Here is a 125,410-nt window from a genome sequence, read left to right as displayed (position 1 = left end):
TTGGATTCAGTTTCAAGGCAAACCATCAAATGACATTTCTTATGCCAGTAAAAGGAAACCAACCTGAGGAGCCTTCTGGTAAAGACTTCCTTCCTTTGGAGAATTTATGGAAAGAAAAAAAAAAGCTTTTTATTTAAAAATAACCTGTGGTTCTCTCAGTGACACAACTAGAAAGAGTCTTGACCAGATAGGAAACACCTGATTTTTAATATTCTCTCTATTTTTAAATCTGATGTTAAGCTATGTGGGTAGCTGCAGATGACATCCACTTTAAACTGTATGATAAACATTGAGAAGGATTTATATAATTAGATATTACAGAACTAAGATAACACAACGGTGCAGAAATCTTAGAACTATCAAAGACAGTGAGTTGCCCTTTGCTCCACCATTTAAACACATGCCACTTGAACTGGTGTCGTTCCACGCTGGTTTATGGAAGCTGGGAGATGAGAGGAACTGCATAATGCACTGCACTTACACAGTGTTTGGGCTTGGATTTTTCAAAAGATTTAAGAGTGATTGGTGCTGAACTGCTTTTGACCAGAAGCTTTTCTTTTTCTTTGACTGGAAGTCAGTATTGGACCCCTAAATCTTTTAAGTTCCCTCCCTTTCCAGCTTTCGGGTTTTTATCTAAATGAAAAACTGAAAATTTAACTGGAGCGGAAAAGGGAAACTCCCTAGCAGGTAACATTGATAGGTAATACAAGACAGAAGACAGAAGGCAAAAACTAGCTATGCAAGACTAATACTGCCCCAAAAATGAATGTTGCCATACCTAATTTAACTCAGATGCTCTAATGACAGCTCTCATTTGGATAAGCGTTACCCATAAATCTACTTTTTAATAAAGGTCTACAAAGCTGGAAAGAAATTGCAGTACTGTGCAGCAAGAGGGAGTGTTTGTGCGTACATAGGTATGTGTTGTGCCCTGCCTAGCAGCATAAACATTTTTTCTGGCTGAAAATTTTCAAGCTTGGTCTGAGTTCCAAAATAGATTGAGATGGAAGGAAAGAAATTAAAGTAACATGAATTCTGGGAAAAGATGTTAGACCTATATATAGGCAGCTTTCGGTAAATACAGTGATATGAAAGATGACAGAACATGTAATGGGAAAAACTGAATTAAAACAACAGACAGAACCATGAAATAGGTAGAACTTCTAGTCTTTGTCCATAATTTTCAAATATGGGTTCGTCACCAAAATGCACATGCCATGTGAGTAAGCAGCTTCATGGATATGAATGAGTAAAGTTCCTATTGAGCAATTTGTAGGACTGTGCCCTATATTGCAAACACATTCAAAAGATTTTATTTTCTTACAATGGGGAAATAAAAACTCACAATCAATATTAGTAATTAAATTGGTTTACTTTTAATTGCCATGCATATAATGATGATGATTAATGGATTGTTTTTTACTTCAGTGCTGCCATAAGAATCTGTTTGGCTATTTAGCTTTCATAAAGGTTTCTGGATGTTTCCGTGTAATACAAGTGATTTCCTTTGAAAAGTTAGCTGGTTCTCGGTTTACCGTGCTGGCTTTTAACCATGAGCCGGCAAGTTGGAGGCTGTGGTTTGTGAATCATGCCATTATATCTGCCTCTGGCATTCCCTGGGTAGGAATATGGAAAATACGTTCCCTCCAAACTAGAGGTGTCTGTTGACTATAATGTAGTATGCTGCCTTGATTTTCATGTCAATAAATATTCTTCCCTCTGGAAAAGTGTGTTTTTCAGATGCTCATGTTCTGTGCATGTTTGATGGGAGATTAGGAATACTTTTCACCTTCTCCTCATGGAAGGTATTTATGGAAACGTTTCTCAAAAACCAGTTGGAGGTGAGCACGTGAGGCGGGAGGAATGTCATTACATCGTTTCAGGCCTCTGCCTTGCCATCGCTGCGAGCTGGAACATCGATTCTGTTGTAAACAATGGAAGTATCTCCTTTCCTCCTCCCTTCCGCCTGCCCTCCATCCCAGCCAGGCAGGAAATCGGGTTTGCTCCTCCTCTGGGGACCCTGTACGGCTTCGCATTGCTTACGTACGGGATCTCTCTCCGATAACCCGTGAGGTCTTCTGTCGAGATCAATCCTGTGATTGTGCCACCTGAGCTGTCGATTGACGGGGCACGCTCGGTGCCAGCAGCCAGTTGCAGGGAGCTCTTTGGCCTGCGAGCCTATATGCCTGGGTAATGTTTGAGTGAGTTAGCTGCGAAAAAATGAAGCTGACGGTTGGAAATCACAAAAAGAAAACTGTTGGTTTTGCTGACTGGCTAACGTTTGCAAAGATTTGGCAATGTGATTGCCAGCTGCTACAGCTTGCAACTGATGTGTCACCTTCTCTTTGTGTATAAACATTAGTCATTTACTAAAGAATGTAAAAAACAGGTGTTCAGTGTTCACTGGTAATCTGTTCTTTTAATGGGATGCTGTAAGATAGCACCTGACATAGAACAATTCCTCGTATGCTTGTTGTTATTAACATAAACACACTTGTACTGTTACTTATGCAGTGCCTTTGGTATGCATGGTACAGAAAAGATAAAGAAAATGACAGATGCCTAAGCCACATGAAATTACAATTAACCTAATGACAGACAAAAATAAAGGAAGTGTGGCAGGAAAATGTGAAAGAACATAAAAATCACTGCAAGCTACTCTTGCTAACTTTTTTTTTCTTCTTTTTGAAGAGGCAGTTCTGCATTTTGTGGCTAATATGGGAAGTGAAGGTTGAAGCTGCAAACTAACGGAGAGAAATTTGGCTTCCAGACATGACTGTTTAAAAAGTGTGCTTTCACACAAGATCAGAGAACGTATTGAAGACCAAGAAATTTGCATGGAAAAAAACACAGTGATTTGTGGAGAAAGGGAATTAAGCTATCTCCTGAATGTGTGCTCTCCAGTGAGCTTTAAACTTAACATTCTTATCAGCTGTGTAACATAGCAGGACTTTGGATGCCGTGGCCCTTTCTATGCTCAAACCTGCACATTTTCTTTGAACTGCCGGGAACGGGTTTCATTAGATCATTTCAAATTTATAGGTAGGCAAGTCCAAAATTAAATGAAGAAAGCATTTAATAGAATACATCTAAATGAGAACGTATTACTAAAAGGTACCCTTTTTTTCTGCAGCAGGTTTTAAATTTCTCTAAATGGGGTACACAGAGACATTTACATGTAGCTGCTTTGGCAGAGGAAAGGCTTACTAAATAAATCAAAATGAGGCTTCCCTGCTTTTCAACCCACCAAGTACCCGCTGAGGCTGAGATTCACCCAGCTGGCTGCCGTCCGGTGCTGCCCCGCAGCCAGACCGCTGGGTTGGTAACTTGTAGCTCGGGTCCCGCTCTCACAACCTCAACAGAGCTGCCTGGCTTTCAGTTCCCCACCTCGCTCGTGGGGGCACAAGGCAAAGGGAAGGGGGGGCACGCAGCAGCGGGGAGCGTCGCCTTTCTGCACGGTGCAGGGAGCGAGGGCTCTTGCTCGCAGGTGCTTCGTTCAGTGTGGTATCGCTGGAGCCGGCGGTCAGCCTATTCGCTTTGGTTAGGATAGAACAGCTGCATGGAGGAGCGATTTGTTGAAGTCACACGTTCACATGATGTGAAACATGCATGTTTCACCTACGTGGACTATACCCTAACAACGGACTGTCCTCCTGTTTTTTTGCAGTGGGATGATGAGATTTATGTTGCCATTGAAAAACACAGCATAGCTCTAAGCTAAAGACACTGGACTTCTTTTCCCCCAGGTATAAGGGAGGTGCTAAAAATAAGAATGAAGAAACTGCTCTTGTGAGTTACGCTAATTATGGGCTCACGTTGGTAGTATCCTGTTCTGCTGAAGAAGGAGCTTGAAAAGTTAAGACCGACATGTATAAGGAAAGTGTGATACAATATTGGTGTAATACGCAGTCATAGCACACTGGCAGTCTAACTGCAGTCAGACTTTGGGCAGGTGTCATCAAATTGTGTTGTGAGGATTAGTGGGGTAGCTTTGAAGATATTACTGAAGCACTCCTCAAGTTACGCTGGGACGATACACATTCAAAAAGCAACGATCAAAAAAAAAGTAATCTCAATTTTCAGTCATGTATGGTAGTCACAACCATATTTTTCATGTAGGAGATAGACAACTACCTAAAAGTGGCAAATTTTTAAAAAGGGTAAGTTCTTCCAAAAGAGTGTGAAGTGCTCAGCTGGGGGTGAGCAATCAAGCAGCACCCTAGCAGAGCTAAAACATTTTTCTGTGCTTATGACAGCATCGTTTTCTTTTTGTCACAAATTGTCGTAGCCTCTCAGCCAAAATTATTGGAATTTTTTCCATTGTGCATGAAGCATTTTTACACAATAATTCCATCTATTCTTAGCAAGATGTTCTTTGGTGTGAATTCTATCTATTGTTAGAAAGTGTTTTTGAGAAAATATGATTCTAATCTTGAGGGTTTTTTGCCTTCATATCAAGAGAGTTAGTACCAAATATGCAGTCATATCTTTTGTTAATAAAACCAAGTTACAGGATCTATTTGTACAGTAGTAGTAAATAATGGTGGAGGTGGGGGGGAGGTTTACGTGTCATTTTACTTGTAGTAAAATGATATTCCCAAAGGGTAATGATATTAGGAAAATTAGCTGCTATTAACCTAGGTCATATACAGTCTGCCTTGTAGAAAAAAAAAATGCATTGGAATAACTTCTGTGGAAAGGAGAATGCCATTTTTAAGTTTTTCCAGCCAAAATTCTACTATTTCAGCCCCAAAGCATACCACTGACATATGCTTGAAGGGTCATATTTTGTACAGTGCAGTCCTAAACCTTCATCATAATGTTGATAGGAACGGCAAACAAAGAAGCCACAGTCAGAAATCTCGAAACGGAAAAGAGAACGCCATCTGAAATGGTCGTTGCTCATTTTCTAGACTTTCCTTTATTCTCACAGCAGAATATAGGACATCCTAAATATGCTGACCAAAACTTCAGCAGAGCTAGTGGTTATAGCAAAGCAGATACTAATAACGTATGCCAACTGGATGGCAGCAGGAAGATCCAGTGGACTACCATAGCTTTCATGCACACAATTATCACATTCTGAATAGCACTGCTTGCTTTTTTCTTTCTTCTTATCTTTTTTTTTTCTTCTTTGTGACCTCCCTATTGTTCTATCAGATCTGATAATGAAATTAAATCAGTATAATCCATAATCTTCAGTTCAGGCATAGATTAAAATTACCTCACCAGATTTAAGGCATATCGCACATACTGTTTTGTTTGGGGTTTTAGCTTGGTTTGGTTTTTGTGTCAATTCAATTCCATGGAACGTTTAATGGCCTGAAGATTTGTTTTCTCCCAGTCATGTCAGTGATCGGCCGAAGTGGTGTTTGAGACCTACAAACCAAGGAATACTTCAGTAGGCAGCTCACCTTTTTAGGACAGCCAGGCCTGGGAGCTGGGCATGGCAACCCCCTTTCCATCTTTCGACTGGATGTCTGCAGGATACAAGCAACAGCTAAAAGGAAAAAGCTGCAGCCTCTCAGCTTCCCCCCACGGAAATTTCCCTCTAGTAATCCCAGTATCAGAGCTTGTGAAGGAAACACTCGCAACCCTTGGACACGCTGAGTCTAACGACAGCGGCAGTGATCAGTGCCATGCTGGTCCTCCAAGAAGGTCTCTTCAGATTCATACTGAATTGTTTTAAACCTTTCAACTTTGGTTTTGACAGCACTTGGCATTTTTCACTTTTGCATCCCAAAAGCTGGAAGTGTTTAGTGAATGAGGCAAGACACTGCGCAAAGAGGAAGTCTGGTGATTAAATCAACCACCTCCTGCCCCAGAGAACTGTCTTGCGGCCTTGCCTTTGCCACAAGAGTCTTCATTCTTTGTGATGATGGGCAGCCGTTTGTAACAGATATTATTAAATGATAGTATCTTCATCATTCGCTTCAGGCAATTCAAAGTGGGTGACTTGGACATAAAAATCCAGAGCTTCCAAACTAGATGCCTACACTGCTGGTAGAGTCAATGGAGAGGAAAATACCTTCACTCTTCTAGGGGCACAGAAGAGAAGTTCCCTCTTCTTGGAGCCAGACCAAGCCTTCAGCGGTACACTGGCATGACGCATGACACAAGGAGTAACTCAGCACAGATCTCCCCAGCATCAATCCCTTCTGAGGGTACTGACCTTGACGTAAGGACTTTTCTGTGCAAATGAGGCATTGGATCAAGTAATGAATAAAAAATGAGATTTTAAATTTTGTGCCAGATAGCTCTGTTCAGTGACAGAAGCTCACTGCTGGATACTGATCTTTTAATTCAATGTAGTGAGCTCAGCAGATGCTTTTCTTTAGGCTGTATTATTGCTATACCAAGTATAGCAATATGGCTTTTACAATACTAGGCATTACAGAAAGTTGCAGATTTTCCTATAGTAAAGGTAAAATAAAAGAAAAGAGCCTTTATTTTACAAGTTTGATTTTAAAGGGCTGAGAGATCTTAGAACTAAATTTTTAAAGTTTAAGCACTGGAAAAAATTCTAAGCAGCAAAAATGATAATTTAAATGTTCCTTAGCATTATATGTGATCCACTGAGAATATTAATCCAGCTATATCTAAAAAAAAATCTCTGGGAGTCAATTTAAATGTAAACATTAATGTAAACCTGACAAGAACTTGAGGATACCTGAACTTTAAAAGCTTTTGGAGCATCTAGAAGTCTTCTGCTTAGGTAATTTGTATAAGTAGTTTTGGTGAGATGATGTTCACAAAGGGATGATGGAAGACAAAAATTACAAAGGACAATCATCAAACTAATTTTGCTTATTTTTATTTTGCTATTTTGAATATTACAAATTAAAGAAATTAGAAATTCTTTGCATATGTCCTGCATCTAGGAATGATCTCTTACACACTATAAAATATTGACTTGGTTTCTGAGGGTGGTGTTGGCTTAAAAGAACAGTATCCATCCAGCTCAGTTGGCAGTGCTGTCCAGAATAAGTAAGAAATAAAACCAAAACAAAAACCAAAACCACAAAAAAACAATTAAAAAAATCCCTAAACAAATACCAATAACTGCTATATAAGAGGAACTATTGTGGTTATGAATGTATTACTCCTATAACATTAACATAATAATACTATGTCTGTGTTTTTCTGATCTGGGCATACTGGGGAATTCTGTAAGGAATTCTGCTTTTCCGAACTGGTATAGCTTTGCTAGTTCTGAGATTGAGCACTTCCATGCACATCCACTGCATGTGAAACATGCACCGGAGGCCAAAATAAACCATTGAATTGTATTTTTGCCTTCATTTCAGAAAGGGTAGACTAGTGGAGGCTATTATCCAACCCTGTTTTCTAATTTATTGGTCAATGAGGGGTAATGATCACTTCAGTCCAAGTTCAGTTAAATAAAGAAGAGGTTTCTTCCTCCATAAGGCTGGGAAGATCACACAAAACACATGACAGCAGGGATGGAGGGGGGATATGATGCATCTTCATGGAGAAGACAGAGAAAAATCAGAGTTTCCTTTAGCATGACAGATAGGAGGTATCAACTGGTAACAGCACAAGGTTCAAAACAAAAGGTAATGCTTCTCAAAGTTTATAGGTAAAGATCTTTGCCATATATATGGTGGATGCTAAAACAATTGGATTGATTCAATAAAGAAAATCCCTCGTGAGCTGTTGAATGCAAGGATAGCCAGAACATCCTGAGCTGGAATTCATGGGAGATTGAAAGATGGTCCTTGAAAAATGTCACTATATGTCTGATTTGTCCTTATGCTTTTCAGGGCAGCTGATAGTGGCCACCGTTAGAAACACAGTACTGGGCTGCATGGTCTTTGGTTTGACTTGATACAATCGCTCTCGCATTACGGATGTTTTACAGCATGTTTCCAGTATCCGAATCACAACGCGCATTGCCAGTGTTATTCTCATATTACTGAACTGGAATGTATACTTACTGGAACACATGTGAACTGGCATGTTTCTTTAGATGGAAAAAAAAAGGGGCCTGCGGGGGGTTGTTTCGTGTTGTTTCTTTCCCTAAGAATAAGCAATACCACCAACAATACATCTTTGGATGAAAATGAAAAATTAAGTATAATAGTGTGCTTTTGTAGAACAAAATCGGGCATATTCTGCACAGCAAACATCTCGTGTTGGAATAAATATCTCTCGGGTGATGTCAATGGGAGAACAAGCACTACAGTGTTGTTGAAGTAATCGGGAGTCGCTGAGCGAATGTGCTGGGGAATCCTGCAGAAAGCCTATATATGGTAATTTATCTAGAAACTTCTCTATTTCTGTTCTTTAAAAGCTTTATGCAGAAGAGTGAATACATGTACTGTCTTTCAACTCAAGAGAAGAGACGTACCAGTGTTCCGGCCTTCCACTGAGGACCCTGCCCGCACGGTAAGTGGCACCGGAGCTCCTTGCCCTGGGGTGGCACGGCACGCGCTGGCTCGGGGGCCAGGAGGCAAAACCTCATGTCCTGTTGGGGCTGAAATGCGGTGGTCTGTGATCACCGGGTGTATAAAAGCATGCTGGCATGAGAGGTATCTTTGTAAAATCTAACAGGACAAGTAACTCTCCCTTACTTTAAGTATAAAGTGAAACAAAACTCCGGAAGATAACTTTTTTCCCTCTGACTTTAAGTTAACTAACAGTTGAAAAAAAATCAAGCTAACATCAACACATTTCTTTTTTACAGAAGTTGCCTTACAGCAACTCGTTACAACGACACAAACTTGTCATTGCAGTCATTGAAGTTAGTATAACACGGGGTAGATACAGTACAATAAGCCTTAAATTATAATCTGTCAGTTGAAATACATTTTTGTACGCTGGAGTTCACAGTTTTCTCTGCTTACATCTCCACAGCTTCTCCCTAGCACCCACCATCTCATCCTCCAGCCTTTGGGTCCTCTAGGTCAGTTCCACCCTCTCTTCCACCATCCTGTTTTATTTTGGGCACATGACAAATCTGAGCTCAGACTGAATCTGTTTCTCAACATTATTTTTTTAATAAAAATTAATAGCAGCATGAATAATGAGGCAAAAGGAATAATGACGTGCTAGTATACAATCATGCTGCAAACCATTAAAGCGTTCCAGGTCCTCTGTGGCCAATTGCAAAGATCTGGATGGATGAGGAAAAAACAATTGTATTCTGCCAGGAGAAGCTGTTAAATTCCTGTGAGTGAATGTGGTCCTGACTTAATTACCACTTCCAAGAGCCTATTTATAGTTGTCTGGGAAAGCACTTAAGTGAAATAGGCTTAAGTTTGCAAATAGAATAAGTGGGTGAGTATTCACAGTGAAGACAGAGATGAGAGAGAGGCGACTGTCAAGTAACCACCTCCTACCCTCTCAAGCCCTGTGGTGGGGTGTTAGAGCAGGAGTTTTACATTGACTGAGTTAGCTTGATGACTCATCAGATCCCTACAGAGAATTTTAAATTTCTAAAATTTTAAATGTTGTGCAATTCATGCACAGCGCTTCATGAAGAGCTTCAGACTTGAAAGCTGAGACAGAACGTACCACAGGAAGGCACGTGAAAAACTTCTTGCGTCTCTGTGAGAAAGTTTTTAAAAAAGTTTTCATAATTATAAACATCCTAAATTTTTTGATAGATAAAATACTGAATCTCAGCTTTTAAATGGTTGGCAAGCTGGGGTGTAGCATGAAGAATGGGATTAGTCCAGGGGGATGTGGTCAGTGGGATTTCCTGAGTACGAGCACTTACACTGTTCTAAGCAAATACTCCTGACAGCTGATAAATAAGTAGAGTGAAGTGTTATATTAGGAATGATAAAGAGAAGTTCACATTGCCTTTATTCCAGGCCTTTTAGAGACAAATGAGTAGGTGCCATGAAATGGAGGATTAGAAAGGGATGTGAAAGTTGGATATAAACAGACCTGTGCCACTCAGAGGAACTGATCTATACTTAAATCTATTGCTACAGTTATTTAATATCTAACTTCTGTATATTTCATAACTTTTCTATTTGTATCTAACATAGTCTTATTACACTGTGAAGCCGAGAGGAGTATCATATCTAACTGTTTCTACAAAATTTGGTTTCTTTAAAATTTCCTGTTCAGTAATTCCACCTATATACTGTGTATTAAATCAATGTCATAAATGAAAAATTTTGGCATGCGATGGAATTTCAAATATGCATTTTAAAAATTAACTCTATCCTGGCTGAAACCAGGACAATACATATTTCAATGTTTTATGGGCATAAATATATGAGAACAAGTAGTTGTGTATACATTTTATTGCGCTAAGTACCTAAGCACTTGATTCGCACTCATTCAAAGGCTAACCACACCCTTAACACTTGAACTAAAAGTGCTGTAAGGCACTATTCTCCTCGTGTGCCCAGATGTACTGTCCTATGCGTCATCCACCTCATCTGTCACCTATGCATACTATGCACTATGGCAATGCAACTCTTTATGCTATTTCCCTACCTGGAAGTGAAGCACCAAACAACAGCTTGTTATTATTTCCTTGGCTGGACGTGGGCTACTGACCCAAAGACCGTGACTACAGACCTTCCATGGTCCATTTAATTGGAATTACTATGAAGAAAAGAAGTAGGGGGAAAAATCAACAACTACAAAAGGCTTGTAGGACTACTTCTCCTTTTCTCAGATAGATTTGTTGCTGCAGAATGAATAAATCTTCCCCTATATACATGCGTTATGATAAAACACCCTTGTTTATGAAATCTTCCAGTTACACTTCGTGATAGATTCAGACTTCTCTGTTTTTTCACACTGATTTGGGATTTTCAGTCTATTTTCTACGTGGAAATCGGCTGCTTAAAGGAGAGTATCTTACCAGACCTGCTTAGTGCATAGAGGGAAAGACTTGCTTCCTGCACGTGTACACAAACACAGCTCCCTCCTCTGTCTCCCATCCTGAAAACCCTCAGTGATTTTACATTTCTGCTTTCCATCTCTGCACCCTTCACACCTGCAGCTGAGCCAGAGAATGATCATCAGCAGACCTTCTACTCCCAGAGCCCTGCTCTTGGCTGCCGACAGCAAGCAAGGGTTGAGGGTTTACTACTCTTCGTTCCTCTGAAGTGGGCAACTTCACTTGTTGATCACACTTCCCACTACATACCTTATCTCTCCATGTTGCCTGTTACGCCATCCCTGAATCCCTATGTAATCCATAGGGATGAGCACTCGTCCAGTTCCCCTTCCATGCCATCTTAATTGCTGCCTTTTCAGAAGAGCCAATATCCCACCTTTTTTCACATATTTAAACCCAAGATCCCAAAGATCTCTCTTTTGCCCTGGGACCCTCTGAAAGAACTTCAGACACCGCACCAGCCTGGGGGCTGCAAAAGCGGGGCAGCCAGCCCAGTTTCCACCATGATGGAGGATGCTTAAATCTCTGTATGGCAGCCCAAGGAGAGCTTTCCCCTGAGACAGATTTCTCAGCAGTAAAGGAATAAAGTGTGTAGATTTATTTGGTCCGGAGATATGTGTACATGTATATGTGTGCACATCTCTCTCTCTCTCTCATTTATCTTTATATTTATCTTTATATTTTCACATGCATGTGCGTGGTGAACAGAAGAGACCTGGAGGGACAGAGCTAATACGTCCCTGTCTCTTATGAGCCTTTTATTCTGTTGGGTATGGGAAAAGTAGCAAGCCTCAGTTTGCAGGATGAGTGCGATAGCTGGCCATCAGAAGGACAATGCTGATGAAGGAGCCTTCGCTTGGCCATTCCAGAAGATGTTTATGATCCCAGAGAGTGACAATTTTTAATTAAGTGTGAGGGCACTATAAAGGGCCCACACATGTTGGAAAATACGGCAAATGGGAAAGAAATTGCAAGTAACTGCTCACAACTAGAAGATGAGGCTGGAGTTGTGATTACACACAGTGAGATAACAGTTCTGACTGGCTGCCATTTTCCAGCAACTGTGAGAAAGAAGTGGAGTACCAAAATTAGGTTGGGATTTTTATGCAGAATTAAGGGCTCTTCCTGTGGACAGTAGGAAAGTTGGAACTTGTTATCTACAACTTACAGCGGGAAATGTTATCTACATTTTCTATGGAAAATGTTGTGTTATCAATTACGGACCTGGGTATAAAAGCATGTATAACTGAGAAAGTGTGCAGGTAGAATCTGTGATTATAAACACTGAACATGGCAAGAGAGGGTACATGAAGAAAAGCTGGGAATAGGTGTGCCTGAGGAATGAGTGAATGTGTGAGCAATGTTTGTGGGTGGAAAAAAATGGAAGGAAAGGAAAACAGGTGTGGAATGAAGGTGTGTGTGAAATACACGAGAATTGGGATCTGTATGATGCATATATGGAAAAGATATAAGCGAGACAAGAGACTGATGCAAATTTACATAGATATACCTTTAGATGAAATATGATATATTGGCATTTGTGCAGATCGATTAAAATATGCACTGCAAGCATTTAGTTTCCTGTGGCAGACTTCAGTCTCATCTAAGTCTTCCATGTTATTACTTGTTCTATACTATGCAGGTTGTCTTTCCTGGGCAAAGAGGTTTCTTTCTGCAACCCAAAACAGAGAGATGCTGTGTTGCACCAGGTTCTCCATCCCTCTCTTTCCCTTTACCCTAATGAAGTATGACAGACATGGAAGGGGAAGGAAAAGGGAGGGAGCAGCGAGACAGGCTCGGGAAAGTTTCAGAATACATTGCAAATTAGTGCTTTGGCAAGAAAACTACAGTGACTTTTTCAGGTTCTTCTCTTGCCTTTTCACGTTACTCAAAAATAATCCTTGGCTCCTGAATGCTGTTTTCATTTCCTCCCGAGGAACAGGCAGAAGGATGAGGTAACATCCGAGGAAGGGTACCATTCTGGCCTGAAAAATAATTGAGAGTTCCTGCCTGGCATCTTGGCATGAGCATGCTGCAGACAGAGGGAGTTTCTATTCTCGTGAGGCAAGCACTAGCCCTATCATTTCCTACTGGTTACTGTAAGGCAGCTCTGTGCACAGTTGGCTGGATTCTTGGAATCGGGTTTTTCAACACCTTTATTCATAAGCATTTAAGAAGCTTCAGTTCCTAACTGAAGCTAATGATTTTTTTCTAAACACAGAGAGCCTAAAAGTTAAATCTGGAGTCTAGGACAATTTTAAATCTGAGGTTTTTAGGGCATGTTCTTATGCTTAGCCTTAGCAAACTTTGCCCAGGCAGAATCTAAGGATTTTTTTCATGTTTGTTCAAGATGTAGGGAGATGTAACCTATCGGTTGCAGAAGCAGCTACAGTGCACCTGAAGATCTTGGACCTGTCTTTTACATAGCAGCATATGCATCCTCAACTGCATTTACAATGAATCCATGAGATCCAAGCCCCACTGGACATAACAGCTCATGTTTTACACGGAACATGTGCATCATAATTCTGCCTGAGAAACCACAACGCAGCCAAGTCCTTTTCTGGCTCTAACCAGGAGCAATTTGCCAAAGTTAAGACAGAATTTAGTTGAAGGGCTAATGAGCTGAACGAAATGTTCCACACTCAATCCCATCATTTCCCCTCTTGCCCACTGCTGTGTTGAGTTCTCCACCCTCACTGGAAATCTTTTTGCTGTCTCCATGGTCAATCTCACGCTGTTTCTGCAGCCTCCATCTACAGGTTCTTCACTGAAGCTTGATCCTCTCTTGGGACTCTCGGGACTGATGAGGAAGAACCAGCCCATGTTGGAGGGCGATGCTGCACGTATCCTCAGCAGGGCTAATTAGTCTTCGTGCGTTATTGTAGCCACCTGGCTCTACTGCTTCCAGGTATTATGAACTAGTCCAGTGCATGGTGCTGTGCTGTGCAGATGTTGTGCTAAGGTAATTGCTGCAATGACATTAAAAGCAATGAAGGGAGAATTGAGCTGTGGTGCACAGAGGACTGTTTGGGTTTTTTTAAACAAGAAAATAAAATGCCCCAAATTGTTGTGAATATAGACCTGGGCCATTTGAGAATGCCTACCTCTGCTAAATAAAATCTCTGAAAATCTGGGACACACACTTAAAATAACAGAAACTGCAACCACTGAAAAATAGGGAGTTTGTACCATGCCTTAACTCTGCTCTCTTTGAAATATACCTCAAAAACATCTGTAACACACAAGCAACACCTTGCTCCTGGAGATACTGCTGAACTCTTGGGACCACACGAGACAGCCTAACACGTAGTGTTTGCTGAAGCAAATTCTCTGTTGAGATGAGCCGATCCAAACATAAGCTGTTGTGCTTTTGAAGATCAGATCTACAACCTCACATTTGCTAAATTTTATACCTTTACCACATTTTTAATCTACTTCACCATTTTCCTCAGAGCTTCATACACTTATTTCCTTTCATCACTAAACCATATCTTATTCTCCTCTCAGTGCTGACAATAGCCCTGGTAAAAAGACTCGAGTCTACTACTATTGAAATAACCTATGAAGTACGGGTAAAACACCTGATCTGACCCATTATTTATACTGCCTCACTCATGCACTGCTCTGTTTTTTCATAACTAATGGTCTGGGGGTGGTTGTGGGGGGAAGAGAAATAGAAGAAAGAGAGAAAGGCCAAAGAAGTCAGGAGCAAAAGTCCTCTAATTTCCTGCATTTATAACCACACTGCAGCAATTAATGTTCATAAAGCTGTAACTTAAAACAGTGAATGCAAGTGGAACATAACTGGAGCGCACTATAATCCCTGGTAGGGTACTGCCAATTTCAGGGGGCTGAGTTAAGGCTGTTTGAGAATATATTGTTAACTCCTTTCCTAGTTTTCATAAGCTTAGCTTGCATTACCTTAACTCTTTACTTCCAGATTTTCAAAGGTTTAGCTGAAGTCAGCATCCTGGAAAGGCATGGAGTACCACAGGCCAACTTTAACTCTGTTCTAACTAAGTTTTGGGGAATTTAATTCTAGGCGGTAGCTGGAACTCAGCGTTGCGGTCTCCAGCAGGCTCAGGTCAAATCAGACACAGCTGCTTTCTGCTCTGCAGGATGAGGTTAAGGGACTGGACTGAGATGTCAAGCGAGTCGCGTGTATAATTTTCCACCATCCATTACCCAAGCATCGATACAGCCTGATTGCTCTGACTCGGGTGGTCTCCAACACCTCTCCTCCACCATCTTTCCTGGCTCTGCATGAGCTCTGTCCCTTCCCTGCGTCCCTACGCACATCCAGACCGCTCGGCACTCCCGAGGCTTTTCGGGTGGGCACCGAGGGATGCATGACCCACAGAGGGCCAGGCATGGCTCCCCTTTAACTTCACACCGTCCTCCCCCCTCGGTCCCCAGCGGGCCGTGGCAGAGCACAGGCCCCGGGGCGGGTCAGGACGGGCGCCGCCGGGGCTGCGGCCACCTTCCCCCTGCCCGGGCGCAGGCGGGAGGGCTGCCGCCCTCGCTCCGTAGCCGACGTGTCTGGGTTTGGGCCCGGCTTCCGCGGCGCGGGGTGCGGCCGCCCGGCCGGGCCCCGCCGCTTCCCTCCTCCCCCGCAGGCCGGGCCGGGCCGGACCGGACCAAGGAGGGTCCTCCTGCCCCAGCCCCTTCCCCCGGCCCAGCCCGGCCCTCCGCGGCGTGGGAACAGCCGGGCGGGGCGGAGGCCGGGCCCTGGCGGCGGGAGGGAGGGAAGATGGCCGGGGCAGGCGCCGGGCGGGAGCGGGGGGAGGCGACGGCGGGGCGCTGCTGAGCGGCGGGGCGGGGGCGCTCGGGCCGGCGGGCCGAGCTCGGGGGCTGGGAGCCGCGGCGGCGCGGGGCAGGTCCCGGGCGGAGTTAGGGAGCGCGGCGGGGCTGGTCCCGGCGCGGAGCGGGGCTGGCGCGGGGGAGGATGAGCCCGGCGCGGAGCAGCCGGAGCCGCCCGAGTCCCGCTCCCTGCGGGGCCGCCTGTTAGTGCTGGAGGAGGAGGAGGAAGAGGAGGAAGCGGCGGCGGCGGCGGCGGGCGGCCGCGGCCCGGGCGGGACGGGAGCTGCCCCGGCGGCGGCGGGCGGGGAGCGGGTTTCGACCGGAGCTGGGCGGTGGCGGCGGCCCGGCGGCGGAGCGGCCATGCCGTGGTTGAGCGGCGGGCGGCGGCGGCGGCAGCAGCAAGTGGTGGCGGGACAGGGCGGCGGGCCGTCGGCGGGAGGGCAGCGGGGCCGGGAGAGCTCGGAGCTACCGCTGCCCGCCGGCTGGGAGGAAGCGAGGGACTTCGACGGGCGAGTCTTTTACATCGACCACAACACCCGGCAGACCTCGTGGATCGATCCCCGGGACAGGTAAGGGGCGGGAGCCGCCGGCGGAGAAGGGAGATCCTGGGGGAAAGAGGGCCCATGGCCGGTTCACTTCGCCGGGCGCCGGCCTCGCCGCCGAGGGGGAGAGGGCGCGGAGAAAGGGGATCGAGGAGGCCTCCCCGTTCCCCCTTCTCCGCGCCCGCTCCCCCTCGGCGGCGGGGCCGGGCCCGTCGGCGACATTTTCATTCCCCTGGCCGTTGGCCGCGGGGAGGATGTGGGCGGCTGGGGGGGGCGGCCGGTGCCGCTGCCGGCGGGGCGCTCTGCCTGGCCTCGCCTCGCCCCGAGGCGGGGAGACGGCCCGGAGTAGAGGGGCCTTGTCACCCCGGCCCTCCTCGGCCGATGCGTGTGGAGACCTGAGGGGCAGCGCCGGCCCCAGCGGCTGACGGGCCTGCCGCCGGTGTTAACGTTAAATTAGATTAAAAATAAGAAACCCAAAACCGGGAATTAAGGCTTCCCCCCCCCCCCCCCCCCCCGTGAGTGGGTGCTCGGACCAAGTGTTGTCCCTGTGTGTGGGGAGATGGGCAAGCAGAAACGCAGCGCCTGTGTTTATGCTCCTCGAGTACTGGACTAGCCCCACTGTAACCGAATGGCTTGGCCATCCTGATTTATTAGCCGGGCTGAACTAATTGGCAGCAGCAGGCTGGAGGCATGCTGAAGTAATTTGGTAGATTACCTCCTCATAAAAGATAACGCTGCGTGGAGGTAAGCAAACCGGTAAATTCCTGCAGTTAATTTGACAAATACGCGGTCTGCTACAAATTACCCGTCTGCTGCGTTGTTTCGGGATAGCGTTTTCACGTCTCTCTGGACTGGTGGTGTGTGGTAAGGTTGGGTTAGGCCTTTTCATTTTAATTAGGGTGAATAAATACAGACAGGGTTTACGTATTTCACTAGAATTGCGTTATAAGCAAGATTTCAGCGTCATGGCTTAAAGGTGGTGGAAGCATGGACTATCTGTAGCGGGTACTGCCCGGTAAATACAACCTTGCTTGAAAGCATTTGCCTGAAAATTTCCACGCGGAGCTGGTGAACACAAGTGTCAGTATTCTAGGTGTCTGCGAAATAAGAAACATATGTCTCTCTGTATACTTTTCTATATTAAACAATGTTTTTATAGTAAGTGAAAGTTGGACAAGGACAGTTTGAACCTCAGCCAGAGCTACCTTGCCAGAAGTATGCCTGGAATGTTAAGCAGGCCACAGAAACATTTAAGCACAGTCTGGGTTAAAGACTGTAGTAATTCGAGAGATTCCTGCCGTCTTGCACAATGATACATAACTGTTTAAATAGGCTAAATATTTACCTGCCAGATCAAGATCTTTTGTCTCGTTATTTAGATGTACTTATGTGTGCACATATTTTTTTGCTGAGGCGTTAAAATGTTTGTTAGTATGCTTTAGAGAGCACATTTCTCCACAATGTGTACATACATTTTAATGTTAGCTTACTTGTAATATGCTGTTTTAAAGGTAATGGGTGACATAACAACGTGTCTGTGGCTTCTCTGCATGTTATCCTTTCCATTAAATTTCAGAGGGTATGCGGTTTCATCTTCTGGACTGTCTTGCATACAAAAAAATAAAAAAGATGTAGCCATTTACTACAGTGTTTAAATTCAGTTACCATTCCACTTAAATAGTATTGCTAAAATTATGACTCCCTGTTTTGAAGAAATAATTGAAATGCCACACGATGCTTGAAAATTTGTTTATGTATTTCACATAAATTTTTAAACAGATTTATTTTTCACATTGGGTAAGAACAGGCTGTAGAGTAGAGATTGAGACATTTACACTGGGGCAGGCAGAAAAGACATGATGTTTTCATGAGCACATATCAGTAGTTTCTATAGAATTGAAGTAGCAGGAGCTAGTTTTATGATTGCAGAGTTAATCTCTGATTGAGAATAGACTACTGTTGTTACTTTAGTGACAAGTCTGTGTTCTTCTGCATAGCGGAAAGTGACCAGTCTTTTTGGTTTTCATTGCAGCTATTCAGATTCCTGTGGGCAGCAGCAAAGTAGGAAAGGATCAGGTTAGTTGTGTTCTGCCAAAATTTGGGAAAGGAAGGTCAGAGCAGCAGGGAAATGGTACCGAAGCTGTATTTTTGCAAAAAGAAGTTGAAAAAGTGGAGGGCACAATAACCTACTTGTATCATATGTACCTCAGCATTTTGAGTTTGGTGTAGCGTGACAGAAATCAGCCCCCCCTTTCCGTGTTTGAGTGGTTTCCTTTCTATCCAGGAGGAATTGGACAGAACTGTTGGACCTCAGGCCATGCTGCACTTGCTCAGGGCTCTGAGAATCAACACCTCCAAGCTTTCCTATGGGCAGTAGTGTCATGAGCATCCCCACAGGCTCCTCTTTGCCTGTAGCTGGCACTTAGTAGTTTGTTTTTCTTCTCAGCATTCCCCCTGAGATTTCACAGCCTTTTGTATGGTTTGGTTAGTGAATTTAGTTTGAAGCAGTTATTTGATTGAAAAAAACAAAACAAAAATCTTCTACCCTCCCTCAGTGTTTTTCCTGTTGAAGCCAAGAAGCAAAAGAAGGACTAACTGGCAAGTTGAGGAAGGAGAAATGTGCTCTATAAAGGATTTTGGAGTTTGGGAAAGTTTGAGTTGAGGGCAAGGGAGCTAAGTCAAACTAATACAGAGTGAGAGGGGATAAAGGACTTGGAAGTGGATACCTTATGATTTTCTATGGTAAGAAAAAATGGAATAAAAAGCAGAGGGAGAATAGTAGAGTGATAACAAGTTTGAGAAGCATCTTATCTTTGGTATCAAATCAGGGGTTAGGTTGGGGAAGATACTGAGTTGATCTGTGTGGATTGTGTGTAATGAGTAGATTGCAGGCAGTTGTCTAGCAGGTACTGTAGATCTCAGAATGAAGCTATTCAGTGCATGTTTTCATGTTTTGGTAGTAGTAGTTGTCTTTTATCTTAATAGATTGTAAATTCTTGAAGGCAGCAAACTGCCTTTTTATCTTGTGTTTGCACAGTACTTACGATATTGACATTCTGGTCAATAACGGGGGTTTGTAAATGATCTTATAAAAGACTGACTATGTGGTTGATATTGATGATCCTTGTGGCACCAAGGATCTTAATATTGTTGCTGTTTGTTACAAGACACTGTTGGCAAAAGCTTTCCAAACTGGTGAGTCTTGTTGTTGTATGTGGAAACTTCAGCTAAAATAGTGTTGGTTTTTTTTGAACAATACTAGGGGAGAGGGAGTACTTCTTTCAGCTTTCTAATGTGAGTTGTCTTGTTTGTTTGAAGATTTAAATAGTCTTGTTTTGGAGTGAGGATTTTAAGCTTGTAAGGTGTAGCAGTGTTTTTGCATGGAGAAGTCATCCGTTTGGGCCAGTTTGGGAGGCATTGAAAAATCAGTATGGGCTGGGTAAAGAGTTTGATTTTAGCAGCTGCATTTGCAGAAACTCCTTGCAAGCTGAACTGCTGGTATGTTAATTGAAATCAGGGAGTAGTTCTGTTCTGTGTTCTCATCAGCATCTTAATTCTGAGACCGAAAAGCTGCTTAATTTGAGCACGGGAGAAAAGCTCTGGCCTTGTAGAGGAGATGGGTTGGAACAAGGAGTATGGGAACAAGTGGGGTTGGTCTTGGAATTTGACAGAAGGGGGGAAATGGAAAACGGTGGTTGTGGAAAACAAAGCAATCAGGAGTTGGGGGTAGGGAGAAGGAGGATGGTACCTGAAGCCTGGGAAGAAAAAAGTAGGGGAACTGGACTGAAAACCAGTAGGGCAGGGAAAAACAGGTAAGAAGAAACCGGTCTGGTGAGAGTTCAGGGTGTAAGGGTGTCAGCTCTTTTCTTGCCTGTACAGGGAACCCCAAGGGAAAAGGAGCACTGGGTTTGCATGAGGGATCTTTGGAGTCAGAAAACACTCATGTGGGGCAGCATGCAAAGTGTAGGTGAAGAAGGGAAGTTAGTTGGGAGGTGAAATGTAAGATCTATGTATGAAATGTGAGGATGGATCAGGAAGGAGACTGATGAAAAATCAGAATTGTAGGGATTGGAAATCAGCAGGGAAGTCTAATGGTCTTGAAACAAGGAGTCAGCTTGAGAAAGTCACTAGGCAGGTCTCTATGTTATTAGGGGTGCAGAGTAGAAATGCTCAGGTCAGTAATGGGCAGGAAAGTCCAGAAGCGCTATTTGGCTTTTGCTGAAGTATTTCAGGACTCCTCATTCTCATAATTTATTTGCTTTTAGCAAAAGTCTGTATTACCCAGTTTGCCTCTTCTCTCTGTGGGGTAGGACAAAGCCAGTCCATTAGTACTATTGTTTCACCTGTGTGGCAAAGTGGCAAAGCAAGTTGTTAAACCCATGTGCCAGTGTGATGCTGCACGATGCAATTTCTTTTTCCCCAGTTTGGTTTTTATAAAGGAACAGGAGATTGCAAGAGAGAAGCTTAAATCAAGAGAATATTCATGCCAAGTATTCAAAACTAGAAAATTCCAGACTTAAGTTGCTTAACTACTTCTTGTTTTGTACTAAGAGAGCATTTTTAGAGACAAACTTTTTTTTTTACATATTTTCTTGCCTTATTTGATACGTGGAGAGGAGCAACTCAGAGGCCAGATCAGAGGGCCGTGAAGTAGATGAGAATGGCTTTGAAGTTTTTTGCCAGAATTGGAAGATGTGCCTCTCACTAGCGAGTCAAAGGATCTTTTGGCACACCAACATGTGATACAGTAAGAAAGGCAGTGGCCTTTTTGTCAAGGCAAAAGAATATCTCCTAGAGTATTGGACTGTATCTCTCTAGTTGACATTACTCAGCAACCCAAAGACAATCAGAAGAAGCATTTAAATAAAGACTTTTCACAAATAGCATATTTCTGGGTCTGGCTTAAACCCCTGCACTGAGTTGCAATTAGTGTCATTCAATATTATAATTCAAATACTTCTATTTGAAAACATCAGAAAGGTGCTTTGAAAATGTGTAAAGGGGAGCAGAACTATTGAAGTACTAATTTAGTTGTGATTTTATAAACTGGATCTCCAGGCTGTCAGTGCCAAGCTCACAAGAGATGGAGATGGTTGTAAAGGAAAAAAAAAAAACAAAATTGAGTGAGTATGGATCTGGAAAATATGCTCTCCCATGGGAGCAAAGGAGCTGAATTTACTCAGTTGAAGAGGTGTTTAAGAAGTGGTTTGAGTACTGTTCATAAAAAGAGATGATACCAGAGACTTTAGGACTCTTTTGTTTAGTAGATTTATAATAGTACCTGATAGTCAGAAGTTGAAACCAGAAATATGATATGTTTTTAATAGTAAGAGATATTAAATGTCAGAGTAGTTTTTCTACTCCTTTAGCTCTCCAGATGAAATTATCTAGTTCAATTTTTTTGTCTGATTTAAGTCCGCTATTTCTTGAAGTTCCATTATCTATGACCATCTATTTTTATTGCCTCCATTGCATAATATATCATTTGACCTATATATAATATATATAGCTAAATATATCTCATAAGGATTGGCAGAGCAACCACCCTTTCATGAGAAAGTAGAGAGCTTCTCTATCTGGTTGTTTCCTCTTAAACTGGATTTCTTCCTTGCTGTGTTACCCCGTCACTTGAAGCATCTGGGTCATTGCAGTTGCATCACTTGATTACCTCAAGTTAGCAGTAAATACAGTGGACTTGATTGAATTTATATTAAAAGCATTGCATATAAAGTAGTGCTTGAGATGCAGATGTTTTGAATTTTCTGTGCAAATGTCAAGCCTGGATGCAGCCACAGCATGGATGGGAAAGCTGTGCAGCTGTGCCACTGCTCTTCTGGCATGTGACTGGGAATACATGCTGCAGCACATGGTGTTAAAGAAAGGGCTGCAGTGCCCTGAGCCTCCCTGGGCAATCTGCACATATTTGTACTTCAGTTCTTGTTCGGAATAATTCAGTAATTTTTTTAAAGGCATGCTGTAGCTGACATCTGTTTTGAAAGTTTCACATATATATAATATGCCATGATAAATCTACTTCTCTGCCTTTCAGGAGAAGATACATTAATTTTTTTTTTTCCATCCTGTCTGGCAGGTCTTCAGACAGGCAGATATTTAACTTCATATGTTGAGGGAATTCCATGAAAATGTTTATGATTAAAAATGAACGTAGGTGCAAGTGTCCTAGAATTAACGTTAGCTGATATTAGGTATGTTTTTCAAACTCTTTCGTTTGATTGATAGATTCTGATAACAAGTAGGTATTAATCAGCTGATTTTGTGGTAAATAATTTTAAAGTATTGCTTCCCCCCCAATATTCTCAGCGCTCTGATTTAAATGTTTTTAAAAAGTAGCTTTGAATTCTTGTCAGATTTATGTTGTTTTGGAAAAAGCAATGCCTGTATGAAGTGATAATTTACATTTTCTTGTAATTCAGCGTTGTTAAAAATGAGTGCTACATCTCCAGTCATTGAATATTATAAATATTTTTAGTAGTTTTTCAGTGTCTCTGAAAGTTGAGGTGGGAGGCATCCACTCTTTCTTCCTAAAGGTGAAAGGTTTTTCATATAGTACAATAGTAGTGAATTATGGTTTATTTAATGGGTTTTTACTAGTTAAAATACATATACTTTGAAAATCTAGCTTGGGTAAGATAAAACTCAAGAATTAATGTATGTGTGCTAAAGTGTCAAAACAGCGATTGAGCCAGGGTAACCTCATTAATGAAAAAACGCTGTTAAGCTCCTTACAGTTTTGTTAAAGGTGGAGTTTTGTGTGTATGTGTAGTTTTTACCTCTAAGTGGAAGTATTTTCAGCAATTATGTAAGGAATGCAGACACCTGCCTTATTGTATTTGTGTGCATGCTAGAAAGGACTAAATTAGCACTTGTGACTTCAGTGTGTTACAGCAACGCGATGGCAGATGTTATGAGGTTTTTTCTAGAAGGGTTCTGTGAGATGGTATTGACTTCCTCACCTGTGAGTTGGATCTTACAAACTGAGAAACCGTCATCTGTCAGATGTTGTCAGTGCTTGAAACTGTCGGAGAAGATCCTTTCCTGTTTCTGGTATGTATCAATCAACATATGTCGGAGTCAGTATAGGCATAATGGTTGTATGTATTGTCCTTAAACAGCACCAAGCATTGTTAAAAGAAAATAGGGCATTTGCATTAACATATCTTCTAAAGGGTGTGTGTGGGGGAAGTGTCTGCTTTTTAGGATCGATAATCTGCACATGTGAGAATGAAAGATTTGAAATATCACAAGGCTAGGGCTGGGTTTTAAGTTGTATTATCTGGAGAAAAAATTCCTTGTTAGGCTTGGATTCTAGTGATACGTTCAGTTTGAGAGATAACAACATAGTGTTTTTAGTGAATGTAAATATAGTGACAGCACCGTGCAAACATCAGAACAAATGACTTGTAGGCAATAAAAAAATTAGAAACTTATCTATAGCAAAGTCCTGTTAACATGCCTCATAGAGGTGCCTGTTAAATGTAATGTTAGTTTATAATTTTGTTGTGTATACTGGAAGGTAGAGCTTTGTAGAGTTGCATGTGAGGCTGAACAGAAGTATTCAGTTAATATTTTGGTGAAACAAAGTAAAACTACTACTTTTTCTGTCTACAGCTAAAAATAGAACTTCCTGAATATCTTATCTGCTGCAGATGTGACAGTTCACATTCACCAGCAAAGCCAGCCAGTATCGCAGCTTTTAAGTAATCTTCAACTTGTTTCTGGTTGAAAGAAGCTAGCTAAAGAAAACATGCTCCAGGTACTTTTCCTACCTCTCCGCCTGCCCTGGCAGAGCAGCGTGCACACTCAGCAAGGTTTCGCAATGCAGCACCCTTGAGCTATTGGGTAGGTGCTGCCAAAAACAGCAGCATCCTCCCTGCCAGCCACATGGTCTCGCCCCTCTCTTGCAGTGGTACCGGTGCTTATCCGACCTTATGGTAAGATGAATTAGCCCCCGCAAAAAAGCCCCTATGCAGTCTTTCATATGTCTTTTTGGGGAGGGTAGTTTTCAGCCAGTTCAGTTCCTTAAGCTGACTTAACCTTCAGGGCAGATGGGTATTTAAGTGGCTTATGTCAATTAAGTTTAATTCAATAAGGAATTAGATTAGGCAAAAGTGATGAGTCAGTTTAAAACCTTCTTTGAGTAAATCCTCTTTGTGAATGGCAGTCCTGACTACTGATTTTTAAGATACCCCCATAATAAAACAACACATCTCTAAGCAAGCTTCTAGTTATGTTTAGAAAGGAAGGATTCACTTTTTGGGCATAAGATGGATGTATAAAAGCCAACAGAATTCAATGAAATAGGTGTGAGAGTCAGTTTTTCAGTCGAGTAGCAGCATTGAAGTGGCTGTTAAGAAGTGAGAGGACTGCAAGCTGCAGAACCAATTTGGGGACTGGGTTTGGGGTATCAGCAGGAGCTTGGAAACACTCATGAAAGATTTGTTGAAGTCAGTGGTAAACATTGCCATCGCTGGCAGGGAGAGAAGTTGGTGTGTGAGAGAATTGGATCTAGGACCAGATGGGCGTCTGGGGGGGATATCAGCAGTGTGGTTCCTTGGAGGTGTGTGTGAGAGGGAATTGGGTGTAAGATCAGCTAGATGTGGTGAGGATCTTGACAGTGGAGCATCTCCACGGAGGATCTCAGTTTGGTGTAGAAGCATAGGGTATAAACTGGGGAAGGATGGAGCGTGAAAAGGCAAGTCGAGGTAATAAAAAGCACAGAGCAGCTATTGGGGGAACTTGGAAGGTAGCTTTGTCACCAGTGTTTGGAGCTATTAACTCATCAAAGGATTGTGACAGTGGGACTGGGGAATTTTTTAAGGGACCTGAATGGATCAAGGTTAAAATTTCCAGGTCATGGAGGAGGAGGTTGTAATATTTCAATTAGATGAACAAGATTTTTGTCTCTCTGCTGATGGAGAAGAGCAGGGACTCTGATGTTGTATTTTTTGCCTTGCTACCCATCCCAAGCCTATTCTGTGGAGATAAACGCCTCAGTTCTTAACTAGTTATTAATGGCAAGGGAACAGGGATGTAGGCTTTGTTCTGCCATGGTGCAAGGGTCTTGATCGTTTCTTGATTCTCTTCCATGTAGGAAAATTAATTTGGACTTAGTGCAGTTAGGGTGTGCTGAAAGCATGGCAAGACATGATCTGTGACTTTTAATGGCCCGTTGAATCGTTTGAGTCAGCCATTTAATACAGCTAGCTAGCCTCCTGGTGAGGCTTGCTCTAGGTATATGTTGCATGATGAAATAAGCTGGCATATTTCTCAGTTTGTTTCTCTGTCTTTTTGTGGGTGTTTGCTGGAGTAGGAAGGGCTCTTGTGTCCAGTGATGAGCTTGGTGGTCTCCCTGTGGTTTGCAGGATAGAGGCGATTCTGTGCTGTACTGTTAGCTCTCTTGGCTGAGGGAGCTGATTTCCATCAAGCGCTGAGTTAGTGAATATCAAAAACTGAAGTGACTATTTTTTTTTTTATTTTTGTTTTCAAAGACTTTTCTATTTCAGTGTATTTAATTGGCAGTGGGACAAAAATAAAGTACAGTGATATCAACACCCTTGAACCAGTAACAGAGAATCAAAGGCTATCTTTCATAGCTTTCTGAAAGAGTTATTTTCGAGATGAAATATCTATGGAGAATCTTATTGAAACTATTTTGATTTATATTGTACTTAGGCTGAAGCTCTTTCACACACACAGTGATTAGGATTGTTTAAGGCAAAATGCAAAGTTCGGTATCAAAGCTTAAAATGCATAATATTTCAAAATTGATTTATTTAATCTTGGATTACTATCTAAATGGCTAAAAATAAGACTTTTAAAAAACCGTAATACACAACGCATTCTTAGAAAGAGTGGCTTATCCATGTTTGGGAAGGCAGATGAAGTACTGCATAATTATCTAATTCTGTAGCATAAACAAGTTGTGACACAATTCTCGAAGGAGGTTACAGTCCGAAGTTAATTGACTTGAATAGCAATTCCACACACACTTAAAAGGGAATTTCGGAATAAAAAGTAAACTACCATTAGGGGTTTTTTTGGCAACTTAGGGATAATTAGTAGATGGAGAAAATATTGCATGTGTTTGGAAATTACTATTTAAACACCTGTGTGTCTTCTGCTTCCCCTAGATTAGAAGATTACAACTTTTGGATGAGACTAAGACTCACAGTATGAAAGATACGATATGGCACATAAGTAAAAATTCCTGAACCCCAAACTTCAGAATAAGTTAACCACAAAACCCAAGAAAAATTGATCTAACGACCATTATGGCTGTTGGATCATAGATCAATTTTAGTAGTATCTAAATAGTCTCTAACACTATAATTGGTGACTAACACAAATTTATGATAATCATCAGGTTAAGAGCTAGAAAAAGCGTAACTGAACTCTCCTTTATATAATAAAAAAATTTGGAAATACGTGTAAAGACTGGAAATGCAATAGATAATTTGTCAAAATTCAATTAAAGAACATGTACATTCATATTGCGTATTCATGTGCGTATTTCCAACTGTATGCAGTGTACTGAGTGCTGGCATTTAAAAAAAAGAAAGTGTATGCTACTTTGTGTTGTTTTGAGTTGTCTTATCTTTACTTTTCTGCCAGCTCATAGTTTATTCAAGGAAAAACCTAGCGGTGCTCTTGTGGTTATGGGTGTACTGAGATCTGTGATAAATAGGCAGCATGTGCTCAAGACTCTGCATGGGCATTTGAATTCCATTTCTGTGTTTTAATGTAGCTGCTCAGTTGGGCCAATTAAATTACAGAATTATTTGTTTGGAAAAATGTTTACTAGTGCCAGCTTGCAGAACAGATGGTTAAAAGTGTTGTCCTTTGAAATGGTGGTCCAATTTCTCACGTGTCTTGAGATTCCTCTAAGTAATCAAATACAGTCCATCTCTAAATACACCTACTTATGTGAACTTCCAGTTTCTTCATTTGATAATGCTTCAGCGAAATCTTCTAAAAGAATTACGTTGATAATCCATGTAGCCTACTTCTTAATCACGGTTTGATTTTGATGCTTCTATCCTGTCTGCATGGCAAAAGACAGTTTTGACTAAATTTCCATGTTTCACAGAGGTTTTAAAAAATGATTTTCCTCAGAAGGAAAGCAAAAGTGTTTTAATTAAAAAATGGTCAGGTATTTTTGGATCAGCTTTATTTTGCACCTGGACTGGTTAGCCATAAGTTTGTGTTGGCTGTAGAGGAACTTTGGGAGCAAATCTGACACCATCAAGAGGAAGAACTGTTATGAAAACTTCTTTTTGATTTCACTCAGTTCTCAACCCTTGGAAACTGCAACTAAATGCACACATGGTCTAGTATTTTAGTGTTCTTGTTTACAGCCAGGACTTCAGAAAGAAGTGACTCTTCAATTACCTGTATTAATCAAAAGTAGCTACAACTTAGTTATGTAGGAGTCCAAGAAATAACAGATTTATTATGCCTTTTGCCTTAGTCAAGGGGAGCATGCATGGAGATGGAACGAGAGACTCTAGGGCTTGGCCTGATCTTCCTTTCGCATTGTTTGTATTTAATAGCTCCCTGCGCTTTGAGAGTCTTCTGTACCGATTCAGCTAAACTTCTTGATTTCTTGTAACATCGTGTAACGCACTAAATTATTTGGGATTTTTTTTTTATCTTAATGAATGGCTAGTGTCAGGTAAGTACCTCTAAATTGATCTGCAGTGTGGAGCATGATTACTGTTCTTGAAGTGTGTTAGTTGAGTGCCTTCTATTCAGAAAGATGATGAGGGAAAAAATTAACTGCTGAACCCTGCATACTTGTCTTAAACAGTGTTAAAGTGGTAGATTGTTTGCTTTTTTTTGTTTGTTTGTTTCTTTGTTTGGGTGGTTTTTAGTTTGTTTTTTGACTGGGGTATAGCTACAAATATTTTTCCAAGAAATTGTGAAATAAATCCTTTAATTTTTGCTTTTAAAAAAGTTTTTCCCCTTAGCATATTTTTGGAGTACAATGTCAAGATGTTTATGATCAGGCTGACTCTTGGATTGTGATTGATGGTACTGTGAAGATACTGTATTTCCAGTTCCAGGAGTTATTTTCCTACTGTAAAATAAGCTTCTTTGCAAATTCCTGGTTGTCTTTTTAAATAGTTTTCTGAATATGCTTATATGAAGTTTTGGAGAAGTGTTACAAATGTCTTCAGTTAAACATGATAGAAGGCTTTCAGAGCAAAAAGCCTTCTTATTCCATGAGCAGGTATCCAAACAAATATGTAGGAAGGAGTATGTGGATGTTTTGTGCAATGTCATTAAATTATCTGAAATTTCAGACCACTTACCATCTACAAGATTTCTTACAGCTATAGCCTCAGTGCTTCTGTTGGTAAACATATTCTGACTTTACAATTTGGAAAGTTGGAGTTGAGAAATGTTTGTGGGAAATGATCTGTGGAAGATTTGCTGAGCCGTGATAAGATTTGGTGGTTTGTGTGTGGGGTTGTTTTGGTTTTTTTTTTAAAGAAAAAGAAAAAGTGGTTCCTATCATTGGCTGTCAATGACACACAGAACTTCCTAATTCTTTGTACTGAATCTGTTCTTAGGGGTTCAAGGGCTTCTTAGGGAATTATCAGTTACCTTCATTTTTAATGCACTGTCATAAACGGCTTGTTGTAATTTTGGCAGAAATTCTGATATCCCAGTTTTTTTCTCTTCTAGGAACGTGTCATGTGCTTAGAAAAAAAAGGTTTTAAGTTTTCCCGGAAGGACATCCAGAAAGAACTTGAATATTTCATTGAGCTTAGATGTAAACCTGTTTTCATGCTAAGCCAGGTGTCTTTCTATGACTTAATAAAAGGCAAAGCACCAGGTGGTTCATATGGATGAGGATATATATTTATTGATTTATTTTAAACCAATGTTCATAAAATTTGTCACAATATTCTGGAAATCTGACAGGCTAGATAAAGCTCCAGTGATTGTGGAAAATAGTCCATTGTTGTAAACTTGTCGCTTCCACTGAAATATTGGGTGCCTTGTATGTAGACCTCCTTACGGGTACAGAGGTACCAGAGTACACTGTAATACCGTGTTTGGTAAATTACTTCTGGGAGTAATCTTGTAGATCAGTCTGTGCCTGTTCAGGGCTTCTGTTCAGTAACAGGATGAGGTAGCTGACCTTGCTCTCTGGACATCTGCCTGCTAAGAGATGTGCTGTTTCACAGTATCTGCCAGACAGCTCTAAGGCCATAATACGCTTTCATTACTATTGACCAGGACTCGGTTTGGATCCTTGAGTTAAAGACTTTCTGTCTTTTGCTGGTTTCTGACTTGTATGAAATTTTTTGGCCTTTACCCAACTCTTTTGGAAATAGTAGCTGAAAGAGGATATTGATAATGTTTTTTCTTCAAATGCCTTGCATGTAAGTGGTTCAGAATTTTTCAAAAGTTTTGTTGTTCTTGTTTTAAAATACAGCTGCATCGCTTTATCGTTAAAACTTACTGTAATAAATTTCTGGGATATCTCCTTTGTGTAATTATGTATGGTATGTGAACATCTGGGGTTTTTGGAGTTTTTCACATATGACTGTTTGCCCACACTGTTCTTCAGATATTTATTTTATTCTTTCTGAAGTCAATTGATAAAGAAAATCATGCTTATTTTTTATCTTAATCACAACTCCAAGTTTCTTTTCTTTACGTTTAGAATCTATGGAACATTTATAAAAGGCTTTTCTGTCGTCTTTAAAAAACAAATTACCCTGTGTCCAAAACTCTGGTTCCATCAGGAACACCCCAAAAATGTGGATAGTGTCCTGGCTGTGGAACTTTTCTCCCCGCCCTCTAGTCCATGAATGGTGTTCTTTAAAATGTAGATCTTTTGAGATCATTTGTTCATTTTTCTGTCTTTGGCCTTGTATGTATGTGCTCTGAAGCTTATTTTTCAACGTGGATGAAGATTTTAATACTAATACCTGTATCCAGCTATTTTTAGGATATGTCTCCTGTAAAGAAAAAAATGTTTTCCTGAGACATTATATAGAGTAATATGCTCTCAACGTAATGTTAGTACATGCTGTTAAAAATGAAATAGTTCCCTTTCACTGTCTCAACTTGTAAATACATGATTTTTTTTCCTCCCTATTAGTGAAGATGATCAAATGTCCAGACTTTTATGATAATAAATTCCAAATAGTTGTCAGAGCACTTTGGAATTTCTGAATGTTTTAAGATACTGCACCTGGTAGAATTTAAAATACATGAATTTTGGTGGGGTTTGGGTTTTGGTGGAGTGAATTTTTTTTGTTTGTTGTTTTTTTAGGAGAGGGAAATTTGTGCTATGAATAGAATGCTAATACAGGAGATTTTCTGCAAGTCCACACTTTACCCATTTTATATACTGTCTGTATGCTAGCAGATATGCTTTTAAAATGTTGGGTTTTTTTTTTCATGGTAAAAGTAGGTTGCAGCTTATTGAAAAACAAGGCAGACCTGTGCCTCAAAATCCAAATGAAACTGCTGCTTAGATGAGGCTCTAAAGAGGGCATTTATATGTTGTGGAATGAATGGCATGCCTGCACTAGCTCCCGCAGGCTGGATATTTCCAAGGTATCAGACAGAGCTGTATATACTGCTCTCTTCCCCCTTCAGATCCAAAGGTTTCTCCCTCGACAAGGTCTGAAGGACCCCTCGCCCCAGGGGGGGAGAAAGTGGTGGGGAGTTGGGGGTGGTGGGGGGCAAGAAGAAATGGGCAAGGTAACTATATATGTGTGGGTTTTATTTTTATTTTCCACCCAAACTGTCCTGTGGTAGCTCATAGGCTCCTTGTACTTTGTGAGCTAGTGTTGTTTTTCTAATCATTGTTCTTTGAACAGTGTAGTTAGGAATTTCCTGTTCACGTTTTACTACAATGGTTTGTTTAAAATGATAGACCGCAGTCTTTTTCCTGACCTAAAACTAGATTAGCCTTGAATGCTGAAGAGAAGTCGGACAAATGAAGAGCATAGACTGTATTTGCTTATGTCATGGAGAGAGGCCTTTTAACCACGAGCTCAGTTATATCAAATACCACAAGTCATGTTTCTTAAATATTTATTAAGACAAATAAACATAGTTATTGTATGAACTGGCACATCTCCAAATTCCTCTCTTTGATTCTTATGGGTGGGTTGCTTTTAATCAGGAGAAATATTTTTAATCAAGACCTTGATATTTACTGGATTACTGAATCCAGCGTTACTTCAGTTCTCCACTCTCCCCTGTTGCTATATGTACTAAGTGCAAGAAAGAAACCTCAGCAAAGTTCAAGTTACAAGATGCAGCAACAAACTGTCAGGAAATACTCAAACTGGGATTAAACCTGTCTCTTCTCAATACAGCTAGTGCCTGTGCTAGGGAAAAAGTAGCATAGTCGTCTTATGTATTGCCATATGTTTGCTTTCAGATTTGGGAAAAAAAAAGTCTCCCAAGCCCAGCAGTGTTAGATGCACAAGGAATTGCAGCACCCTTATTATACAACTTGTGTTTAGTCAGCACAAGTTCCTTGTATAACACTGCTAATCTATGTAAATAGTGCACACCTGTATTGATGGAATAGTACAGCTAATAAGGCTATTGATTTTTATCTTGAAAGAGAGAAAATGTCAGTGTTTAAAAGCAATATATGACCTCCACTTTGGGTTTTTATTTTACTGAAAAATTACTGTAATAATAAATTGTATTATGGTGTGGCACAAAAGGTTTATCCAGTTTTGGAGGGATGGCGTATTGACCTGCCTGAGCCGGCTACTGAGATAGTTACTGACAGGTGTCAAATTCCTGAATGTATGCTTTATACCATGCTCTTGGGTATTTTTAATGCAAGAATGTCTGTGAAAATGAAAGTGCATGTGAAATTGTGATAAACCTGCTAAATTATTTTTTCAAGCTGGGAGATGTCAGATCTGTAAGGTTGTGGTCTATAGCTGATATGACACACAGGCATGTCATTACAAGGGTGTTGCCAGTTAAAATACTCAGCTGTTACGGTATTTCCAGCTTAGCATCTAACTTTGTTCCACCCAGCAAATAGTCACATAAATAGGACTAGCTGTGGATTTTTAAAGGAAATATTTAATGTATTTTTAAAGAAAATAACATTTGGAAGGGAAAATATTTGGGTAGCTTGCACGTGAATGTCTAGGGTAGGGCAGGGAGATGCCTCGCAGGGTACCGAGCTTGATGTGCTAAAGGAGCTCGCAGTAGATGTTATGTGGAAAACGTTACCATTTATAGAAATCAGGTATTTCCGTGAGTACCGGAACTAATGAAGCCTGGTTTCCTGTGGGTTTGTGTCTTACGGCTGATCGACTTCGGTGTCTGGGACGGTGAAAGTTCTGCCGGATGCTTTTTGCCTTGCATTTGGGGTATTTGCCATCCACTTGCTCCTGAGCAGATTTTCTGATACCTGATTAGGTGTAAACATGGGCTTCTTGCTTTCCACTAGGCCTCCTACTTCCATAAACTTTCATCGGTATTTGAATTATCTAGGGGGATTCCCTAAAGTTTGAAACTCATCAGTGGAATAAAAACCAAATAGACTTAGGTCTCTTAATTAATATTGTTATTAATAAAAATAACATAGCCATATTTTTATAGGAGATGGGACTACAAGCCCTTGATTTTTAAATTTTTTTTTTTTTATGCCCCTGTTTGTCTGCTGGCTCCTAGTAGCCAATTCATTGAAACAGAAGCTAATTCCTAAAAACTAAGTGATGTTTTCACTTAGTAAGTAATAGAAACACATTTTGAGATTAGTATGCCGCATTTTACGGTACAGGCTTGGACTGTAATTGTTCTGTGGTGCGTGTGTGCAATGGATGCACTGTTCCCCCACAAGTGAAACAAAGCATTAAGTTTCTAGCGTAGCTGTTGGGCTGCGTTGCCTGTGGTACGGCTGCCTGGCTTTTAGGTTTGGTTGCCTGTATGTGTGAACAAACAGCGCAGTCTTGAGTAGAGATTGAGAGTCCTGCAGAAGGTTTATCAGTGAGACACCTCCTATTAGTATACTTCCTGGAGCTGTTAGCAATCGTTTTTTGTTCGTAAGGATCAGAGATCTATTGCGTGAAATACTGTCAAGGCTAGTGGGTGCCATTGGTTTTGCTGTCAGCAAAGATTGCTCACTTTGGGTTTCACCTTCATTAAGCACAGATTTTTCTACCTGGAAAAGCTGGAGTTCAGTAAGCTTGAGTGTGAATAAACAGGGCCCTCAGTCTTCCATGTGAGTGCTTTTCGTGTAGCAATACGGGTGAGTAGTTTATTCCACTAGATGAAGTAAGTGAGGTGAATAAGGTGAGTAAGCAATTTCATTATGAGACGCTCTCAGTTGTGTCTAAATGCTGTGTTGCAAATTCAGCTCGTGCTTTGAGCTGGTCGGGAGCCAGGTGGCTGTGGTTGTATGAATACATCACCGAACCTGAGCTAACAAGCCCTGTGTAGGCTAGGTTATGTTAGATGGAGCTCCGTGCCACACTGAAGTAGCTGGAAGGTGTATGCATGGGAGCCAGGGCAGAGCTGCTTTGGGTCTGCTGGAAACATCCTGTGTGGACAAACTTTTAGAAGTGTTTGTGTGGAGCAATTAATTTACTACATGAATTTACCGTATCCTTACTGTAATGTTACTTTCTTTACAGAGATCAGTTAACGTTCTTTTTGTGTGAGTTCTAGGCGCTAGTTATTTCTTGCAGGGCTGTACTTCTAAAGCATACATAAAATGTGTCTTACCGTAGGATGTATCATCAGTGGTAGTTAAATGGATTCATAACGTTCTTACCTATTGATTTGCAACAGTATAGCATTTTGTGTATAATAAGGTTATCTTAAGCAAAGATCTTTGAAATAAAGCCATGACTTTAGGAAGATTTACAATGCAATCACAATAGCTACTTGAAAGGATAAGTTGAATCTTCAAAGTAGACAATTAAATTACTCTTTCAAATACTTGATAGAAGCAGAAAAGCGCCTTGGAATTTTTCTTCCCAGTCTTCCAAAATCCTGCTTTAGATTCATTGCCCTATCTCCCAGCTGTATTACTGCAATGCCTTTTCTGGGCTCCTCTTCTAGTTGTTGTGAAATGTTGTTTGCCTATTCTAATCATGCCTCTCCAAGGCAAGAGAAAATACGGTTCAGTGGTACTGGTTTGGGATTTGGGAGATTGGCGTTCAGTTCTCTGCTCTGACACATGTTTTTTTGTGTACTGTTATTTTTAAACTCCTTGTATCTGGTGTTCAGGTGGGTACTAATTATGGTATTTCTTAACTTTATGGCGGTGTTCTGATTTTAAATGAATAATGTGATTGTATGAATACAAATAAAACAACAGTAACGTAAAAATTAAATTCTCTTCTTTTTGGCTTTGTTTGCTAACATTCATGCTTTTCCTTTGTAAAGCACTTCCTAAAATCGGTGATACTTTGACACTTCCGATTACAGCCTTCCAAAGGCAGAAGACCTCAGTTCCTGCATTTTGTATTACTTTGCCTAGGTATTTGAAATAAAGTTTTGTTGATGACACGCGGAAGAAATGTAGCTATAAGCAAGCTTGATTTGAGGATGGAATGGTACAGTGTCTCTCTCTCTCCCCCTCTTTCTCCCTTCCTTTCTTCCTTGTATCAAAGACAGTAAGGGGTAACGTTTTTTAAGAAGCATTAAGAATTGTTGGGGTTTATTTATCTTCATATTACAATTGTGCTTCCCAGGCACAGTACAATAAATGTACATATTTGTAATTTTCTGCAAGTATGCTTTCTCTGATGTGTTAAGCTGTGTCTTTTAGCTGTGTAGGTTGAGTTAAACGTTTTCTTTGTGCTAGATTGATGGGGGTGAGAATAGGTGTATGCTACAGTACAGAACAGTTGGCAGCTTAGCCTGTAGCAGTTTTGTTTGAGGAAAGCAGTAGCCATAAGGTCATCACAATACTTTTAAAATTAATAAGATGCATGTGAGTATTGACAACGTGCAGTAGGAAAAGCTGTATTTATGAATGTGTCAAGTAACCCTCCGGTTTCTCCTCTGCGACACTGCGTCTTGAAGCTGTCAGCATGTACTAAGAAAGTATTTTTGTCATTGTTTGGATAGGTATACAATTTGTACAGTCAAAATTTACACATATAAAATCTTGTGATTTACAGTAATGTAAAGGGAACAGACTAATTTGTGCCATTAATATATGCGGGTGTGTATGGGGAAGCACATGCCTGATCTGGAAGGTGTGTTTGAGAATGGTTTTGTAGTTCTCTTGTTTTGGAAACCGGAGATCAAAGTGGTGTAGGTTCAAAACAATGGAAGAATGTGCTGGGCTTAGTTGTACAAAATACATGAGGGTGAGCTGTTTGCTGATGACAGGTTGAGTTCATTTGCATGGCTACTTTTGAAGCAAGCAAGAAAAAGTAGAATTACATTTTGAATCTCTGAAGGCAATGATTATTTTTTTGTTAGTTCTTAACATTAAAGTTTGATAAAAGTTGCTAGAAGAACTTCCCCAGGCTTACAATATCTTACAATATCCTTAATACCTGTTAAATTAAACCATGTGTTAGACAAGCTGCTATTGAAAATGGCATTTGTGTAATTTGTTTTCCTTCTAAAAGCAATTACAGTCCATATACAAGAGCTCTTTAAACACTTTTTGTTTACTTTTATACTGTTCTTGGATTGCATAAAATGTTACATTGTGAAATCATTTTGGCTCAGTTGTCAATAAATTGTGTGTTATCCTTTTAAGTATTCTGGTTTTATATTATGGCAATAACAATGCCATCCCATCCTTTGCTTCTGTCAGCATTCTTCTGGGAAGAAGTAAATGCTGAATAGTGCCCCTTTTATGTGTTTGCTGGAATTTTGAGAAGTACAGATTATTCAGAGAAGTGTGCTTGTGTACATGGATGTCTGCCCTTAGCATCACTGTAGTGCCTCTTCAGAAAGCAGCGTGGTTTAGAGATGTCTTGGATAGTTGATATGCTGCCTTGCATGTTGCTCTGTTTTGGAGAGTTTGGTGTTTGTGTTTTGTTTTTTTTGGGGGGTGGCATTGGTGTTCTTCCACAAACCAGCATTCCACTTGAGACTTGACTGTTGTCTTACAGTAGTGTATTTATTACTACTGCATCTTCATTGAGAGGAGTTAGGGAAAATTAATCATCTCCATAAAACAAACTTTTGCAGGAATTAGAAGCATTAACTCATTGTAAGATGCATTTCTCAATATATGGCCAGAGGAAAGGAACGGGTCTAGACCAGTCATATGTATAAAACTTAGGTTTCCATTAAAATGTAGCAGAGCAACAGGGCTTGACTGGTGAGGCTCCTTGCATCAGAAGGCAGTTCTGAAAAGAGATTGAAGATGGTCAGGTAGGCTGAAAAGCAGTGCTGCCAAATGGTGATTAAAAATACCTTGTTAATTTTTTGGGGAATAGATTTAATGCAATATGATAACAGTTTATTTATCTGGTGGTATCTTCATTGTACTCTAATTAGAAGTTGAGGGCAAAATTGTCAAGGAAGTTAACTTCTCGAGGACATTAAAAATTTAGAATCAGACTTTCAACTATGATGATGAGCAGGGAAGGGATGGACTGAAGACCTTTGTTCTTCTGACAACATCCGACTTCAGTAATTCCTTGTTGTCATGCTGCAGCAGTATGAAACAAGAAAATCCAAATCCTGTGAATAACAATCCTGTATATTTAATGCTTGGAAGTGCTGAGAGTGGCCCTATATGTAAACATCTGAGTTCAGTTATGGACAAGTAAGACCTGCAAAAGGAAGCTAGACGAAGGGTGATGGCAGAAGACAGGTTTTCCTGGCAGCAGCGGCGGTCTAGGAAACGGTGAGGAAAATCTTGTCTTCAAATTAGTTGTTCAGTTGTGGCATAAGTACAAGATGGCGTAGGAAAGAGGAGGGAGTACATCTTTTTCCACAGCTGTCTTATGAGAGGCTCTCATCTTGCTTAATGGGTAATAGTAGAAGGTTTTTTAAAAAATGGTACAACATGAAAATGTATGGAGCAGAGTAAGTGCGTAAGAGTCATTACCACATTTTTCTGGGAATTTCCTGTCATGCTTGTACGCTCTCCTGCCTTCCCGTGCGCCATCACTTCCCTTTCAGTTCACTCGGGTTTCCAAATAGCCTTTGAGGAGCTGGTGTAAGTTTTTGAAGTCCTGGTCTCTTAAACAGGCTTTAGTCACAAAGTTTTCAGTACACATTAGGCATCTGCTGTCTGGAATAGTAATCATGGTTCAGTCTGCTTCATTCCTTCCTTTTACTGGATCTCCTGAAGCATTGCTCATCAACCCAGCTAAGCAATCAGGCTTACAACACTTCTGAAAACTGTGGATTTTTTTTCTCTTTCAGGCTATTCAGAGACTAAACCAGTAGGTCTTTCAGTAACTGGAAATAGCTGGTATTGTTGGAAGAAGTTTGCCACCTGTCTCAAATTTTGCTGATGAACTCATAACTCCAGGAGACAGTTCTACCTACCATCCTCACTTCAGAGACCCATTGATGGTTAGGTCTAGCCCATAAATAATTTTGAAGAATGTAGGTAAATTGGAGTTAAAGAAGCTAAAGGTTTAGATGGTTCCTCTGCTAGTAACACAATGGGCTGTGAAATGCAGGGAACAGTTACTCTGACAAGGCTTCATATAATTTCTGTGGGCAGGTAATTTTCTGTATTTTAAGTAAAGGAAACATTATGTGCTTTCTGCTAGCACTGAGAAGAGTTTAGATTTCTAATATGTCAGACTTAAGCCCCCACTTCTCTTCTGAATTATCTGTCCAACCTACTTGTTACTCAGTACCAGGCAGGACTCTTGGAAATACAAATGTTTTTCTCCTTCTTTCTCCACTTATCTTCCTGCAGTTCATTTAATCTGCATTTCTGATGTCTTTGTGGCTTTTTTGTTGTTGCAAGTGAGTGCTCTCTGTATAACAGATAGCCTTGGTCTTAGTTGAGAAAAAGAAGGTGGAGATTTTAATTGCAGTCACTATGAAGAAATAGTTTTTAGTGAGCATATTGTTGAGGATATGTCTCAAAATACAGTAGCTGTCTCCCTTTGCACACCTTTCTTTTAATGGTTGTTTGGTCAATCAATCATTACATGTGTTTTAGAGGTTCATTTCCTTCATGAATATCTAATTATTTCCTGAGTAGCTCCCAGTGTGTGTTTGGTTTTTTTTAAACCAATCTTAACAGATAAATGGATTAATTAGGTGATTTCCAAACATGTTATCCATGTCAGGTTCCTATGTTGTTAGGTCTTAACCTTTCAGGAGCAACAAAGGAAGTGTTCGTATCTCTGATTACTGCTCCTGAGGGCAACAGTACCATTGCCCAGCAGTGGATATTCAGAGGTGCGTTTGAGGTTTTGGGTTTTGATTTGCTGTGTACTTGACTTTCTCAGAAAAGAATCAGACTTTTTAAATAGGCTTTTATTTTCCCCCTAAACTTCAGAAGGCTCTTTAAAGATATAGATTCTGGTCCCTAAATGTACTCTTCCTGAGATACTTTTGTGATGTGCAGATGTAAGGTTTTTTTCATGTTTACGAAAGTTGCATAGCCAAACATAGACACGTTCTAAAATGCCAGGATTAAGGTCCGCATTGTCATTATTGTGAAATTGACTTTCTTTATATGGCTGCATTCTGGGGTTTTTTTGGGTGGGGTTTTTTTTGGTCTCCCCCCCTCCCCACTGCCGCAAGGGAGTGAGGCTTAGTGTACCCATAGTACACTGCAAGTTGGATTAACAGTTTTTTACAAATAGTAGCTGTTGCTCACCTCCCACCTCCTCTACATTGACTTTTTGGCTATTCTGATAGCAAAGTAAACTGATTCCACTCAGTAACCGTTGGAAAAATCCCAAATTACTACTTTCCCCCTTCCCCCTTTTTTGCAGTTCAGGTGAGTTGAAGCATACCTACTACTAGTTCACTGTGTGATCAGATGGGAGTCAGAAGTAGCAGTGTTACGAAATGACGGGATTGTGCAGTTTAGTGCTGCAGAGGGGGACACATTTGAAGACAACAGGGATCTCTCCAGTTCGATGGTACCAAGCTGTTAATCCAAAACTGCAGGTGGAGTTGATGGTATAGCTGGAGTGCACAGGGGAGAACGGAGCCATGTTAAGTGTCTCAGAGCTGAGGGATGTAGCGGGCAGCATCATTGTCTAGTCCCACCTTTCCCCATCCTTCTGGTTAGGCTGTGGCCTGTTTACACTGCTCCCAACCAGTTCCTTCTGCTCCAGCTCTGCTGTTAGTTCTTCCTGTGCTTATTCTCCTTTTCTGTCTGTGCCTCCCTGCATTGTTTATTGCTCTCTGATCGCCACCTCTTCTTCTCCCGGCACCTGGTTCCCATGCTTCTCATCCTTCTGTATCACAGCGTGCCTGCTTCATTCTTTTTCTCCGTGGTGTTCAGGTGCTAGCAGGGATTGCATCGAGACTGAAAACAGAAACTGGCTTCCTGGTGTCTTTTCCTGGAATACAAGGAGCAGGGAGCAGGGTTGTATTGGAAATATTTTTCTGGAGCTGCTCCAGGCAGCTGGACCAAGTGTCGCGATGTCCTGGCACACTGGGGTTGGGTGGGTGTGTAGCCAAGGAGAGGTCCTGAGGAGCTGGCATGTGATCGGTGGAGATTAAATCTGCAAAGAACGGGGCTTCCATGATTCGCAGAGTTTTTTTGAGCATGTGCCAATAGCATTCACCTTCTTCCACTGTCCTGTGCCTTGACCAAAGTTGAATGTTTTTCTATGGGTATAGTGGGAACTGATTTTTTTAGATCTCCTAGTGTTAGTAGTGTTGAGATTATCTGGGAGACTGCTGTAGGAATTGTAGCAGGGGCGTGGGGAAGGACAGCATTTTTCCTCTGCTTCATTGTTTCAAATGGCTGAGCTGTTTTAATTGAAAGTTCTCACAAGAGATGAGAGTGAGGCACACCCTCAGGAGGGAGAACTTCAGCCAGAACCACTTCAGTCTAGCAGAATTACAAGCAATCAAAAAATTGCCTAATGAGGCAATGCCTAACGAAGCATACCAGACTTCCTAATGAATGGGTGGCACTGCATTATAGTTAATGTGTAGGTGATACAACTTCATGCTACAGCAGTATTTGGATACCTGCTACTCCTTGTTTGTTGATAGGCAGTACTTCCAGATAAACAGTTCAGATACTTATTCTGCGATGTACATCTTTTTTAATATAAGCAAACATTGCTCTTACCACTATGGAAAATATGCTGTAGGTCAACCACGAGATGTTGGGCTAGATGCAAGAATTGCCAGCTAAAGTTTTGTGGCCTGTGTTATGCAGGAGGTCAATTAGATGATGACAGTGGTTCCTTCTGACCTTAAAATATGGACGTGGGCAGCTGAGGCCACTCTGTGCTGCCATGCTGGAAGTTGGAGACTTCTGGTGGTTCCTCGAAGGCTCAGGGCCAGGAGGGAGGGAGGTGAAGCTGGCTTTCTGCAGCTCTTAAGCTTTCCTTCCTAGTACTGGAGCTGCTCTTGGATATGGGGAATTGAACGCTGTGCACTGAAAATACCTGCATTTACTAACTGCAAAGAAATGCATAAATATTAAAAAAAAAAAAGCAAGTACATAAGATTACCCTCAAAATATGTTACTATGTGGTGCAAGGGGCCTTTGGGTGAGCAATATCCAAAGGGAAACTTTGGAAGACACACCTACAACTTCTAGAGGAACTTCACATTTACCAATGATAATAATGCAGACCACAAAAGTTGGTTTCCTTGATTTGCTGTAAGTGGAAGCGTGTTTTTAACACTCCTTCTTTTCTAACACAAATGTAGGAAGCTGGCAAAGTAGCTAATTTCAGTGCTCTAGAAAAGTTTAAAGCAAAATAATCTAAGGAAACGGAAGCCTCTATTTTTAACCTTCTTTGTCATGGGAGATGGGGAGGAAGAAGAGGCGGCCATCTACTGTTGAAGTCTCTTTAGTATGTTACTATAAATTTAATCTAATTTCCATTGTTGTTTTAGTGAAGAGGTACTTGTTACTTCTGGATGTTTGATTCTGTTCAAATTAAGATTAGTGTAGGTTTAATGATATGCTGTAACTGTGCTTTATCTCCTGTTGATTTTTTTAACTTTCCTATTTTTTCAATGGATCTGAAATTTTAGACTATTAAAAAATACGTTCCTTGTGCTGTCCTATTCTTTGATTTAGTTTCTTCTACTGCAAATGAATTTTTCTAATAGTTCTAAATATTTTTTTATATTGGGTCTGAGCAGATTGTATTAAGAATTTTTTTTTTTTTATTTTGCACTAGTACTATTCATAAAAAGTACATTATCTGTCTGGGTTTCTCTGATTTTTCACAAAATATTTTTTTATTCCTGTATTTTAGCAAAAGCATGACAGTGAAATTATGAATAATTCTTCGTATTACTTACTTGGAAGTACTTTATTGGTCTAGCTTGAAGCTTAAATATAATCTGTGGTTGCCAGTAGTTATGCAATATAAGTAATAACATCAGACTTCATAACTTTAACCTCTTAAAAAATTTCAGATGGACATAAAACTGCAAAACTGTCTTTTTCTATGGGATGTATTGCTAAATTACTAATACTGATTGGGGAATACACTGTGTTAGTTTTCAGGGTCAGCGTTAAGGAGGACTGTAGGAGGCAAGTGTATTTGAGGAATGGTAATAATACTGGGATAATTAAATATTGGGAAAACAGGGCCTAAGTTTTCCTAAAAGCTTGAAAATTCCTGGTTGACACGGGTGTCAGCCTGGAGTGTGGAAGCAGTTGTAAGAGTTTAAGTACATGTTTTAGAGAATCTTTTCCCCAACACCTATATTAACATATATTTGTAGCTTATATGAATTTTTTTTTTGTGACTGGTGGGTTAATAATATTGAGAACCAAAAGCTTAGAAATGATATAAACTGGCGTGTCATAACGTGTAAATAGTTTGGCAGCTATATCTGTAATTTTAAAGTAAAGGCAAAGAGTGAGCCGAGGAGAAGGAAATGTGGCAAGGCTGCAAATCATTGCAGAACCATTGCTTTTTTTCCTTAGGTAGATACTGGGCTTTAAAGAAATTATTTTACTTAGCAGGGGGGTTTTTGCTCCAGTGGTACGAAAGAAGCAAAAATTTTAGGGAGAAACAGTTTCTTTTGTTAAATCTCCTGAAATTTTTTGAAAACAAATGACACATTCTAAGCACAGTTTTCTTTAATGGGTTTATTTTTAGACCAATTTTGATATCGTAAAGGTAACCACTAGCTGTTTTTGTAATACCAGTTAAAATACAGAGTTTTTAAATAGGTAGGTAGGTTGAAGATGTCTGTATGTGTATGCTAATATATACAGTATTCACTAATGACTTGTCCATCGCCACTTTTAGGCAGCTGAAACATGCACCCATATGTGCTTGACTAAGGGTCTCTAACTCCTGGAAGAGTGGAAAAACCTTAAATAATGAGGTGACTGCCATAGATCACCGCTGGCAAGAAATGGAGTCTGAAACCAAAAGCATCAAAGATCCTGTCAACATATTTCCACTTCAGTTGCTTAGAGCTAAGTCGACCTTAGTAACTCTCAGGCAAGTGATGGAAACGGTGCTCTTGGATCGTGTGTGTCACATTAGTTGCACTCTTTCACTTCCATATGAAGTATTGCTTTATTAATGTACTTCAGAAACTGAAGCAAAGAGGAGCAGTCTGGAAAGCCTGCCTTGCTGATCTGCAGCATAGTTTGGGCAGGGGTCTGCTGGAGCACAGTGTAATGCCCTCTCTGTTGGCAGGTTTCCCTCTGTGCCCATGGGCATCCACGCCATTGAGAGGGGCTTGCGGCCAGGGCTGTGGCCTTTTACAAGGCAAAATTTCTCTGCTGTACAGGCCAAGTCGGTGCATGACAGTGCAGGAACACGTTAGAAGACATTACACTGAAATAGGACAAGAGTTCGTAAAACTTCCAGGAATGTGATAATTGCACATGTCTGAGAAATGCCATACCTGTTATTTTTAGGAAAAATACAGGACAAGTGTAACAGTGTTTTTAGGTGGACTGGAGGAGGAGGAAGAAGAGCAAAGCTGTTTGGAAAGATTAAATGAGAAACTCTCATCTTGAATTTCTAATATTAGCTGGCAGTGTAAACTGTTCTGGGTGTGAGGCATTTGTTTACTGTTTTACCTCACAATTTGTTTTTAATAGGATGTATGTGAAGTCATGGTATGCATATTCTTTTGGCACTTATCTACACATCACTTTGTTCTGAGACTTGAAACGAATGGTCTCTTGAATATATATTTTTCCAACCATTGTTTTATACTCAGTCCGGTTGCATGTACTTTTTCCTCCCATTGTTTGTCACTTTCTGCTCATTTCTCTAGAAATGGTTTCTTGTAACTTTTAACATGTGTTTTCTCTTTTATTAGTATTGTTGAGTAATACTTAACTGGTGGAAATAGTTCCAGGAAATTAATTTCAGTAAAATTTAATTGAATATACTCCAAGTATAGTAAGTTCTTGCAGGATTTGGGCTTAAAATATTTTAAAATGTCATATTACTTAACTTTTCCCTGATAGTAGTGCTGAGCTTGTTTGTGCACATAGACATGACTGATGTCTGTTTCTAATCTCGTTAAACTTCAATTTACCTCCAGGGGGACACTAGTAGTATAGTTTGGCTATAGCCTATTCTAAAACATTGTTTCTCTCAGGCTACCAAAGTGTAAAATCCCTTTAGCATCTTGTTGGTTGGCATGTTTTCTAGCATGATGGGCCTTCTCAGTGTATGAGAAGGGTTTTCTTTGGTTAATAAGCGATTGTAGACCACATCAAGATGTAATAGCATATATACCTCAAGGTTTTGGTGGTAACCTCTGCGTGTCTTCAACCACTTGCCTTCTAATTGGCCCAAAGATTACCAGTTAACCCAAGATTTCCAGTTTTGCTGACTGAGAGTTGTCTAATGTGATTTAACATGTTCACAGAAGTGTTCTAACAGTGCTTTCTTTACTGAAGAATGTTTAAGTTAAGCCTCTGTCATTTAACACTTTAATGGTATTTGGACAAATCAATCAGTAAATTGCATGTGTGCATGTATACACACACACACACATATATATTTAGTTATTTATTTTGAATTTGGCTAGTTGGTAAAGAAGAATGATAAATTTAAGTGGGAGGTAGGCCTTCAGCAGTGCAGAGCCAGCTCATTGCAGGGGGGTTGGACTAAATGACCTTTAAAGGTCCCTTCCAACCCAAAGATTCTATGATTACAAATGTACAGAAACTTAAATTACCACTGGCTGTTAGAACATTTTAAAAAAATCTATGCCATAATGCTTGGGGTAATCACATAGATTTCAAAATTTTGAAGAAAAGTTTAGTCTAGCGAGGTCAGCCTTAAGGGTAACAAAGCTAGTCAGCAAATGCTGGCATGATCCTTCTGGGTATAGGACATATGAGGTTAGTGAGAGAATGCAGCGGATGGGAAGATTGTTTTGAAGAACTTTACCCTTTTGCTTCTGTACTACTCGAGAGAGAGCCAAGATAAATTGCCTCCTTCGTTTCTGGTTTATTAAGGTAATAATGAGGATGTGCTAACCTTTTTTGATACAAACTTGAAGTGATCCTGCAATAGTCTGCAGGAGGTATTCCACTGCATGGTAGTCTGTTGCAGCATTTAAGACCATTTTTGTTATTTGTTATAGAGATGAAAAGGAGGCATCAAAAGAAGCTTTACTTCTAACATGTGGAACTTCATGGGCTTGAATTTGGAGTTTTCTGTCCCATTTTTGTTCCTCCTTGTCTGCTGGGGATCTCCCTTTCCTGTCTGCTTCATTTTCTTTCTGCTTTGAAGTCCTGTTGTTTCTTGCTCATGTGCGAAGGGCTTATTACTGAGAACTTGCTGGTGAGGTCTTGCAGATGCACCTTTTTGCTCTCAGCTGACTTCCATTAGGAAAGTACAGGTGTTTCCTCCTCATCTGGTAGTTGCATGTAGAAATTGTGACCACCAGTCAAAACAGAACAATTTTGTGGGTGTATGCATATGCTTACACACAAGTGCATATTCAGTTCTCTGTGTAAGGGTGTAGCAACTCATCACCTCTCTTCTACGATGGTTTAGTTAATGGGTGGGCAGGATTGTGGCCAACTAAGATAGTCAGAAATTTGAGTTCTGAAACCAGAACAGTCATTGCAAAACTGTGGATACAGTTGCCAAGCAGTTTGTTAGACTAAACTGAACCTAGAAATATACTTTAATATGTACTAATGACATAGAAATCAGAGAGCTGCATGTCTTGCTCTTCTCCAGCAGAAAATTGCAGAGTTGTGGTTTGCAGGATGCAAGAAATACAGAGATAATCTGTAGAGCTGTCCTGTACTAACTAGGACTTCAACCACCAATAGCATGTAGTTGGAAAACACTTATTCACAGAAATTGATGAAAAAGTTATAAATGCTGATTTATAATTGGTGAAACTAGAAAACTAGAACACTGCTTTACTTGCCTGCTCTAAAGCTGTGGTGTGTCTGGACAGGTGTAGTGTCATGTTAGGCTTCTTACACAGGTGGAATAATTTAGCTTGCTTCTCAGATTCTGAAGTTCCCCGTTCGATTTTCCTTATCTTTAAATTTAGGCTTTTGATTTTTATCTGTGGGGGTTTTTTTGTAGTGGTTTTTTTTTTTTTTAAATCTCTTCCAGTAAGCAAGTCCTTAAGAAGATCTTGTAACTATTTAGAGATTTTGAATAACAAAGGCAGCTTTATTAGGACTGGCAAAAGAAAAGTCATAAATATCTTACATGTTACTGTTTCTAGCTAAGAACGTGTTCAATACAAAGGTCCAATTTGACATCAGTTTAGTAGAACTGCAGCCTCCTAATTTCCCACCTTAACTGTTATCTGCTGCATATTCCTGGTGTCCTCCTCTTATGGCTTATAAGAGGAGGTAAAGCTGCCATATGTAATTTTGTCTGTTTTCTGGTCTGGATGTCAAGTCACCTGCTGCCCAGATGGCGTTAGTTCAGCCAGCCCCTCCAGCGACTGCCTTTGCCCTGAGGCTGATCTTAGGTTCTGGCTGGTGGCTTTGTACAGTTGCCTGTAATTTAGGGCTATCTGTGCATATGCAAACAAAACGTGTTAAAGCGCTCACGGACAGTCTTAACTCCTCTGCCCCCATTTTTTAGCTGTTTACCCTCTGTAAAAAAAATAATAAATGGTAGAAACAAAAGCAGATTTCTTAAAAGCACTGACTTTTAACCCAGCTATGATTTTTGAAGGAGGAATTTCAGTCGTCTTGATGAAATGTGGGTATATTTTCAGCAAGAATTTCCCAAAATATTTGTGTCCTCAATTTGGATATGGATCATAGCTGCTGTTAAGAAATGGATAGCTGCTTGGAAGACTTGGCTGCTTGTGTGGAACTGTTTCAGCAGTTCCCGAACAGCCAGACAAGTTAATGTGGGAGCTGCAATTGGGCATAGCGTTTGATTTTGTGTTTCAACATACTAAGCCAGTATTTCTTAGCTATTTTGGTTTTTGGGAGTATGATAAAGGATAAAAGCAAAAGTATATTATTTCTCTATTGTTGCTTGTTTGTAAATGTTTATTTTTTCTATAATAATGAAAGAAGGTTAGAGGGTGTCCTCAGGTACATTTATTGTAGGTGTTTGTGAGCAATATAAAATTCTGTTACTTATCCAAGTCAGCAAATCATATAGGTTATCTCTTACTTACACATGTAGCTTCACATACACTTTACATCACAAAATAGAGCTGTTCAGGGTTTTCATGGCAGCCTGCCCTATTAGCATTATATGTAGCTGCAAATATGTTACATATGTTTGTACATACATATGTATGTACATACATATAGTTTACATTTACTACGTGTATAATACCCTGCTCATCAGAAAAGTGTTAGTGAGGTTTTAAAAAAAAAAAAAAAATGTAAAGAGACTGCCTAGCATGAAAAAGTGAATTCTTTTTGGTTTGGAGTCAGTTGATTCAATGTAGTGCACAACACAGAACATGATGATCTGAAACACTGGAGGGGACAAACTCACTCCATTCAGGTTTTGGGTGCCAAAATAGAGTGTTCATGCATTCTGGTCAATGCGCTGAGCTTTTATAATGTTATTTCCATTCTTCCTGAATGTTTTTCTTCAGCACAAGGTCACAAGAGAGGTAGATAGCTGATACCACTTACTTTTCTTGACCCACATAAGCTCAGGTGGCTGTAAATCAAGGGCAGTTATGGATTGAGGAATAGGATGGCTGATGAAGTTACAGTCTATGCTGCTCTGTTGCACAGATGTTAGAGCTGCTTTTTAACCAGCTCCTGAAGCACTGTAGCTTACAGAGTGGGGTTAAAAGGAACTGCCGCTTGTTTGCCATGCCGTAAACAGTGTCAAACCATGGCTCAGGAGGTGGTGATCGACAAATAACTCAAATATTTCTGGGAGTGACATGCTTGTCAGCTGTTTCAGCATAAGTTGTCCAGGTTTGTAATACAGTGTGTTAAAAGCCGTTAACACTTGTTTCCATTTAGATGATTTTTAAATTTCTTTTTTTAATAATGAACACACATTTTTCTCCACACATAAAGATGTTGATTAATTACTGTAGCTGGCTGGTGTCACCCTGTGCCTTCTGTTTACCACATTGATGTATGCCATGTTGGCTTATGTTACTGTAAAATTAATTACATCAGATATACTGATTTGACACTATTGGCACTCTTTCATGTGCTTATTTGCAGTTGTTTTAAAAAAAGAATGAAAATGACTGCAAAATACAGTGTAGTCTTAAAAAGGCTGAATTTCAAGTGACCTTTAGAAGAGCTGGTGCTGTTATTTCCTTGCTGTAGGGTAGCATTTTATTTCTAAGGGAAATGTATCCCAGCAGTGACTTTGAATACAAGTTACCTTCTTTAAGTCTTTGTCTTGAGCACAGAATGTCGTTTGTGCAAGTTTCTGTCCGGCCATCTGTATTGTGGATTTATTTTCACGAAGGGTTGAGTAGATGTTCAGCAAGTTGTTTTATTCAGAACTTGAGGTTAAATTCCACAGTAAAATGAAGATCATAGAATAGAATCATGGAATAGTTTGGGTTGGAACAATATGTCATTTGGATTAAGAAGAAAGTTGTAAGGGATTTTTATCTTGAAAAGATACATAAAGTTTGGTGAACTTTGTCCTTTTGACTAAGCAATCACTAAGTAATTTGCTAGACCTTATTTCAAAATCCACCTCGTTTTTATGACTCGGCTACCTGAGGAGGGCTGAGTCCGTGATAGAGGAAAAACCATGGCGTTCCCCAGAGTGCTGTAACAGGGGATCTGGAGTTCATGGCGGCATTTGCTGCAAACAGCCTGTGCCTGGCTGGCGTGTGCTGCCAAGAGGTGAGGCTGCGTGGGTCTCGCTGTTTCTGCCCCGTGGAGGAAGCTCGGTGCCTCAGCAGCCGGGCAGCCTCAGCAACCGGGCAGCGCGTGCCTGATGCGTCCCTGCCCTGCCTGCTGGGGCAGGAGGCAGGGGCTGCTGAGGAGGGGGTTGCTCTCTTCAGGGCAGCCTGCTTGGAAGAGCTGGGTGGTTTGGGGCTTCTGGGGGGTCGTGGCACAGCTGGGGTGGCCACAGACCCTCTCTGTGTCTCACAGAGAAGGTGCTGCGGGCCTGGAGAGCACCCCTGCCCAGGCCTGAGTTACTGTGGTGGAGGATGTCCATGAAGTGCTTCCGGGACTGCGGTGTTGCTTTTAAAAACAAGATAACAGCAGCCCTCCCATCCTCTCCCTCAGTGTAAACGGCTCTTCTTGCCCCGGTCTGTGAAACAACAGAAAAATCGTCTTCCCATCGTGCTCAATTTCTTGGGCTTTTTTTGCTGCGTGGTTGCGGGGAATAAGAGCCACAGCACAAGACAAGAGGATTAGTTGAATTTTATAACAATGGCTGTAATACAAATTCGTATTTGAAAGGAGGTAAGAAAAAAATGTCTGGCTGAAAGCTTTTAAGTATGTGCATGGTTTCTCATTTTGCCTTCTCTTTTTTTTGCCTTGTGACACTTCAGTAATATACTTGGTATAACACTTCACTTTGGATAAACTATTGCTAGATTTATCAGACTGTGTAATTCTTTTCTAGTTATACTCTTACTCCTTTTTAAATTGCCTGGTGTTTTTCAGATCTGTAACGTGGATTAGTACGGTTTCCTAGCCTGTAATTCGCATTTGTCAGGCAAAACCATCTATCCCATTAGACAGCTATTCAGACTGAGATCAGATTTAAGAGAACGTTTCTCCTAGTTGTTTGTTGAGGAGTATCAAATTTTATTAGATATTTTCTGTCTCTGCTGTTGGACCTGACCAAAATCGGGAACAAAAATGAAGGCACTGTTGGTTACTGCTGTTCTTGCATCCTTCCCTCTGTCCCCCATACAAGTGGTGGCTTTTCTTCAGAACTTGCTGGTTCTTTTTCATAATTGGCCCATGTGGTTAGTGCTTCCCTCTTAATTCAGGCCTACTTTGGAAGATAAGGTGACCCTGGATGTAATTTAGGCATCTAGTTGTTGTCTGAGAGATGGCAGCTAGTTTGCAGCGGCGTTTGTACTTTGGGAACACCTTTTCGATTTCCTGTTCAAGATCTTGCAAAAACAGGCTCTGTTTGTCTTAATTTAGTTCCTCCCAGGGGAAGTTTTGCTCAATTAGACCTAGGGATTTCAAGCAGCCAGAGCTTTCTGATGTGGCATCAGGGCCATGGGAGGATTGAGGATCTTATCTAATATTTTCTGATGCCTGGTGTTTTTAGTGATCTGGTTCTGTTTTTGAAAATCCATGACAATGAAATTGCTGCCCTACGCTATCAGTCAAACTGTGTTTTGGAGAGTTGAAGTTTGCCTTTTCTTTGAACCCAGAAGTCTTCCTTTATTATTTAAGGGTTGAGGTTTTTCTGTGTTTTTTGCAGGTTAAAATTAGTTTCTGTTGACAAAGTATACTAAAGCTGGGAGCAGTTTTACAGTAATTTATTTTAAATGGTATTTAGCCTTTGCCTTTTGCTGTTGTCTTTCCTTCCCACCCACTCCCTACTATGAACTGATGCATTCAAGAAATATCTGTTGTTGCTGTGTATTCAGAAAGCTGTCGTAATGTATTGTGGAAGCCTTTGTGTATGCATAATGGATAAAGATATAAGTATGCAAGGAGGAGGAAAAACACCTCTTGGTCAGAAACAGTTTTACTCAACTGTTCGGTTTTATTTTGTAGTTTGATTCCTGTATTCTAATGTTTTAGCTTGATAACTGATACAGAGAAAATATTAATAAAACTTGGGTTTTCAGGTATGTCTGTTTTAATGCATGCAAATACCAGACCTGCATTTCTGCTTAATGAAAACATTTAATTCGGGCAGAGTTAGAGGTGACAGATCCAAGGCTCGTGACAGTGCTCAAGGATTTTTCTCTCAGCTTGGTTTGCAGGATTTGGGTTATTGGAAGCTTTCTTACCTGTTTCAGTGTTTGCTGTTGAAGGGTTTCAGAGTCACAAAAGATTGCGTGTCTAATGGCTGAAAAGCATCATTACTTTTGGAAAGGGTAAATGTTTCAAGATAATGACGAATCAGCAAATCAATTAATCAGAAGTTATGGTTGGCTCTTTGATATATGTACAGTTGCTCCCTGTGGACGACTGTCACTTCTACCTAGTCTGTAGATCCAGTTGCTGCAACCAGTTAATGTTGTAAACAGCTCCCAGAGGAATTCTGCCTTCAGCTGGAAGTTCAGAACCTTTTATTAGTGTCTGTGAGTTGCGGGGGGGACACAACAGGAGATGATCACTGGTGACAGATAAAATGCCTTAGTTTGTTTCTTTACTACTGTGAATAGCATAGCTCAGGGCAGCCTTGGTTAGTTTTTTATTTAATTAAAGATGGCAGCATTTTTGCAGTCTGTCTTTGTCTGTCTTTATAATACTTAAGAAAGTTTTTGCCTTTATTTTAATTGAAATGTTTTAACAGATGTATTTGTACCATATACAATTCTTTATATAGAAGCAGAAAAGACCTGTCCTACTTTACAGTGCTTAAGCTAATTAAAAAAAACCACAGAGGGTAAAGCTGTATTTCCAGAAGATACTTAATTTTAGCAGTCTACTGCTATAATTTGTGGCTGACTTCCAATATCTGTATCTGCATCTATTCCATTTTGTCTTTGTTATTCTGGAAGCCCTTAGTTTCCCTAACTGGAAAAAAAAAGAATCTTGTCCTCAGTGTTGTGCTGGTTAAACCAGAAACGTATTTTTTCAGTTGACTTATATAAACCAGTGCAAAACACAGGGAGAAACTTCCAATTCTTAGTTTAACCTTTGCATGTTTTGACCTAGATGAATTGAATGAAGAAGGCTCAAGCTACCTAAATATCAACGTGACGTTATGCTTTGTCTGAAGGGAATCCAATTTGGAGCAACCTTGAATATAGTTTAAAATGAGCAAGGTCAAGTTAATAATGGTCTGAATATCTGACAGCTTTTTATGTGTTCTTTTTCTTACAAGGTTTACCTTCAAAACCATTAATTAAACTGTTCATGCATGCTTTATAACATTGGAATGGAAACCGGTTAGACCAGATGCATTGGCTTTCTTCAGTCTCTCTTTTCCAGAAAGGCAGTGTTGTCCTTTGTGCTGGAAGTCTGAGCCCTGGTGGGATCACGGAGTGTTGAACTGAGATTCTTGTAATGTGAAAGATGAGAGTATCATGTGCAGGTTTTATTTATGAATAAAGGGTAATGGTGTGTTTGTATAACAGGCAAGCATGTCTCATAACTCATTCCAAAGAAAACCTTGTCTATAGTGTGGTAATTTAGGAGCCAATGTCTAGACTACTTTGAGAAATTGTAAACATGATGTCTTCAGAACAAAACCATGAGAGTTTAAGAAAAATGCTGCACGTTATATTTTTAATATTTGACTGAATTCCAGGGAGATCAGAAGTACTTTGGCAACATTTGGTCTGCCTGACCCCTAGATGAATTACTGGAAGAATGCATATGCCAGTCCATAGTAACCTTTTCTTTCTTGAATACAGCAGCTTTGGATTTGCATGATTACATGATGTAAACAAAGTATTTGTCAGTAATGGAAAAGTTTTACTTAAATAGTGTTGCACAAGTTTATGTACATCTTCATCTTATTAAACTGTTTATACATGTTTGAGAATCCATAGCATAGTATGATCAAGCTCTTTATTAATTTGACCTAAATAACTTTAATTTGGTACTGTTGTACAGAGCTGTTCAAAACAGTACATTTAAGCTAGTGAGGATAATCTTTTTTAGTACTACTACAGTTGGTTTTGAACACTTTAATCTCAAGAATACTAGAATAGTTCTAGGAAGCAGGTAAATGCAGTTTTTCTGTTTTCTGTGTGCAAAGTGATGTGCTTTTCTTTAGTGGTTGAATGGTGCACTTACTGGACCGTTGGAATAGCTGGAGTGTGGCCGTAGTAGTATTTCCATCATCTGAAGCCTTTATCATTAGATTCTTCCGGTTGGTTTTGTTCTGGGGTGGGGAAGCCTTCTAGTTCAAAGACAGACATGTTCTAATTCAGACAAAGTTATTGTTTTACAGAGGTGTTACCAGATGAAGTGCAAATACCAGACCCAATGATCTCTCTGTTCCACAGTGTATTTGTAAACATAGTCCAAATCTGGTGTCAGGAAACCTTAACTGGGTATTATAACATACAAACGGAATTTCTATTTTACACCAAATAGTATTGTGCCATAGGTTATGCTGAACTTAAGGCAGTCCCTAAATTAATGGCTGTATCTTTGCAAAGCTGTAATCATTCCAGGTGTTAGAAATGCCTCGTCAATTAAACATTGAAGGTGTTGGATCTATACCCCATGTATAATTGAAATGACTATATTAATAGCTTTTCTGTAAAGGAATTTTACGGCAGCTTTATCTTAGGGGTTAAGTAATGATTAAAATGATTTGGGAAATAGATGTGATTCAGCTGAATGTTAAGGATTTTTTTTTTATTTGTATCATTTGTTCTTCCTAGTTTTTTTGTATACCTTGATGTTCTAAAACAGTGTTGGTTTGGAGTCTTTCTGTAGAATTTGTGACAGTATTTTCAACATTCCTGTCAATACTGAAGTTGCTGTTTTGGTTTTCTATTATCCACTGGTCTGGCAAGAGTTTGCCTAGCAAGGGGTGTGGTATTTTAAGTGGCTAGATAGTAACGCTCTTACTTGTTAGTTACTATTTGTGCTCTAATGGCTTCAGAATTCTTTAGAGACCTTTGTTTGTCCTTCTTCTTTTTGAGGGAGAGGGGGTAATTTGGATGGGTCTAGACCAAGAGAATATCATTAATAGTTGGAAATGTATAATTGAAAAGAGGAGAAATCTATTATATAGTGCTTTCTTAAATTCTATTTCATTTTTTTAAGGACAAGCAATTATGCTGCTTTGATGCCTTAAAGAAGTTAAAGTCTATAAAGCTTCTGGTAATTTTTAGCACTGGTGAACTCCAGCTTCATGTTTGTGTTCTTTGCAATATGGGAGAAAAACTGGCAGTACTGCATGCCATTGTAATTAAACTGTTAAACATAGAACCTTGAAGGGAGAAACTTGTCCTACCTGTTTGGGGAGTATCTGTCAGCATATTTAAAAGAAATTTTATTTTGCAACTGTATGTTTGTAATTATTAGCACATTCCTAAGCAGCATAACTAGTTTGTGATCAAATGATGGATGTATCTTCAAAACATGTAACAAAATTCATTGTGCTGTAAACTGCACCTTTTGTATTTATTTGTGTTATTTTTATTTTTACAGGATTACAAAGCCCTTGACATTTGCTGACTGTGTCGGTGATGAGCTTCCTTTAGGATGGGAAACTGTTTACGATCAACAAATTGGAGTTTATTATATGGACCACATAAATAGTGAGTAGATATATGATGATTTTGAGTAATCTAAGAAGCTAATGTTAACTGATGGCACTAACTTTGTTTCTGATACCATTTATGCACCTCATACTACAGTGAAAAAAATGTATGCAAGTGACTTCTTGCAGCATCTGTTTTCTCATCTGTCAAATGGGGCCACAATCCTTCTTTCATTTGTAAAGAATTTTTCAATCTATGATTGAGTTATAGTGTATAAAACTATCTTGTTTTGCTTGCAGTTTTGTTGTTGCTTTTTGTCATGTGTCAGTTTAGAAGATTGTCATGCTATACTCTTGTATTTCCTATTTTTCCAGTCATCCATAGTTCACTCTTCTATATAGAAAAACAAAATACATTGAGAGAGAAGTGCTGATTTTTAATTGGAAGCACTATGAAATACAATAATCTCATCCTCTCTTAAGACGTGTATGTTTTATGCCTTAATAATACAGTACAAAGTGCTATCAAAAAGACAACAGATGTCCCTTCTGGTAACTAAGAGGGAGAGGTTTCCAATGTTTTCCCTTTTGGACCATTTTGAGCTTTGTACTGCCACTGTCTGGCATATCTGCCAGTTCTACTTTTAAAAAAAAGTCTTATCTTTACAGCTTTGTACTACCGCTGCTGTTACTGTTGTGCTGCTATCATTAAGCTACTTACCGCCAATGAGTGAATGCTTTTAATATTGTGGGAATTGGCAGTTGCTGGAGAGGGAAGAAAAGAAGAAAGTAGTTATATGGGCTATCACAGCAATGGCAAATAGTATAACCTGCAAAAACAACCTCAATACTATCTACTTGAAATCTAGTCAATTAAAAAATAAAAGTGTAAAAATAGTTTTTGGCTTCCTGCCATTGTTGGAATTACTTGTGATTTCACAATTACTTATTTAAAAAAAAAAAAACAACAAACAGAATAACAAATGTTCCCATGATATTGTTTGACCCACACAGGCACTTACCTGTCGTGAAATTAACAAAGATCACAAATTAAATAATAAACTTTAAAGAGCTGTTAATGCACTGTTCACAAGGATAGGTAGCTGAGACAATTGAAAGGCAATAAATACAGAATGTTAGGTTATTCTTGCAATAACTTAGTTTAAAAGTAGTAGTAGCTTAATGGTTGATGTTTAAACTGTCGTCGTAACTTTAGTTAATGTTGAAGTTTAATAAAAAGTGATGTTTACATTGGAGTACAGTAATGGAATGCACTTGCACCAAGCTATGTACATGTGGGTAAATGCACATATTAAAAAAATACAAACGAGGATATTGGCACCTCTTCCTTTTTTTTTCCTTAAACTTTGTAAAAGGCTTTAAGAGCCACTATAGTTAACAAGTAGACCACAGACTCCCACTGCAATGCTGTGACTAAAAAAGCTAGTAAAGCATCCTACTGATACGCATCTTTGATAGGAATAACAGTTGCCATTGCATGCAAAAGAAGTCACTCCCTTTTGCTTTTCATTCTTTGTTACTAGCTCTTTTACCACAGACATCAAGTTTGAACTTAGAGAGAGGATATTAATCATTACAGGCATGTCAGATCTGGCTTGCATTTTTTTCTGTGCAAATGAGAGCAAAAACTGTGGAAGAGAGTCTTTGCAGAGGGAAATTAAATTCCCAAATGCTCAAGGGGAAGGCACAGAAAGAAGATTAATATAAACGGGTCTGGGAAAGTAAAGCTATTCATATTAGGAATTAAATAAAGGTAATATATGAACAGAGGGATAGAAACGTCATAGGACCAGTGCTGAACTGAGTGAAAGGAATCATTCTGCAATTAACAAGGTTGCAAAATTTGTCTCTTTCATGATAACTAATTACTTGCAGCCCACAGATATTATCCTAAATGGTAATTCAGCCATCACAGCAAAATGGGTTTGTCACCCTTAGGCTAATACAGTGCTTGGATATACAAGCAAGATTTATATTCAGAGGGAAGACAGAGTTTATGATATAGCTGGATAATCGTTATTTAAAAATTATTAGGATGCTCGGTTCAGTTTTAAACTGTGGACAACAAAGGTACCAATCAAGACTATGTGAACCTCCTTTGTAGAAGTGAGAACTAGTGAGTAGACAATCATGTGCATCATGGGATGGTGTCAGGCAAGTGGCAGAGATAGGGGGTGTAGGAACTAAGGAAATGTTTTTCTGAAAAGAGTCCTTTACATTGTGTTCTGAACTATGTCTGAAACACTTGAAACAGCAACTTCCACGTGAAAACATTCAGGCTCACTTTTGTGGCTGACCGGGTTAAATGCTTTACACAGCACTGGAGTTCTATGTTAATTGATAAAGCAGTTGGAAGTGCTTCGGTTTCAAGAAGTACTGTGAGAAAATGCAAGGGATAATTTAAAGAGAGTCTTTCAGAAGTTATGCTTACCAGGGACCTCTCATGCTGTGTGCACAGTCTCAAGCTTTTTGCTCTTGCACCTTTTAAAAACAAACAGAAATACATCTTATTTTTCCAAGCCTCTTGCTATGTTTGTTTACTCAGAAAGTAATAAAAAGATTTCTAGGCAATAACTTTCCATTTATATTGAAAAACTCCAGGAACAGAGGAATCTTCTGTGAATCTCCATGGTGCTTCCAACCCTGATCTCCATCTTGTTCTGTAAATTCAGTACTTTGTTGATACCCTTACTAAGCTACTCTTGGCTCTTGTCCAACTGTTGCTTAAAAAGCTTGGTGGCTGCCAGCCGCAGAATTGCTTTCCCTCCTTCTCAGAGTGTTGGGAGCCTTTGAAGTCTCCCTTAACCAGTTGGGCATTCCCCAGTGGGGGAATAGTATATTCTCTGCATTTGTCTGGGGCTGTTCTTGAATTACAGTAGGTTTTGGGTTTTTTTGGGAGGTGTTTCCCCCCCCTCCAAATTGGTTATAAAGAAGGGAGTGAATTTTGTTACACAATGCAGCTTCAGTTTTGTTGTTACATGGCAAACTTGTGTAGAAATCCAGGGCAAAGTGAAGCTTCTGTACTTTATAAAACAGAAGAGAACGCCACTACTGTACTGAAGAAGTTTTCTCTCTCAGAAGAATGCTGCTAGCTTTTGAGAAGGCTTCTGAAATAATTTGGGAAGAGATGCAGTGCCCTCTAGTATAGGATGTCAAAAGCTTAATGTGTGATACAACATAATATGTTAGCCTTGTCTGTGTATTGAGATTAGAACTATTAATTTCCTATTCAAAAGGAGACACTTACTAGGATTCAGCTTTTCTGTCTTGTAAATATTAATTAATTTCTGTATAGTTTCCATAGGGAATTAGCAGTTTGGGGAACATTAGATTTTTACCGATTTCAGGAATGCTTATGGACAGATGAGATAGCATTGCAAATTATCATGCTCTTAGTAAAGGGTGGGCTGCAATGTGAACTTTGTTTTTTTTCTGCTTGCCCTGGATGCGGAGAAGAATTTATGGAGGCTGGAACAAGCCACAGCACGTCCTGTCCTGGGCTTCAGAGGTAGTTTGGGGGCACTGCAGCCAGAAGGTCCTACTGGGAGTTGAGGGTTCCTGGGATCTGGGGGGAAATTAGAGGCACAATCTTTACACTGTTGCAATGTGAGGAGTTGTGGGGAGAGAAAAGTTACAGCTGTTCAGAGAAAAGGTTATTAGGAACCTAATATACAAATCTGTTAGAAATACTGCTCATAGATGAGCTTTGTGGTTTTGTTTATGTACTTTTCAGGTGGCTTTCAAATGGTAGAGCTGCTAGCATGACCTTGACACCTTTAAAGTTCTTGATGTGTTCAGCTCAATCTCTTAGAGTTTCTTATTTCATCACTGACACCAATATACTGAATTCTGTACATGGATTTAATACAAAACATAACTGGTTTTCATCTTTCATGAGAAAAAATGATTAGGTGCTTACCTACTGACTGTGCTGCAGGTTCTGCCACTACTTTGAACACTGATGCTGCATCTGCAGCAAGTTCTTACTGGTAGAGCCTCAATCATCACAAATTAACATTCATTTAGACATGAGACTTTACATGGACATCCTCATGTAAAACATATTTGCTAGCTTGAGCATCACCACAAAAAGAAAACAAATGAACCTCTCTCTCTCTCTCTATATATATATATATTTTTTTTTTATTCTAATGCATGTGTCCTCCTCAAATGTCTTTGCAACTGCAGAGAGATTGCTGTATGGTAAGAGCTTTGAAAATCAGTGTATATGGGAAAGATTTTGAACTGGAAAACTACTTTTTGTCATTTTTTGTACTTTGATTTGTGTTTGAATACGAACTGTTCTAAACCCTGGAAAGGGAAAGCATGAGTGTGTTGTTTCTTGCGGGGGGAGAAAGGGGGGCAGGGGAGAAGCAATTTAAATGCTTTTATGGCTTTGAGATTAAAATGCTAACTTTATGTTGAATGACTTTAGTCATCTTAATTATGCAGGTATGTAGTCACTGACCTTTCAGGATGTTATACTTGTGAAGTTGTATGTAGTATCTTAAGGTTGTTCCAACCATTTATGGACTTATGGGTTAAGTATTAAGATACCTTTTGCTCTCCTGTGTGGTTCTGGGTTTTTAGGTACTCCTCAGAATTTTCAAGTTGGCTACAAGGGAAGGTTAGAGCAAAAACACTGTTTTCTTTGGGTTTGCTCTAGTTGGTAAAGAAAAGAATCAAAGTTAAATGCCTTTTATATTTGAAAGTGTTCTTCCTGTTCTTCCACTCTGCATCCTTCCTTCTTTTTGTCCAGACTGGGGTGATTTTGAGCACTGTAGTGTTAGGTGTGCTAGTTGAGAACAGACCTTAAGAAAATAATTTATACTTTGTGGGATAGTGTCTTACAAGTTTTTTTTTTTATGCTTTTTCTCCTTAGAGCTCACACAAATTGAGGACCCAAGGGAGCAATGGAGAAGGGAGCAGGAACGTATGCTAAAGGAATATTTAATAGTTGCCCAGGAGGCACTCAATGCCAAGAAAGAGATTTACCAAATAAAACAGCAGCGCTTTGAACTAGCCCAAGAAGAATATCAACAATTGCACAAAATGTGTGAGGATGACAGCCGTTCCTATGCCAGCTGTGAGTTTACTGTTTTTTTTCTTGGTTTACCCACCTGCCTCTCAGAACATAGGCTGTAAGAAATAGCGTGAAGTGTTTCTGTCACCTGGTTCTCCTCCGAATGAAGATCCTGACTGCAGAAGTGAGGCATTATCCTTTGGCTCTGCTATTCGGGGACTTCCATTTCCTGTTAGATCTGTTAGAATATGGCTTTTTAATATAAACAGGGATACATCCCAGCTAGTATCTCTAGCCATCTTGGAGCCAGCCGTACTGATGTTTCGTGCAAGGCAACAAAGACAAGAATGAATGTTGCTGGACCAGCCGCCTACTTGCACTCATAAAGTCCTAAATTGTTCCACCCTCGATGTGGGGGGGAACCATCAGCTTAGGGGAAGCCTTCTGTGGATCCATGGTTGGTTTATCGACTTTTTATAAAGAGTTAAGAGACAAGGCGTTGTGGTCAAGCGTACCTCTGACCACGAAGTAGGAAGTGGTGTTTCATTAGTGCACCTCCATTCTTGAATGCCAGCCTCTAAACCTAATGCTGGTGGTGACGGTCGTAGAGCCTTGATTTCCTGACATTTTAATTGTTCAGATGTCTCTGGTAGCTTGGAGTAGATGATAGACTTTTTCTGAAATCTGAAGTTGTTGCACTGCTGTCATGGCTGTTGGCTGGTGCAACAGATGAAGGTGTCTTTGCTGAAGAGTCAAAACAGTCTAGTGTAAAGAAGTGTATCAAATGGGTATACCCACTGGCCATGTGGAAATGTAGTGGAGTTTCACTGCACTGGTGGATTTTCAGTGGCTGCTGTCTGTACAGCCATTGTTTAAATGCAAGATTTGTTGGTAAATACCAAATACTTGATAAGTATGGGAAGCTCTGCTTAGCCCTTTCTGAAAATGTTCAAGAAACCTGACTGGGAGGGGTTCAAAGCAGGCATCTTGATAGAAGTGTTTAGCTACTGATCCAGTGGTATGTATTGATCCAAGGGAATTCATTTGTATGGGAAAATCCTGAATAAAACATGTTTTCTAGGACTGAGGTGTCCGAGATGGTCTTGACCAAGTGTTCTTTTATGTTGAACTGGGATTATCTCATCTTTTTGATTAGTTTTAAATATATGTATTCTGTGATTTAGTTTGTGACATAACTGAACAGATATGACTAGTCATATTTCTCCCTGTTATGTTGAAGTTTCTTAAGAATTATTAAGAAACATTATTTTTTTCTCATTAAGAAACAATTTTTAAAAAATAAATTGTTTAAAGAGTGTTTAACTACTGTTTAAAGACTTTGGAATAGGGTAAAAGATAGTGTCTTTTTTTTTTTTAGATTATAAAATCAAAATTTCCATTTATTATAACACTTTTCTAGGAGCTTGTGCTTTTTGTTTTTTGAAAATTTGCAGTAGTTCTGTGGGATGCTTTGTTGAATTACTTCAGGTGAATATACAGAAAGAAACTTCTGTTGAAGAAGATAATATACTAGAAAAATACAACCTGTTTTTCATATTTTTAGAACTCTTGGAAAAACAAGTTGCTTGAAACAGCAACAAAATATGACTGAAAATTACAACACTGGAGGTTATCTGTAGCATGAATGCAAATGCTATGTCAATTGACTTATGTTTCTCAATCTTCTGATAGATTTTCTTTTTTAGGTATGTCTGGAATCTAATGAGATACTGTAAAATTGTTTAAATAAGACCTTGCACTTGTTTTGAGGTGGAAAAAAATTTAATTTTCTACATATGTGTTAATATATTTTATATTGATTTAAGGTCATATGCTTCTGTTCTGAGAAAATGGGGAAGGCTGGTTAGTCATATGATATATTAAAAAAAAAAAAATTCCCTTTGGGGATCAATCATGCTGTCAACTCAAGATTCCCCACGGCTTCTGTACTTGTTTTTCTTAATTCGACTCTTCCACTCCAGTCTGGGATGCTTGCTTCTCCATTTATTGTACAGAAGTCTTAGGCTTCTAACTGAAGTGCAATTAGATGGCCAGAGTTGGGTGCAATATATTGCGATTATTCCTGCCTTCACCACCACTTGTTTCGATATGTTGCATTAAAAGAACTAGAACTTCACAAACTGTTTCCCTCCTTTTTGCTTGTGGGTGCTGCTGTTGACTCAGTGTCGTGTGCTCATGAGTGGGAGGTGGTGCGAGCTCAGCCGTTGTGGGTTGGCAGGGAGGTGCCCATGCAGCAGTTTGAATCAGTTGTGATCAGCACTGGTTAAAAAAAAAAAAAAAAAATTCCATAGAAATCCTGGATTTAGAGAATTAGTCCAGGCATGACTACTCATTTTGGCAAGTTTCTGCATGCTTGACGTGACCTTGGCGTTACAGTATTCTTTCGAGAGTCAAAAGGCTCAGTGCAATGCAGACATGGATATGGGTTTCAAAGCAGCAGCCTTCAGCTCTACAAAAGGATGGCAGATTTAACAGCACAACCCCATCCACTCACATACCAGGCATTTTTCAGTGGGCCAGTGCTGCCGTGAATGGCGCGCTCAATAAATCATGGTTGGTCTTGCCCAGCCTGTCCTCTAGGACCTTTACTCCGTATGTCTAGGCTTTAGCTTGTAATGCCACAGCTTGAAATCATTGCCTGACTCTAGATAAGCTGTGTTAAGAGCTCACTTACCAGAGGGTGATCTGTGTATTGGTTCCCTGCACTATTGCTTTTGGAGGCAACTTCTCTCTGTAGCTGACTGAATTTTATTCTGACAATAGTTTTGTTACTTTAGTCCCCATTATATTGCTAATTCAACGTACCTAGGAAGCAGTTAGCAACTGTTGATGTTACACATATGGCTTGCATCAGTAAATGCCACCATGCTGTCATGGAAGCTAGTTGCTTTTAGGCAATATGTAGTGCTGCTATATACAATTGTTGTTGTTCAGGACAAAAACAAATTCAGGAAGGCCAAAGGTAATTCTTCAGTTGTACTTTAGCACGAAGGATTATTTTAAAACCTGGCGACTTGTAGCACAAAGAATGAATGCAATGGTCTATTAAATAGTGCCACATCTTAACAAGTGTATTAAAGAAGGAAAAAAAAAGTAAAATGCTGTTTTCCATCTGTTTAGCATTCTCTGGATTTTCAACTAATACCAAGTATGACCCGTATCAGATTAAAGCAGAAATAGCCAGCCGTCGTGACAGAGTGAGTAATCTTTTTTCATTTTGTAAAAATATTAATTAGGCATGGGGGAGGGAGGAGGACTATGTATTTTTCTTTTACCTTAGCAGTTGTATTGGATGTTGCATGCATTTTTTGAAATACTGAAAACTGCTTTTCTACTATGACCTATTGTTCTATTAAAATGAGTCTGTATTTACTGCATTTCATTGACTTGCAAAGTAATGCTTTTCGCATGTTACAAGCGTAAAGATTTTTGTCACGGATGTCAGAGGCAAAGTCAGGCTTTCAGAAATTGCTTTCTTTGTACAAACTGCCACAAGTAGTAAATACTCTGCAGCCAAATTCTTTCTTGATTAAGTGCAGTTCAAACCCACTGTCTTCATATTTTCCCATTTACCCATTTTCAGTGGGGTTCCATGGGTGTCATTGAACTCTAGATTTAGCCATTTATTTGGAAATCTGTTCACAATTCAGTAGACGTGTTGGCCAAATAGAACTTTTTAGCTGATTTGGCCAGAGCTCCTCTATGAGGGGAGGGGAGTTCAAGCATTCTGACAGTGATAGGCAGTTCTCTATATATACACAAATGGAACATTTTTATTACATATATTTTTTTTTAACTAGAATCATGCTTTTAGTACTGTCTTTGCTGAAAGAAGAATACTTGGCCTCTTGAATTTCTCCCACTGCTTTAGCAAAGAGTTATTAAAGTCTGCTTGTTGGTTTCAAGCAAATTGATATACCAGTCATAAACAATTATAAAAAGCAGTTACAATATTAAGCTCTAGAACCTATTTCTAAATTGTATGTTTCTTTTTATTAATGGACAAAATGGGATTTAGGATGCCAGACACTCAGCTCACAAAATAAATAAAAAATACTTCTTTGCAGGATAGTGTTTCATTTTTGTTGCAGTGACCACGTTTCACAAGAGTGCTTCTGAAAATAAATCCTGTTCACCACCCTTCAAAGGCATTTATTCTATCTGTATATGTTTACTACATGCTGACTAGTGTTTACTTGTTTTACATACTCTAAATGTCAGCGTATTCTAAACAAAATAGGCCTTATTTGTTTAAATAATATCTAAAGAAAATAAACAAAATCTTCACTTATATGACTATTTCTCTCTGTTCCTCCATCTTAAAAAAAAAAAAAAATCTCCGAAGTGCATAGGATAACCTGTTCAACTGAATGTCTGCATAGGCATTGAGTTGTTTCAGGTAATAGAATAAAATACACACTGCAGAGTGTTTGTGTACATGATACTAGTGATGCATTTTTTCATTTTACTTTTGGTGACTGTTGAAAGAGTTGGTGAGGGTATAGGAGTGTTTTAGGGGCTGGTGTGATGAGTTTTCAGGAAAGGGCAACTACACATGGAGAAGGGAGGGCCATGCAGGATGGTGAAACTCTGACAGTCCTGGTTTGCATCCCCAGAACTGCTGTGAAGCCCCTTGCTCTTGGAGGAGACCTGACAAAATTAATCTATTGCTGGATATGTGGGAAATTTTTTTTTTTTGCTCTTTTTTAGCAATATTTTTGTCATTTATTGACTTACATGTGAAAATCAAGAGCACTTTGGGTAAATTTTAGAAAAGTACCAAGTTTCATAGCTTGAGAAGAGAGAGCTTTTTGCTTTCACACCTGCCTCTCTTTGGGCTCTCAGTTCAGTTTTATGCCTCACCACCACATACTGAAACACCTCCATTCCCCCCATTTGTCTGTAGTCCCTTGCATCCTTCTGCCCCCTTTGCCCTCAGTTATCTATCAGCTTTGGAGGGCAAGAAGCTATTTCTTTGCAGATCATTCTTGGTGCTGATAGCACTCTTGTAAGGTCTGTCCAGCCTGCTCAGGTCACTGTTATAAACCCACAAAAATACGGTTTTGGAGTCATTGCTGCTTTGTCACTTTTGATTTATGCTCGCTAGATGGGTCAAAGTACTTGTTGGGGGGGACTGAGGAGGTGGGACAATATGCAAATCACTGTTGAAAATTGGGCTGCCATTTCTGGGAATGGGGACAGTTCTGTTGGCAGTGATTTTATTTTCCCAGATTGAAGAATTAACAGCATTGAATGTTCAGTCTTTTTTTAAGTGGACTAAAGAGTTGAAGACAGTTGAGAGGTGTCTGTCTGCTATAAAGGGAGAAGAAAAATCATGTGGGTTGAAATTTGCTAGCTGTTAGTGTAAGCTATTGGAGATAGAAAACCAATAGATTAGATGAGGAAACTGATACTTTGAAAGCTGAATGTTGTGACTGCTGTTTGATTAGCTCTTAGGATATTTCAGGAAGTCTTTTGTTATTTTAATGCAAATTTTAAAGCAAAAAAATAACGTAGATTATCACTTCCAATTTTTAAAGTAACTTAAGATTTTGTATTTGAAAAGCAATTATTTTTCTTATGAAAGTTACATATTACTGATTTGTATTATTATATCCAGCTTTCTAGGCTAAAACGAGAATTGGCACAGATGAAGCAGGAGCTGCAATATAAGGAAAAAGGAGTGGAAACTCTGCAAGAGTAAGTTAAGAGTTTGTAGGAGGATTTTTTTTTTTCTTTATTTGCTTTGGAATGAATTTTTTAGAAAAGCGTTGCCAAAAAAAAAGTTTGAAATCTCTTAATTGCTTTGCTTCAGAGTTTCTGCTATGATAGTGACGCGGGGTGAGAACAGTGTGAAATGACGGAAGAAGGGTTGGACAGAATTGGTTGGAATGGTGATTTCATAGATCCACATACAAAAACAGTTTTATAGGCCCTGTTCTTTAATTCTTCCTGAAGGTGTTGTCGAGGTGGAATTAGATGTTTTTAAAATACTTTCCAAACATTTTCTGGAGATACCTACCACCTGGAGCACAGCCTGAAGCACCATGCAGTAGTTTTCCTGTGAACAGTACGGAGGCTTTATGGCTGGGCACAGCACTTCTCCTGCGGAGGATGCTGTACAGCACAACACTGCTTATTCCTCTTACCTGATGGTCAGGCTGCCTCATTCTGCACAGTATAGCTGATTTGTGTGTGTACTGTAAATCTGATGGTCTGAGAGACCTTGGATTTTGTTGTGCGTGTGCAGAATGAGTACATGTAAATGTGACTCCTTGTCTCCTCCCTTTGAGGAAAGGTTAGCTCGGGGCAATTTGCTACTGCTACCAGGGCTATCAGGCAGCCTGTGCTCCTTTTTCTTTGTGTTCAGTGGTGTCAAAGGTTGTGATCTGTTGTGGTGACCCTCTCCATGCCACTCTTCCTGCAGGCCATCAGATGGGAACTGAGTGACCTCCATCTGTGTGCTGCTTATTCACCCACACATGTAGCACATGCGTGGGATACCCAGTGGGGTCGGGAGAGAGGTTGCCAGGCCATGGAAAAGATGGGAGGTAAACATAGGTTGTTGTGACTTCCAGATCTGTTCAACAAGGCCAGGGACTAGACCATATGTTGAACAGCTCTTGGATTTGCCTTGGACATGTGGCCATACACTTAGAAATCTTGGCCTGTTTTCCAGCATGCATGTGAACGAACTGCCTAATGTAGGCGCTTCCTGAAAGCACTTGGAACGGCTGCAGGTCTGATGCGTTTTGCAGCGAAAGTACAGTATCGGTGGAAATGTTTTGAAGCTTTGGATTTACTGCACTGATGCTACAAAGCATGGGCACACACTTTTGCTTCAGGAATTCTGGCAAAGTTCCAGGGATCCTGGGGCAATTAGGTCACTTACTTTCCAACTTTGATTTTGATTGATATTATGTTGTTAAAACAATATAAAGGGAGATACTCAGATTTTACATTTAAAGGAGAGGGAGTAGGCCATGCACTTAATATTGGGTTTGGGTTGTTGTTTGGTTGGGGGTTTTTTTAGGGTTATAAGGTTCTTTTGTTTTATAATGCATTTTAAAAGCTTAAGAGAAGGAAACTTGTTGAACCAAAATCCTTCATTGGCAGATATAATGTAATCATTTTCAGGCATAAATATATTTTTATTGACTACGTGAAGCATTTACAGGTAGTTAGGGGAATTGTTAATGTATGATATGAACTGAAGATGAATAAAATTAAGCGCTCAGTATATTGAAACAGCAAATATTTTAAGTAACGTTTGTAGTATACTTAATGTTTTAGGATGGTGGCCTAGATATGGAAGCACTAAGAGAACAAAAGGAGTTTTGTCTTAAGATTCTTAATCATATTCCCTTTAAGTGAGTAAGAATTGCCTTTTCTACTTTCTTTATTTGTTTTTCTTCTCCTGGTTATTGGGTTATTTTAAGGGTATAGGTTCAGCTGTTTCATAAAAGGACTAACCACTTGACTAGGATGATGAAAGTATTTGAAGGCCATTTGAAACTCAAGATTGTTTTAATTAATATAATTCATTTAAGATAGTCCAGCAAAGTAGTGCAACTTTTTGAAAAGTAAAGGCTGTGAATGATTAAGAATACAAATGTTAGTCTTGGACTTTAGCCCAAGTGAAGTTGCCCATATTCCAGGATGGGGCTATAGGAGAGACATTCAAGAGAGGAATTATTTTAAAGCATATCTGATTAGTCGGTAGTCACCCTGATCGTCTAGTTGAGAAGTTCAAGCATGACAGCTCGGTGCCTTGGTGCTGCTCATTGCTGTTGCTACAGTCACTCTCTGTCCTGTCAGTGCAGTGGGTGGCACTTGTTGCTTGCTGAAGCAGGGGAGAATGTTTTGCCCATGCGTTATCCAGCATTGCAGTAAATTTCTGTCAGTGTTCATGCCTTCCTGAGCTCTGCTTTCTGCAGTGACTGATTTCCCCCCCCCCTTTTTTGTGAACCAGAGGCTTGTGGGTTTTATGTTTTTAAGTAATTTTTGAATTGCCTTTCTGTTGAGATACGTGCTTTCTTTTTAGAATTTTGCTTCTAGTAGGAAGTGAGCCAATTTGGAGAGTGTTTGTGCTAACAACTGAAGAGAGAAGTTTCTCTAGCCTCCTTGTGTAGTCAGCAGACAGATCAGGCTAAAAGCCTAACTGTGCTCTAGGTTGTCCCTGGCCATCTCTTCCCTAGCCCTCGTATTTGTCAGGAGAGAAGGGTCACTCAAGCCAAGTACCAAAGCGGAAGTATTTTAGTTTTTGCATATCCATAAAGTAAGTGTGTTGTCTAAAAAGAAACTCATTGCTCTTTCTCTAAAACAAAAATACTGATTCCCCCCCCCCCTTTTTTTTTTTAAAGTTTCTTACATTTTGGACATTTCCCCCTTTTGTTAACTTTTCCTAATTTTTGGTCTGTGTAATTTTTCTTCCTCCTTGTGCTAGATCAAATCTTCAAGTAACTGCCAAACTGAGAATGGCATGCATCCTGTCAGCTGTTTTAAAGCCATGTTCTGCGCTTTATTTCAAGTATAAGCCAAGAACAGTATTAGGAGCTGTCACACGTTGGGCTTTACATCTGGCTGACTGTTTGCTTTGAAAGTCTGACCAGAATGGCATTATGAGCAGGTATCAGAACCTGCTACCACCATACAACTCCCTGTGCAACATCTGCTGGGTGTAGGTCTCAGAGAAGAGACAAATTTTATGGTGAGAGTGGTTAGGTTGCTTAGTATTTCCATGATTTTATGTTGCTGTCTGATTCACATGCCCTTGTTACATGCACATCTCTTGCATTGACATTTTCCACATACAATGTCTGCCTTGGACTGTGCTTTGTTTTCTGTTCTTTTTAATTTTAGTAGAATGGCTTAGCCATCTTTGAGGAGGATTAAAAAAAAAAAAGGCAAACCACAAAACAACTAGAGAAAAGTGGGAGTTTGTGGGGGGAGAGAGGATTGAGGGTTATTTTTAATAGCTCTACAACTCCAATACACTCAGAATTTCAGATTTTGTAGTGCGGCAGCTTTTTGTTAGGGCTGTATTTTCTATATCCAAATATGGCAATGCTGTGACAAGCCTTTGGACATCATAGTCTGCCTTTGCCCACTGGAGACTTTCTAGAGCTCACTGTTTAAAGCCTGCAAAGATCCCGCCCTGCGTGACAGTGTTCCTTGGCCTCCACAGGCACCTTTGCCTCGAGGTGTGGCTGATCCTGTCACGGTCCAGAGTTACAAGGTTAAAGATGAGCCTTTCCTGGAATAAAGTCCTTTCTCTGAGCTGGTGGCAGGGTCTGAGAACAGGAGCAGTTCCTCCTCCCTGTGTTTTCAGTGACCCTTCTGTTCGTCGTCAGGAATTTTGGAGGAAGAAGGCGTTCAGCAACAAAGGAAATGAAAACGGCCAGTTGGCTGCGGGAGCAGAGTGAATGCTGAGAGAAGTTGGGAGAGACAGGGAGTTAGGACTGACTGAACATTTTGTAGTTACAGACTAGTTTAGAGGGTATGAGATTTAAAATATTAAAATCAGATTTTTAACTCAACTACAGACCTATGCTTTGGTGAGAATGGAGGGAGTCTTGCATATTTGAAAGGAGGTGGAGGAAAATAAAGGTACATGGAAACTGCCCTATAGGATTGAAACTATTGCAAGTGTATTAATAGTCTGTGTATCCTAGAAGCATCTTTCTCATAAAATGTATACTTTGTTTATAGTTTTGTGTACTAGCTGAATGTTCTTTCTATTAATACAAAGATCTAATTTGTATTTGTATTGTGCTATTTTCCATTAATAAAATAGAAGATTCCTGTTAACTTTGCAGCTTTCAAAACTAGAGCTTTATGAAAAGAGGAAAAAAAATTAACAGACAATAAATAACAAGTAATTTTGTGAGATGCTTAAGTCAGTTTGGGTTGACAGCAACACTGCTCAGATATTTCTGGCAGTAGAAATTTTTCTGATTCTTTCCTTAAACAAATATCAATTCATGAGTTGGGCTCCAAAGTGACGTCCAGGAACATGAATATGTGGGTAACTGGACAAAAATCTGGTTGGAATTAAATAATTTCCTTTTCCTGAAATGCCACCTTGGACCTGGCAAACAGTATAATGAGCAGCTGTGTAGGAGGCATTTTCTGGTCTAATATTTGGATGGAATTTATGATCTTAACATCAATGTAACCTTCAGATAAAACCACATGTTATCTTTTTCATGAAATTTTTAGTGAATTGGATTCGTTTTTTTACCATGGTTTTATCTAATCTTTTCAGGTTTTTAACTAAAAATTAGTGAAGACTCAAGTAAACATCTTAAAAGGAAAGCAAAACCAACCCAACAAAAAAACCCCACCTGACATTAAACCTATCCATGAGACATTTAAGTCCTTTCTGATTCTTGAACCAAAAATCAGAAAGGCTTATATATTTTTTTATGCAACACAGGGAAAATTGTGTTTAAGTAGAAAGCTGAGGTTCAGACTTATTTTGTGTTGTCTCCAAAACCAGGAACTGTCAGAAAAAAAAAACCCAACCAAAATTGTAGGAACCCTGCATTTTTTTTTCCAAAATATTGTGAGCTGCACAATAAAACCACGGGATTTTCATTCAAGCCTTTTGATTTTTCATTTTAATATTTTAATTCAAAGCCAGTAATCTGCTGAAAGTGAAATTTCACCGATTTTGTTTAACTGGCAGAACATGCTGAGTGAGTGTTGTTGACATTCTTGGCTTAATATAATACCTACCTTGAAACTTTTAGTTATTCTTAGTATTTTAAATAAAGTTTGAGTATACTTGTCATACATGTATAGCATACCCTCTCTTACTACATCTTTTTATAAACTGATGTCTTGTGTAATGATCGATGTATGTTTTATGTTTACTTCTGTTAACCAGAGACACCTTCTCCTGGAGATGTTCATTCTTAGCGTTGGCTTAGGGACCGTTAAACATACCACCTTTTTTCTGTATATATACTTTCTATACTAGATTAACAGGAAAATAAAGGTTTTCATATTTTAACAGGAATTTAACACTAATTGCTGTGGGTAGTCTGTTAAAATCCCATAGCCGTTTGTTATAAATCCAAGACCAAATGGTTCTTCTAGTAAGTTCTGCAGAGTCTCTGGTTGTGTTCTTTATCTATAAATCGAAGCAAATTATCAAGATGATACACTGGACTAGGCTGCTGCATCCTGATCTGTTGTCCTTTACTATTGCAAATTGTTGGAAAGAAAGTTGAAAATGCAGACAGGCTCTGTAGAAGTGGATGTCCTACTTCAGGGAGGAGAAAAGATTTTTTTCATGTCCAGATGGAAACGCTAGTAGTACTTCAGCCTGATGTAGTGGGTGGTGTTCTCCTTTCTGAGTTTGCATTTGAAATCTTCTGAGATAGTCCCCTGTGGTGTGCCTTAGTGCAGAAGATAATATCTTCTAGAAAAGATAGTCAAAGATGCCCAAAATGGCACAAAAACATTTGCAATAAAATCCTACTAATTAGAAATTTCTTCCCAAGAAAATGAAATGCCCTTGTTAGAAATTTTTAAAACAAGATCAGGTTGAAGTCCTGGAAGAAATGTTGCAATGTGTAGTGCTGCATGGAAAATGTGACCGCTAGACTGCTAATCTTTTGAGTTATTACCGTGTAGGTTACTTTTAGGTTGATTTTACTTTTGTAGTGTGAAATAGCCCACAGACATTGCCTGTAAGCAAGCTCTCTATTAGGACACAAAAACCAGCCAATATGTTGGTTGTGCAGAACCTGGGTAGGTAATTGCATTGCTTTGTCTCTAGAGTATACTTGGCACCGAGTGCTGTGTTAATTCCAAGTAAAGTGTCATTTTTGTTCCTGGAAATAAAGTGGTACATGAATAAACAAGAGGTCTTAAAACATCCATGCGCTTTCTAATTATGTGAAAATTCCTGAATTTGTCTTAATCTTTTCAACAGGATTGATCGTAAGATGTCAAGTGCTCATACAAATTATAGACTGGATGAAGCACAGGCTATAATGAGTGAGCTTCGAACCATAAAGAAAGCTATATGCACAGGTGAAAAAGAAAGGCAGGACCTTATGCAGGTAAAAAATATGCTACGGAACAAATAGCTGCTAAAAAGTAATAACCTACCTCTATTTTCTTGTTTGTGATTGCATTGTCGTTACCAAATTTAAATAAAGAAGTGGGGTGGCCTAAACTGATTTTTCTGTTTGATAATTGCCAATAGCAGGCAATTCAAAAGGTAAGTAGTTACTGTCTATACTGTGAACGTGAGATTTCATATGCGTTTCATATTTTTGTCACAGAGAAGGTACTATCCTTACATTTAGATCAATGTCTTTATTGAATATAGCTTTCTGTTGCTGCTGACTATATCGAAGACTGCTATGGAGTAATTATGCTGCACTTAAGAAAAAACCTTTAATTTTTACGGTATTTGTTTTTCATTTTGTTTAATGTCTCTTTGTATTACCTATAATGAAGTAGGACTGAGAATTCATGTGTAAAGCTGTTTACCAGTTTGTCTACCATGTTTTTCCTTTTATAAGCATTTCATAAAACTGGATCTCTATGTCACTATACCACAGTTTAGCATTTCTCTTTTTTTTTTTTTTTTTTTTTTGCCCCAAAGCCTCCTCTTAAGTACCCATATCAAGACACATGTTAATTACAAATGTTCTCACAAAGCCCTCAAGTAGTATGCTTAAATACAACGTATGCAGAAACCATCATGCAGGCTTTAAATTATTTTATGAATTGGAGCATGAGGATCGAGGGGAGGTACATGCCTGAGTAGTGATCTAACTTTCCAATAGCTTCTGCATCCTGCTCCAAGCTCTCAGTTGCTGTGTCTGAATTATTAACGTGATGGGAGCTTGATCAAAGAGCCACGAGCCTCTGCCGCCACTGGGACTTTAGTACAGACCTGCCCAAATATGCTGCAGGTATAGAGTAGTGACACGGGCAGTTCTCTTCACCCAGTCTTCAAACTGCTGTATGGAAAAAAGCACCTTTTGTAATTGAAATTTTTGAGACCATACTAAATTCATTTTGTTACTCAAACGTTTTCTTTCAGTTTTCCCCACAGCAGTGTTTTGCTGGTATTTTTTTATTGATAAATGATATGGGTAGCTTGTAATCTACATATAATGAATTTCCATAGTTATACAATTATTCAGTCTCCAAAGCATTACCCAAAGGTCAGCTGATGGACCACAAATCCTTGTTCAAGTAGACAGAACACTTAAGTCACTATGAAAAGTTCCTGCCTTGGCAACTTTTAACATATTTGATATTTTGTGTTGGCAACGTTTTAAAGTGGTTCTCAGTCTTCCACATGCCTGGCTAGCAAGAAATGATTAGAAAGGCAGTTCTTCATGGATGCAGTGACGCACATTTTAGGAAACTAATCAGTAATTTAAAGACTTGTGTGTGAGATCTTGGAGCAGCTTAACTACTGGCCTTGTTTTGACTCCCCCACTAGATCTTTTTTTTTTTTCCCCTTTTTCCTTACATTTTCAGTCCTCAGTGGCACTAAATCCAGCTGTTAACATTGAGATGCCTTGACAATCGTATCTTTTAAACCAACTTTATATGCATGTGCAGTTTCTTTAAATACAGTGTTGAGGGAGTTAAAAGTCTAGGATCAAGCTTAGCATCAAGGATTGGGCAGTGCTGGCAGCACCAGAATGTAGAGGTTGCACAACGCAGAAGTGAAAATGAAAAGTGTTGCCATCCTTCTTCATGGGTCTACGTGACATTCAGGAAATATCAGTCTAGGAGGTGTCATTTTTGTAATTAATGACAATCTGTTGTCATAGCATCCAATAATAGACCTCCAGTTCAGGAGAACCTAGAAAATAGTTGTTCCACACAGGCCTGGAATGCGAAACAGTTCTTCATGTTTTGTTGCAGTTGTAATAAGGGATTAAATGCCATAGTTTACAAGTTCTACAGTTGTAGAAATTGTGTATTTCTGCCAACTTATTGTGCTCTGCAAAAATATCCAGCTTTCTGCCTAATATTTTTGTTTAATTTTGACCAAAAAAAATTAAGTTATTTTTGTTGTCACCAAACTTTTCTGTACTTTGGCTTTTTATAATTAGTTGAAGATTATTGTTATGGATTTATTTAGCTTTGTCAAACAAGTGCAAATCTGTTTTAAGTATCTTCCTAATGAATTCAGAATTTGATTTTTAATTTCCTGTCAATTTTTAAATTGATTTGTCCTCAAAAATGCTACATTTTAAAGCTATTGTTGGTAAGACAAGCTTTCTTCTGAAAAACTTTTTATTTTGAAAGCTGTTTATAGAGCAGTTTGAAGTATTGTGTAAACAGCTGGGGATTTATTTCAGAGAAAGGAAATAGACAATTTCTTACTATTTCTTAATTTAAATCTGGCCAGTGTAAGCAACAGAACTAAACATAGTTGAAGTGACTCAGTCTTGTGTAGGTGCTTGGAAAATTGTAGCTGTCACAGAAATATGATAATTGGGTTGAGTTGTGTGGGAGAGAAGGCTGATGAGGGAAGGAGAGGAGGGTGGTCAGACTTAAACTGGGTGCTGTGGTTACAAATAAGGCCAAATATGCAGTGTCACTGCTCCGAAAAAGTGGGCAAACTTTTTATGTAAGGTTGAGTAATCAAGGTGCGTAGTCAGATTCCTGAAATCAGCTTGTGTGTCTCTCCTTGACATGCCCCCCCCCCCCTTTTCATACTTTTGTTTCTGTTCCAGTATGTGTGTATGCTTTAAAAATGTTGTCTTTCATCCTTAGGAAGCATTGGAGTTCGGGTGTTTTGGGGGGGGGGGGGGGAGGGTGGTGGTGGTTTGTTTTTTTCCCTCCTTTCTTTTCTTTACCAGTTAAATAGGCTGAATAGGTTATATAGGAACTGCACTGGAAGTGTGTGGCAGTGAGCTCCCAAATCAGCTAGCACCAGATTAATGCTCATTTCTCTCTCTTTGGGTATATCTGGGCTGGGGTGCCTAGAACTTCATATCTATATGGTAGGCTGGTCTGGCAGTTTCTGTAGGATTGCCATACACAATCCATAAATCCCAGGTGAAAGATGGATTCTTCCATATAGCTGGGGAGGATATTACTCCTAGCAGTTTATGTAAATTGTTTCTATCTAAAAGTATGCTAGCTCAAGTTGTAATTTTCTGTGTTAGGATTGCTGGAGGCTGTGCTTTCACTCATCCAACTAGAAGGACTCGAAGAATATATGTTTATCCTAGAGTACAGTCACCTATGCACATAGATACAAGTTAAGGTGATGCTACTTGGTGATTGTCATCTGCCAAATGCTATGTTATTTTAAAGTAATATCCAGGGTTCAGCAACTGTGTCTGGATAGGAAGCCTGGCCAGCAGCCAAGAACATCTTCATTGCTGGTCAGGGAGATGGTGGAGCACATCAGGAGCATGGCAGGAGTGCATAAAGCAGCTGAAATACGGGAAGAAGTTTAGATCTAAGTTCTGGCATCAGGACCTTTGGTGTTACATATGCCTGTAACACAATATATGTTGGACAAAGGTGCCAGATGGCATGTAGCTTATTTGAAGGAACCTCAGCCTTTCTGTATCCTCAGTTTTTGTTTGTGTCACTGGCTCAGCTTTATTGGGAAGCGGGCAAGTCAGGCGTTTGATGTTTGTGTAGCTATAGTTTGAAATTATTATTTGCATAAACCCATTAGGGATCCATCTTGATCCTCCATACAGCAGGATACTGACAGGACTGGATGATTTTCTGGTGAGTTTTGAAGATCAGCATTGAATGGGACTCTGTAATTTTAAAAAGTGGAAGACACTGGTTTTCTTTTTGCCACATTGTGGAGCCATTCATTTTGCAGCAAGTCTTGGAGGATAAAGAGACGCTAGCTGGGGACTTCTCAGCAACGTAACTTGAAATAGACTTTTGCATTCTCAGGACTGAGAAGAAACAATTTTGTTTGTCTTTCATACTAAGAAGGACATACTAGGTACGTGCATCTCTCCCTGCCTTTCCCCAGTAGGAAGAAGACAAAGCGTGTGTGTTCGTGTGGTGGCAGGGAGGAGCAGAGGCCCCCCACTCTTGTGTCTAAGGAGCCTGCCTGTTCCCTCATTCTGCACCAGGCTGGGTATTTTCCTCCTTTTTCATCTCTAGTGGAGGCAGGCGGGAGCAAGGGACCAATATATAATGAGAACGAAGGGACAGACTTCGTATGATGGAAATGGAGGCCACCAGAAAAAGCTGCTTTTTGTGGCTAGCTTCAGGCCTACTGCAATTCCTATGGATGCTTCCTAGGCTCCGAATCTGGATGCCTTCATCTTCAAAGTGGCCTTGCCATTCTGGGAGCAGCAACCAGTTGCTCTTACACAGGTTCGTCTTATTGACTCCATTAGTTGAATTTGTTGTAAGAAAAGGCAGCATTGCAGTCTTATCCATTTTAAACTGCACTTTCAAGACGGAGAAGTCTCCTAGTAATTGGGTATGCACAATAACTGGATCTTGTTACAAATCAGCAGTTGTCAGAGCCATTGAGATTCCTGAGGGCCAGCCTCTTCCCACTGCAGTACTTCAGATTCATCTCTGATTCTGTAGTTCAGACACTGGAGTAAGCGGTTTTGAGAGTTTGTGTGTGTGTTTTTAGAACCAAATAGTTTGAGTATGTAATGATTTATAAAGTGATACAGCTCTTCAAAATTCTTGTAAATTCTTTTCATATCATTTGATTGTCCTTTATCTTCTGGTGAGGAGGCAGAATTTTTTTTTGTAATGCTCAGAGTCTCAGTCATAAATGACAGCCTGCGCCATGGTTTTCTTATTAACACGACATCATCTAATTTTTTGAAGTAGAGAATGCGCAATCAGAAAATAAAAGCAATATTAACAATTTTATCTTTTTTTAAATAGGAATTATAAGAGCCTGTCAACCAAGCTCTTATTGTCAAACAAGTTCTTGTTATTTTGTGTGATTCTGTCTTATTTTTCCTTACAGACTGCTTGAGGTCTCTACTTTACCCTCACAGTTTGTGTCATTGTCTAGACATCTCACAGATGTCCCTTACTTAACTCAACGTGTAAAATATCTTTAACTATGTGAACCTTGGGTAAGGGGGCACAAGGGTGAAATCAGCTGTCATAAAAATTCAATCAATACAAGGTATTCATCAAGTTGGATGTGATAGCAGTAGTGTCTAAGGAATGTAACCTGTGCTGAAGATGGCAAAAGGGCAGGTGAATCACATTTGTCTTCCCTATTGTCTAACCTGAAAATTGACAGCTGCTACATTTAAAGAACTGTAAGCCATACAAAAGCTAAAACATTCATAGATCTAAAAAAAAAAAATGAAAAAGAAAATCTGTTTACTTAGATGGATCTTTTAAAAGGAGAGGTTTATTTCAAAGCAAAGCTTCTGCATGTTAGTAACACTATGATGAATTTTACTTTCTGTAAATATCTCTTTATAGGCAAACTACCTGTCATATTTTTAAATACTCTTTTCTGTATTAATAAAAGAATTATAAAAATTGTTTTTTCTTAAATTTTTTTTTCTTTTTTTTAAAATCTTTTCTCCTGTAGAGCCTGGCCAAGTTAACAGATGGATTCAGGAATAGCTGTTGTATTACAGATTCCCTGCAGGATCTCCAGCACAATTCTAGTTCACTCAGTGACTCCTGTTTACCTCAACAGCACTGCGATGCTTGTTCTCAAACTGACATCACTGGAGAGGTATGCGTTCCTAGGCAAGACGTTTGCTGTAGAAAATAAGCTGCTTTTGTACTGTAGTGATGCGCTGTTATTACATGTTTTAATTTAAGAGGTGTTGGCTGTAGCAGAACGAAAAATCCAAAGCAATATTGGTGGCGAGAGACTTGTGTTTGCTTATTGTCTCCAGAGCATGTGAGCGGCACTTATGAGTGGTGGGCTTTGCGGTTCTGCTACTTGAGCCGCAGTTTATAGCGTAGGCACAGGCGTGTAGTGATGTGCTCGCAGGTCAGTGACAGGCAAAATGAGCTCCTGGGCTAAGCCAGCCCGGCAGAGCTCTTCTCGCGTCATCACTTTGGTGACTGCAGGTTCGTTTCTGAGAAACAACTCTTCTGAGGTATTCACGCACCTCTTCTCTTGTCACCAGCTCTGATTTACTGACACATGTAATGATGCAGGAAGGAAGAAAATGCTTTGGCCAGCCTGAAGTTGTGCTAAACACCTGATTGTGCAATAGTGTGCCATGTTAGTATTTTGGTAGTAGTGATGGAAGATCAAGGCCAAAGAGTTGTGGTAAAGGGAGCTAAATACAGTTGGCGGCCAATTACAGGTGGTGTTCCCCAGGGCTCAGTTTTGGGGCTGGTCTTGTTTAATACTTTTATTGATGATCTGGATGAGGGGATCGAGTGCTCCCTTGGTGGGTTTGCAGATGACACCAAGTTGGGTGGGAGTGTTGATCTGCTGGAGGGTAGGAAGGCTCTGCAGAGGGATCTGGACAGGCTGGATTGATGGGCTGAGGCCAACTGTATGAGGTTTAATAAGGCCAAATACCGGGTCCTGCACTTGGGTCACAACAACCCCATGCAACGCTACAGGCTTGGGGAGGAGTGGCTGGAGAGCTGCCCAGCGGAAAAGGACCTGGGAGTGCTGGTTGACAGCCAGCTGAACATGAGCCAGCAGTGTGCCCAGGTGGCCAAGAAGGCCGACAGCATCCTGGCCTGTATCGGAGACAGTGTAGCCAGCAGGAGCAGGGAGGTGATTGTGCCCCTGTACTCGGCACTGGTGAGGCCGCACCTCGAATCCTGTGTTCAGATTTGGGCCCCTCACTACAAGAAGGACGTTGAGTTGCTGGAGCATGTCCAAAGAAGGACAACGAAGTTGGTGAGGGGTCTGGAGCACAAGTCTTCTGAGGAGCGGCTGAGGGAACTGGGTTTGTTTAGTCTGGAGAAGAGGAGGCTGAGGGGAGACCTTACTGCTCTCTCTATAACCCCCTGAAAGGGAGGTTGTGGTGAGGTGGGTGTTGGTCTCTTCTCCCAAGTAACTAGCGATAGAATGAGAGGAAATGGCCTCAAGTTGCACCAGGGGAGATTCAGACTAGATATTAGGAAAAATGTCTTTACTTGGAAGAGGCTGCCCAGGGAGGTGGTGGAGTCACCATCTCTGGAAGTGTTCAAAAAACATGCAGACATGGCACTTCGGGACCTGGTTTAGCGGGCATGGTGGTGTTGAGTCGATGGTTGTACTTGATGATCTTAACCAACCTTAATGATTCTGTAATGGATGTATTTTTCTTTTTTTTTGATCTTGTTTTTATCATGCTTATCATCCTTCATGCATATCAAAGATGTAGGGTAGACCTCTCTTCCTTTCTCCTGTCTGAGACAAGGGAAGTATTTGGTAGTCCCAAAATTTGTTTCTTAAAAGCTAATAAAACTTCTGGTCTAGTCTGTCATACCTTTATGCTCAAATGTGTCTTTAAATATGGTATTTGAGAGGAACATACTACCATTCCTTGGAAGTAGTTCTGTGTGAATGAAATTGTGTATTACAAATAATAAAGGTTTGGCTTGCACTGTGGCAGCCTTGCTGTTCTTGAGCAATAAAACATTTGCTTCTGTGGATAAGATTGACAGCAAAGCAAGAAGACAACCTGTTTGTAGTTTGGTAGTACTATAGTTTGTATGGTAACCCTACATTCAGTTAGAAATTTTTATTGAACTATATAACTTATTAATCATAAGGTTTTATCATCCTGTTTCTCTTCTATTATCATCTTCCACTGATGGATCATTCTACTTGGATGTCTCTGGAAGGACTGTACAGAAGAGGAAACCTGTGTTTTTAAGAAGTTATACTCCTAAAGCATCTAAGAAAACTTAGCTAACACCAAGGCTGTCTTTCAGTATGTTAGGTAGATGGTGCCTTTAGGATGTCATTTTTCGGACTGGTGGTGGATATGATTATTGAATTCCAAAATGAATTACCAAAAGGAAAACAGCAGCATTTTCCCATTCACAATACGTGTTGAGTGCCATCCAAGACAAGCCAAATATAGTCTGAAAATTGTGTTTATCAGATATAGATTTTTTGTTAGGAAAATAAAATACATGAAAACAATTAACATCACTATGTATTATTAATAGTGGAATGTGAGTTAAGAAAGAAGTGGATTTTTACACACATGTGATAATGGAGAGTAAAAGCAGCAGTTGGATGAGAAATCCAGAGGTGCAGCAATGCACCTAAATAGGGACTTGGGTTTTAAAGTATTAGGCTGTATGCAGACTCATGAAGAGGGGAACTGCTGATGCCCCAAGATAGAGACAAGTTGCTGTAGAAGCTGGACTGTATACAGTAGGAATCGTAGCATAAATGAGCATTCTACGACTGGTTCAAGGATCAGGTGATGTTTTGTAATAAGTGTTTAAAATGCGCTAGTGATCTAAGAGTTGGGTAACACATCACAGTACAGGGAATGTAATCTGAATTACTTCTAATTAAACTATCCATAAAATAGCTGTAACAAATAGTAAAATAATTCAATTAAAAATGCTTTTTGTGTTTTAGGCTTGGATAAAGTTGAAAAGCTTTGACTATTCATCAATGATTCTATTTGCTTACCCTTGATTTCCAGGATCGTAATTTACTGAAAGGGCTCGTTCATCTGTATTTTTAGCAATAAACCAGTTTTGTATTTCTAAAGCATAAAATTGATTTTTATTTATGTTACTACTTAAAGCATTGGGGCTTTTTAGTAAGTTCAGTAAGTGAGACTAATTTATCCCTTTCTTTATTGTGAGAGTGTTTTTAAAATCTCATTTCTCCCTCTCTTCCCCCCCCCCCCCCCCCCCTTGCTCTTCAACTCTGCAAAAGTTTGGGTTTGATGACAAAACAAGACTTGTAGACAAAGTAAGACTGAACTGGCAATATGAAGAGGCCAAGAAAAGGTAATTAAAGATAAATTTGTTGGTTTTTATTTTTACTCTTGTGGTTAAAGTTTTCAAAGTAGAACTAGAACCAGCCTCCTAGCTGAAATGTCTTTAGGAGGACTAGTTTGCTTATATTGAGTAGTTCACAGATAATAAAAGCTTAGGTAAACATAAAGCTTTATTATAAGATTATTATATTTGTTTGCAGAGATAAAGCTAAATGTCAGCCCTGTTCTACGCTTGTATAAACACAAGGTTTCAGTAGCTTAATTGAACTGTTTTACGTTTTTTTTCCCCTTCTTCTCAAACCTTAATATAAACAGTCTTTAAATTTACACTTATCAGCCTGGTCTGTCAGTACATTCAGAGCTTTGCATACCTGTGTTCTAAGTTCAGTGTACTGAAGTCGTGAACTCGGTGGGAAGAAAGAATGCAGGACTTCTTGTGAGATAAATGAAGATGTTCAGAGCTGAACAAAAGGGTACATAAAACCAAATGTTGAGATTGGAAAAAAAAAATCTGATAACATTTAAAAAAAATACTACTTGAAATAGATTAATTCTTCATTAAGTCCTCCAATCTAAATGCTTATCCTAAGTATTTCTTCTGTGAAGGTCAGTCTTGCAGTGTTTTTTTCATGGCTTTGTAAAAGTAATCTATTCTTAATTAGTACTATTTTTAACATACTAACTACTAGTCCTCATTTAACCTCATTGTTTTCAAACTATTTGCCACACATTCAGGACAATAGTGTAGGTATAGATGATGATTTGAACACTTTAATTTATCCTATTATTATTATTTTAATTTGTGCTGATAGAGCATTCTCTCATTAAAATTGACTGACACTTAAAAGATTCTGTATAGTTAACTTTGAAAACCTTAGTTTTAAAATTTTTTTTAAGTTAGGATTTTTCTTTTTTCTTTTCAACTTTGTCTATTTTGCCGTTTTTTTACATGTCTCAGAACAAGGGTTAAAAAACGTCAATACTTTTACCTCATATTTTTTCATATTACGGAGACTTTTTCTTTGGGGAAACCATAATGCTGTCATCTTGGCAGGGACTGGAAGCTTTATAGTCAATTCGCTATTTTGTTGTTCTTGGAAAATTTACCCACATTTGGATGCAATACAGGCTTCAAAAAAAAATTTAAATTGGTGCAAGCGTTTTAGAGATACATGGTTAAATCTTCAGGATTTGTAACTGGAATGTAAGTTTGCATTGTAAAATACTGTATGTGAATACCAGTGACTATTACCTAGTAAAGGTTAAATAATTGGACAGAAAAAGGGCAGACCAAAAAGCCCTCAGTGTCCTGTTTATTCACAGGCTTAACCCTTAATAGTCCAGTGATAATTTAGGAGTTTGTGACAGTTGCTGAAAGAAGGAGAATAGAATTTAGGTTTATACTGTTTAGTTTAGCAGAGCCACTGGTGCTGTGAAGATTGTATTAAATGTTTTTAGTTCCATTTTCTGACATACCTTTTCTATGTGTTTTTTGAAACAATTCTCTTCTTGTGTATTATTGCAGGGAAAAGATGAGAGTCGTGGGGTTTGGTTTTTGGTTTTTTTGTTTGTTTGTTTGGTTTGGTTTTTTTAGTAGTAGAAGCATTTCTCAGCTGGAAATGCCGAGCATTTGTTTATGCATGGAATGCAGTATTTCTGAACATCAGAAGTGAGCTGGGTTAATTTGATGTTAATTAAGTATAGAAAATCCAGGTAACTAACCTCCCAACTAGAGAAGAGTAATTGCAGTAAGGGTAGTTTTGCTGTGCTGGGATAGCAGCTCTGATAATGGTCCGTTATTTAGCAAGAGCATGTTAGTTGCTTTAAAATAGTAGCCTTATTCCACCTAGTATGTTGTACGGAAGTAATCAGCCTTCAGCTTTTGAGTGGAACTGCACAAAGCTCATTGCCCCTACCAGTTATCTCTGTGGTTGCATTCTTCATTTATCATGCATTCCTTCCCCTTAGCTTGCTGGCATTTCTGTAGGGCTTTTGTCTCTACTAAATATCTTTGTGTTTGTTCTCCCTTGGCTGGTGGAATATCTACTGTTACTGCACAGTGTGGGTGACGGAATGTGCTGCGATGGATTAAAATCTACTAAGTAGAAAATTGAAATGCTACAGTATGTCACAACTCTAAAGCAGTATATTATGACTACTTGCTTGTCAAATGGGGTGTGGAAACATACAGCAAATAAGTACAGCAGACAAACTATCTTATTTCCAGGTTTTAATGGGGGACTTTCAAAATATGCTGTAGGAGAAAAGTATGTCTTTGCCCTTAAATGAAAGCATGAAAAAAGCCCCACAAACTGAAGGGCAGTGTGTTGCATTTTAGTCACTCTTGTGAATCTAGACAGAAGATCACATAGCTCTAGATACGAGCAGAATATTTGCTGTATGTAATGAAGAAGTTTTTAAAAATAAAAATATGTCTGTATATGGTGTCTGAGCAAGGAAGTGCAGCGTTGGGATTTGTGAATGAACTATCTTGAGGAATTCAGGAGATAAGACCCAGTGATAGCAGAAAAGTTGGCTTATGCTCTGAAAATATCTCTCATCCCTCATGAAAGATAATCTGATTTTAATTCCTGCTTCAAAACTCTTAACTACTGAGTGGTTTGGCCTTAGCATAAATTAAGACATTCACATAGCTGTTCCCCCCCCCCACTTCAGTTTCCCACTGGAAGGAAGTTGGCTAATTTGCAATCTAATTTTTCCTGTGGGTATTTCAGATGTTGTGAACTGTGGGTTCTGACATCTTCAGCACGCTTGGGAAGAGGTCCTCTCTACTGTGTCTGATCCAGGCTCTGGGAAGAGGCGTGTAAATTCTACTTTTTAACTCGCCAGTCATGCTGAAGAGAGGCTCAAGCGCTTTTCTTCTGCTCTTTACTCTTCTCTTCCTCCCCGTTATTTTTAAATAAACTGTACCTTATTTCCGTGAAATTTCTCCTCTCAGATCTGTCAGTGTGGCCCTCCAGAGAAGCAGGAGGGAGGGAGGACGGTCTTTTTGAACAGACAGCCCCAAGCTGCCTGGATAAATACCGTTTTTAGTTTCAGTTGCTATTTCAGTGAGACCACCTCTCATGAAAGCATTTGCACACTGGAGAGTGTACCCCTCGAGCACTTTTCTGAATAGACTGTTTCATAGAAAGAAGAATCAAAAGCAAATTGTTTTTCTTTGATAACTCTTTAAGTTGTGCAGTTTGGTGTAACAGCTACATGGAAGTGTATTAGCAAATGATCATGAAATGTCATTGCTGCAGTGCCTCTTATCCTGTGAAGTGTATTAATCGATAGATGAAAAACGATCTCTCCAATGAGAAGAACCAAAATTTTTAACAGTGGATTTTTTTTTTTTAAATTTAATTTTTTTTTATATGATCCAGTCTGGTGGTAGCTGACTTTAATGATCTAATACTTCCAAACATCTTCAACCAGCTTATCTAATTTGTCTGCAAAAGCAGTTATTTTTTTATGTCTTCTGTAAATTTGAATTCAAAGATGTTATTTTTCAGTTTGATTGTTTAAATCATACAGTGGCTGTCAACACATTTATTTTAGCCTTGAAAAAGCCTCCTCCTCAGCTATGCTTAATATTTCCACATTCCCTTTAAGAATATTATGTCTCTCTTTTCAGTATAGTTGCTGAACAGTTACTTTGTTGCAACCTTGTTGTCTTGTTACTTCCATTAATTTTCAGTTGGGCTTTTTAAAGCACTAGCACAAGCAGAAGTGTGTCAGTGCAGTTTGTACTGACAAAATACATGTTGATTGGCTATTGATAGCAACATTCCAGTACCGATACAATAACATAGTCAAGTATTTTCCCTGTTAAATGTGTAGTGAGGTTTCAAGGTGTCATTGCCTAATTTCTAGTGAAATTTGGTGGATTTGTATGCTTTATTCTGCTAAACTAATCTGAAAATCTGGTTTAGGATGAATCAGTTTGTCTCATGTCACATAAGTACCTGGCTCAGGCATGTCACCTAAACCTAAATCTCCCAGTGTCAGTTTTTAAACATAAAACTTTTTCTTTGATTTATAAAGGGAGCTGAGCCATGCTCTTGAACTGTCTTTAAAGTTTTCATTATACCAGCTTACCTGTGAATTGGGGAAAACAGTAATTCTTCTCCTCCATTGGTTTTAGCAGACTTTGCAGTTTTCTTAAAGGTGAATACCTAATTTTATCTGCAGAATGCCAGTGGACTCTAAAGGTTTTATTACTGTCTTAAGCCATTTAAGACCTCCTTGTTATTGAATTGGGCTGCCAGGCAGGCTGGATATTCTACAGAGCGTACTCATGTTGTCCGCCAAAGCTGCAGTGGCACATACTTGCAGGAACAGCCAAAGTAGACACAGTGGAGAAATTTTGTGAGCATTTGGCCAAGTTCCCCAGCTTCTTGTTCTTCCAATTTCTTTCTTCCCCTTTCTCTAGCCTTCCCCTTTTTGGATGTAAATTGTAATCCACTCTCAAGAGGGTCTGTAAATACCAGAAATTACTGAGTTCTTACACCCTTCATTATGTGTCTTCAGTCCCACAGCTACCCCCTCTGGGTATTGCACGTGGGAGAAGTTTCCCGTTACCTGAAGTGGCAGGGAACTGGGTCCAATTACAAGGCCATTATAAGCCTAAGGAAAAGAATAAGCTGGGCTGATTTATGTTGATCGTCTCTGCATATTTGTATGATCTTAGCCACCGTTCTCCTCCAAAACATAACTGTGGATTTTTTTCTTTATCCCCACTGGTCTTCCCATTCCACAGGTAACAAAGGCCTTAGCTGTAGAGTGGTCTGATATATCACTCAAAAGTCTAGGCATTTAAATGTAGGGGAATATTGGGGGTTTTTTCTTGGAAAATTCAAACAAAATAAGTTCGAAGAACTTGTTTAAGCTAGAAAGACCAGAGCTTGTAGGTTAGGAAGTGCTAGCTGGAGGATGCCCATAATTTGTCCCTTTTTATGAGCATGTGTTAGGACCTTTGTATTGCTCAGAGTATTTCCCTCCCCAACACACCTGCCTTGTTCGTGATCTCTGAGTAATGGTCTAAATATGGAGTTAATTGTAATTGGAAATCAGACTTTCATCTCATAAAAAGGGATTTTTACTTTAATCTCACTTCTCATGCTATATTTTAATAAATAACCTCTCCTAAAGAAATGTTGTTGAGCTCAGCAATATAATTTCATTAGTGCTGGGCTCAGATGGCAGTCTTGAAAATGAGGTTCCAGACACTAACAAAATCTTTCAGGTTCCCCAGATATTTCCAATGACAGAAGGGTTGCTCTATTTTTGTCTGGGGGGGGGGTCTGTGTAGATATATAACGATTCAGACATGCTGTAAACTCTGAAAATCTATGCTTTTTTGCCCCTGTGATGTAGTTGCTGTAGTAAACTACTGGCTGTACTGATCTCCACCCTCATGCTATTATCTACATTTTCTTGGGCTAGGCATCATTCTAGCTACATTAATATGACCATTTCAGGACAAGTTTGCCATTTCAAATCAGTGTTTACTGAAGAACACTAGGTTAAACCTTTGTCATCCCATCTGTGCCCCTCCTGCTTTTCTGCTTAACGGGAGCGGTTATATTCATCTCCATTTGAAGTTTTTAAATACTGAAATAAGCAGCAAATAGGTCTGCCTACCTAGGAAGCCAGTCATTTGATACCACCTACTTGAGTGTGGAATGCAAGCTCCTCAGCAGTTGTTATGCAAGGATGGGAATGGGCAAAATGCCTGGAATGCTGATGTCTCAAAATTTACTGGTTTTTTTCCCCAGGAATATGTTAAATTACTGTATCAGTAGGGACATCTGTATCTGGCATTACGCCAGATAAAAGTACTCTTTTACAGTGACTACACTAAGTAGTATCTTAAAAAATACCCAGTAGGAAGGAAAAATGTGTTTGAACAACAGAGGCTTCATAAAGGAGCCTAAATCTTTTTTATTTCCCACCCCTTTAAATCTACGTCAAGTCATTGATTCATTTAAGTGGGTGTTTAAGGTAGGTAAATATATGCACTAAGTCTGAAAATGCAAAACAGACACTTTTTTGTAACATACCAGCAGTGACAATGGCTTGTAGTATAGGTATAAAATCTGGTATGGACAAGCACAGTGAAATTGCTTATTTTTGCATTTATTGTGTTTGGGAAGAAAAATTTGTGTTGGGAGAAGACAAATTGCTATTACGGAACTTGCTTAAAGAGGATTTTTTATTACGTTTTTAGCAGAACTGAACATGACTCCTCAGATACTTTTCTCAGATTTGAATGAGATCATAAAAGCCTGAGGGATGTTTTCTACTCGGGGAGAAAAATTCTAAAAACTTTGTTACTGGTAGCTTTTTGGAACAACTTAACTGTACAGAGGGTGTCCTCAGTGAAAAGCAAGCAACAAAATTCCCTGAAAACTTTGGTTCATTTGCAGGAAATACAGATTGCAGAAAACTGGCTTACTGGTGCTTGAAGTTCCCCTCCCAGCAGGCTCCTGCATTATGTAGTGTTTTGTGAGTGGTTTTTCTTTGCTTAAAGGGAAGATGTAGAGACAAGAAGAGCTAGCTGAAATGCTAAGGGTGTCAAGGGAATCCAAGTAAATACCTAATCAGGTTTTGGAACTCTTCAGTGATACTAACCTTGTCCACAGCAGTACTTTTCCCTTTAATAATGGTATAATTAAGTTACTGTACGACAACTTCCAACTTTCAAAGCATCATCATAACAGAAATTGAGGAGAAAAAACAAGCTTTAAACTGGAATGTCATACATAAAGGGAGTTATGTGCTCTCAGCGAACTCAAGAGTCTAAATTAAAACCTCCTGTATAGATAGGAAAACACAACCTTGTGGTGGTGTTTTACTCTACAGCTGAGCGGATTCAGTGGTTAACTACCGCTGAAAGGGGGGATCCCACATTCTCCTCTTGCCTGCTGGTACTTTGCTTTTTCTTGTTGCCTGCATTAGCGTTTATTTGCTCCTGTGGCCAGCCTCTTAACCAGCTCACCCTGCATTAGAAAAATAGCTATAAAAACGATTGTAAATCTTAAAATGAAGGAGAGGGTCAGTCCTTCAGCTACCTTATAAAACAAGCAAGAGACTTCACCAGACACATCTCGTCTTTTTTCATCCACAAGCTGTTTGGTCACTCAAATACATTACCAGGTCTCATCTGATTCACACTCGCTTGCCAAGCTAAGCTAACTCAATTGTACCCGAATTCTGCAATTCTGTTGAAAGGACCTTGAGTCCCCATTTGTTTCACTTGGCACTGAGCACTTGAACATCAAGCTGTATACACCTTCGGGAGTGTTTACTGAATCTTTTAACAGCGTAGCAGCCTGGGTAGGGAAGAGGAGAGGTCTTGACTTTGCTCACTCTTACTGGCCCTGAGGTCTGGTCGATGGGGCAAGGTGTTCTTCAGGAAGCTGTAGCTGGAATTTGTGCACAATAGCTGAGGCATGAGATACGTAGACTGTACGTATCGATGCACAATGGTGCTTGCAGCGGCTATTGGCAGGAAGTTGGTTATTAATGCAAGGAGGAGGAAATGGTATTGAAGGGCTTGACAGAGTATTCTGCTTTAGACTAAAGTGTAACATAATACCCAAGTTCTTTACTTGCTGTAAATGAAGTCTAAGAGGAGGGGGGAGGGCAGGGGGATATCTATTTGACAAAATTCACAGTAAAATTCCTATTCATATATGAATGCAGTCATTGCAAAATGACTTACATTTTATACTTTATTTCCCTTCCCCTGACAATAAGATGGCCAAATGCTTTCCAGATGTCAGTATGAAATGAACATTGTATGAGGTTTTGTTTTTTGATGGGGAAAACCTTACCTTTGTCATGTCTATGCCTTCTCTTTTATTCTTAAGCACATGTTATCACACTGTGGATCTTCTGTTTGCTGGTTATGTTCTTTTACCTTGCTTTGTTTTTATCTTTTCTTTCTTACCAGATATTTTGGAAAAAAGATTACTTAGAGTAATTTACCAAAAGAATGAACTCATATCCCACTTTTATGGCTGGCTTTAAATGTGCATTTATTTATTTAAAGAGTCATAATCTTGTACAGTGCACTGAACTTTGAATGCTACCGTTTCAAAGTGAAGATGAAACTGAGGTGTTGTACAGTTTTTTAGTTTCAAATGTTCAAAAATCAGCTAGATTTTCTGTTACTTACTTTTCATTTAATTGTAACATTCTGAAGTGTCTCAGTTGCCCATTGTAAGACAAGCATAAATACCTGGCAGTAAAAGAATGTTCTCTCTGTTATGCTTATATACCTTTTGATTTTTCCAAAAGAATAATTTGTGAAATTTCTAGCTTCAGGGTCCTTTGTTATAAGAGTTAAAAATTTGGTTTTAGAAGGACATTTTCTTAAAATGTCATCTATGGAATTATTCTTACTACTATTGTTTCATGTAGCAGTTCAGCGTATTGAGATACAGGAAACTACTTTTGGCTATAAAGCTTACTACAAAAAAAAAAAAAAGTTAGCTTATTTAATTGCTTGGTTTGATGATGGATCCATCTAGCCACCTGTATTTTGTAACCAGTAAATCTTTTTTCCAGAGCTATGTTTTTGTTTTACTGACAGCTTATGTATTCTTAAAATTTTGTTGTCGGTCAGGACTGCCTAATATTTTCAGCCCCTTGAACCCGCTACTAGGTGGGACATGAACAGATGGACCTACTGTCACTAGATAAGCATCTTGCCTTCATCCCCTTCAACTTCTCACTGCACTTTTGAAATCCCAAGTTAAGCTCTGATAGTGGAAAAGTGAGGAATGAAAGGATGTTTAATTTAATCAGCTGTACAGGCAGCAAATGCAAGAGCTCTAAAATATGAATTGATTTATTATAAAATAACAAAGCTGTGAAGACAGATATTGTCTATGTGATAGATAAATGCACTGTAGTTCTTATACAGCTGCACACTCAGGAGCACTTGCAGTTCTTCCAAACTCTTCTAAATTTTCTTGTGTCGAAATTTAGAAGAAAAAAGTCACAGAAATCACCAGGCTTTTGGTATTTTTCCTCTTAGTTGTCGTCACCTTTGTCTCTTCTGCATTTTGAAATACCTTTATCCTCTTTTAAAGAGTTTCGAATATACAACAGCAGCTGGCCTTGCTAGACAATGAATCTTGGCCAGGAATGGCTGAAGCAGACAGGGACCGTCTTCAGCTCATCAAAGAGAAGGAGGCTCTTCTTCAGGAGTTGCAGCTCATCAGTCAGCAGAGGCGATCCCCAGAAGACATTGCACGTTTGGAGGAAGAAAAAAGACGCTTGGAGGATGAAATTCAACGGGCTCGAGCAACATCTGCACATGGGGCCACAGAAAGGTTTGGGAACTTAAACCATTTTCTTATCTACTGTACAATGCATATGGGAAGCTTCAAAAGGAAGAGTAGGGAATTTCACTGTGTTTAAGAAACAAAAAAAAGATGTTACTAGAGTAATTTGCTTTCAGAAAAGGAGAACACTGCTCCGACTGCCATTATTTAATTCTGTCTGTCTTGAAGTTTTCTGAAGAAGAGTTAGAGTGATATCGACTAATTAGTTCTCCTTTCATTCATCTAAAAAATCTGGGTAGGGAGAAGAGATCAGACTAGAGTCACAAAAAAAATGATTGGAAAAATTCCAAGTTGTATTGTCTGATAATAGAGACCTGAATAACAGTACCTGGATAGTAAAAGATTTTTCTGTTATTTTGTAGTGGAGTATTACTAATCTCCAAAAGCATCAAGACAAAGAACTTTTCCTGTATTTGGTTTCTGCCTTATAACAGGAAAGTTAAATGATTATATTTTTACTGCCTTTTGTATGCAGTTTCCCTTTTAATTTGCAATTTCAGCAGTGGGAGCACATCCCAACTCTGACATTCAGAGAACATAGTAAACAGAGTCATTTTTGAAAATGTGGTATTTAAGTTATATGTAAGAACAAACAACCCCCAACACATATTAATGGAAACACTGTCAAAGTTGCTTATTTTTTCCTGTAGCCAGAGAAATGGACAAAACCTCTTAACCTCTTCTTGTTACCGTAGACCGCTTCCAGTGAAAGTGAGAAAGTTCTTGTTTGCCAGACTTGTGTCTCTTACATAGTGGTAAACACCCAGGTTTGACACTTGAGGAAAACTACATGAACCAGCTTTAATGTGATCTCCGTAAAGGTTAAGATTTACATAATTGAGACACTTGAAAAATATTTGGAAGTGCCTTCCATATACAAATGTAGAGAACTTCAGTTGCTTTGAAAAGGCTTACTTCAGACAGTAAATTCAGGCAATAAATAGCAAATTCATAGCCAACCTACAGATCAGTGTTATATGTTTTGCAATTTTTGCAATATTGTTACATTGGCTTTCCAGCTTAAATGGACAGAAAAGGGAGTTCACTTTACACTGCAGTGTAGTAAGTTTTATTTGTTGTTTTTGGGCTCTCATGTTAGGTAGTGCATACTATGTTGGCAAGAAGGCCAGGCTATTTTTCCATGTAGTTTATGCTGTGGAAACCAGCGTTCCAATGTGATACTTGATATTTCAAATGCTAGCATAAGTTGAGTAGAAGTTAGAATAATATTGAAGGGCACTGTATTCTTGTATAACAAATCGGAGGAAAGCTTAATTATTAGTAGCCTGAATTTATTTGCTTGTTTGTTTTAGGCTCGGGAATAACCAAAGCGATTCCTAGTTCTGCTTTCCTATTTCCACTTTTTTCTAATCGTGAAACATGAAGATGATTCCTCTTTAAATAATTACCAGTTCTGTTCTGTTCCTGAGCTGTAAAGACACTGAGTTATGCACAGATCAGAATTAATTTAAAACCTGTATGATAGAGGTGGGCTTGGTGTTTGCTTTTTTTTAATTTTGTTTGGTGTTTGGTTTTGGTTGTGGGGGTTGTTTTTGTTTGTTTGTTTTTTGGTTTTTTTTGTTAAGAGAGGCTGGCAGCCTTAGTTGGAGGCATCTCTTGCCTGTTAGCATAGGTACCTACCTTACAGCATTGATGACTGTGGAGTGTTGGTTCCTAAGTTTGTTTTTGAAAGTAGAGGGTGAGGGTACCCCTTCTTTCCCCTGCAAGCTTTTGAATCAGTTAAGTTTCTTGCATCCATTTGTCTTTTTCTTTTGACTGCAGTGCCTTTATCATGTGAGTTTACATAGCCCAGCTGCAGCCTTCCTTGCACCACTTGGTTAACCTGGTCTGGGGTCCACAGAAGCAGGAGAAAAGCTTCAGTGTTGCATGTGCTGGAGCGTGCAGCTTCTGCCCTGTCCTGGCAATGAAGGGAGCCTCCCCAGAGGGCGGTGGGCTTGCTGGAGCATAGCGCTACAGCCCCTTGCCAGCATAGGAATTGATGAAGTTGGAGGCCAAAGAATTTGAGAGATTTATGTTTTTACTGCCAACAAAGACTTTTTTTTTTTTTTTTTCAGATTTTAACCAGCCAAAATTTATTGAAAGTAGTGCTGACGTTCTGTTTTATCCAGAAAATTCTGAAAGTCTATCTAGTTTTTGTTGATATTTTTGTTTTTAATACTGCCCATTAACATGTTGAATTCTAACAGCTGTCTTTGCAGTGAGGAAAGTCTGAAGCACTCCAATAAGTTTGATCTGCTTTCTCCAAACTGTCTGTGAGAATCCAAATTTCCAGCCAACTTGTGAATGCAGGGCTCAAGCAGTAACTTTCCTGGACATAAAAATGTACAACACAAAACAGATTGCCACATTGATTTTATTTTGAAGTTCAGTCAGTCACTGGACAGCTGGCTTGGGAAAACAAAACACCAGGAATACTTCTGGATTCAGGAAAAGTATAAATGCGATATCAATAGATAAAACTTCAAAGAATAGATTTTAATAATCTCAAAATACAGAATTTAAGATATCTTACAGGTGTATGAGACCGACAGCATTATAGGTACATTCCATTTGTGTTGTGGCAGTGGTACTGAGTAATTCATCTGCTTGTTATTAGAATAGGCAAAACTAAGTCGCAGCAAGATATTTTTGTCGTAGCTTAGTATTCAAAATGGTGTATCACCTACTTAAATATAATCATATATAAATGTACTAGAAACACCTAGAATTAGAGCTTAAAGTTGAGTTTTACGGTTACTCCCTAACAGAAGTCTTCCAAAAATTTTATTTTTATCTTTGAAATTTGACACTAATTAGCTGGAATAATAGGGCTATTTAGAATATTTTTTTCCTGCCAAAGCAATGAAAGTCATAGTAGCTCTCTGTATTTTACTGGCACAATTGGGTTGATGCAAGGGAAAAAAAATAAATCTTGTAGAGTCTGATGTTTTTACCTGGCACTTTTAATGACTTTGCTAATTGCTGTAATGTATTTTCAACATCATGACTCTTACATTGTGCCTCAATTACTTTTCTGGGAATTCTGACGGAGTCTTGGTTCTTGTGTTCTTGCTGGAATTACCATCACTGCATATGAGCTGCGTAAATTAAACCTTTTCATTAAACAGTGAAACTCCTTTTTATATTCCAAACTGCAATGCAATGATATTTTTCTGTACTTGGAAAGCTCCTAGCAGTTCTTGAGCACTACCGTAATGAAGAAAAATAGTCATATGTATCTGTTTAATTATAGGATACTGTTACAGGAAAAGAGAAATTGTTTGCTTATGCAACTAGAAGAAGCTACACGTTTAACCTCATATTTACACTCCCAGTTAAAAAGGTGAGTTATGTAAAACCAGCAGGTTTTGAAGTTTAACTGCAGCAGAGAAGAATATTAATAATCTATAAAGTTTTCCTTTTAATACTTTTATGTATGTGTGCCACGTAAATTCATTTTTTACTAAATTTATACAGTTTGGTCTATGGAATGTGATGATTTGGATGCAGTTTTATAAATAGCATTAATGATGTGTATTTGAGGGTAGATTATTATGTGTATTTGGGAATTTTGTATGTTATCTTATTTACTGAGAAGAAGGTACGTACATAAAACCTGTTGCAATATTGTGACAGTTTTACTAATATGAAGATAATATTCTTTTAAGTTCTGTGAGGTTTTAATATTCTGATGCCTTCTCCAAATGAGGGGTTTTGGATCCCTAGCGATGACAAAATTTTGCCATTTAAATACGAGAATGAGCTAAGACCCACACAGAAGCACAGAATGTTTTGCGTATTCACACTTGGAGCTGCCTTTTTAGATGCAGGTCTTGGGGATTCCTCAACTCAACACCATTCCAACATCAAAAGCTCAGTTCCTGCTGTGTCTCACTTCATCTCTCTCTGTTGCTTATATTCTTCTCTCCCTAACTGTCTGAGAGTGATAAGAGGAACTGGAATCGGATTCATCCTAAATTATTTTTTATTTTGCACTGGAATAACCTGTGAGGGTGAAGCTTATACAGCACTTTGTTAGGAGTTTCCAAATCCCTTCACACTTCTTCTCCATGAAACGTTTATGACCCATCAATTAATGTAAATTCAAGCTGGATCATGGTAATGTACCCTTCCTGGCTTTACATTGAGTCTACTGATCCGGACCCTGCTCTGGCCTCTTTTCTGCCAAATTATGGCTGCTTACATGTTGGAGGAAAGAGTAGGCTCATCCTGTTGGATCATTTGTCTTAAGGCACTTGGTCCTGATTTGGTTGTCACTTGTGCTGTTCCAATCATGGTTGTGCTTGAGACTAGGGCAAGAAACATGAGCCAGACCTTAAAATGCCAAATCATCACTCTGTGTCACTGTACTGAATACATGTAAAATTGCTTGTATAATCTGGATTGACGTTTTTATGTCTGTGCTAGCATTTCTGATTATATTTGAAAGGGCCTTTTTTGTTTTCTCTTTGTTTACCTGCCATAGTCTGTCAGCCAGCACCCTCACAATGTCCTCTGGCAGCAGCAGGGGATCCCTTGCCTCCAGTCGAGGATCCTTGGCCTCCAGCAGAGGCTCCCTCAGCTCGGTCAGCTTTACGGACATCTATGGCCTTCCGCAGTATGACAAATCAGACAGCGTTACAGACTACGGGCAGCATTTACGCTTTGACATAATTCCCTTCGAGTCTTTCACAAAGGATGTTCCATACGCTGATCCCATTGGACACTCGAATTTCAATAAGCAGCGGAGGTCTCTGGATACCCCGCAGTCCTTGGCGTCCTTGTCATCACGGTCCTCCTTGTCTTCATTGTCCCCTCCAAGTTCGCCTCTGGACACCCCGTTTCTCTCTGCATCTCGAGATTCTCCCCTGGCTCAGATGTCAGAAGGTTTTGAGGAGATGGCAAGCATAGGAGCCCTGGAAATGCTCAGGGCTCAGACCACAGCGTTGGGTGATGATGATACACAGGGAACGAGCTCATCTCAGATGTCCACTTATCCTGTGGACAGTGATGGGCTGCGAGAAATGGGACCACAGCTGACTGCTGTCCAAACTGGTGGAGGTGAGTTTCTGGATATTACTATTTTGTCATGCAATCATAGAAAATGTAACACAGGCCTAAGCATACTAGCACGATAGAGATTGTTCCTCAGTTTGGCTTATTTTACTTCCATCAGTTAAAAATTACATGGTAGATGTTAGCTGTTACAAAAACTAACCAACAAAAAAAACCCCAAACTTTAGCTTTAGGGCGAAGAGATGAGAGTAGAGAAATACTTGTTAAATAGAACTTAAAATAGTGGTGAATTGTGTGGAAGAAAGGGAATGGAATATGGATTTTCTTTGGAGTGTACCGCATCAAGGAGTAACTATTCTGCTCTTGAATTGAGAATTAGTAAAAAAGGCATGGTTTAGTTCTGAGACCCCCAATTGTGCCCATGTTGCCATTATTCTGATAATTAAAAGCAACACAAACCCAGGGGAGATAGAAAAAAACAACCCAAACCAACCCCCCCAAAATCCCAAACACAAAACCAGGCATGAGGTGATGTTGCTGACAGTGCTTGAAGGCTGGTTGACTCCATGCCAAATTTGTACACACCTCAGGGAGGTGTGTTCTGTGACGGAGCAGAAGCCACAGTGGCGTGGTCATCATGAGTGCATGGTGCACTGTGCTCATGAGTAGAGTGCTTTGACAGCCAAGGAGCATCTTTTGTAGGGGGTGTGAGAAGTTAAGCATCCACCTAATGGGTTGTCTCAGAGGAGCTGTGCTGTGTGGTCTCAGGGGAGTGATGTGTGCAGTTAACCACACACATGTACTGTTGAATTTTTTCTTCTCCTGCTTGAGTGTGCAGTTGGTGGACTTGCTTTAGCTTGCATTGGTGGAAGCATCTGAGGCACTATAGCTGAGAAACATAAACATGAGAGATCAAAAGAGGAAGCAGAAGCCTTTTTTAAAGACAAAACAAACAAATTTAAAAACCTGAGCATACAGGCACATGAGAAATTTCTTTTCTGGTTTTAATCAATCAAACAAAAAACTGCTGTTAAAGTAAAAAAGAGTATTCCTTCATGGTGATGGTTTTGTGTGTTGGCTTGCTCATATTTCTAATAAAACCATACTAGTAGAAAGTGGCTTTTAGAGAATATTTCTAAGATTGTAATTCCCATCCCATTTTTATATCCAGAATTCTGTGTTGGCAATTGTGTAGAATGTTGCATTCAGGACTTAAAACATCAGGAGTAATGTGAAATGTAAGCAAGAGAATGTATCGTATTATCCTACCAAAATCTTACTTGTCAAGTGATAATGAGGAGAAACATTGGCAGTATCTAAGGAAAAGCTTTCAGCTTTTTATTTTTAAAAAGAAAATGCCATCACTGTGCTAAAAAGCCTGTATTGCTAAAAAGCCTGTATTGCTCAAACAGCATTTGAGTCTAGACTCACCTACTTTCCTTAATGCAGCTAGCATTGCCAGAAAATACTGCTGCAGAATTTACATTTACTAGATGTAAACATTTCTAGTTGCCCATATTGCAGCTTTCAGACCAAAATAAACAGAATTCCAGAGACCAGCATGTAAGCTTGTGCTTAAATTAGTGCCATGAAGAGGCTTCCTGAGGCTTTCTTTAAACCTCAGATCAGACCACAGCATGTCTTCACCCATTGTGGTAAGTGAAACTATGTTAGTAGTTCATTTATAGCTCGTATGTGTTTCCTAGAAGTGAAGGCCTGCTCTGAGGGCCTAGGGAGCAATAGGATGAGGGTCATGTTCCTGCTTTGGTTTTCCTTTTCTCTCTTCTTTGTCACGTTTCTACACGTTTCGCATTTCTCGGACAACCTCTGGCAGAATATGCCTGTGCTACCTGTTGTCACTGCTGCCGTGTCCAGCTCAAGCTCCTCGAGTAAAGTACAGCTTTACTCTGTGTACAACAGGGTGCTTTGTGTTGCTTTTTGAGGAAGGACGTGGGGTTAAAAGGTAGCCAAAAAGCCAGTCGTTTTTTGAGTTTGTTGTTTTGGTTTTCTTTTTTTAACATTTGAATTTGAACACAATTGTTTAACCTTTCTGATTTTTGGCTGGAGTCATGACTACTTTGAGCTCCACACTCACTAGCTAGTGGGTTTGCAATTGTAATGCAGTTGTCTGCAAGTAGCAGTTGGAAATTTCGGAATTATTTTGGTTTTGTATTATGTTCTTGAAGAATTTGGTGGGGTATCAAACTCGCATATCACCGTTTGGGAGCCCCCAGATGCTGGGGTTTTTTGGTTTTCACTAAGGTGCTATGCAGTGTGTTTTGCTGCTGCCACCCAATGGTCTGGTAGCATAATGCGACGCTGGAAAACCAGTATCAGCACAAACCTTCTTTCCTAGTTTCTTCACTAGACAAAACATGAGGTAATTTTTGCAAATTCTGGGGGCCGGGAGGGTTAACACTGAATAAACTGCACATACTTTGCACTGAAGCAGCACTTGAACAAGTTCAGGGAGTTCTTGGGGAACTGCAATTTTGATTTTCAGTTGCTGGTCTGGTGTTTTCTTGTTCTGCATCTGTTTCAGGGACATACTGTGAAATATGTTAGCATGTTTGAATGGGGGGAATATGCCTGAAAGATTAAGTCCATTTTATTTATAAAGCTGGGAGTGGGAAGAAACATGTTAATAAAATACTGGGCTTTAATATCTTCACTATCTCTTCCTCCCTATCCTAAAATAATCTTTCAGGTGCTAAGTTCCCTTTAATGCCTAAATAATCACTTGTTTGGAAAATATTGTCATAGATCTAAAAGATGATTTATTATTGTGTGCTTTTCATTTTGTCTTGTTTCTCATGCGGCACAACAGACAAATTCACTGTAAGTGAACCTGAAATTACTTATTGTGCTGGTTTTGCCTGTAATTCCCAGTGTGTTTTTCTGTGTGAAGTGTTGGGTTTTTGTTTGGTTTTTTGGGTTTTTTGAGTTGCATGTGAAGAAAAAGATTTGCTACATTTGGTTTTGTTTGATATTGTGCTGTATCTGTTTAATCATTATGGCGTACTTAATTTTTTGCTATGTCAACTAAACTATATATTCATGGCTGTAGTTAAATTCCTGGGAAAGGTGTTTGGTGAGCTTCAGATTTATTATGTCATGGTAATGCCTGACATCATCATGGTAGGTAAGGTCTGTTCGTGTCTCTGATTTAGTTTTTATGAGAGTGTTTGACTCTTCTATTAGTGCATTTTGAGCTGACGTGCAGTATTTGTAGGCCTCCTAAGCTTGTGAAACATGCTTTAGATTTATTTTTATATATATATATATATATTTTTAGCCAATGAAATCTTGCACACAATACTTCCTTTGAAGTTCACTTTTTCAACTAATGACGCCTGAGAATATTCTTTTAATCAGGGCTGTCTTATGTTTATCAAGCTTTGGTACCCAGTAGTTCTGGAAATTCATAGATATTTTTCACTGATTTTGTTATTTAAATAAGAAAATGAAAGGTAATTGTCTATTTTAGAAACTTTATTTTTAAACCAATTCTTTAGCTTCCTGCATTGGAAGTCCTGTAACCTATGCTAAGCCTTGTTCTGTTTAAACCAAAATACGATGTTTCTTTCTTCTTGACCAATTTTTTTCCTGCTGACTTTTTTTTTTTCTAATCAAGGGCATGTTTTGGTGTTTGCATCTCTGCCAAATTCTCTGGGATTGTCCAGATGTTATCGAATGCTTCCATGGCCTGCAGGCAGTGAGCAAATCATTCTCAAGTTACAACATTGTTGTAACACGTCAGTTTTTCATGACATTATATAGGGGCTTCAGACCAATTTTTCCTTCAAGACAAATTGGGAACATGAACCTCCAGAAGAGAGAGCCCATGAGGTCTTTTGCTACATCTATACAAAGTGTTCACATAGAGGCTTATTTACAAAAAGAAGTTATCCCAGTATAACTTGTTGAAATTAGTACAGAAATTATAGAAGCACTTTCATACAAAATTTATACACTTTTGTGAAGTTCAGCCTCTTCCTGGTGATGTAAAACTATGTGGAAACTTTGATATTAAAAGATGTCTCTACAGACTGTTAGTTTTGATTCTGCATAAATACCAGTGACAGAACTCAGCCAGATTAAGTTCTTAAACAGAAAGAAAACAAAGACCCAAACCAACCCACCACTTCGTACAAGTGATATGGAGGAGAGCGTGGTTTCTTTGCGTTCTGTGAGCTAGCTTGAACTTGGCTCTCATTTGTGATGAGGATGACATGAGTAACACTGCACGATGTGTGATGTACAGTAAGGATGGGATGCTGTAATTCAAGAACTGAGGCGGTTCTTTCTGCGGGCACAGAGACAAATGCAGGTTGGGATGTTTCTGGTCGGCACATAAATTTCGTGCACGGTTGAAGATGACTAAAACCCTTTACTGAATTTGAAGGGGAGGTCTACTTACAGATGCAAAAGGACAGAGAACTGGCTCTGCTGATATACGGGAGTTTCGGCACCAAACAGGACCCTGTGATTTTTGGAACATCTTTTAGGATTTTGTACTGTTGGTGCCCTGATGAAAGGAATGTACCTCGGGCAGGCGCTGGACTGCTGTGCTCAGTGCATCCTGTCTGCCAGTCCCACAGTGGGTTAAAGCTAACCTTAGCCAGACACTTCTGCTGACGGCACCGGTGTGGCTGTGTTAATTTGGGGGATTTTTATCAAGCTTTATGTCCGGACATCCTGTCCTGGTGGTACTTGGGTGGGAGGTAAGGTGGGTCCCATGCAGGGGGGTGGCTCGCTGTCTGTACCTCAGCTGTGCTCTGCAGGTGGGGCTCAGGCCGTGGGCTGGCACTCTGCTGAACGAAACTTACTGATTAGATACCAGCATTTTTTTTTTTTTTTGGTGGCCTAAGATAATATGTAACAGAAGTACTTAAGGAGTTGTTGCTTACTTTGAGTAAGGCATGTTTCCTCCCTAGTCAGGGGTAGTAAGCAGTAAACATCAACTGGCACTTACCTCCCGCATGACATGCACTGTGCTGCCGTCACTCCAAGTGCTGTCTGCTGAATGCTTCTGTGTTGTCTCTCACGTTCCTGAGTATGGGTAGAAGCAAATAAGACGCTTTCCCGACTTGTGGCACCTCTTTGCCATTGCATTTCTGCTTTGAGGACAGTCATTGAGCCTTAAGCAAAAGGAGGGAAAGTTGGCAAAAGTTCTTCACTGCGCAGGAAGATACTGCATTTCCACAGGTCTGTTTAATGCTTCTCTCTAGGACGTGTGAGAAGACAAACTCAAGTTAGGAGCTGTCACTGAAGTGTCGAAACCTTACCTATGCAATTCTTGAGCATTACCACTTGTGCACGTACCTTAAAGGGTTGGTAGCTGCTATACCTCCTTGCCTGTGCAAAACCTGATGTATAACATCATTTTTGTAGATCTACTTAGAACATGAAAATGACTCCTGAGTCTCTATTTATGGTGTTGCTGGTGATTTGGGGAAGGGTGGGAGAGGAGGTTGAATATTGCTTCCTTCTCCCCCGTCAGTTTTCAAAGTCATTCACCAAGAATTTGAAAAAAGAGTGGTCTGAGTGAGTTGGAAAGCACTGTTTCTTTTTGATAATGCCTCTCAGACTGTAAATAAAAGCTGCTATTATGTGATGGTATAAACAGTACGCTTTGAGACTTTGTATTAGGAAACAAATGGGAACAAACCCTCACATTGTGTTATCTGATAACTTCTTAAAAGAATTAGTCTCTGTGTGTGTTTTCAACCTATTGTATATTCAGTAGGTAAATACTCAAAGTTTAGGATATCATGTGTACATATGCTGAACTAATGTAAGTCTTCCTCCAGGAGGGATTATTCTACCAGAAAAGCACTGTAATAACAATGCAATCAGTTTATACTTAGTCTTGTTATAGAGACATTAGCCACAAACTTCCGTCCTTAATTCTCCCACAGAAAATCTCCGGTCAATTGTATTGTAGGTTTTTAACTCATTTGGGTGAAAAAGCAATGGGCTGTGTTTGTGCCAACTGTTTTGCCACTACTTTTGCTACAATAAGTGTTTCTGGTTTAATTGTTAAGAGATTGTCTTGAGCTGATGTTGTCTTCACTTTTTCTCTGTGACAGCTGTAACTCTGCGAGGAGACAGTGGTAGAAGATCGGAGAGGAGAGCCAGGCGAGTTTCAGCATGTCTCTCAGATCATTCACTGGCTAGTGACAGTGGCGTGTTTGAAGCTTTAAGCAAAAGGTCAGGTGTATAAATGCATAGTAAGCTGGAAATACTCCTGTTCTACCACATGGTCCAAAAGAATTCGTTGTAGATTTCTGAATACGCTTTCAAAATTGCTAGTTCTTAGTAATGTAAGAATATTAGGTTGCATGTTTTAAAGGAAAGATGCTTTTTATATGCAGTTCCCCTGTCATCTTCACAAGTGCCATGTCCCTTTCGCTTTATTGTCTCTAGCATTTTAACACACCATATACTTCTCCCTTGAAGGATAGTTTTCTCAGCTTATTAGTCGTATATCAGTAATTTTATTTCAACCATCTGTAACAAAATAAAATTACACAGAGTGTGACTTACAATTCTGAATAGTGTGTGACAAAAGTATAACTGCAAGGAAGAAACATATGAACTGCTGAAAATCTAAAAATATGTAGGTTGACCAAGTGGTTGAAGGATGGGTACAGATGTGGTTACTTTATAAAATTGTTTTAACACAGTAAACAGTAAATGGGAAGAAGATAGGGTTGTGAGGATGTTAAAGAGAAATGGAAGGCAGAATAAATATTAAAATAACCTAAATATCTTGAAAGAGGTAATCTAAAACCTCAGTTTTTAAAATTGTGAATTACTGCTGTGTGTATTTGAAGAGATAATCTCAATTCCTTCTATATTACCAGTCCTTCCTGTGTTACCAAATAATTGCTTATTATCCACAAATCACAAAATAAATGTTCATTTCATTATGTTTTAACCGCTTAGGTCAGTATGTAGTTTACAGTACTTTCTGTTCCTGCAGGAATGAAGATCTGGAGGAGCCTGTTTATGGTGATGCTGCCAGTAATGAAGAACCGCAAATACATGTTGGATTTCTGTGAGTAGCGTTAATCCTCTTTCTCTCTGTCAACTCAGTAGGAATTGCTCACTAGTTTTCTTGGGTTTGGTTTTTAATGTCTTAAAACTATCCACTGCAGTTTAGTTTGTTAACAACTGAATGCCGAAGTTTAGCGGATGTACAGGTTAGTCAGTCACATGCTACTTTGTGCTGGGAATGTGCCTTAACCACGGTTCATGTAGTGTCCTTTCAATGCTGGCTGATAAAAGGGCCTTCATTACTACTTTCAGCAGCATTTGTTTTCATTGTCTGGGCCATTAGTGTGAGTATGGATGTAAGGATATGTCTCTTGCGAGTGAGCTCTTGCTATTCCAGATAAAAGCAGATTACCTTAGGAAAGTCACAGGTGAAGAGACACAAATACAGTTCCCAAATACAGCTTTTAAATCCTGTGTCTAGGGTATGCTATTGTTAGTAGTGGGAGTAGCTTGGGGAAGGGCACGTTAGAACAGTGCGAGGCAGGACGTTGTATGTTAGAGAGCCTTCCAGAATCATCTTTACCCCTTGGAAAACTAATTCCCAAGCCTGGGAGTTCTCAAATCTCAACGAGGTTCGTTAGATCCATTTCAAAATTCATGCTGATGTGAAAGAGTAGAATTTTTTGTTTATTTTCGTTAACCCATGAAAATAACACAGACTGATTTTTCTAATGTAACTGATATGCTGTTACACATGTGTGCACACATAAGCATATGCATATGGTGTAACTGTTTAAACCGAAGAATGTATTTTATAAAACCTGTTCGCTGTCAAGAGTCACAATAGGGAATATTATTCTTTTTCACATTGATTAATGTTTAATTCTCTTAGTTCTAATACCTTTGTTACTGTAGCTAGTATTATTAATAATGTTCTGTGATCAGAATGTGATATCTGTAATTGCTTTTGATTCAAACTGATTTGTGTAAGAGATTTGTTTAATGGCAAAATTTGCTTTTACATTCTTTAAATCTTTTTAGTCTTTCTTCTGTATCTCTTAAGCAAAATATTGATGCTTGGTGACTAACACAGGAAATTTATTTTCCAGGCATGACAGTGGAAGTGAATGTCTGTTAGTCCATGTACTACAGCTGAAGAACTTTACTAGTCTAGTTGTTAAAGAAAACTGCAAAATGTAAGCTTAAATTTCAACCAAAGTGGGATCATTTCTTGTTTTATGCCACAATCCTAAATACCATAAATTTGTTTGCTTTAATGCAAAATTAAGCCATTTCTGGAGAAGATGGTATGTCTTAGCTTACAGGAGGAAAGGGTTAATTTTATGGAGACAAAGTGTCCCTTCTACAGAACCTCTGTAGAAGGGACATCTGTCATAATGGTTGGGTAGCAAGCATAGTCTCTAATGACCCATGTTTTTACATGTTTGTTATGCACAGAAAAGTTTGTTCAAAAACATCAAAGTCATGCTTCCCTCACCCCATGCCTTCTGGCCAAAAAGCTGTCTACCGTATTTGCAGTATTCCAGAAATACTGTTTCCTATACAACTTCTCTACAGCTTATCTGTGATGTATCCCGGAATAAGCTTAGTGTCATTTTCTCAAATTCCTATGGTCACGTCTATATTAATCAGTAAGATACCTTGCCCTTTATCTTAAAAAAAACCCAAAACAAAGCAAACCACAAAACCAAATAACAACAACAAAAAAACAACAAACCAACACACAAACAACAACAAAAAACCAGGACACCTGCAGACTTTTGTGGCTGTTACAGCTTTCCTTGAATATCTGTGAAACACTTTCCAAAGATAATTTTAACACGCATAAAGCTGGGAATCAGTACAAACAATAGAATATTTTAACCTTTGTTGGCCTGTGCTACTTTTTCAAATTCCATATTGCATTATATAGAACATTGGTTAGTTTATTCTAATAAATGTTTCTTAAATAATGGCAATATTGCCATAAAACACAGTCTTATCTAGTGACATGTATCTTAACATATTTTAAAGAAATCTGGTGTGTGAAAATTGTTGATGTTTATCTCTGGGAGAGGTTTTTTGAAAACTGTGGAAAATGGAAGTGTGGTAACAGTGTTGTATTGTAAAATACGTCATTCTGTGGGAGTTGTTAAATTGACATGCCTATCACTGAATGAGTTGATCTTTGTTGAGAACGCTTGATCTTGCTAACCCTGCAAACCTCTAGTGGAAATTCTTCATATAGGTCAGTACATCACTGTAGGTCTTTTGCTTTGTTTTCAATCTGAGTGCAAGGGCACGCGATAGGGAAAAAATGCAAGTATTGAGTAGTACTCAACCACATTGCCTTGTGATGAGGAAAAAGAAATAAGCATAATCTGAAGAAAGTAAAGTAGAATCACTAAGAAAAAAAGACTCCAGAGGGTTTGTTTGACTTTGTCATCAAGGTAATCGGGCAGCTAAGCGACTCTCAAAAAGGCAGTTCTGTTCCCTGTCCTCCTCGGTTAACTACTTGGGCTGGAATCAAGAAATAGCATGGCTGTAAAATCAATTGGTTTGACTGGTCAAAAGAGAAGTTTATCTTACCAAAAGCAGCAAAAGCTTTTAGCCAGTTTAATGAACTCCTCTGTGCAACTGTATGTTATTGAATTAGTTGCTGGGGGCAGCGGGGAGGAGGTTACCTGCAGTAGCCAGTAAGTAGAGGGGTTGGATCACTCCCTTTTTACAGCAGGTAAAGCTGTGTAGCTAACTGATGCTGCACATTCCAGCACTGCACTTCCACCATAGTGAGCTCTTCTAGTTGTCCTCTAACCACTTATTTGCCTGTCAGTGTCAGCCCCTCTCTGGTGGTGGCATAAGAGTTCATGCAGCCATGTAGTCAACTTGAGTGAGCCTCTGAGTTGGGTTGTTTTTTTTTTTTTAATCCTCGAGCTTTTTGTTTGCTTGTTTTTTTGGGATAGGTTAGCTTTTTAACCCAGATAAGATTTCTAGTCTGGTTCACAACACAGTTGCATGAAGTAGTTTGTTGGCACAAGGGAAGATATGGCAAAAAATAGGATTTTGCAAGGGCTGGACAAGCAGTCAGGACAAGGAGAATACAGAAACACTTCTCTAAGTAGATTTGCTGTCTTCTGTCAGATTAAAATGGTTGTGGATTTTGATTTTTGGCTTGGAGTCGCAAATGAAGTGGTACCAGATATTTAAATTTGTATTTTTGTTTTTAAGCTGGCAGATGGATGCAATGATTATAGGTTTCTTCTGCCATCTCTTTGTGCTGGGTTTCCAGTGGGGCAGGGGGGAGGAAGGTATGCTTAGTGGGTGGAAGGAAGAAATGGATCAGTGACCCTTATGGGGCAATTAAATCGCTTAAACATAGGCATGTGTTTCCATTTGAAATATCATAGCATAGCACCTGGCCTCCAGCTGCTGCTGCTCAGGAAGGCTGTAGCTCTCCCATAGATCCCATGTCATATTTGCTAGCCCCATGTAGATGCCTTGGATACCTCAGGTCATCTCAAGTGCCACTTGGTGCCTCTGCTTAAGCACCAAGGTAAAAAAAAAAAAATTAGTTTTAGTTAGAAAAAGATAGTGTTTCCAAATCAACTTTGCAGTTCTCCTGTGTTATGAGTACAAAGTAAATTCCTTCAATGAGGAGATACCAGAGCAGATTCTTAATGTGGAAGTTGCACTGATGTTTTTGCATAGCTTGATTTTGAGAAACACAAAATAGCTTTCTTTGTCTGAATTGTGCTATTTGTCTATTTTGCTGTTCCCAGTCATGTGAGAATTTATTTGCCACCACTTGAGTCAGGCACACCAACCACTTACTGCTCTAGAGCTTTGGAATTCCAAACTCCATTAATATTTAACGAAGTTTTCCGAATCCCCGTGCATTCAAGTGTTTTGAAATTAAAATCACTGCAGCTGTATATCTGTTCAGTTGACCATCATCAACAGGAAGAACTATTGGTAAGTGGTCCTTTTTCTTAAAAGCCCTGTGATATGGGAAACTAAAGTTAATTGAGGAATAATTTTTAAGATTTAAAAGAGAAAGTGAAGACTATATTTTTCCATAGGAAGTGCTGATAGTTATATGTTAATGTGTCCCATTTGTTCATGTAGGTAAGTACGGTTCTGTTAATAAGGTGGGATTTTTAAAAAGTTGAAAAATGTACATTTTAGTACATAAAGTCTTGGAAATATTTAACAAAATTAGCAGAGGTTGAGAATTGGACCATTTTAAGCAGTGTTGAAAGTAATATTATCTGTACTGTTATTTACTGTTACATTGCAGAGGCATGTTGAAAATTGAGATAAGGTTTATTTTCATTGCTATGGGATTTAGTAGATAAGGAGTTACATTCTTATTTAATGCATTTCTTAAATGTCTGCTTTGGGGAAAGTTGAAGAATCTGCCATTGCTACATTTTGGTGCAAGAGGGAAAGCATTGTGTAAAAAATTAAACTTTTCCCCAAAGACTTGATCTGACATTTACACTGTGCTCAAGACTTCAGTTTCTGCATGGTGCTGTAATGTGTGTGTGATGAATTGATATCATGAAGATAGCTTCCTAAAAAGATAACAAATACAAACCCCCTGTTGCTATATAACAGTGGGCAAAGACGACTATGATTACATCGGTCTTAACTTTATTGCAGAATAATAGTGGTCCAGGCAGGTTTCTGTTACACCAACCTTTTACTTTAAACTGGTTGAGATATGTGATATAGAGGCATTCAAATAAATGTAGCAATTGTTTAACACAGTTAACACATGTAACCTATTTAACTTTAGATGTGTTAAATGTTAGCTTCGTTTAGCTATTGTCAAATGTAAATATGCTGAAATAAATCTGCCTTGGGGCTGATGTCCTGGCTATTTTGAAGTCAATGGGCTGGCATTTCAGTGAGGGGTTTGAATGTGTTAGTGAAAGTTTTTTTTAAGCCTGTTGAAGTAGTTAAGAGGTACAGGCATCTCACTGTCATGCTGGTATGGATAAGAGGTGTTTGAGCAAATCTGGTAAAGAATGCATGTTTGTTAGTCCACCTTTAAAACTAGGTAGCATCTTACATAAACAGTGGTCTTAATGTTGACAGGAGTGGACCCAAGGTCTTTTCTGCAGTACGAAATTTTGACATTTTTGCACTGCAACCTAATGAAAGAGAAAACATCAAAAGAATGGGCTGGATACATTGGTGTAAAATGTTTTATACTGGTATAGCCTGTTCCTCTGGGAAGCTGAAGAGTTTTTTCAGTGTAAAGCATCTTTATATTGACACAAGTGCATCTAAGTTTAGGGCACTTTCATTTTAACTGCTATTACTGAATTAGCAAAAAAATGATAGGTCTTCAGGTTATGTTGGTAGGAATTTTTTCTCTTTCATAATCTTAGTGTAGTTTTGTCAGAAATATCTTTGTCTATGGTAGTTGGTAACATACTTTAGGGTAAGTTAACGCTGATACTCAAAAAGAGAGAAACTGCCACATTTTCTTAAGGTAGGTGCATTGAAGTATGTAGTTAAACGTTATGATCGTTGCCTTCTTTTGCTGTAAATTGAAAATAAGCATTTTTTCAAATTGAGAAATCATTTGCTACCTTTCTTTGGAACTGCTGTGATGGCCTCTATAATTGTCTTTCAAAATATCTCCCACAGAGATTACATTTCTTTTCCATCTATTTAATCATCCATATGTTTCTGCAGTTTTTGATGACTGCTTTCTTTTAATTAGATTACGCCAGTTTAATGCTTTCCTAAATGCAGAAGCCAGGCTGGAGTTTATCCTAAGTTATACAAATATTTGTACGTAACAGGGAATGAAAAAAAAATATTCTGGCAAATAGTTCTAAACTTCACTTACATAGAGAAGTAAACCTGCTAAACTTGTGGGATGGTCTTTCCATTCCCTCAACCTTTTACTTATATGCTGTGCCTTGGTGAAAGATCTTTTTCTGTTTTCCTACAGCTTTCTAATACCGTGCTGCTTTAAGTTGGTTTATTTCTTCCCTGGTGGCCTCGTCAATGTTGAGATAAGGGAGTTGTTATTTTCCATGATTAGCATATACAGCTCATGTTAAAACATCAAAGAAATGTGATTGCAAGAAAAGCAATCCCATGGCGTTGCTGTTTCACTCCCAGTTTCTGATCTTTTACAGCCCTGACCAACCAATTATTCCCCATGTCTTAATTTATTTGAATTCTTCTTCTTGAGTGTAACATTTGTCTTTTTGCATTTTGTGTTTTTATTTCAGAACATCCATGCTATCTTTTAACATAATTTTAAATTCTAATCCTTTTCTCATGTATTTTACAATCCCTCTGTTTGACATCACTGAGAGATTCATCAATGCTTTTACTATTCTGCCATCCAAGTTGTTAACAAGTGCATCGGAGCAGGCGCGTGACAGACCGCTAGCAGACCCACCTTAGTTTCTTCATCCTTTTGAGCAAGCTAAAATCTTGAGGTAGAGGTGAAATACTAATTAGTCCTTTCAGTACTGATAATTATGAATTGTGTTTGGTAGTGGTTTTCTATCCAATTAGTCATTCACTTTGTAGTAACAGCTGCTTTGGCATGCTTTCTTAGCCGCTTAATAAATGCAGTGTGTAGGGCAGTTCAGCATCTTAAGAGTCAGCATGTTTTTTCCAACCTAAAACCAAACCCAGCATGTCTTAAACATTTTCCAGCTCTGATGCAATAGTGTGAGTATTTGATACGTTTCTTTCTTACACTGTGTCAGAACAAGTAGATAAGTAGAAGACATCTCTAGTTTATATGTAAAAGAAGAAGCATCTCTGTAGCATCCAATATACTGACATAAAATTACTTTCTCAGTAACATGTTGTATCCTGATATGACATGCTTTTGTTAGTCTCAAAAACTTTTCTCCATCGTCCTTTATACACCTGTTTAAACAGAGCCCCAAAGAACATTAATCTTGGAAAAGCAATAAAATTATTTTTTTAAATATTATTTTCTATTTAACTGTTTCTTTACATGCTTAAAGTTGAATGCAGTTTCTGTATACATTTCCTACTGCCTTTACAATTGGAATCATTGCATCCAGCTATCTGTTTTGTTAGAGATGAAAACAATTTTTACATGATTTTTCCAGTGATATAAATGAAAACATTCTTAGCATGTGGTCCATTAGCATGGAAATGAATGTGTTGTAGAGAGAGCCACGTAAAGACAAAAGCAGTAAATAAAGGCTAGCTAATATAAAATAATCACTAGGTCCAGCTAGTGAACTGATTAAACAAAAAAACAACAAACAAACAAAAAACCAAGCATGGATTTGCTCACAGTTCTTTTTCATTTAGGTCAACACCACCCAGAAGTTTCTTACATGAGTACTGTCTGATGGAGTAGGGCTACTTTAAAGTTGGGAATACTTTTAGTGGGAATCCTCCATTAAACCTGTTTGCATCTGAATCTGTGAGATGTAAGGATGGCTTGGAAAGTGTAAGAATGGCTTTATGGCCCATTTGACTAACTTACGATATAAATAGGCAGGAAAAAATAAATTGTTTTACACGACACTTTTTTCCCCCGCCCCCTTTGAAAGATGCCTCTGCATACCAGAGAACGGAAGGGTGTCTCAGAATATAGTTCTCTCAAAAGAAAACAGATGAAAGTAGTATTGTTAAAGTAATTTTAATTAAGCAATTGTAGAAATTAGGTATGTAATTGAGAGGGTTTTTTTAATTAATAGTAAGAGCTGCCAGCTGTAACAGTCATATCTACACCAGTCATAGAATTTTTGTTTTTCAACTTAAAAAAATTGAGTATCTACTCTGATCCTTTCTGGTAGTAAGCAAGAGGCAAGAAATTCAGTGTCTTAGACATCATAACACAACAGAACAAAACTGCCTCTTTTTTAGGAGACGCTATTAGTATTTGATAAAGTGGGTTTTTTACATTATAAGTAAAATGCTTTTTAAATGAGGAAGTGTCTATCCTGCAGTGTATGTTTATCTTATTGTGGTCAATGCTTCTTGTTGTTTACAGGGCATTGCTCAGATAAACCTGACTGATGCAGAGAGTTCTGGTGAGATGCAGCTTCACTGGTATGCTGTTCAGATCTTCACTGGTTCAGACCCTCAGAGAGCAAAGAACAAAAACCAGTGTGAAGAAAGTATTCCCCAGTGTTCTGGAAATGGAACTACAGTTAAAACTGTATGGCTCTGAAAAAGTGATTTGTTTACTTTATTTGACCTGCTGGGTGTGTTTTTGTGATCTTATCTCAGGTGCAGTTTGTTTTCAACGTGCACAGTAGGTGATACCTTAATTTAGCTCTTGTGGCAAGATTTTAAAATAATAATTAAAAGCTAGATCATGTCTGGGACAGCTGCTTGAAATAGCATGTTTGTATGCACACTTCCAGTCCAACTAACTAAAAGTCATTAAAAGTTTCTGCCACTGCACTTCAGGAGGTTGTCAAGAAAGGTTGTGCGATTTCCATTGTTGGAGATTTTTCAGGCCTTAACTGGGCCCTGAACAACCTGATGTGGCTATGAAACTGTCCCTGCTTTGGGCAGGACATAGGACCAGGGCACCTCCAGAGGTCTCTTCTGACCTAACTTGCTTGATGATGCTCCACAGTGAGATAAAGTCTGCCTGGTTTGTGTGAGAAGTTGCTTTCATGGAACACCACGTACTTTTTGATCATTGAGATTCAGGACAGATATTTTGGGTTTGGGTGTTTGGGGACTTCATTGTTGGGTTTTTTTGTTGTTGTTTTTTAAGGAACATACAATGGCTATGTGGGGTTTTTTTGTTTTCTTTGAATAATACACATTAAATATAATCACTTGTTCAAATGGTTTTATTTGAAGTCCGGTTTACCTTTCAGGATGCAGTGACAGCCCTGTTAGCTAGGACCACCGCCCAGCTGGAAGCAGTTGAGAGAGAGTTGGCAGAAGAGAGGGTGAAACTGGAGTACACAGAGGAGGAAATCCTGGAGATGGAAAGAAAGGAAGATCAAGCAGAAGCCAGATCAGAAAGGTAAAAATAGTAGTTTGAATACCTCATCAAACAACCGAGTGATATTTACACTATGGGTATAGTCTGAAATACGGCAGGAGAAACAGCAGGTCTTTATTCTGAGATCTTCTCCCTGTTAGTGTTACAAGTGTAAAATTCTGTTGATGAGCAAAAAAGACAAAACATCATTTGAATAACTGACTGAGTTTAGAGGACTTGGAATTTGAGGAGTGGGAAAACATTATATCGAACAGTAACTTTGTTAGGGAGGCAACTGTAATGGGTTTGCAACAGGACTGTACTAAAAAAAAAATATTTTGTGGTCACATGGGAAAATGTCAAAGATAGATATGCATTGCAGTGATTATGGAGTGAACATGTAGCACAGCTCTTACTGTTTCAGGGTTTATTATAATGCTGTTTCATCATTAATAATACTTATAGTTTGTTACATCAGTTGTGTTTTTCTTTTTGTTATTGTTTTCTTAGTATTGTTATAAAGACCAAAACATACGCTTTAAGAAAATTAGGGAAGGTTATTTTTAAAATTTTTTTAATGAAATGTATTTGCTTGTCTGTTCATGCGCAGAAGTGCAAGCAGGATATGTTCTCCCTTTGAAAATTCTGTATTTATATTGGAGAAATAATAGCCTAAAATGACAAACTGACCTGGATAATGAAATGCATAAACATGACACATAATTGCATTTTTTTAATACCTGCAAAATTCTTCTGATGTTCTGACTTCAGGAGTTGGCAAGCAGAATCTGTTGACAGTGGATGCAGTAATTGCACCCAGACTAGTCCGCCTTATCCAGAGCCATTTTGCGGGGATTCGTTAGCAGGACACGTGTTTGCAACTCCAGCAGGCCAGTACAGTTCTGGAAAAATGCAGCCTCCGCCACTGAAGGTAATGAGAGAAGACACTGCAGTACGGCAACTGCCACGCTGCCTGGCACACACGGAGCGCGTTACTGCTGCTCCTTGAGTTTGAGTCCGAGTCCAAATTGATCAGGAGACAAAAGAATCAGAAATGCCATTAACGACCCTGTGTGAGCACTGCCTTCATGACAGCGGTGGGCCTTTTGAGTTGTGGGCCTTTTGAGCTGTTAAAAAGGATTTAGGACTGGGGTTTTTTGTTTGCTTGCTAGTTATTTCTGGAGAGAATTAGGGGTTTTGTTACATCAAAAGGCAAGCTATTTTTACTGTGGCCTTTATCTAATCAGTAAATATGCACTCATATCGATGTCTTTGTTGACCTGAAATTGTAAGAGAAAAGATTGTGATCAGATTCCAGTGCTCTTAGAAGATTTTTTCGAAGGAATTGTGAAGAAGCTTAATGTTTTAAGACTTGCGTTGCTGTTTCAGTGTTACAATAAATATAGCTGAAATTTTCAGAACAATTGTGCTGAAACTGATGCATTTAAAATCTTTCGTATTCGAGATAGGAGACATTGAAAATAATTCTGAAAAAGCTGAAATCAGCACACTTCCACTGAAGCAGAGGAAAATAAGCCATTTGTGTTGCCTTTAGGGAAGATCATACCTCCTACTGAGGAGTGAGTTATCTTAAAGTTTGGAAGCTTTGCTAGAGTAGCATATGTTTTCTGTATTTCCAGATATTTTAGTATTCTTGTAGCATTGTTTTAACAGTCTTTCAGTTCCTTTTGTTGAGTTTCTTCTCTTCGTTTGACTTCCTCCAGTTTTAAGGTGCTTGCTTGCTTCAGAGTCACCTTGCTTATTGAAAGTTTTCTTCTGTTGAGGCTGGAGATCAGGTGGTAGCTTGGTTAATACCCACTTGCCAATGCTGAATGCAGTCTTTGTGCTCTGCAGCTATGATTCATGTTATAACTGCATCTCACAATTGTTACTGTTCCAGCAAAGACTTCTGAAAGGTAATCTTACAACTTCAAATGACCTAGTTTTCAAACTTTCTAAAAAATGAGGTGATTCATCCTCTGTTCTCATTAAAACTTGAACCTAGCTAGCAGGGCGTATTGTTTACTTTTGATATTGTTGAAATGTCTGATTGTGTTTGGTGAGAGAGAGAAAATAAGGAAAAAATAAAAAATTTTCCTTCATTGAAATTTTAGGTGGATAAGGAAACTAACACTGAGGATCTGTTTCCTGAAGAAGTTGCTATTCTTCCAAAAGAGAGAACTAGCCGCAGGCCACGGGGTTCTGCTTTTGTTCGCAGCAGCACTATTGTTCGTTCCCAGACCTTCTCGCCTGGAGCACGAAGTCAATATGTTTGCAGAGTGAGTAAGGCTTTTAAAAAGAAATGGGTGGGGAGGGGCCTCCACACAAGTATTTTACACATTTTTGATAATTTCTTCTTAAGACTTTATTACATTTATAAGAAACATATACTACTTTTTAATACTAATGAATAATCTTTCATTGAATGTAAACATTGCGGTGGGGAAGAGGTCTCCCGGTTCTTTGTGTTTTTAAGAGTTTAAATCTGAATTCATTTCATTTACAATTTAAGAATTTATGATAAATTAGATACTAAGCTTTTTTCCCTGGCAACCTTAGATGTTAGGCTAGGGTGATTGATTTTACAGAGGTACAATGGTGTCTAATGATGCGTATAAACAGTTAGCTTAAAAGCCCTGTTAACTTTCAGGTACCTGAAAGCTTGGGAAAGGGGACTGAATGCATAATCTTAGGGTTATTGCATAAATAAACTTAGGACTCTGGTTGCTGTCATGAATGTCAGTCGTGGGATGCCCGTTCCAGTGGGCCCTAGGATTCCTGGTGCACTGGTGCAAGTAAGTGAGGATCAGCACAACAGTTTTCAAGCTCACGTTAGCTGGTTGCTATGTTCAGCGTCAAAAGTTTTATAAGCAGTTGGCTCACGGTATTGCAGATCAATACATAGGTGTTGATTTTGCAGTATTGCTGGAATGCACATACCTTTAATTGTACTCTTTCATAAGCTTTTGAGAGCTTGAGTTTGAAAGTGCAATAATGGTTTTTAACTTTTCTGCTATTTCCTAAACCAAGCATCTTCTGGTTTTTGCTCTCTTATTTTTACATTGCACACAGTGCATCTATGCACCCCTTCAAATTCTTCAGTTTTATTTCTAGATTCTGTATCTGTTTATGATATAGGGAATGTGAGTAAAACACCCTCACACACCAGAATAAAAATAGTGCAAAAAGGAAAAGGTTGTTAAACACCCTCACTTAATCTGCATGTACTTCAAATCAGAGAAGGGGAAAAAAGTGGGAGACTGTATTGTTTGTGCCTGTGACAGTAAATGCTTTAGGAAGAAATATTATTGCCTTTAAGTCCCCCCTCCCCCTTTTTTCGGTAACATTGTCTTGGATATTTAGTATAATGCTTGATGAAACTTATCTGTAAAACTTTGATGTTTTGAATTTTTCTTGAGTTACTGTAACTATAGAGTATGAGCACTAATATATGTAATTTTTTATAAGTAGCTGAAGCTAAAAAAAAAAAATGAGTTGCTTAAGGCCGTTTCAGTGCAGTTTCAAAAATAAATCTCAAAAGCAAAAGATAAAGAATAATCCAGATTTCTTAATTTTTTATAAGTAGCTGAAGCTAAAAAAAAAAAATGAGTTGCTTAAGGCCGTTTCAGTGCAGTTTCAAAAATAAATCTCAAAAGCAAAAGATAAAGAATAATCCAGATTTCTTAATGTGAATAAACTTGTAAGTAACCTGTATTTTCAATATCTTTTCTGAACAGCTGTATCGCAGTGATAGTGACAGTTCAACGCTGCCAAGGAAGTCCCCTTTTGTCCGGAATACGTTGGAGAGGCGTACTCTACGGTATAAGCAGGTATACCTAGGAAACTGTTTTTTACTTTTGATTAAGTTGTTAGAACACTGGTACTTTTATACCTAAGCTTTAGATGTCTACAGGTACATTCTGATGTTTTTAGGAAATGCATAAGGCTTCTGTAATGTACTTGGGGAGGGGTGTGTGTTTTGGGTTTGGTTTGGGTTTTTTAAGCTGAAAGGTACACATAGGGAAGTGAAATATAGTTGTGAACAATTACTGAGGAGGAAAAAAACAGTGTAGCAGTCAAAAATCAGTTTTAACGGGGACTGAATATGCATTGATTTAGATGTAAACTTTGTAAATCTTTAAAATCTAGTTTATGATGCAGGGTGCAAGCCCAGAGAAGTGTGTGTGAATGTGACAGTAAAACATCCAGCTCCCCTCCCATGCAGCCTAGCAAGCCATAGTATTTGAGGCCCAAGTATTCGGGAATGAATAGGTTAAGCTCTCCTTTCGTGCCACCCCACATGCTGCAGAACAAGTGGGTAGAATAAGGGTTGGTAAGATGTTAATGCCTTGTATAAGAATTGCCTACAGTTTAGCTTTGTCAGCAGAAGTTAATTTCTTGCTGGCACGGAGACCGCCATGCCTCCCATTTTGATTCAGAATCTATCTTAAAACCAGTATTGAATAAAGCCCTTTAAGGGGTATCTTGTTCAGTACAGTATTCTCTGACGTCATGACTCAGTTATGAGTTTTTCATATTGCATCCCGTTTATTATCATCATAACATGAAAGTTCATTCCATAAACTTAAGTTAGTTAAATATTTATAAGCCAAAAGGAGACTGTAAAATGAGGTAGTAGAAAACATTAATTGAAAAAGTTCCTGTATGGTGCAGAAAACCCCTGCAGCTAGTTAGCCCTTCACTGTGTATACAAATAATCTCTCCAAAACTTTGTGTCAAGAAAAACTTTGTGAAGTAAGTACAGAAAATATATGCTCTATATAGCTAAAAATAGACCAGTATGCCATGTTGAGAGTAATATATTGTGCATTTTATTTGAATCCTAATAACTCAGCAGTCCTGCAGATCATCTTTGGCTGAGCTTATGGCAAGGACATCCTTAGACCTGGAGCTGGATCTCCAGGCATCCAGAACTAGACAGAGACAGCTGAATGAGGAGATATGTGTTTTAAGAGAGTTGAGACAGCGTCTGGAAGATGCCCAACTCAGAGGGCAGACAGATCTACCCCACTGGGTCCTTCGGGATGAGCGATTCCGAAATTTGTTGAAGGAAGCAGAAAGGCAGGTATGGTAACCTGAGATGAGCACTTGACATGTTCAGAAACTTCTGGTTTCAAAATTTCTTCATTGTGGCAAGACGTCTGAAGAGACCTTCTGATCTTTGAAGTAAATTTTGCTCATTTGATATTTCATTTTTTACAAGTATTTGGAATGTTCCCTAAGTATGTGATTATCCCCCACCCCCTGTTCTTGGAGAAAGTTACAGGCAAACAGTGGCAAAAACTGCATAACAAACAAAATTGTCATTTGATTATCAGAGATGAAGAGTGAGCCTGAATTTATTGTAAGGTCTTGTTTGACGGATCTGTGTGCAGTAAATTTCATTAATTTAATACATATCTATCTGAAGAGCATTAAGAAATGAAACACCAGTGTCAATCTTTTGAATTTATAGTTCTTAGATGATCAGCTATTTCAGACAGTGTACTTGTGTGAGTGAGTGAGTGGAAAAAGAAACCCATTATTTTAACCTGGGTATTCTTGTGTTTTATTTATTCACATGACCTTTTTAAAGATTATATTCTTGCTTTCAGACCAGACAGACCAAATTTGAACATCACCAAGAGCAAGCAGCTGAAAAGATGCTAAAGAAGGCATCAAAAGAAATATACCAGTTGCGTGGGCAAAATCAGAAGGAGCCTATTCAAGTGCAGACTTTTAGGTAAGTGGTAATATGTACTGAAATAGCATAGCAACAGTTCATTAGAGAGGTTAAATTCTGTGTGTCTTCTATATAGCCAGTAATTTTCAACTGTATATTGATTTGGACACACAAGTTTCCTTTGAATTATTTGTAGTGCAAAGAGCCAAAGCTAAGGTGAATTGCAGTATTACAATTCAAAAACACATGAAATTTTAAAAAAGTCTTCAAGTGCAAACATAACAGGTTATTCTTTCAACTTGGCCTAATCACTATTAAGTTCCAACAAATTGTCAGTTCTTCAGTGCAAGACTCTGGACATAGTTTCTTTAATGTAATACATACACATTACTAGTAACATTCTCTCCCTAAAAATTGCTGAATAATATTCCTGCTTTCTCTCAAGAAACCTTTTCTTTCAACTTCTTTCCTTATTTCTTCTGTGTTTATATGTTATGTATCCTCTCTTAGCGTTACTTTTTTTGTACACAAAATAAACTGTCAGAAAGTGGCATCAATTAAAAAAATGTGCATTTCACAGGAAGACTTTATTCAGCATTCAATTTTTATTGGAAGAGTAACAGTAAGAGTAAGAAAATGTTAGCGCAGCATAGACGTGGAGGACAGCTCAGCCGTAATGTTACACTATGCTATTTCATCCAGTGTTTAGATTTATTTTTAGAACTTTTTTCCAGGGAATACCTAAGTGAAATAGAAAAGCTGTCTGTTCTTTAATGTGGTTTTTTTTGCTTGAATTGTATTGGCAAGGCCTTTCTCACAAAGGTGGGGAGGAAGTGAGAGGAATAGAAATTTTAGGGTTGTTTTTACATCCTGTGTTTCTGGTAATGAGACAAGGGTTTTTATGTTTTGTCTACTGAGATATAAAAGGAAATGGGGAATTTAATAAAATGTAGAAAATTAAGTAAAAGCTGTTTTCCTGGTTTAAATTCTTGCCCTTTTTATGCACACATCCATTTCTTACAACACTTACTTGACAGCATGTACTATTTGCTCAATAGAGTAGCAAAAAGATGACTCTGAATGCAGTCTTTTTTTTTCCTTTTTTTGTAGCCATTATTGCAAAATGTACAAGGGTGAACTTTGCGTTGCAGAAGGGGCTTACGCAGGGCTTGTCCTGTGAAACCTTCTTACAGTCAACTATGACTGATGATCAATGAGTTGTATAAAGCTTCCACCTAAACTTTAAAAAATAGTAATTGTGTTTATAGAATAGTTTTGGTTGGAAGGGATTTTTAAATGTCATCTAGTCCAAATCCCCTGCAGTGAGCAGGGACATCTGCAGCTGGATCAGGTTGCTCAGAGCCCCACCCAACCTGACCTTTAATGTTTCCAGGGATGGAGCATCTACCACCTCTCTGGGCAACCTGTGCCAGTGTTTCACCACCCTCACTGTCAAAATTTCTTCCTTCTATCTAGTCTAAATCTGCCTTTTTGTTTAGTCTAAATCTGCTGGTTTAGTTTAAAACCATTACCCCTTGTCCTATCGCTACAGGCCCTGCTAAAAAGTCTGTCCCCATCTTTCCTATAGGCCCCCTTTAAATACTGGAAGGCTGCAAGAATGTCTCCCTGGAGCCTTCTCTTCTCCAGCCTGAAAACCCCAACTCTCTCAGCCTGTCCTCACAGGAGAGCTGTTCCATCCCTCTGATCATTTTGGTGGCCCTCCTCTGGACCACTCCCAACAGGTCCATGTCTTTCCTGTGCTGAGGGCTCCAGAGTTGGACGCAGGACTCCAGGTGGGGTCTCAGCAGAGCGGAGTAGAGAGGCAGAATCCCCTCCCTCGACCTGCTGGCCACACTGCTTTGGATGAAGCCCAGGGACACAGCTGACCTCCCGGGCTGCAAGCGCATTGCCAGCTCACGTCCAGCTTTTCATCCACCAATACGCCCAAGTCCTTTTCGGCAGGGCTGCTCTCAATATTCAATTGAACAAAATGTTGCCAAAAGTTTATAGTGAGGTTTAATAGTTTTTTTAAGTTTCTTGTACTCAAATAAACCATCAGTTCAGTATGTAAGTAACAAATGCTAACCGCTAACCAGGGTAAAGAAACCATCTTCTTGGGGGAAGACAAAAAAAGCAAGCATGTATTTGATTGACTTCCTTTTTGTCTTGTTTTGATCACAGAGAGAAGATAGCTTTTTTCACAAGACCAAGGATTAACATACCTCCTCTGCCAGCTGATGATGTATGACATGTTGCATTGTAAACATGAAGTATTTATCGCTTTTATTTTAATGAAGTTACTAGATTAGCCAAGTTTCTTTAAAAAAAATTGTGCAAAAGCTAATATACACGTTTTGTAAAAAATGAAAAAAAGTAAAAAAAGTAAAAGTAAACAAAAACATATATATAAATATATATACATATATATTTTATAATAGCGACTGCAACAAGGCTTGGTTTTTCCTTGTTGTGAACCTGACATCTCTGAAGACAACTTATTTTATAAAAGATCGACTATCCTGTTAAGAGCGTGTACAGTTTTTATGCTGTTTTATTTGACTTAAAGGCTGGAAGACAGAAACAAAGTGAGTTCAGGCAAATTCACTGTAGTGTAATTTATTTATAGTGCCTTTTTTCCTTGAAGGAAAATACCTACTTAAAGATGTATTTTAAGACTGAAATTTTGTTCTTCAGTATTTGTCATACAGTAGAATGGAACCATTGAGCTGGTTTTGTTTCTGATACCTGAAATGAAAATACTATGTTCTAAAATTGTCACTTTTTTCAGCTTTATTATCTGTAGCTCATTATGTACATTGTATCCTCTAGCAATGTCTGTGTTATAGCAAAATATTATCACCTGCAATGTGTTTAACACTGATAGGAAGGGATGTTAAACATTGCAGAATTCATTTGCATGTTCTTACTGTGCACTAATAGATTGTTTTCATTTCAGTTGTGTCTAAAGTATCTTTATATTCTTAACTAGATTCTCAACTTAAACGGAGGAAGGAAAAGGGTGACAGGTCTTTGTTTTGCTGTTTAATGAAAAGGGAGTTAAAAGAGCATTGTGAGCTAGCTGTGTGGAAAAACTGCTAAAGGAATATAGTAATTCCTACAGTTTTAAAGATTCTGATCCGATTCAGGAAAGTACATGTGTGCTGATTTTGGAAAGCAGCTGCATTTAAGTGAGGGTGCTTAAACACATGTTCATCCTAAAGGATGTGCTTTGAGGTTATGGCATGCGAGTTCTGTTGAACAGTGACACTTTCCAGGAGGAAGATGTATAATTCTGGAGGTACAGCTCACTTGATTGCTAGTTGGACCAGCTAAAATCCAGTAAGAAATAATTTTACTTGTGACTGTTTGTTCTAATGAAAGACTGTCACCCTAAATTCCCGAGAATGCCAGTTTTGTGTCCTTGAATCCTGCAAGTATGTAAAAATACTTCTTTACTAAGCTACTATTAATAGAGTTTCTCATACTTTTCTAATTATACATTACCTACGAAGAGAGGTGCCCAACACAAGACTGACTTTGCAGATTGCTGGAATCTCCTAGAAGGAGGATCATGCTGTCTCTTCATTAAAGTAAAGGTCAGATTGGTTCCAGATTTTTGTGTGTCAGGAAATCAATACCACAACAGCCAAAATCTGAATGGACTTATCAGAACCAATCAGAATATTTTCAAGTATTTTGTAGGTAAGTGTTCTTTTGTGAGTTTCAAGAGCTTATACTCTGTTACCTTGTCAAAGATCAGGAAAATCTGAAAGCGAAACTGAATTGCTTTTACTTGTCCAAGCTGAGGCAAAAAGTAATGGGGAAGAAGACTGTAAACCTAAATCATTAATCAGTGAGTGTGATTAATGCAGACACTTAAGGTAGTATTTCCTGTTTCCTAGTATTTCCTGTAATCACTGCAGGCATCAAGTGATTCGAACGTGTTGCAATATTTGTGAAATTAAAGTATATTTAGCATTTGTCATGCTAACCATCCTGAGGTCTGTCTTTGCCAGTAAGCTTTGGTGGGTCTATATTGGGTTCCTTGGGTGCAACTAGACATACTCAGAAACCATGCAGACAAAAACCAAATCATGTAAGAAATTTTTAGTGTTTGGGTAAAAGTCTAGGGACAGCAAGCATTTCAGTGCTTATTACTTGAAAAGACCAGTTAGTCAGAATTTCATGTCTCATTTTCAACGGAGGCCCTCACATAGTAGTGTTTATCAAAACTTGCCATGCAGTGACACCAGAGGTACTTGCTGTATACTAAGAACAGACAACACCGTTTTCCCATGAGGGTGGTCAGACACTTGGAATAGGTTGCCCAGAGAGCTGAAGGTCTCTGTCCATGGAGGGGTTGAGGACTTGACTGGACATAGCCTGGAGCATCTCTGGGTGGCATTAGGCCTGCTTTGAGCAGGGTTTGGGGTAGGGACCTCCCTTCCACCCTAAAGTGTTCTGTGACTGTGTAACGAAGGGGCAGTGTCTGGTGGCCTCTCTGTCAGGGAGTTCAGCTGGTGTTTTTAAATAGTGACAGCTATGAGATGTCGTGAGTGTATCTTCTGGGTCTGTGATTCTGACTGCTGTAATGAGTTCTGTATTGATGTGGTAATGAGTTATCGTATTCAGTATTCATCTCTCTTGTTTTTGTCACAGTTCTGTATGATTGTGTCATTTTTGTATTATTTGAAAGTATTTCTTCTACAAAATAAAATAATTTGCCATAAACAGAAGAAGAGTTTTGTTGTATGTCAAAGACATATTTACCACATTCATGATGCTTTCATAAAGAAATTTTGTATTTTGCATAACACTGTCATTTAGGTAAATATAATGAATTTTCAAATAAAAGAAAGAGAGGAAATCTGTGAAATCAAGAGATCCTAGAGGGGTTACGTTGAAGACCTGAAAGAGATGCAGAGTGTAAGGAATGGCAGGTATGTTCTCCCACGTGCTTATCGCTCATGATAAGCTGACAGCTGTATTGGAGGCTCATAGTCGAATATTCCCGGAGTTCATGGGTAGCTCCACTTACAACACATTGAACTGCCTTTTTTTCTAACAGAGGTTTGTGCTGTGTGGATTTGTATTGGAAGTAAGCTGACATTATTAGTTCTGTTCTATCTTACTTATGACTAATTCCAAAGTGGAAGCCCCTCAAAAGAATGCAAGTTAACTTTTTGGGGCTGAACTTTAGTGCTGCTTTCGCAAAGGAAACGTTAAACCTCCATAATTGCAGAAAGCCCATTTCTCAGTTTCATTCGTCAGTGCTAAGCTGCAGGAGCACAGGCAGAATCGTAGCACTGACATATGACTCCCATCTCTGTCCTGTGTTTGCAAGGCATTGAGGGTATGACAGAGTTTAGGTTATTTTTAAATGGTCTGCTAGAAATAGTCATTTGGAATACCAGCCGTCTCTGTCACACTACCGTCAGGATCAACAACAAAAGCTATAATGGGTATGTTAGTACGGGTTTTCTGTTATAAGAATGAAGTCTTAACGTGTATTTCTTGCTGCAGTTCTTGTAAGCACTTTGCATTAAAGGTAAGTGCTGTATAAAAAAGAGTAAAAAAATCTTTTTAATGTAATTAGATGAACTATAATTTTTGTTTTCAGTGGATGTAAAACTGAAGTTTGAATTTTTAAGGAAGAGGGCACTTTACAGCTTGTTTTGAATCCAGTCTCCTTTTTAACTATAGAGTCATATATGTTTGAGAGGAAGAAAAATGTATTTACAGAGAGACTTGAGAAACTACAGGCTAGCAAAGGCAAGAATGATCTTTTCCAAGACATCATGTGAAGAGTATTTTCATTTTCCTGAGGCCACTCAATTGACTAAGTATCATCGGAAGAAAATACCAAAGGGTAAAGTTGATTTGGTTTTGGAATCTGTAAATGTCAATTAAGTGATTTGCTTGCAGTTCAAAAAATCTCAGTATTCTTGGAGATAAAAGCTTCTTAGGAGCTGTTTCTGGTTTCTTATGATTTCTAATAATCTAAATTTGAACATACGCACCTAGGTTATAGAATCACATCGTCTACAGAGCATTAGCTATTCTGTCTCTTGAGTTTATTTGCAGTTAGACCATCCAACTGAAAATACGTGTTCAGCAGGAGACTCAATGAGTTCAGCTGTGGTAATAGATGAGGAAATGTGAATTTAAGAAAATCTGTCCAGGAAAAAATGGGAGATTGAGACCCTTGCGCTTATTTGGGTAGTGCACAAAATTACTGTTCTGTGTCTAGGACATTGTGTTTGTGTTGCAGGGTGTGTCTTGCGGTACAGAAATTCCCAGGTATAGATGTTGGTGTCTGGCTACTAAATGGTGCTTGCTGTTTTCCATATTTCCCTCTCATAAACTTATTAATGAAAATTGCAGGTACATTATCAAGAAAATAAATTAAGTGCTCAGTGTTTAACTTCCTCCACAGATTCCAATTGGCCTATTAATAGTGATTTCAGTGGGCACAAGGAGCAGGCACTGGCAGGAAGTTAGGACTTCTATCACTTTTCCACGCTTCATTGACATGGTTGTAGTAGGCCTGGGGCTGTTACTGGTCTATGGTAGAGAACTGTGATCTGCAGTGCTGTGTATGAAGGGCATCATCAAATCTCTTCTCTAAAGGCATGCTTCTCGCTCCAGAAAGGTGTTGGAACTTCAGGTGAAGCAAGCTAAGTGTTCCAGTTTCATAATAAAATCCAAAATATGTGGCTTCTGTATGGGGAGTCCGTGTCGGAAGTGGGGAGTACAGGAACTTTCTTCAGCTGATAGGCAAGATCTGGAGGAGTTGTGTAGCCATTCTGAAAAAAGGTTTTGTACACCCTGTATCAACTGGCTTGCTTTTGGGGGTTGGTCTGTCTGCTTGGCGTGTCCATAAATACCTGCTCAAACACGCTGGGACAAAAAGGTGTTGCAGAACTGTGTTCCTTCCTTAGCCTTTGAAGTGAGTGGAAGTCACACGTGTGCCTTCGGTCACCCGTGGGTATTTTCATGTGTGCTTGTGCAAGATCTCCCTCTACCTAGCTGTTGCATCTGCTTGGTAATATAAAGCACATCCGTGGATACCCTTCAGGGTAAAACCAGCCTGGACAATATTCAAATACGGGAAAATGAGCAGTAAGGTGAATGTCCTGAAATAAATCACGTTGCATGTGTTCAAACATGTACGCCATCTTCAGAAAGAACAGTTAGGTGATCCTAGTGGCTGATAGAAAATTTGTACAATCAGAACTTTGTAAATTATGCTTTTGTTGTAGAATTCAAATACATTGTAGAGTAAAATAAAATTCTTAACAAAACAAACACCCCCTCCACAGACACACACCCTCTAAATCCCCCCAAAATACAGTTCTGAGATGTAATACTCAGTTAACCAAAATGTGAAAGTCAGGATAATGTGTTTTTTGGTTTGTTGGGGGTTTTTTGTGTTTGGTTTTTTTTTTAATTTAAAACATTTTAGGGTGTTCTGTTTTTTCAGTATTTGACGGGAAAACGTAAGCAGAAGTTTTGAAAAAGAAAAGTATGCTGGCATGTAGGAGAGGCTCTTGCAAGCAGTGACAGTTGCACTGAAGAAAATGCAGACGGCTGCAAGTGGATGGGTGGATGGATGGTGGGGAGAACAAAGAAGTGAAGGTAACAAGGGATGAAACCTTTGAGGTCAGCTTGCAAAGCTTGAATATGACACTGAAGATGGAGGGAAGTGAGTCTGTATAAGCTTGAAATGGAGCACCGGGAGAAGGAAAAATGCACGGGATGGTGAGGTTGTGGTTTGTCTCACTTCCAAGCTGCTGTGATTACATATTTTGTAGAGATGAAAGAAAATAGGACGCCTGGGCGTTGCTGCAGAGTTGACAGGAATACTTCTTGGTTTGCACGCAGCATACTTGCTATGCTTTTTCCTTGTGAAATATGTGATCGTTATTGCTGTTGCAAAAAAATCTGCAAACCTTTTAAAAAATAATTAGCTCAGGTTGCGGGGAGCGGGGGCAGAAAGCCGCCCATGTTCTAATGGTGACCGAATAGGTAGGGCAGGGTAAAGAGGCTTGCGGTTTAATCCTGCGGGATTACAGACTGGTCCGTCTCCCTCTGGCACCATCTCCTATCAGATATCCTATAGACGGAGGATGCAGTCACATGATTGTTACTGCTTCCTCCCCATGACATCACTGCTTTTTCAGCCATACCACCCAAGAAAGGATGCTATTAAAATCTTTGGGACTGAGCTAAATGATGTTGCGTTGCAGGTAAGCAACATAATAATTGATTTGCCAGTTGCTCTCAGGCTTCCATCCTAGAGCTCTAGCTCTGTCGGCAGAGCTTCCCCTGGAAAATGAAGCGGCACGCTTTCTCTGCAAGCAGAGGGTTTGCAGGTGCAGAGACTGCCTGCTGGCTCTGCGCTGATCTTCCGGCTGGCATCTCCGGTAGAAACGCTGCCAGATGGGGCTTTAAAGCTGAAGAAGGCCCCTTAGTCCCTGTATTTTGCTACGGCCCCTTCGGGTGCCTGCTGAATTCTGTATTTACGGGAGCAGCCATCGTCATCCAGTCGTGCAGAGAGCGAGCAGCAATACTGCTTTGCGTGCGTTCCCTGCTGCTTTTTTTCCTGAATGCGTAAAGAAAGTTGTTGCTGTACAGATAGATGTGTCTAAGCTTATAAAGGAATGAAGATTAACTTGCTTAGGGGGTTAGTAGATGTATTTTGGGAAAGAGGCTTTTCCTTTATTGTTAAGTTTTTGCTGATGTGGTTTGAAAGTACCTAGTCCGGCAGGTTTCCTGCATCATTTGCTGTAAGTGTAAGGTAGGTTTTGCTTGTCATCCAACATTAAAATGAAAAATTCTTTTCCAGAATGGACATACGAGATAACAAACAGATTTTTACTTCTTAGACAAAATGCCAGTCTCCAAAAGGCTGAAAAATCCATGCTGAACTGCTTTTTTGGACTGTTAGTATTTATATAAGCAAAGTCCAGAGTCTGTTTTCTTTTCCTGGTGTGGGAGTTTAATTATGCACTTTATCCAAATATATGAAGACATGTATTTTCAGAGAAAAAAACGGTGACTCTTCTGTATTGGTTTTTTTCCTGGATTGCTTTTAAAATGTATTTTAGGGTTTTTTAATATGGTCTTACTTTTTTAATAATTATTTGAATACAAATGCTAGAATGCATGAAGCAAAATACAATTTTTAGTTTATATTAGTCAGAAAAAAAAAATATACTTTTTTTCCCCCTTTTTAAGAATTCTGATAAATAAATCTGTGCCTTTGACAGAGAATGGAGGATGACTCAGCCGCAGCTTCATCAGGCAGAGA

The 125,410-nt window shown here is 39.2% G+C and overlaps 1 protein-coding gene across 1 annotated transcript; it reads left to right on the top strand.

Annotated features, from left to right (window-relative positions):
- Positions 1 to 16,051: 16,051 nt before the first annotated feature.
- On the top strand, positions 16,052 to 118,611 carry WWC3 (WWC family member 3; the record flags this gene model as incomplete). The annotated part of the gene is made up of 23 exons (XM_082004731.1): positions 16,052 to 16,260; positions 54,053 to 54,162; positions 59,008 to 59,211; positions 62,290 to 62,366; positions 64,790 to 64,869; positions 71,114 to 71,243; positions 76,724 to 76,873; positions 80,003 to 80,076; positions 89,174 to 89,416; positions 92,682 to 92,771; positions 93,915 to 94,489; positions 100,537 to 100,657; positions 101,433 to 101,507; positions 102,556 to 102,642; positions 105,226 to 105,418; positions 109,461 to 109,628; positions 110,305 to 110,456; positions 111,186 to 111,345; positions 112,529 to 112,693; positions 114,152 to 114,244; positions 115,273 to 115,500; positions 116,030 to 116,157; positions 118,279 to 118,611. 23 exons carry the CDS (start codon positions 16,052 to 16,054, stop codon positions 118,343 to 118,345), a joined length of 3,579 nt encoding a protein of 1,192 aa, XP_081860857.1. The 3' UTR covers positions 118,346 to 118,611.
- Between the last annotated feature and the right edge of the window lie 6,799 nt (positions 118,612 to 125,410).

This window comes from Phaethon aethereus, assembly GCF_964289735.1.
Source record: "Phaethon aethereus genome assembly, chromosome: 1".
NCBI lineage: Eukaryota > Metazoa > Chordata > Aves > Phaethontiformes > Phaethontidae > Phaethon > Phaethon aethereus.
Note: the sequence above shows the minus strand (reverse complement) of the source record. Positions and strands in the feature narration are given on the sequence as shown.